Source organism: Tasmannia lanceolata, unplaced genomic scaffold (genome assembly GCF_043159265.1).
Source record: "Tasmannia lanceolata isolate RefF3 unplaced genomic scaffold, GAP_Taslan_0.1 ptg000020l, whole genome shotgun sequence".
NCBI classification, from domain to species: Eukaryota; Viridiplantae; Streptophyta; class Magnoliopsida; order Canellales; family Winteraceae; genus Tasmannia; species Tasmannia lanceolata.
The window spans coordinates 12,070,113-12,176,486 of record NW_027518697.1 but is presented as its reverse complement, the minus strand read 5'-3'; the positions used below and the strand labels follow the sequence as shown (position 1 = coordinate 12,176,486).

The following is a 106,374-nucleotide window of genomic DNA, read 5'->3' as shown; positions in this document are numbered from 1 at the left end:
CAATTCTACCTCACCCCATTCACCACCATGTAAGTGGCATGTTTCTAGGTATTGGGTTTGGTAGTCCAATGGGGTCCATTTTTATTTATTTGATAAAGATAGGAAATGATATATTTGCCCCTTTGTTTTTACTTGGGACAGCTCCTGCTAGAGTATTTATGACTAGGGCTCCCAGTAAAAACAATGGGAGAATATATCACTTCCCGTAAAGATACCAAGTTCATTAAAATCAGGGTGGAGTGCATTGAGCGTGTAAAATTGTGTCAGTGGGTTTTCTATCATCGATGCCGTTGATCTATGGCTAGAATTTCCAATTGATGGGATTTTCAGACCCCCTTGTAGATCAAAGCGAAAATGACTCTCTCTTATCAATGGAGAAAAGAAGTGTTTCATACTATAGCCAGTTAGAGAGACATCTAGTGTCTTCATAGCATAAGAATCAACCCATTGGGCATAAGGACTGCTAGAGTCTTCCTGCTTGTGACCTACATTTACACCTTATGTTATAGGTTGGCCCACTGCATTCTAAATTTCTAACTATATATGTGCCTCAAAGCAATAGTTAGCAGGTGGGGTTAGGCTTTCTCTTTAAATTTTTGAAGCTGTGGTTTCTGTCTGTAATTTCTCTCTTACTTTGCTTTATTTGCAAAAAGAGTCTTCCTGTTTGGCAATTTGCAAATAGATTACATTTGATTTGACTGAATTCTTCAAATTGGGTCATGCCATCAATTTGTGCCCAAAACACCCACAGTAGATTTTTTTTTCTTGCAAAGGACCAAAATGTCCTTATATATGAAAAAGACAAAAAATTACCTGGTGAAACGATAAAAATACCCATGACAATCAATGATATCTTTTGAATCGACGGTGTGGTAATGTCATTTCTATAAATACTAGCATTCTTGGCCCATACTATCCATGGATATAATAAAAGGGGGGGCCATTTGATCAGAACATAAGGTGTAAAATGGTGGCTCCTCCTTGTATATGGGCTCGAGTGGAGATTGTGGGACGTATCTCGTCAAAACATGAGGCAAAATGACGGGCCGCACCCGATGCATGGGTTTGAGTTGAGTTGGTAGGACCACCCTATCAAAACATATCATAGCAGCTAGTATCATGGGCACTTTGGTTTCTGACAAGACATTCTTCTTTCATTTTGGTCCTTTTATGAGTTAAGAAAATCTACCTAGCATATTTTGGTCACAAATTGATGGCACGACCTAATTTGCAAATTTCACTAGGGGTGCAATTCGAGTCGGATTGAAGCTAATTCGAGTCGGATTGAAGCTGTTAAAGTATAAAAGATAATAACGCCTTTCTCTAACTCCAACAGCTTAAGCTTCCGGAGAAGTTGGTAAGTTAACAAAAGCCAACCTAAACCCAACCCAAAACTATAAACTATCAACCTGAAACTAACCTGACCTGATTCTCAACCCAATGAAGGCTAATCTGACCTAACCTGAAAAATTAATATCCCAACCCGATCCAATTTCCCAATTTGGATTAGTCTATTAGCCAACTGTCAAACCAGAGAAGACCAAAGAAGACTCTTTTTGCAAAGGATAAATTGCCAATGGGTGACGCCAAAATACAAGAATTGTGAACGGGGAACACACTTTTGAAAAATTGTTAGAGAGGGACGAAATGGGTGTTATCAAGTCTCGAAAAGTATTTTTGGTTGTTTACAAAGGTATCAATCAGCAGCCTCGAATTGCAGTTGAGAGAGAAAGCGAATAAATCATCTGAAGAGGAAAAATGGAGGAAATCAGTGTTCGAATGCCAACAAGTAAGCCATATATTTTTCTTTGGTTTGTGGGTTTTTTTTATCTCTTCTTTTTGTTCCTATTCTGCTGTACCTTTTTTTTTATTCTCTTTGGACTTTGATTGCTACTTTTTCTGTTCTTTGAAGTACAGGATAGGGCTGATTCGATCCATTCGTTTTATTCTTTGAATTTTATCTGATTTGATTGTAATTTCGGTGTTTTGATTGCTAAATCAAAGAAAGCAATGCTGCTGTTCTTCTTTGACACTATAATTCAGATTTTAATTTCAGGGTTTTGATTGCTAAATCAAAGAAAGCAATGCTGATGTTCTTCTTTGACACTATAATTCATTAGATTTAGTATGTAAACCTAAATATCACCAAACCAACTTTGATTTTCTGTAAAATTTGAAATTAAAAAAAGAAGATTCTTTGTTTGCTGTTTATATGAATTTGGCGGAGGTTTGAAGCTATATAATCACCTTACCATTGGTTAATTTTTCTAGTGGAGTTTTTCTCTATGTTCTTCTTTGACACTGTAATCCATTAGATGTAGGGAAATGATATCAGCACAGCCTTGTTTTAATAATTCCCCAAACTCAGCTTGTCTTTTCTTTTTTTAATTGGCTTGTGAGAGCTTTTTGGGAACTATAGTAACCTTTAACAGCTCTTTAAATAATAAAAAGACAAAAAAGGGTTAGTGCAAATATCAAAACATGGTTGTGCACCTAGTGCTGATATCATATCCCTAGATTTAGTGTGTAAACCTGAAAATCACCAAACGTACTTTGATTTTATGTGAATTTTTCAAAAAACAAAAAGGATGCTTTGTTTGCTGTTTATATGAATTGGTGGAGGTTTGACGCTATACAATCATCTTACCATTGGTTAAGTTTTCTCCATGTTCTTCTTTGACACTGTAATCCATTAGGTTTAGTGCATAGACCTGAAAATCACCAAACCAATTTTGATTTTATGTGATTTTTTTTCTTAAAAAAGGATGCTTTGTTTGCTGTTTACATGAATTGGGTGGAGGTTGAACTTGTTAGGGCTTTGATTCATCATCGTCTTGTGATTTTTTGTTTTTTTTCTTTTGCTGTAGTTGATGCAGGAATTACTAACACAGAAGAATCTGCACTGGGTGTGGAATTTGATGGTGCAGAATGTTGCACCGTTATGAATATTGAACCCATTGCAGTTGAAAATGCGAAAGAGAATTCACTTGCCAGAGAGGCCATTGCATTTGAAGGAGATTTAAGTATAGAGCCTTATGTAGGTATGAAGTTTGAGTCCAGAGAAGCAGCACATTCATTCTATGTTGAATATGCCGGCCGAATGGGCTTCCGTCCTACTACAAGGTTCAGTTGTCGTTCGAGGAGAAACCACGCATTTATTAGTGTAGTATATGCATGTGCCAGATTTGGTTTCAAACAACCTAATGAGAACACAAAGAAACCAAGACCCAACCTTAGAGTAGATTGCAAGGCAAGGATGATGGTGAAGAGAGTTGAACTTGGGAGGTGGGTCGTAAGCGATTTTATCAAGGAGCACAACCATGAACTAGATCCAGAGATCACAATGAGAAGTAGAGGCTTAACGGGAAAAGATAGCGTAAATAATACTCGTAAAAAACAGCGAGAGTCCCTTGCATTTGCCGCGGAAGATGTGCAAGCTATTTCTGAGCATTTCACGTGCATGCAACTTTTGCATCCTACATTCTTCTACGCATTGGAATTAGATGAGGGACAGTATTTGAGAAATGTTTTTTGGGCTGATGCTAAGTGTAGGCTGGATTATACTTATTTTGGTGATGTTGTCACTTTTGATACTAATTATTTGACGAAAAAATATCGGACCCCGTTAGCTACATTTGTAGGAGTGAATCATCATGGGCAATCTGTGTTGTTTGGGTGCGCATTGATTACAGATCAGACGACAGCATCGTTTGTTTGGGTGTTTAAGACATGGCTTAGAGCGATGTCTGAACGACCCCCAATGGCAATAATTACTGACCATAATGATGCCATGAAAGCAGCAACCACAGAGGTATTTCCAGAAACCCGTCATCGTTTTTGCTTGTGGAATATCCTAAAACAAGTCCCTAAGAAATTGGGTGATATATGTAGAGCCGATGATAAGTTCATGAAGGAATTTAGCGAATGTATTTATGACTCTATGACAAGTGATGAGTTTGAAAGGAGATGGCAGCAAATGATTGAAGGCTTTGACCTTGCAAAGGATGAGTGGCTTAGAACTTTATATGAAGATCGTCGACAATGGGTCCCAACATATTTGAAGGACACATTTTTTGCAGGGATGTCTACATCCCAACGGAATGAAACTATAAACTTTGTTTTCGACCCATACGTGAGCAGAAAGACAACTTTGAAAGAGTTTGTAGAACAATACGAGACAGCTCTACAACATAGGTGTGAGAAGGAAGCCCAAGCAGATCTCGAAACATTCCACAGGAAACCCTCGTTGAAGACACCATCGCCATTTGAAGTGCAGTTAGCATCTATCTACACGCGAGATATATTCAAGAAATTCCAAGTTGAGGTTTCAGGAATTGTTGCTTGTCATATAATAAATAGTCAGCATGAGGGGACAACCACAATGTACACAGTGAAGGATTTGGAAGCAACAAAAGATTTCACAGTTATGTGGAATGCTTATGAAGCAAAAGTTTCTTGTATTTGTTGTTTGTTTGAGTTCAAAGGCTTTGTGTGTAGGCATGTGATGTCGGCCTTTGTAGCATCAGGTTTATACGAGATCCCATCTCATTACATTTTGAAACGTTGGACAAAAGATGCGAAGTGCAGACATGTCTTGGATCGTGTTTTTTTTGGAGTGCAAGGTGATTGCACCAAATCTGTAGTCCAACGTTTCAATGACTTGTATCATCGATCCATTAAGTTTGCAGAGGAAGGGTCCTTATCGAAAGGGAGTTACAGTGTTGCATTGCGTGTACTACAAGAGACATTGGAAAGAGTTTCCCTTTCAAATGGCTCCACTAAGATACTTGCACAGAATAAAATGTTAGCTAGTAATAACCATTGTGGCCAAGAAAAAGAAATACTCTTGCCGTTAGTGCAAGAGGACTGGTCGCAAAGTCACTATGTCCAAGGAGGTGAGTCATGATCTGATGGTTTAACTTACTTTTATTCTGATCATGTTGTATTTAGCGAGTGTACTAATTGAAGCGGGTCTCTCATGTTTCTTTTTTCCTGAAATATAAAGGTGTCTCATATTTGTTGCAGGCACAATTAGCTTTGGGAATCCTAGGCCTTTCCAACCAGTGCAGCATGCAAGAGAGTTTGGAATCGATGGTTAGAAATAACCTCATTCTAATTGCTATTTGGTTATAGTCTATTTTAATAGAATGCATTTATTATTGTCTTTTTTATATTTATTGGAGGTACAGTTGGACCGGAGGTTATCGATTTTAGCCAAGTTGTGGGAGACACAAGAGAGCTTGCAACTAATGGTTTGAAATAAATTCGCATGGTCTATTTACGTAGAAATTTAATTGCATTCATTTCTTATAGGTGGCTATCATCTTTGTTGCAGGGTTATTTGGACATGAGAGCAGTGGTTGGTGCCAATCAATCTGGCAGGCAAGAGATCCTTATCAGTAGCTAAAGGTAAATGTATTGCCCTGTTACGCATTTTTTTTTTTGAGCAATAACAGACAGAACTGTCCAGCGTCAAGGTGATCCCTAGAAAAATACAGCAGAATACAGATATGCATGAGTGCATAAACCAGCTTGGTTGTTCATATTTCATTTTCTTCTTTGCCTTTCTTAAAAAGCACTCACTGAGTTGCTTACAGAAGATCAAATCTCTCTTGAGTCTCAATGTCGAGACTATCAGCATTGTTTCCTTTCCCTGTTTAGCTTGGCTTTTGGGTATCTATTCTCTGGATTTGGTTATAACAGTCTCCTGTTACGAGTTCTCTCATAGACTTTTCCTTTGGTATTGTTAAAAAAAAAACTACTTTTCTACGCTTTCTTCTTCTTCTTTTTTTTGTACATTTAAGCATTGGTGTAGCATACATCAGTCAAAGAAATAGTGGCGTAGTTGAATTTAGTGGAACTTGTACTAGAAATCATTAGTGATTGAACTGATGAAGTACTATCTAGTATTGGTGGATGCAATTATTACAATATGTAGTGGGTTTTCGTTTCAGTGATCCCAACTCCAAGATGAGCTACGAATGGAGTTGAATATAACAATCTGAAACGTAGAAAGTTGCTGTTGAGTCTGCAAAATATAAAATTATTTTACATATTCCTTCTGTAAAATATGTTTCTGAAATTCCCTAAGTCTGTTGTTGATGCTGTGCAGAAATTTTGTTCCCATCTTAGAAAGATTTAACCGATAGAAATGAAAAGCTCATTTTCTCCACTTGCTCATGTTTGGAGCATAGTTGTAAAACTACTCCCCCGTGTCCACGTCGACTCCCTTTTCCCTTGGCCGCGTTCCGCATTTTGCCCTACAGAGTCGATAAAAACTCCTTTGACTCTCCCGAATTATGACCGCGTCAACCAAGTACTCGACCGCGTCGTGCCAAGTCGACTAGGATTTTCTCCGGACGCATTCCGTGCCGCATCCGCGTTTTTAAGCACTACTTTGGAGTGCCCCAATGCCTCCAAGCGTTGAGGCTTCATGTTGATGATATGGTGAAATTAATATATGTGATGTGCTCGAGAGAAAGAAATCTAGATTAGTGAGCTTGTGTTTTCTTTGTAGTGAAGAAGAGCCATCAGTGAATCATGTAATCAAATATTGCAAGGTGGTGACTAGAACTTGACGGGAGGATTCTATCTTGCTTTGGCATATCTTTGGTTTTTCCTAGATCAGTGGTTGACATATTCATGGCTTGGGGAAATGTTCCATTCAGTGACAACAAAGGTAGGATGCTTTAGAAAGTGCTATCTTATGCAGCCTTTTGGTCTATGTGGGAGGAGAGAAAGAAGGATTTTTAAGGAGAAGAACAAATCCATCGCTTTTATTATTGTATAAACTAAAATCTCCATGGAAGTCACAAAGAAAATTCTTCGGGGCTTTTCAGTTGAAGACATCCTTAGCAGTTTGAACTTGGTGTCAATGAGTAGAACAGTGTGATTGTGAGATTAGAAACAAGGTGGACTCTCCCTCCAGTTGCGACCGCTGAACTCAATTCCGATGTTAGTCTTCGTGAGAATCCAGGTCCGTCCAGGGGCCTGTGTGGGGGGCTTGGAAACTATTTTGTGGACATTATCAAAGCCTTCTGCGCACCATTAATGAGAACGGACTTTAGCTAAAGCTGAGTTGAGAGCCCTTCTTACCGGTTTATGTATATTCAAGGAGGAACTTTCTGGCATGCTGATCGTGGAAGGAAATCCCAAAAATGTAATAGCATGGGATACGTCACAGGGTTATTTGAGATTAACAAGGTTTGCCATTGGAGTAAAGGATCTATATTGTTTTTCGTTCTTGATTTTTTAGCCACACAACAATATCATCAATATTAGCAAATGATAAAGCGGATGGATTATTTCTCCATGCACCTATTCCTACTTTTGGGCACGCACCAATACAAGCAGATGGATTATTTCTCCATAAACCTACTTTTAGGCACACACCAATATCCACTACTTGGTAGACAAGCTGAACATGTCACGACAGTATACTTGTCAACTTGAGGGTGTGTGTTAGAAGTGGGCTATTCATGTATGGGTGGGTATTTTGGTCATTTGAGTTGTGCATATATTTAAGTTAAAATTGTATACTGTATTTTTCATGAAGTTGAATAGACTGAGTTAAAGACTCCTTAAAGCTATTTCTCCATCTTCTCTCTTCTCTATCTCACATATAAATTGGATCATAGCCATTTTTTACACTATGATCCTGTATTTAAACCATTTAAGTTTCTGGTATTCAGACCAGTTATATAGTTCATTCAAGCACCTTAGAAGTCTTCTTGTAACAAAATAGTTGAGCTTGGTAGAACTAAAAGTAAGTGATGCCGTAGTCTAGCATTTGTGCGCAAAATGTTCTCAGTTCATGCCAATTTCACTGATTGTTGTTGTTGTTGTCATTCTGAGCAATCTATGGCATACATGGTTAAAATGTGAACTTGGGCAGCATGTATACAGCTTTTTTTTTAATATATTTGGAGACGACCAGGGCTTACATACCTAAGCATCTTGTTTTTGTAATTGGGTTGATAACCATCATTCACACATGACACATTTTTGTGTTCAACACTTGTGGCCTAGCATTACCGTGTTTGTTGTTGATCGACCATGTTAAGATGTTGTGACCAAATGGGATTATTCTAATCAACTTTCTATTCTTAGGTGATTCACGGTCTTTTTGGACACGTAGTTGTGCTTTTAACACACATGGAGGCAAGCCAGAGAATACAGTCATGTGCCTGAGTGGCTATGAACTTCTGTATGCAGTTATGAAGGCTATGGGAGAACTCAGATTGGTTTTTGTCAAACCGTGGATGATGGGTTGAGTGTCCATACTACTACGATCTTCTTTGTCGTTTTTTATGTTGAAGCTTTTCGTGTTAGGAAAGTTGGGCATGCACCTTGAAAACTCATGTAAATGACAGTTTAACCTTGTGAGGTTTGTGATTGTAATCTATAGCATTTTGGTACAACAGATTTATGAGTTGTATTAAATTTATGTGAACATTGAAGATATTTTGGGTGGATTTCACTGGATCTTTTGTAAAACCAATGTATATATTATATATGTGTGTGTGTTTCAGTTTATGGCATCTACATCAAATATCCAATGTATAGCATGGCCTAATTTTTGGTGCATATCAAGGCATTTGTGTTGTTCAGACTGTCTTGTGTGCCGTCTAATCTTTAGACACTCTTAGAACTCCATGTTAAAAGACCCAACAAATCTTAAAGAACTCCATGCTAAAGTACCCTACAAAATGTCTTCTACCTCAAGAAAAAAAAACTCAGATAGGTAAGCTGTGATTGAATCCCCCGTCCTAGGGGTGAAAGCAGAGTCTTTACCAACTGAGCTAGAGGCTCAACCCCACAGAAAAAAAGTTAATATATTTAGGCCCTGTTCTTTTTGTATCTTTGAGAATCGACTGAGTCCAAAACTAATTATTGGACTCAAAATTACAACTTTGAAGTTGGGGTTTGATGCTGATGTTTTTGCGTTGAGTTCATTGATTCATTCTTCTTCCACCTGTGGCTCCGTTTATTTTTCATGACATGTTTTCGGTGAAAATCCCACCAGAGATTTGATCTCTTAGACTGTGGTGTTCAATATTTATATATGGAATGATTGTGCTAAGGAGGTTATAGACATTTTCTTTCTTATGAGGGAAGAGAAGGTCAGGCCTGATGAGGTTGCTTATGTGATGAATTCTTTTGATAGATTTGTCTTCAAAATATGGGAATCTGGTGATGAAAGAAGTCATTTGATAAGATGTTGGATTAAAATGTAACATCTTGGAACACTCTTAAATTTTATTAAATTTTTCCTGCAATCCAAACAGGGCCGAGATTCATCATCGGGCTGAACATAATTCATTCACGGTCCGTTTGATTGGATTTGAGCATCTAGTTCAATGGTCAAGGCTTTGTTCTTCCCAGCTTGCCTATGAAAAAAAGGTCCATTTGATGGGCCGAGCCGGGCTTATCTATCAAATTATTACAGCTTCCTCTGTTTAGCCTGATGTGGTTATGTGGGTCACGATCCATTTTGAATTGGACCATCAATCAGAGTATCCCAGGTCCTACTTATATTCTACAATACATGTTGCAATTTGGGTTGGGTCGGGCTGAGCTTCTGCTAAAAAATACAATGGAATCAACTGGAGCAGATCCAATTGTCTGGGTCCATTGACGCCCCAATTCTTCATACGGAGTCTCTTCATGGTTTGTTAGAAAAGTATACATAAAGGGAAATGTTATCAGCACTACTGTATTTTGATCTCCTCACTTTATTAAAAGTACGGTATGGCCCGCACCATAGGATGATCCAAACCGTCCATTAGAAGGGGCCACAGCCTAAATAGATGGTGCCCCAAAAATCATTTCCATAGGTTGATCCTAACCCTCCGATCTATAGAGGGTTAGGATCAACACTCTAGCAATCAGATCAGAGGGTTAGTATCAACCTATGGAAATTATTTTTGGGGCACGACCTATTTAGGCTGTGGCCCCATCTAATGGACGGTTTGGATCATCCTATGGTGCGGGCCATAACATACTTTTAATAAAGTGAGGAGTGCCCTCATCAAAATACAGTAGTGCTTATAACATTTCCCTAACACGAAAATGAGATTTTATAGGCTGAACGAGCGTATGCTGCCCTTGATATTTGATCCAACAGAAGCATCTTAAAAAGCGTGCTACTGTCGGATCAAATATTAAGGGCTGGATGATGAAAACGACCATGTCCGCTCGTTCATCGTATAATTTCTCACTTAAAAAAGGTATGGACAAAAGGGTCTCAATGTGCAAGTCTTGTGAAATGATGGCTTGACTAGAAATCGCCAACAGCTACGCTGCAGGTCACCCCAACAGTAGTAGGCCACCAGATCATCTCAGCCATGACTCATGCAAGCTAGTTCAACTGCAGAGTGCAAGTCGCCAACGTATATTTACATTGAAATTTGATAGAAACTTGAATAGACTCTCATATCAAATTTCATGTATTCCGAATTATTATAAAAATACTTGGGCTCTCAATCCTGACTCCATTGAGTTTTGAATCCGAGTCGTTGAGTTTTAGTAACACCCATTCCCACTGCCTCTGGACTCCGGAATGTAAGAAGAGATCTCAGTGAAGATTTATATATATGTCCGGGCTGAAGCCTATGTAGTGACATTTTATTCTGAGGTCCTCATTCATGTTTCAAGACACTACTGAAAACACAAGGAAATATGACTATCTAAATGAAACAGAACCTGTATTTAAGATGATTACAAAATCTCTGCAGTAGTTTTACTCGCTATTTGTAACCAAGAACATAAGTTATTTCAAAATTCTGGCTCTTACAATTCATCTATACTGTTTCTATCGTGTCCCGCCATTGGAGAGAGAGAGAGAGAGAGAGAGAGAGAGATTTCTCACCACCTATTTTTGGGTGGCTTCACTTTGTAGATCCGAACAATCCAGTTCGAAGTTGTGAATGCCTCTTCCAAGTATTCAAGCTTCACGTTCTTATTCCCTATTTCAACCCCCCTGGCACGATCATAACTGCGAATGATAATAGCCAAAATATTAATACATGATTATAGACCTTGGAGCAGAGACATGGTATCAATTTCAGAAGCAAGCACATGGAATCTCAGAGTGTTACACTCCCCCAGACACTTCACACCAACCACAATACAACATAGATGCTCACATCAGCCACACAACACAACAAAGCTGTGCGCGTGCGCACAATGATACGTAACATATATATCAAGGAAATGATACCAGGACATGCTTGAGTCCAGGTTGTCCAAGATAACCCTCTTAATATTACTATAGTGACATGTTTGTCAATTATTAAAAAAAGAAAAAGAAAAAAAGAAGAGGTGTTCTTGTTATAAAAAAAAAAATTGGGTGGATTTGGGGCATAACATGGAGAGCTGTTAGGAAGCTCCCTGAAACGGGTGCGTCTTATTAGCATCTCCCAGAAAGGATACAGGAAGATTGAAACAACAGAGAAATGGTATCCAGTTTTGACGCTAACATGATATCAGGCCGGAGGCTTAGTTGCCAAGTACGTTAAAATTAAAGAGAAAAAAAGTCCCTTTTGAAAGCCCGACTTGTAACATTCAGCAGTAAGGGCACCTTCCAAAAAACATACAGTAGTAAGGGCACCTTTAGATTGAGCAACAGGCTCAACCCCATTTTGCTGGAAATTGCATATTCTTCAACTGAAGATTTTAAATGTGGGAATAAGAAAAGAATAAGGGCAAACAAGAGCAACTTACCCAGGAGGTTTACCATACTCGGTTGTCAGTTCACCAAACCGGTAGTAAGATAGCTTGTACCTGTCCATCATGCATGCAGAATTCATCAAAAAAACATAAGATAGGTTCTGAGTCGTATAACTGATTTGTATAAGACACTGAATAAAAGCATCAAATTTATTTGAGATTCTATGCAACCGCATGGACCATGAATTCTGTTAGCCTGGAAGACTATCTATTACAAGATTACAACACAAGTAACAGAAACAGGAAATGACAAGAATGCTTGCTAAATGGCCCACAACTGAAGGAAAATAGCGAAGAATGTCCACAGAACACCTTTTTCTCAACAATAAGATCCAATCCCATTCTAATAATCTTTAAGACCCTACAGCCAATTTTACTCAATAATAATTAACTCTCTTTTTTTTTAAATTGACAATTTCATTGATACTATGAAGATTACATTGGGGACCAGGGGTCCCTACATGCATTACATAGAATCAATTAAGGGAGGCCAGGAGCATACTCCTAGGTTAGTAAAAACCAAAAGAAGTGATCATCTGGGTCAACCGCTACAGTGAGGTCCACACTTCCATGCGTTGCCACCAAGCCCAATAACTATTTCACTTTCCTTTCAAATTCTTCATCTACTACCACAGCCTAGAGTGCCTTCGCCATTCCCCCTTCCTTTCCTTTACACTGCCTAATGTTCTCAATTGAATCGAATCCAACAAAAAGTGCTATATTTGTGAGCCCCATCAAGTCATATGTGTGACCTGCCATGTCACACAGACTTCTCCACCACTTTCTAACTGGCGAATTCGATTTTCAAAAATCCCACTCAAAGGCTTGAAGCTATTGTGCACCCCTAACCGTGCACAATAGCCATACAATCGAATCCGATCTTCGGCGGCCTCCACATTGTGCCACAACCGGTCCCGGAGATCTCCGTTAAAACACCAAGCCAAAAACCCTAGTCTAACCCTTTCTCCACCACCATCACCTCCACATCCAACCTCTTCATTTTTTCCTCCGAATCCTGACACCATTTTTCATACTCCTGCCACGTCCACCACTTCTGACTCACCAGCCCACTTTCTCCATCCACCCTACCCAGTTCCGATCCTTTCCTCATAAATCCGGCCCACTCGGACCCAGATCCGGTCATTCCGCATCTCCAGCCACCATTGATGCATCCCTGCGAGATCTGCCCAACTCCGGGCATCATCCGGCCATCAACACCTCATTTGCCCATCAAGGGAGAGATCATAAAGTAGAAGAGATAGATCTAAGAGAAAGAAAGACCAAAGAGATAGAAAGAGGGGGGAATAGAAAAATCAGAAAGAGAGAGATCGGAAACATGAAAGAAAATGAGATAGGGGGAGAAAGAGAGAGATTAGGAAAGGAGAGAGGGAGAGAGAGTGAGAGATTGGAGAGAGGGGAAAAACACTAAAAAGGAGAGAGAGAGAGATGAAATTGCCTCCCTCCCTAGGGTTTCCATCGACCTAGGGAGGGGGGAGAAGAAATCGCCTTACTTCCTTTTTGTTTAGCTGTTTTTATTAGTTTTCATCACTCAATAATAATTAACTGAAAAATTCATTTTCAAAAAAAAAAAAAAAAAAAAATGAGGAGAGACTTGATAGCTAGGAACATAACAGAGAACATGACCTTGGATAGAGGATAGAATGGAAGAAAATGATCCACGTAGAAGAACCCAACTAAAGCCAGGATTAGAGCCGGGTAGATTCCTTTCACCTTCTTCATGAAATTTTTTCTAAAGGATTCATTTAGCCGACCCCAACTAGTTTGGGACAAAGGCTTTGTTGAGTTGAGTATTGGCTTACTCCAGAGTCAGATCATCCTCACCCTGAAATTGGGAAGCTAGGGGCTTTGGGCAACTCAAAGGGTCAAAAGAAATCTCATCATCAAGCTCAAGATAACTCACAAGTCACAATACCTGCAAAAGACTTGGGATCATCCAAGAAGACTTGACCCTAGCGTGAAAGTGGCTCTTTTCTACCAGAATCAAAGCAAGTAAACCCGCACGGTTTCTTTTCTTCTTTTTCTGTTTTGACCAAAAATTATAACTACTTCAACTCAACCTCATTCAAAATCCTAGGTGGATCACTGGGCATAACTACTTCATGGAAACTGCGCAGGCTAAATCATTATCGGAGTTTGCACATTGAAAGCATAGTGTGTAATTTGATATGCTCACGCAAACTGAATTTTCATCTAAAATGTCCAATCTTTACAGTAGCAAGCGAGTACGTCACATAGCAAAACATTGTATGACAGAATTCTGAGACAGTTAAATTAAATGGGCCACACATTCCAGTTTTCATTCTAAAAATTAAATGGGTCATTCTCAGAAACTTACATGAGACAGTTCAGCATTTTTGGTGCCGCCCCTTTGTCAACACGATACTCTCCGTTCACAAGATAATCAGGTTCCTTAATGACAGGAAAAACTCCGCCTCCAATACGCACCATCCACAAAAATCTAGTGTAACATTATTAAAAAAACACGGATATTCAGCAAAAAGAGATTATATAAATTCATAATAAAACCCTAAGGACTAAAATAACTTGGAAATAAGCAGCAGAATGGTTACATTAAATGCTTACTTGTTAATATCATCCGAAGAATAACCGGTTACACCCCCGAATACAACAAGCACGTAATCTACATCCAGTGACTGCATAATCTCATACGCCTCATCTTCATACGATGACATAGCACGGCCCACAGTAGCAATGTGTGTATTGTTCCAAGTGTTATTATCTACAATTACAGTTCGGTTTCCCATGGCTGTGATCTGGTACCCATAATCCCACCAAGACATCACCTTGGCATCTGGAGGAGTATTTTGACGAAGCCAAAAATAAGCCTCTCGGTAGTCATCAAAGATGACTCTGCCACCATAGGCACTCCTTGCAGCCAAGACGATCGAGGGAGATGAATATGCCTCTGATGTGACCCAGGTACAGTGTGTAGCATACGTGCTGAGCAAATAAAAGGCACCTACAAGTAAAGCAATAGCACCATTCCTTTGGAAAGGCAGAGATTGGTCAATGGAAGCCTGCCAATGCAACAATTTTGAACCCCAGTTCATCAATAAAAAAGGATGAAACCTTTATTTTGTTTAAGGTCTTTCAAAAAGTCAACATCAATACCTCAACAACAAGCTTTTGATGCTTGGATCTATTTCACAAATATCTCCAATATTTTCAAAATATCGTGTTTTTATCGCGAGATTTTGATAAAATGACAAAATCCCGAAATAATCCCGAGATTTTAAAAATATAGCAATATTTTCATTTTTATCATAAAATATCGCGAATAGCGATAATATCTGTTGAACCCCAGTTCATCAATTAAAAAAAAAGTATAAAACCTTTATTTTGTTTAGGGTCTTTCAACAATTCAACATCAATACCTGACCAACAAGCTTTTGATGCTTGGAATTGGATCCACCTGTCAGCTTGATGTTGATATTGAGAAGCTATTTCCCTTTGTTATTCATCATTGTATATTTACAACATGCTATGTTGTAGGATATCTATTAGTCATTTTCATCTTTTAAGGATATTTATGTCTTTCCCAAACTAATCCACACATAAAACAATACATGAATAGAATCAATCACTTGGTATTGCAATTATTTTCACTCATTTCAATTCATCAAGAAAGATTTAACATATTATGCATTTTCCCCTGATTAACAGATTATGAATTTTTAATTTTCAAAAAAAAAAAAAACAGATTATGAATTTTCCCCTGATTTCCGTGGCAATGAATCCTTTCAAAGGAGTATAAAGAAGAAGCGGACAATGAATGTGTCACTTCAACTTTGAATAGACAGATTGAGGAATCCATCAAATCAATCAACTTTCATAACGAGTTCAGATTTGAGCACTGGTCTATAGTACACTCCTATGTTTCTTTTTTCTATCTTAAATTTATATGGTTTTTAATGTAAAATATAAAAAATGATATAAGCATTTAAAAAAATGATATAGAAGCTGTAACTGATAAAAATTTATCACTTTAGAATTTAGTGATAAATATGTAGGCCCTCACCTTAGCTGAAGCCTTTACGCTTGAAGTTCCCTTGCTAGAACCTACATGTAGAACCTTGCTTTTTGTTCGTATCAATGTTGTTAAATTTTTTACAGTAGAAGATACTGCAATGGCACTGATGAGGCACATGGCAGGTGTAGCGACAAGAATTAACCGAACCATCACACCAGCAAAATACATGCTTGTGAGGCCATACATAACTATGAATATTGTGGCATCTGACAACCGCTTAAAGCAGAAGTAAAGTCCGGCTGGGAAAAGAAAAAGGAGGATGTGGAAATCAAACATGAAAGAAGACCAAGCCGTCGGTTGGTGCTCAGAGACGGATGCAATGATGGGAATGTGATCCTTTGCATATGTTGGATCAAGTAAGGAGTAAAAACGGCCCGTCCATGGAGAGATGTAACCAGATGCCATGCCAACTCCAAGAGCGAGAGTACCGACAGTTATTGCACTGGTCACGGTGATTCTCAAGAAGGCCTGAAATAGTTTTGGGTCACTTAGCAGGTGCTTAACCCAATCCAAAAAGTAAAATACCTGCAAAGAAAAAGGCCTATTAGCACTACACACTAGTCTTTTATTCTTATCTCCTCCATGAAAAGGTGATCATAGTGTCAAAGGAATAGAACAAAAAGCATAAAACACACGAAAGGTAAGAAAATGGAATTGGACTAGAAAAAAATAGGAGCAAACACTTTGATATCAACACAACAGGGGCCTGAATTTTAAATAAGACTTGAAGAAGATATTTATCTGCAGTAATTGATGCAAAGCTAAAAACTAAAGAAATAAGTGTCTACATCCTTGAGGAGCAAAGAGAAAATCACACAGAATTTTTATCATGATTTAGACCATACGTACATAGTATGGTGGTATGTATGAGATATAATACTGGTAAGACCGATGCCTTTCAAGGATTTTAAAAATGTAAGAGAAAGCTATGCACTTATTATCATCTATATGAGTGGCTATAAACCTTGAAAGGATTTGACCCTCCATTAGAACTTTATTAGAGAACAAAAACTACATACAAGAAATTTGATTGTGGCTATTGTGGTTGATGTTAAGTTTGATTTAGATGGATTTTGTTTCTAAATTACAAGGCTTAAGCACTCCATTATTCTAAGCTATTAAACAAAAAACAATGATATAAGATGATCTCCTATAAAGAACTTAATGATTATTTAAACAAAGTTATACGTCAGCATTAGTTCTCGTCTATATGCTCTTCACAAAATGGGTGAATTAGATGAGAACATAATCAATATTGCTGAAGCAACACCAAGATCAGGTTTCAAAAGCCAAATTAGGAATATGCTGACAAATTAGTTCTCGTCTATATGCTCTTCACAAAATGGGTGAATTAGAAGAGAACATAATCATATTGCTGAAGCAACACCAAGATCAGGTTTCAAAAGTCAAATTAGGAATATGCTGACAAAATCTCCAATTAACAATTCAAATTCTACAATTAGAATTAAATGCTACGGATAATATTTTGCTTTTCAACTTGAATCTAATTTGAAAAAAAAAATTGTATATGAATCATACAAATCATACTGAATTGAACGACATAGGATTAGTTTCAAATTTGATATATCTCATGTGATTGAAGAAAAACGAAATTGAATTGAATGTAAGTACTAGTAATGATTTCTTTCTAATGAGAGATTGGTCTAAGATTCTCTTTTTTTTTTTTTTTTTTTTTTTTTTTTGAGAGAGAGAGAGAGAGAGAGAGAGAGAACAATAGATTTCATTAAGATAAAAGAAGATACAGGAAAAAAAAAATGGGGGTGAGGGAGCAAGGCCAACTTAGCACCAAGAATGAAAAGAAAATACATCCCACTAAGCAAGAAGTGACATTAATGAAAATACATCCCACTATCCAAGAAGTGACATTAATGTATCTCCAAGGGTCCATTTTGAGTTTCGATGCCCGCACAATAACATTAGAGGAGTCTCCTGCAAGCCATAAATCTGAAAGGTGTGGAATAGAAAAACGAATTCTTGCATAGAGCGCACAAACTTTCACATCATTAGAATAAACCAAAGAAGGCTTTCACAGATTTTTTTTCCATCTCATTTGTAAATAATTCTCCAATTCTAGTTAGATCTGGATTATGTCGAGAACTTCCCTCAAAATTCAACTTGACATGTTACAGAGGAGGAGAGACCATTAAGCGACAATTTTGTCTGCATTAGGAGAGCTTCACGCCATTTCCATCTAGTTCTAAAAAAGATTTCCAACACACTCCCCAAAGTTCCTTTCTAGCAAACACCCAATGAATAATCAAAATTTTAGTCTCCCTTTTTAACCACCACATAGGAGTGATCTCCCATGAAAGGTCATATTTCTTTCATTCCACAGAACCCACACCAACACAAATGGAGTGTCGTTTCCATAGTCTCCCCTGTTAATAGGCACAGAGGAGTGATATTCTAAAAAAGACAAATTTCTCTCATTCCACATGACCACACCAACACAAATGGAGTGTTTCCTTCCATAGATCTTTCAATTGTCCCCAAATGTCTCAACTGAACATCCCAAAAAAGCTCAAAAATGGATTCCCCTTTTTTTTTTTTTGAATGGTAAGATATATTGAAAAAAATAAAAGAACAACAGAAAACGCCGACTGAGAGGGTCGACAAAAAGAAAATAAAAATACAGGAAAGGAACAACGATACAAAAAGGCACATCACGGGGGGGAGGAAGTCAAACAACTCAAGCTCCTGCGTCCCCACTCCTCCTCTAATGAGACTGCCCGCATCAGAATTCACCAACCTTTTGACATGCCGGAATACAACTTCCACTCCACCAATACGATCTCTAATCTCGTCGATCCAACCGATAAATCTCCAAGGGAAAGATTTTCTATCCTTCAACCACCCTATAACATTCTGTGAAGCCCACTCCACCATCACCTTAGCCAGGTCAAGAGACTCAGGTAATCTGATTCCCTGTAAAGCCACTCTAATCTCCGCTTCAATAGAATCCGCCAAGCCTATCGGGCCGGAGAAAGCCCAAATCACGGCTCCCATCTCATCTCGAAGAAGACCACCAATCCCTGAAGGACAGGGATTTCCGAGGCTCGATCCATCAAAGTTGATTTTTAAAACACCCGGCAGTGGGGGACACCATTGAGGGCCACCCTTCGAATATGGATTCCTAAAATGCCGAAGAATCACCAAAACTTCAGGTGAAATGATCACACCTTTCTCGTCACCTTTCAGTGAATGAACAAATGAACCACATGTTTGCAAGTCTAAAATTCCATTTCCTTGATACATCATAAGTTTTCTATTTTTTGCAACCCTCGTCTAACAAAAGGCATCGACTTAAAGGGGGAAAGCTCACACAACACACAATAGATAACTTAACCTTATAACCACACTAAGAACCAGAACCAGATCCCCATCCCCATCTTTGTGATGTATTCTAAGACCAAACTCTCAGTACCATAGTTATAAATTACGTTCCGTTCCGGCCGGAATGGACCGGAATTCCGGTTCCGGGCCGAAATCCGGAACGGAACGGCCATATATGCCGTTCCTGTTTCCACCGGAATTCCGGACGAAACAGGCGGAATGTGTTGTTTTGTCCGGAATTCCACAATTCCTGTTTTTTTTTTCATCTCTTCCTGTTTCTTCTGCTCCCTATTTCTGCTTCCTGCCTGTTTCTGCTTCATGGTTCTATTTACATGTAAAGTCATTTAAGTAAATGTTGTCCATTTACTTAAGATTTAAATGTAAATAAGGGAATACCCCCCATTTGGATCTATTAAAAATAGTTTCAAGACCCAAATCTAAAAGGATAAAAAGTCAACTTTCCAGTTCTAGTACAAAATGCAAAAAAAATGGGTCGGGTCAAAATCCTAACTTCCAAAAATTCATAAAATCTATCATGTCTAAACACTATTAAATCCCAAAAGTCCCATAAAAAAAGTCTCATACTTTGGTCTCTAAAATTTTTTCACCTTGTCAGGCACTGGTCAACGCAATGGTCAACACACTGGTCAACATGCTGGTCAACACAGGCATTTCAGCTGATAGTGATTTTCCTTTGAGTAAATATTGGATCTTCTACATATTTTGTTTAATTAATTGTTCCTTCTATTTTTCTCACAATTTCTGTTTTTTTTTTTTCATATTTTTAACTATTAAAAAAAATTCCCTTGTCGTATGAAAAGTTACAAACGAAACGCCGAACGAAACGGATGAAACACCGAAACGTTCTGTCTCAGTAGCCAAAACGAAACGGAATTTATAACTTAGCTCAGTACCCTTGGCCCAACATTATTAAAGAACTATTTGATACAATTCCTTATCCCCAACCCCCCAACCCAAGGACAGGTAGCCTCAATAGTCCCAGGAACGAAATGTAGAAGGGACCTCCTCCATCAAAGATCTTCCCAAAACCCTATTCTCTCAACCTAATTAGTCTAGAATTGCATGCTCAAAAAAGTTAATTCATACATAGAGATGGCATAGAATGTTACAAGTTAACTAAATTTGATATGGAGTATTACAATATTGTTGATTCAGTCTTCACAAACTTTTCACACTTTTAATGATTTTTTATATTTTTATTAATTTTTGAAAAATGCCTTTAAAAAAAATTAATTTTTTAAAATAAAAAACTACATTTGCAAATCTTTTTATGATCCAATTTGATCAACAGCTTTCAAGACTATGGTCTAATTTCCTTATCATAACATCACAAAGCAAACTCCAAACATTTCTTCTCAGCCCTTGGACCCTAGCTATAAAAGAGATGCTTCAATGGTGCAGAGAAGTTCATATTAACCCTATTATGTAGCAAGTTATCCATGGATTGTGAAACCATCTTGGAGAAAAAATGCGGTTTTGCTTCCCTCAGATGACCTTTTATTGTGGAAATCACTTAAAAGTGTGAAAATTTGAGGACCCATTCTATGATCAGGGAAAATATGCGATCATCGTCATAATACAATTGAAATGGGAAATGACGCAAAGTCCAGTTTAGCTGTTGTGCTTAGTGGCAGAATCTCCTCTCTAGTCTCCACACTACTGTTCCCACTCCAAAATTGCACTCACTCCAGCTCACTCCCACTCTCACTCAGAGCGTCTTGGTTCCACCACCAACTACAATCTACCTCAACTATGGCTCCACAAAGTGTACCTTCTATTAAACATTTTTTTTTCATTTGCCGTTTTCCTTTTCCAACTTCCTCGAATCTATATTTTCAAGCTTTCAATGTTATCCAGGCACTAATGCTTCCTGAAATTTACAACAAACCACAACCTCCCCTCTCCAACTCCAGCTTAATGCAACTTAAGCCTGGTGGCATAAAGCAGTTGAAATATCATGCGCTGAAACTAAATGTGAACATGGGAAGTTCTGGCAATCATCATGTCTAGGCAACATTCAATCGCCATGCACATTAAAGATTATGTTCATCAAATTAACAAAGCAGTGACTTGGATGGAGACTTGGGAAGCAACAAACTCATGAAAATGTGGTAAAAAAGACCCCGAAAGAAAAGAAGGATACCTGCATTAAAAAGAACACGCCCATAGCTGCCATGTGCTCCCCAGATTGCACGTGCTGAAACCCAACAAACCGAATTTGCATGGCAAGCAACATTCCCAAAACGTACATGCAATTATAGGCGACATACAACCTCATCGAATACCTCCCAGTAATCAGAAGCACCAACACATAAAGCGGGATCAAATTAATGATAAAAACATATCCTCCCCACGCTGATACCATATAAAAGTACCCAAATGCTGATGCTAAAGCCCAAGCTAGAGACCCAGTATTCACTGCCTTAACAAACAGATAAAACGTCAGCAGCAATGCAAAAATTGCAACTCCCTCATTGTCATAAGAACCCGCGACCGATCTCGAAATATAACCCGGGCAGATGGCAATTAAAACCGCGGCTACAAGTCCAGCACCCGTATCCCAAATCTCCTTCCCAAAGAAGTAAGCCACCAGAGTAGTGTTAGACGCGAAAAAGGGTGCAGTCAGAACGCAGACCTCACGAATGTGAACTGCGAAACGCAGAAACCGCAATACCCAATAGATAAAAGCAGCTGTGACCATGAGACCGGGGTAGAGGGTCCCACCTATGATTCGACCTAATGGGTACCAGCTCTCGGAATCGAACCAGTTCCAAAACTCGTAGAATCCTTTCTCAGTCAGGTAAACAGTGGTTCGATAATTGAAGTAAGGATCAAACTCATGGATCATGCTCTCATAGCGAAGAACGCTGAACAATCGAACGATGAATGCCAAGACATATACAAGACCGAGAATGCTGACGCGGAGCAACAGCTCTTGCTGCTTGGTTTTGAGCTTTAGGGTTTTCAGAGAGAAGTCAAAGAAATTGGGTTTGGGGCTAAACTGGGCCGACTGTGCCGATTTTACACTGTTCACGAGTTCGGATTTTGCGCCCATGGTTGAGTTTCAGAATTTTAGAAACCCTAGATCCTTCGAGAATCGATTAAAATTGAAGGAATTGCATGATTGCTGGAATTTTAAAAACCTAGATCTTCGAGAATCGATTAAATTTGCAGGAATTGCGTGATTGATGGAATTTTGAAAACCCTAGATCCTTCGAGAATCGATTAAAATTGAAGGAATTGCATATTTGTTGGAATTTTAAAAACCCCAGATCCTTCGAGAATAGATTAAAGTTGCAGAAATTGCTTGATTCTTCGAGAAAGATGGAAAAAAGAAGAAGATTTTTTTAGGGTTTACAAGATACTCGAATAGGGATCGAATGAGAAGTAGAATTAGAATCTATGAATCTGTAATCAAAGAGATAGAAGATGAACATAGATCGTACCTCGAAATGATCTTTGATGAGGGAATCCTCGAAAAGATCTTTGAACAAGAGACTGAGAATCAGAAAAGAAACCCCATTGCAAAGGTTTTAGAGAACCGTGATCCGAGGTAGGACTGGAGAGTGGAGAAGGGGTTGATGTACGTGGATTCAACGGCCCTGATTGCCACGTACACTGGGAGCGAATTTATCATTTCCCATTTTCCACGGAGAACAGGAGATTTTATATGATGTTATGGCCGTATGAACCCGTATTTTTGCAAAAAATTTAGTACGGCCCACCCCATAGGTTGATCCAAACCGTCCATTTGCATAAACACACAACGGAAATAGTGTGCAGTCCCACCGGAGGGTTAGAATCATCCTATGGAAATGATTTTTGGGAAATCCCCTCTTGACATTGTGGCGATCCAAACGGACGGTTTGGATCATCCCATGGTGTGGGCGGTACGGCACTTTTTGAAAAATACGGTTTCATAAAGAACTGATATCACCTCTTCATTTTCGGAGTTTTTATTTTGGGTCGGTAGAGTCGTATTTTCATATATAAAAAGTTAAAATACACTTAGACTTCCTGTGGTTTCTGACACATTCAACTTAACCCCTAATGTTTAAAAAGTTACAAGTAGACCCCCTGTGGTTTCAATTTGTTTAGTCCACAGATTGAAGGGTTAGGATGATCCGATGGAGCTGATTTTTAAGGCACACCCTATCTATGTCAGGGCCCATCAAATGAACGTTTCGGATCATCCAAAAAATGCGGGCCCATACCCGAATCCAAACACTACCAAAACACAGTGGGCCCACATTGTTTGGACTTTGGATGATCCAAAGCGTTTATTTGATGGGCCCTGACATAGATAGGGTGTGCCCACAAAATCAACTCCATAGGATCATCCTAACCCTTCAATCTATGTGCGAACCGTCAACTAAGGTGGTCTACCTTACACAAATTGAAACCACAGGAGGTCTACTTGTAACTTTTTAAACATTAGGGGTTAAGTTGAATGTGTCAGAAACCACAGGGGTCTGAGTGTATTTTTCCCTATATATATTTTTTTAAACACACATAGGCCCACCTGTTCCAAGAAGGCAAGAACAGAAAGTCAGGATATCATTGGAAAACTCTACCGATTGAAGGTTAGGATCATCCTATGGAGATGATTTTTGGGTAGGGTCTATTTAGTATTTATGTTGGACATAACAACTTCATGGTTTAGTTATTTGAACGGCCTCCTCTATTTTTAAAACAGATACATGCACCTCCGTACGGGCCTTATATAACGTGTATTTATTAGAAAAATCATTGGGGCCCACTTTGTTCGAAAATCCAATCCATTAATTTTGGACCCCGATATAAACAGGCCTCTCCCTCAAAAAATATCTCTATAGGCCTAGCAACCGAATCGTTCAGATATTTGACTCTACTTTAAAAATAAAAAACGTGCACCTACTTATAGACACTATATAATGCGTATTTATTACAAAATTCTTTGGGTCCCGCCGCCTTGTTCACAGATCCACCGTTCATTTGTTGGGACCCTGATGAAAATAGGCCTTTCCGATAAAATCATTTCCATAGGATGATCCTAACTCTTCAATCTGTAGAGGTTTTATATATGATGTCGTACGTCGATGTATCGGAGAGCTAGGATCATCCAATGGAGATGATTTTATGAGCAAGGCCTAGTTACATTGCTGTCTAACAAATGAATGGTTTGGATTTCAAGGGCGAAGTGGGCCCCAAGTATACGGTTTCCACATGCACATATTTTTTAAAAACTATAGTGGGGCTAAGGTTTTAAATTTCGACTGAAATCTGAAATTTCGGATTTCGGTCCAGACCGAAACCGAAACTGCATTTACCTGAAATAGTACTTTATTTCGTCGAAATACACTGAAATTTCACCCAGAGTGTTTCGTGTATTTTGTCCGAAAATTAACAAAATGGAGGCCCAATACTCAATTTTCGTCGAAATTTTCAGAAAATTCTCCCGTTAAAGATTTTATTGGAGCGAGATTTTGGGATTTTATTGGGAAAATGATATCCCCCTCTGACGGATAAAATCCCCCTTTAACGTTATCTGTTTATCTTTCAAAGGTCAGGAAAAACGTTAAAGGTTGTGAATTTATCCTCGAGCAGTGAACCATTCTCACGGAAAACGTTAAAGCGAGATTTTATTCGTCCGGGGGGGGGGGGGGGGGATATCATTCCCTTTTTATTGGGGTGAGATTTTATTGGAGCAAGATTTTATACGGCAATCCATAGGATGATCCAAACCTTCCATTTGATGGGCGAAGCATAAATAAGTTGTTCCCCAATAGGAATTGTAGCCGCCAATGAGATAAATTTTGCCTGAAATTACTAGGATTTGGTATTAAAAAAATATTGTTTTTTAATGGTGTGCCGAAATTTCGCCCGAAATTATTGAAATTTTTGCCTAAATTTTGGCAATGTAGCACGAAATTTGGCATTAAAAAATATTGATTTTTTAATTGTGTACTAGATTTCAGCCAAAATTTTGGTTTCGCTTAAGGGCAAAAGCCGTGAAACGCATACCGAAACCGAAATTTAAAACCTTTGTGGGGTCTACCTTTTCAAAGATCCAAAGGGAAGTAATATTTAGGACTTCTTCTTGACCCTAGAGGGGGTGTCCCGCAATCTACGTTTTCAAAGATCCAAAGGGAACTAATATATTTGCTCCTTTTTTTACTTGGGACAGCCTCCTCTAGTGTATGTAGTTATTCTCTTTTAGACTAGAGGGGGCTTGCTAATATAAAGAAGGGGGCGAGCTGAATATATCACTTCAAATTTGGTTGTTGGGCCCACCAGGGAGATTGAGAGAGAGAGAGAGAGAGAGGTGTTTTGACGTAGGGGTGCAACTCGGGTCAAGTTGAGGCCAACCCTAACACAACCCAAGATTAGGGCTACACAAAAAGCCGGCCAAACTGATAAACCGAACCGAACCGGCCTTTCGGTTGGGTTTGGTTATGTTTTTCTAGGCATTGGTTCGGTCACGGTTAACTGTAGACACCCCATTTTGCCGACCCCCTGTAGACGCCCGTTTTTTCCTGACCCCTTTACCTCAAAATTGCACCTCCTTTCTTCTATCTTCTCATTAGAAGGCATTTTTGCCATTTTGGGTAGTATAGGGGTAATTCTGTCATTGTAGTCACCCTAAGGGTATCAACCCCAGATATAAATACAACATAATAGCCTCATTTGAGGGAGGATAGCTTTTTTGGAGCTAGGGTTAGAGGTGCAGAGAGAGAAGGTTGGAGTGTGAGAGAGAATGAGTATAAGAGAGAGCTAAGAGTCGAGGGAGAGAGAGAGTAGACAAAAGAGAAGGGAAGGAGGGGAGTGACCTCATCTCCAGTGGCCTCAATTGATTTCGGCAGCCTCCACCGAATCCGGATAAACCATGAACCGAACCACATTGAACCGGTCAAAATCGGTTCGGTTCGGTTATACCCCCCATTGGTTCGGTTAGACATGGCAAAAAGTGATCCGGCCCCGCTGGTCCACCCAGGCTACCCGTATTTTACGAGGTCCGGGTCACTAGTTAGTGACCCGTTTGAAATTCGACCCGGCCCATACGGGTCACGTCAAAATTGGGCTAGGCCGGGTGGACCCGCTGGTGACCGTAAAAACCCAAATGATTTAGATTTTATATGGTGTAAGTAGGGGTGGACATGGTCCGGTTCGGTTCCGGGGTATACCCAGAACCAAACCATTTGCGATCGGTTCCCATAATTTGGAACCAGAACCGAACCATATATCTTTGGAACCGAACCAGAACCGAACTTGATCAGTTCAGTTCTGGATTTACCCAACCTTTATTTTATAAATTGTTTCCCATTTATTGGATGAATAAATGGAATGCATGGGTTGTTCAGTAGAGAATTTTTTCCCACCTTGTAAGTTTAATAAACTTGTTCAACAAAATTTAGTAAACCACCATGTAATCATGTATCAACCTGTACAACAAAATTTAATATAGCATAAAGGTTTTTCTGAAAATTTTCTTCAATCAGTAGAGAGCTTAGCTGAAGATTACATTACCTAATAATCAAATTTAAATTCAAATCATCGGGACTTGAGTTCTCCACATTACATTAGAGCATCTCTGTAACAAAGCCACCTAATAATCAAATTTAAATTCAAATCATCACGACTCGATTCGGTAATGATTGGGGGGATATGATCCTACTTGCTTCTCGGTTCCAGGATCCCAAACCCAGAACCGAACCGAATTCTCATGGTTCCCAGATCCCAAAACCGGAGCCGAACCACCAAATCCTAGAACTGAACCGAACCAAATAGGCCGGTTCGGTTCGGTTCTTCGCGTAGAATTGGAACCATGTCCACGCCTAGGTGTAAGCCCTTATAATCCCATATTTTTTTTCTTCAGATTGTACTGTACGGAGCACATCTTAGGATGATCTAAACCGTCCATGTGATGGAACACTACTTAAATAGTTTGTGCCCTAAAAATCATTTCCTTAGGATGATCCTAGCCTTCCGATCTATAGAGGTTTCCATAAATAATAATATGTGATTCCTACATAGATCAGAGGGCTAGGATCATCCTATGGAAATGATTTTTTGTGCTCAACCTATTTACGCTATTGCCCATCACATGGATGGTTTGGATCATCCTGTTATAGTGCGGGAATAAAAACAACAAAAAGAAAAAAGAAAAACCCGGGTGACCCGCGGGTCCACCCGGCCCGTACGGGTGGGGTCCGGGTTCACCAAATTGTGACCCGTAAAATTCTGGGTCATTTATGACCTTGCCCGTAAGACCCGGACCCGTACAGGTTGTGTGAAACCTGGCCCGACCGCCTCGTTTGCCAGGTCTAGGTTCGGTTACGGTTTGGATTTTTTCCAAACCGATGGGAACAGTTCGGTTAAAAAAACCCCCTAAACCGAACCGACTGAACTGTGTGCAGCCCTACCCAAGATAGCATTCGTCCAACCCTAACCCGACCCAACCTGAGCCTCGGGTTGAGGATGGTCAACCCTAACCCAACCCGTCTCTAAATCTCTCAACCCCAACCGAACCCATCTAACCCGAAATCGGGTTGGGGTGCCAAACAGAAAAATACAATAACTCAAAGAAAACCAATATAAAATTAGAGGAAGGAGGTCGGGTTCGGGACAGGCTGCCAAGGCCTCAACCCTAACACTAACCCTAACCCAACCCAACCCGACCCAAGAAAATGCCTACCCAACAAAAGCGCAAACGGGTTGAGCCGGACCCAAGTTGCACCCTTTCGAAGCAAGATTTAACTTTACCAACGTAAAACGTTAGAAAAGGTTAAAAGGGAATCGATTCAACTCAGGGAGTCGATTTATCACTGCCTCGCAGATCTTGGTCTCATGCACTCTCTCCCCTTCAAAACACCCTCTCCTAAAACCCTAATTCCCTCCACAGAGAGAAACCCTAAACCCTACCCAGCCATGTGGGCCCGAATCGCTTCCAGAACTGCATCACTCCCCCGTCTCCGGACTCAAACTACAAGATCATACGGCCTGATTCCTATGGTCATCGAACACACATCCCGTGGAGAACGCGCGTACGATATCTTCTCTCGCCTCCTCAAAGAGCGAATCGTCTGTATCAATGGACCGATCTCGGACGAAACCTCCTCTGTAGTCGTAGCCCAATTACTCTTCCTTGAATCCGAAAACCCATCAAAACCCATCCACATGTACATAAATTCTCCCGGCGGGATAGTCACCGCGGGCCTAGCAATATACGACACAATGCAGTACATCCGATCTCCGGTGACCACTCTTTGTATCGGCCAGGCCGCGTCCATGGGTTCTCTTCTTCTCACTGCTGGAGCTCCCGGAGAACGGCGGGCCCTCCCCAATGCTAGGGTTATGATCCACCAGCCCTCTGGCGGGTACTGTGAAAACAACCCATTTACTCTAAATGCTGAAACTGTTGGAGATCGCTTTATTTAATCTTTTATGTTTTAATATTTTAACACTCCCTGACCATTACATGTGGATTTTTAATATCAGTGAGTTTTAAACTCAGCGCGCTCTGATACCATGTGAAAACAACCAATTTACTCTAAAAGCTTAAGCAGTGGAGATGAAGTTATTTAATCTTTTGTATTTTACTATTTTAACACTCCCCTCACGGTCTGACCCCTCTTTTTAGGGTTGGCCTAAGCGTGGGACATGCGGCCACTCTTTTTGGGTTGGCCATTACATGTTGAACCCAGAGCGCTCTGATGCCATGTGAAAACAACCAATTTACTCCAAAAGCTTAAGCTACTGGAGATGAAGTTATTTAATCTTTTGTATTTTAATATTTTATCACTCCCATCACGGCATGGCCCCTCTTTTTAGGGTTGGCCTACACGTGACACATGTGGCCACTCCTTTTGGGTTGGCCATTACATGTTGAACCCAGAGTGCTCTGATACCTTGTGAAAACAACCAATTTACTCCAAAAGCTTAAGCTACTGTAGGTGAAGTTATTTAATCTTTTGTATTTTAATATTTTAACACTCCACGGCCTGGCCCCTCTTTTTAGGGTTGGCCTACACTTGGCACATGTGGTCACTCTTTCTGGGTTGGCCATTACATGTTGAACCCAGAGTGCTATGACATCATATGAAAACAACTAATTTACTCCAAAAGCTTAAGCTATTGGAGATGACATTATTTAATCTTTTTATATTTCAACAGGTATAGTGGGCAGGCGGAGGATATTGCGATCCACGCGAAGGAGATCCTCAAGGTAAGGGAGAAGCTTAATTTGATTTATGTTAAGCATACTGGGCAAAAGCTTGAGAGGATTGAGAAGAGTATGGATAGGGATATGTTTATGTCCGCGGATGAGGCGAAGGAATTTGGGATTGTTGATGAGGTTATTGAGCATAGGCCGATCTCGTTGGTGACGGATGCGGTGGAAGAGAGTAAAGGGAAGGATGAGGGGAGTAAAGGGAAGGATTAGGGTTTCACGGTGGCGGATTTGGTGGGGAATTAGGGTTTTTTGTCTTGATGATTTATTTCAGGTATGTTAGGTTCTTGAAAGTGTTTTGCTGATTATCTTGTTCTTTGCTAGCTAAAATGCTAAATGGATTTGAATTTTGATATAGCCGAAAACTTGTTTAAACTCTAAAGCTCTTAATTTAATTGGTGAGGATTATAGAATGGGTTAGTTTTATGTATGGATAGATAAGATATGAAATAAATTTCTTGAATAATTTGGATTGATAAGATATCGAATGAATTTCTTGAATTATTTGGATTCTTCTTGCTTGATGTAGCTGAAAAAGTGTTGATTAAAGTTGTTTATTCAATTGATGGGGATTTTAGAATGAGTTAGATTTATCTGTAGATTGATAAGATATCAAATGAATTTCTTGAATTTTTTGAGAATGTTTGGATGAATTTCTTCAATTATTTTGGATTATTCTTGTTTGAGTTTGATTATGTTTTTTCCTGTTTCACGGTGCGGAGTTAATTGTGATGAAAGTGTGCTCTCTAGCTCAATGAGGTTGGTTTGTTGGTACCTTGGTGAAAAGTGTTCTATCTCCATCTAGATGCTTTCTCTGTCTGTAGATCAGTTAAAATTAAAGTCTTGTGTTTTCAAATGTTTAGTTTGTAATTTTTTTTTGTTGGAATGTTCTATTTTGTTATAATTATTGTCTGACTTTGAATGTTATGAGGAGATATTGGATTTGACTGCAAATCCATAGATTTAGTCAGAATCCAAACACTAGAAAGACATGTATTGCTAACAAGAAGTTCCTTTCCATGGAAATGGAAGTTATAAGGCTTGCCTAATGGTGATGGATGTGGTTGATAAAAGCGGGAAAATGAATCCCATCTAGAATACATCCAAAATTGGGTTGAGGTCTCACTAAGGTGACCATTTCATGAAATACATATACCTTAGAGACTTCCATATACATACATACATATGCATACATACATACATACATATGTGTGTGTGTGTGTGTGTGTGTGTGTGTGTGTGTGTGTGTGTGTGTGTGACTACACTCTGTGTTTCTTGAGAGGTAAGATTCTTTGAAGTCTTGCTTTGCTACTACTTAGTGATTGATGTGGAAGGAGAGAAAGATAAGGGTCTTCAAAGGGGCGTTGAGGCCGGTGCATGTGCTTCACCAAGCTATTTTCTCTTCGATGGTGAGATGGGCCACATGTGTAAATGAGTCTAGTTGTTTTTCAGAGAACAATCTTCAGGCTGTCTGCGATGTGGTTCGGTTTAGTTAAGCCATGGCGGACCAACCCTCTCCTCCATGGTCACCTTCGTCTCCCGTGGTCCTTATGCTTAACTTCTATTGCTCTATTTTAGGTAACCGTGTTTCTGTTGGGACTGGCTTATTCTTAAAGGCCACGACAGCCTGGTTAGGTGTGCATTCTCAGCCCATCAGTGTGATGGACTCCAACGAGGTGGAAGTCCTTGTGTTATTTTTCCCCTCAATTTAATATTGATAAACTTCTTTGTGTTCCGTCTTTTAATTTTAATCTCTTATCTGTCAGTCAAATAACTAGATCCCTCAACTGCCCAGCATCAATTGTTCCAATTTCTTGTGTTTTTTAGGACCTGTCCACAAAGAAGACGATTGGAGTGGGTAAGGAATGTGGCGGGCTCTATCATTTAAATGTGCCCAACGTTAGTGCAGCTGTTCGCTCTTCTCATATTCATGGTTTTAAATTTCCCCAAAATGACTGAAATGTTTCCATCCCCCCCCACCGAAACAAAATTTACACGATTTCCTTTTAGGTCATTATTTCCCCAAAATGTTGAGCAAAATTCCCGAAATTCCTAAAATTTGACCAAAATGGCCAGAACGACAAAAAATGGAAAGATGTTATTGTTTGCATTTCATTTCATTTCATTAACGCAGAGAATGTTATTATTTGCATTTCATTTCATTTCATCAAGGTATTAAAATTCTAGTAGGGAAGATTTCAATCGAGTGGTGGTGGAAGGCGACTCCTTAGATGTGGTTCGATGGTTATCTTACACATAATTTTCCTTGGTGTTTTGCGGACTTTTTTAACGAGATAAAAGACATTGTGGGTAGTGCTACTATCTCCTTCAGTCACATCAAAAGATCGGCTAACAGAGTGGCGGATAATCTTGCTAGGACAGGGGTCATGTTAGAATCTTTGGAACAATATGATTTTCTTCCTCCTTGACAGATATGTGGTGTTTGTCTCTCTGTATAGTCTTGTGCTCTTTTTCTATGTATACTCGTTCTTGCATTTTTTGACCATCTCGGTCCTTTTAATGAATTCTTATTACATCTAAAAAAAAAAAATAAAAATAAAAATAAATTTACGTAGAGAATGATAATTGGTGGGCAACATCATCAAACTGCACAGCAATGCAACCGTCTCTTATGGATGGGATGTCAGATCGGCATGGGACCAATAATACCTCGTAATTCTATTTGGTATTGACACATAGTTGGGGTCCTTAGAGGGGAGACTAGTCACTGTACTTTCTAGTACTTATTTATTGACTTTACTGTTCTAGGTGTAATGTTCCCTTCTAGGAACATTGATCGAGTAATATGGAGTGGATGGAGGTGCAAGGATTGGACTGTGTGGGGGCCGCTTTTTGTGTGCTTGGGCATCATCCTTGGGTCAGATCGGATGAAGATTATCCACTTGTGGGGCCATTGGAGTGAAGACCCTCTTTAGAGCCTTGGCCACCTAGTGTCAAAATGGTCCATGAGATGAGCATATTTTGTTATATTTATTCCTGAGGTAGTAATGATATTGACACCCATGTGTGGGTGAGTAGAAGGTTTTTGTGGATATGGGCCAAGAGGTGGCACGGTCACGCAAGGGCCTCATTGGCCATTATCATCAAGGTGCTGAAATGATACGGGCACACCCCCTTTTGAATATAAGTTCTTGTCTTAGAATGAGAGGCATGCTTTTCTACCATGTTTGTTTTGTAACCAAGAACACAAAATTGCTTGTGAAGCCATGTGTGTTGGCAAGGAGAGTGAACATTGTGTTCTTTCTCCTTCCAACTAGTGCAGTGAGCACGGTCTATCTCCCATTTTAGAACGTGCAGTGAGCACTCTCATTTTCAAAAATCCTCCATACATTCTCCCCATCTTCTCTATCATTTACTTCTCAACCATCTTCTCCCACCATACATTTTGTAATTGTAATTGGGAATTGCAAAATAATCACTGTGATGAGTGTAACTGCTGTTCATTTCAAGTTTGCCATCTTTGTGGTTGTGATTTTGAATTGAAATGAATCTTGTGATTGGGTTTCCATAAACTTTAAAACAAATAGCCTAAACCTCTCAAAGGTTAGTGAAGTGAGGGAACGGACTCATAGCTCTCCCCCCGAAGTCCTCAAAAGCGTATTGGGAAGAGCATAGAGGGAGTGACCGAACGCAACGACTCACATAAGAGAAAAGTAGTCCTACAAGTAGTAGCTATTCTTCCTATAAGCTGAACCAGTGAAATGTGGGCCCTCAGGAGAGAGGGACCAAAACTGAATGACTAAACCGAGAGGGCGAAGGAAGTAGGAAACAAACCAATCCCTGCTTGTGTGTGAGCGTGTTTGTTTTAAAGTTTATGGAAACCCAATCACAAGACTCATTTCAAATCAAAATCACAACCACAAAGATGACAAACTTGAAATGAACAACAATTACACTCATCAGAGTGACTGTTTTGCAATTCCCAATTACAATTACAAAATGTATGGTGGGAGAGGATGCTTGAGAAGTGAATGATAGAGAAGGTGGGGAGAATATGTGGATGATATTTGGAAATGAGGGTGCTCATTGTATCTTCTCAAATGGGGGATAAACCATGCTTACTGCGCTAGTTGCAAGGAGGAAGAACACACTGTTCACTCTCCTTCCAACACACATGGCTTCACTAGCAATGTTGTGTTATTGGTTACAAAACAAACATGGTAGAAAAACATTCCTATCTCATTCTAAGACAAGAACTTATATTCAAAAGGGGGTGTGCCCATATCATTTCAACACCTTGATGATAATGACCAATGCGGACCTTGCGTGGCCGTGACACCTGTTGGCCCATATCCACAAAAACCTTCTACTCACCCACACATGGGTGTCAATATCATTACTGCCCCAAGCATAAATAGAACATAACATTCCCATCTCATGAACCCTTTTGACACTAGATAGCCCTTTGGCTAATGTTCTAAGAAGGGTCTCCACTCCAATGGCCCAACAAGTGGATAATCTTCACCCGATCTGACCCCAGGATGATGCCCAAGCACACAAAAAGTGGCCCCCACACAGTCCAATCCTTGCACCTCCGTCCACTCCATATTACTCGATCAATGTTCCTAAAAGTAAACATTACACTAGGCATGCACGGCAATGCATGCCACTAAGTGTTCAATGCGATTAAGCCATTATAAATTATTTTGCTGCTTATGTAATGGTTTCTAAGTATGTATTTGTGCTTATTCTAGCATTTCCCAAATGATTTGAAACATTGCTCATATTGACGTTTGACATTGGAGATTGGGTCACCCTTCATCATCTCGTTTACAAGATTTAGCTAAGTCCGAACCATCCATTTCTCATATTAATAAATGCCTCACCAATAAACCATTTGCCTTGATTCATTGTGATGTTTGGGGTGGTTATAAAGTTGCTTCTTTTTTTGGTGCACACTATTTCTTAACTATAGTTGATGACTTCACTCGATGCCCATGGGTTTATTTGATGCGTTTCAAATGTGAAACTAAATCTTACTTAGATTTATTTTTCCCATGGTTCGTACTCAATTTCAATGTCAAATTTAACAACTAGGACAATGGCACTGAATTTTTTGACAAAGATATGCAAAAAGTTTTGGCCGACAATGGCATTATTCATCAACACAGATGTATTGGAACAGCCCAACACAACAGTGTAGTTGAGCGTAAACACCAACACCTCCCTGAAGTAGCTCAGGCTTTACACTTTCAAGCCAACCTCCCTCTTCAATTTTGGGTTGAATGCATACTCACTGCCACATACCTTATTAATAAACTTCTGACCCCATTGTTAGCTGGAAAATCGCCTCATTAAGTCCTTCAACCAAACCAAATTACAAACGTCTCTGTGTTTTCAGTTGCCTTTATTTTTTGCCCACAACACCAGTAAGATCCTTTGCAAATTTGACCAGAGAGCTCGACTAGGCATATTTGTTGGTTACCCATTTACACAAAAGGGCTATCGTATTTTTGACCTCTCTTTTAAGACAATTTTTGTCAGTCGCTATGACATTTTTCATGAGGATGTTTTCCCAATACCATGCTGCTTCAGTCCATCCAACCCATAACTCTCATGTCCTTCCATTGCCAACACCCGATTTTTCTCCTTCACCTCATACTACTACTACCAACGATGTAATGACCCCATCGAACACCACCACTCATTCTCTCGAAACCATACCATGCGGCTAGGGGTGGCAACGGGGCGGGTCGGGGACGGATGTTGGGGTCCCCTTCCCCTTCCCCTCTACGGGGATGGTGGGGAATCCCCCTCCCCTCCCCGCGGGGAATATCTAATCCCCTTCCCCTCCCCGCATCCTTCGGGGACAAAATCCCCGCCCCGCCCCCTCTTTGGAACCCAACCAAACCAGCAAACAGAGCTTCTTTCTTCTACGTCAATTACAGACAATATTGTGATGAATGCTATGATTCTATTCATGTGATCAACAAACAGATGGACAAAATCAGAAATGCATGGATGAGACAACAAACATAAATAACAACAGGACCTCATCTTTTAGCAATTTTCTGCATAAATTATGGAATGATAAATAGGAAATGAGCACCAGGATTACCTTCATTAACAGGCAGCCAATGTGCAAAAAGTAACTATTTCAGTAGTCACAATGAACTTTAAAAGTCCATAAGTGGGCGCTCACACACGCAAAATAATGTTCATTAGTTCATTCTGTATAGCATGTTAACCCCCAGATGAGCATGAGAAATGAGAATGGAGAAGAGAACAAAATCAACAAATGACTTATTTCTTTAACTGCAATTCAGTCTAGTGCTGACATGAAACAAATTTCTAGTAGCGAAATTTTTCTTGTTGAAAATTAAAACCTGCAATCCAACCCTAAAATTCTGTTGGCACTACGATTTTTTTATAATTGCATACACTCAGCGTCTCAGGCTCTCAGCTTGTCTTTATTATTTCAACATCTGTGAAAAGGTTATTATAGTTCCCAAAATGCTCTCAGAAGCTAATTAAAAGGAAAAGACAAGCTAAGTTTATGTTTGGGGGAATCTTGTAGCCGATCCACAGAGTTTCTAGTAGTTTTCCTTTAAAAAAAACACTTAAAAATTTACAAAAAATGGCATTGATTAGCGGGGCGTAGCGGGGCGGGGCGGGGACAACTCCATCCCCTTCCCCTTCCCCTTTCAAATCGGGGAATCCCCTCCCCAAACGGGGCGGGGCGGGGCGGGGCGGATCCCCGCTTTTTCGGGTGAAATTGCCGGCCCTACATGCGGCCCCACGCGAGATCGCAAGAAACCATATTATCTTCAAGACTATCACTGTTCCATTGCCACCACTACTGCAACTCACTCTCAATCTTCTTCCTCTTCAAAGAAATGTACACGTTTTCCCCTTTCAAATTTTTTATCCTATGATAATTTATCTATTTCTCACAGTGCCTTTCTTGTAGCCATTGAACCCAAAACCTTTAGTCAAGCTATTAAGATACCTGAATGGCGTGATGCAATGGCTGCCGAGATTTGAACCTTGGAAGAAGACCAAACATGGACCCTCTCATCTCTCCCTCCAGGAAAGAAACCCATTGGTTGTAAGTGGGTGTACAAAAACAAATATCGTTTTGATGAGTCCATTTAGTGCTACAAAGCACGTTTGGTGGCAAAAGTATACACTCGGATAGAGGGACTTGACTACAAAGAAACATTCGCTCCAGTTGCAAATCTTGTCACCGTTCGTTGTCTTCTCGCAGTTGCTGCTATAAAAAATTGGTCTCTCCATGAACTTGTTGTAAATAACGCGTTCTTACATGGTGATCTCAATGAAGAGATTTATATGGCCATTCCACTAGGTTTCTCATGCGAGGGGGAGCAACATGTGTTTTGCTTACGAAAATCATTGTATGGCCTCATCAAAGCATCATGACATTGGTTTGCCAAATTCTCCTATGCCTTCATTGATGCCGGTTTTCGACAATCTCAAGCCGACTATTCCCTCTTTACAAATTTGTCTGGCATATTTGTCCTCGCTAATGTAGATGACATTGACATTCTCTCAAGGACTATCTTCCACAATGCTTCCGCATAAAAAATTTGGGGCCTTTGAAATATTTTCTTGCCATCGAAGTGGCTCAATCCAAGAACGGTCTCTTCTTAGCCAACGAAAATACACACTTGAGTTATTAGATGATATGGGCCTTCTTTGTTGTCTCCCTGCTTCTTTCCCAATGGAGCATCATCTTAAGCTTACATCTACTAATGATGACTTGATGATCCATCCCGTTATCGACGACTAGTTCGTCGGCTCATTTATGTCACAATCACTAGACCCAATATTGTCTATATTGCACATACTCAGCCAATTCATGCACCAGCCACGACAACCTCACTATGATGTAGCCATTTGTCTTTTATGGCATCTCAAAGGCTCACCTCGTCCTGGACAAGGAACCTCTCTTCGTCTAGTTCTATCCAACTCAAAGGCTATTGTGATTCTGATTGGGCCAGTTGCCCTATGACTCGTCGATCTATTACAGGATTTGTACAATGTTGGGCAATAGTCTCATATCATGGAAAACAAAGAAGCAACATACAATTACTCGTTCTTCAGCTGAAGCCGAACATCAAGCTTCATGTGAGACTATTGCCAAACATTGTACACATCAAGCGTCATAGTGCTCACATGCTTCATGTGAGCACACATGTCAACTACTTAATGATCTGGGCATTCCACACCTCAACCCATTCCATTGTTTTGTGACAATCAAGCTTCATTACATATTGTTGCCAATCCTGTTTTTCATGAACATACCAAGCACATTGAGTTAGATTGTCACTTGGTACATGGAAAAATTCAATCTGGCCTCATCCGTACGGCCTATCTTCATACTTCTCAACAATTGGCTGATTTGTTCACCAAACCGTTGGGACAATGACCATTCGAGTTTTTGATTGCCAAGTTGGGTGTTATTGATATTCACACACCCACTTAAGGAGGGAGTATTGACATGTCAAATGAAGCAACTTACTATCTATGCAATTGATTGAATTGGAATACAATTGGGACTTATTAGTCTTTGTCAACTGCATATTAGAGCTCCTTCCATTTTATATTTATTAACAGTCCATTAATTCCTCTTATACTTTTTTTTTTGAATAAATTTAATTCCTCTTATACTTTCTTTAAATATTCTCGATCCCTTCCATTATGGGATTTGTCATTCTTGTAACGTTCCATTATAAGTCTATTAATAGCAACCGCATTGGCTCATATGAGAATAGTACATTTGAAGTTACTCTGTTACAGAATTGTTGAAACAAGAAAGACTTTTTACAGCTCAAAATTCTGTTGGAGGCACTGAGGCATACTCTCCTCACTCAGTGCATGCACATATGATACCAGACACCTGTTGATGGCATAATGTTGCCCACAAAGATGTTGACAACATTAAACACATAAATAGCATCAGTCCATTCCATGATTACTTTTTAAGCATAAATTAGGTTTATAATGACTTGAGATTGTTGGCCAGTTAGAGCTAACGGTTCGGTTTCTCACTCTTGGAGGTTTGATCATCTCTTCAATGAGATGGGCGATTGGATGTGATCCTCGACTTTCCTATTTAGGCATATTCGTAGGTCTGCTAATTCGATGGCAGATGCTCTAGCCAGAGATGGTGTCTTCCTCGAGGAGTTGGCGCTATTCGATTCTCTTCCACCTTGATGTTTTGTTGCTAGCATTGTCTTGTTTCCTTTGCTCCCCTATTATCTCCTTTTTTTCTTGTATTTTGACCATCTCGGTCTTCCTTTAATGTAATTGGCTGTCATTCAAAAAAAGAGAGGCTGTTGGCCAGTTAGACGGTGTGTTATGATTCTTGCCATAGTCAATACCTTCTTACTGAAAACCCCTTGGCTGCTAAACATGCCTCGTGTCTTTTTGTTTGAGTAGAACTTTCGCGGCATAGATGCCTATGCCAGAACGGTTAGCCTAGTTTCTACTAGATGTCGATATTTGGGTTTTACAAATATTTTTTTTTCATGTGTGTCGGTATGTGTAGACACCCTCATTTTGCTACACTTTAACAAACAATAACCTAATATATTGATCCGTGAAATTTCACTGGTAAACTATGCATCCTCATATTCCCTGAAAACCAAAATGATAAAGCGATGTACCTGGTAAAATGATTAGACCTGAAAAATTGAAAAAAATACCCTAATTCGTGACTTTAGAGTGTTAAATCCATGTAAGAGTCCCTCTATCACGGATTTATATGTTTTAGGGCATTAATATCTCGATCTGATTTTACGGATCATCAATCGGGACAAAATAAGCTAGGGTCACTTCACAGCCCGGACCCTGATTCCTTTCTAAGACCTGATTTTCGTAAATCGTCAGATCGAGGGCTGATTTTTAACCTGGGTGTCTTTCTTTACCAAGGATTTGTGATCATTTAGTCAAAATAATATCAATCAAGGTTAATCTCAAATCCGGATTAAACATTGGGTTACTTAACTAAGCAAAAAAACTAGTAAAAAGTCACGGATCAAGGCGGGATAAGCGAGATCCGTCGAAATCATCCCATTAAATCATTGATAACAGAACTTTTTGATGTCTCAATCATTGTCAATGTCATGGTTTAATGGTTCTAACCATTGACCCAAAGTCGATCGAATCGGTTGGTTTGTTTAGATCGCCGATTTGCTCGATCTTTGAAAAAACGATCTGCAGGCAGAGATCGGGGGCCCTCACTGGTCGAAAATTTCAAAATCAGTATTTCTGTGGCAATATTGGGCTTAAAAGAAAGAGGAAAAATCAACGATTCCAACGGCGAAAGAATTATCGAAATCGGACTTCAAAATCTCTTGAAAACCGCATTTTTCGATTTTTACATTCAAAATATTTGGAAAATCTTTCACAAAGATTCTAGGAGATTTGGAGGCATCATCTCATCAATTCTTTTGATCCCCTAAGGATTGCAATTGATCTCAACCACCCAATCTTAGTCCATATCTTTGCAAAGATTTCAGGATATTTGGAGACCCCATCTCGCCCGTTCTTTCGATCACATGGAGATTGCAGTTAATCTAAGTCATCTAAACTGTTGCCATTCTCAACAAAGGCAACCAATTTGGACATTTCCCCTGTCTTGAAATTTATTTCCAAATCCACAAAGATTCCAAGGACAAGTGACATCATCCTGGACGTTGAATTGTTCATAAATCTTTAGTGCTTGATCCTGGCCACATAAGTGCCTACCATTTTGAACATGACCATGGCTAAAATGGAAGATGCCAAAGAAGAGGGAGAATATTCTAGAAAAATTCGATCTTGGCCATCCTTTTTCCTTCCTTTCTCCATCACTCAATCTCCACCCTACACCTTTAGGCTCCTAAGAAGGCAACCTAACTCACCCATTCCCCTATAAATGCCCCTCCATTGCTCCATCCCAAGACAACTCAATACTCCAAGAGCCCACGATTTTTCTCTTCACCTTCTCCCAAATTCGTGCAATCCTCTTTGCCTCTCTCTCTCTCTCTCTCTCTCTCTCTCTCTCTCTCTCTCCATAAGCAAACCTCCATACCCCCACCCCGCACACCTTGGCCAACTCGGCAAAATTTCATCAAAGGATCGGGTTCCGTCGGATTACATCAAAAGGCGAGGATCGAATTAGCATCATAGTGAGGTAGGCCATCAAAGTTCAATTTTTTATCTTATTTGTGAAAAGCATGTAAACTCTTCTATTTTTTTGAAGATTTTTGACTTTGTGAAAGTTCCTAATCTCTAAGTAGGAAAGTTCATAAACTCAAAATTCTTAAACCAAGAGATAGTTGGTCAAGTTCCAATGAAGAATTAATCTAGAAATTATAAGATTTTGATGGAAAGGGTTTACATGATTTTATAACTTTGGAATAGTGTTCTTAGATTCCCCAACCCCAACCTTTCGGACATGTTGCCCAAGCCCAAAACCCGATGTTCATAACTTCAAAATCCCAAAACCCACTTGTGAAAGGTTATAGAGCTATGAAACTCATATTTCTAAAATCCCAAAGACAGTGCAATAGTCAAATGGCCATGTGTCTCAAATTCTAACCTATGCATTGTGTACATATGAGGTTGTTCCTGCAAATAAATTCCATATACATCAAATTCGTACCTTAAGCCGTACCCCTACCTCGCACCCCTCACCCGCACCTTAAACCCAACCCCAACCCACACCGTATGCCGCACCCCCAAAGCCACACCCGAAGACTGCACCCCTAACCCACACCCGTAAACCGCACCCCAACTCGAGTTAAACCCGAGCCAAACCGAATCCAAAACCTCTTAGGGTCCCGTCCCCATTCGACTATGCTTAAGGGTCCCACATCCAACCAAACAGCCCCCTCAGCTTAGATAAATCCCAACCCCACACAATCTCCATCGTCCAATCCCATAACCATCACATGCCTGTAGCTATAACTTCATAGCTAACTTCAGCCACCTCATTCACCCATGGCATAAATCCCAAATGTTACATCCCATGGCCCATGTTCTCTTCCCATTCATACCATCAGCCCATCCATAGCACCATCCCACCTAACCATGTGCCGTCAACCCTCTTATCATTTAAATCATGCCCCATGTCTCCCACCCATAACCAAACAGCACATGCATTCCTTCATTAATGTCACATCCCTGTAGCAACCAATTCGAGTATGCGCCCTACCCCCCATGGCCATAAGCCACCAAACTTGCCATCCTAGTGGTCTCGGCCAACAACTGGCCTATGGTTATCAACCCAACCCCAACGCCTACCCCATCTATGCCATGTCTATTAATCCCATCATCTCCCATCCTCTACATCCATAGCCGAACATCAATCTACATCCATTATCTATTCCCACCTCCACATCTATTACCTACCCATTAATTCCATCAGAACACATCCACACTCATGACCATGAATCTTAATATCCACACCCATGTCCATACATCCATAATTCACATGCCCCCCACCCATTAATTCTAGCACTGCACCCCACCCGACCCTATCCAAACCCAAGCAAACCAAACTGAAATATTCAAGTACACCATGTGATTCCCCAAATTACATGTGCTGTGCACATTTAACCACCAAAAATTCCAATTGAATCCAACCGGTCTAATCCCTACTCAACCCGAGTCACACACATCCAACCCCGACTCACCCCGGTTCAACCCGAACCACGCCTGGCCAATCCCAACTCGGTGTTACCCAAGCTGCACCCAAGCCGAGTCTAACCCGAGCCGCACCCAACCGGATCCAAGTTACACCAAACCCAAACCCAATCCCTCAACCAAGCCAATCCAACCCAACCCGAGTTATCCCGGACCCAACCCGGTCCAACCCAAGCCAACCTGAACCAACCTGGTTCAGCCCCAACCCAACCGGTTCAACCCAGACCCGGAACCCGATCTCAACCCCAACCGAGCAGCCCTCATCCCCATCCCATGTTCCACAGCCATATATTTTACAGCCACATAGCCCATCCCCATCCCGTAGTACGTTATCCATAGCCCTAATCGGCCTCACCTCGCCCACTACCTCGGTCCAATCCAAGTCAACCCGGTTCAGCCCGTCTAATCCGGACCCAATGCAAGTCAGCCCGGTCCAAGCCGGACCCAATCCGAGTCATCCCGGTTCATCCCGGACTCAATTCGAACCAACCTGGTTCAACCCAACCCAGCCCAGACCAGCCCCTCAAACTCGATTCAACCCACCCAGTCCAAGGTTAACCCGACCCCGAACTCGGATTTGCAGCTCGCACCCCACCACCACATGATCATCATAACATCCCATGGTCATCTACCTACAGCCCTATCTCTCATCCAATGACCCAACACCCGTCCGTGTACTTCATCAAACCCATGCATCACCCTTGTAATTCGTATACCCATTCATGATACATATGCTCTCCCCTCCATCCTCAACAGTAAATCATCTAACTACAGGTCCATTACCCCATCCCCATGGCCGTAGACCTATTACCCCTATACCCATAGTTAGTATCCCATCTCACCGCCGAATAAGAATTAAACCCAACCCAAACTATTTCAACCGGACCTAAGTGGTCCAGCACAACCAAACCCATATGGGTTCCACCTCTAACCGAGCTTAGGCTGACCTCAAACATGCTTGGATTCATCCCAACCGAACTGAAGTTGGAAATCAAATCATGGGATGTTAATCATGCATGTAATGTGCACAATCAACGCCATCCCAACAGAACTATTTCCACCCAAACCCATGCGGGTTCCATGTACCCAGGTCCAGCCCAAGCTAACCCGAGTCAACCCCCGTCCAACCAGGGTCTAACCCGAGCCTTACCTGACTCAATTCAACCCAACCCAAAGTTGGACACACTTTGACCCATATTTTGGTTGAACCATTGCCCAAATCCCATTGGTCGGTGTGTGTCTTGTGATGATGATGATAGCGCCTTTATCCATTGGATTTGAATATGGTTGCTTTTTCCATAAATTTAGGATAAAAATCCTAACTTCACGAAAGAAGCAACTGACCAGAGTCGCCACCTAGATTAGGGATCTAGGACCCATGATTAACTCTGTTAATTTGGTCTACGTTTTGAGTTCTGGATAAGTTACCTGGTTACGAGGTCGGAAGGTGTATCGCACGAAGTGTACAGCACCGACCTTGCCTAACTTTTAAAATCTTTAATTATTTAGTTTTAACTAAGGGGGGAATGTGAATTTTATTAACCTAAGTGCATTCTAATTGTTTAGCCGTTCACAATTTAGACTCATGCGGGCCAGGAGTGGATCCTACATGCAACTACATGCCTATGTGCCTATGTGATTGTTTTGAGATTGATGAGATTTGAGTTGAATTTGATTAATTGATTTGAAGTGAAGTGACCTACGCTATATGAACCTAGATCTAATGCAATGAACCTAAGTTGCATTTTTAGTATTCTTGTGAAGTTTGGGCTCTAAAAGTTCTATTGTGAAACATAGAGTGAAATTTCTAAGTTTTAGAACCTAAGGTATCTATGTTCTTGGAATTTAAGATTTTGGAGTAGTGATTTTCCAATGATGTGAGTTCTTAGGTTCTTTTAGATTTTTGAATTCTTTTAGAGTTCCAACAGCACAAATAACTAAGCATACAAACAATTATTCTAACAGAAACAAACAACCTAGCATGCGAATTCTAAGCATAACAAGCAAGCAACATATTATTTTTAGCCTAGGATGAGAACAATTATCAAACAAAGAAATGCAATTACTCATGCGACTAGAATATAAAAAGAAACATCTAGCATGCAAAAAGGTTCAGGGAAAAGGAAAGGGTGAAAAGGGGAATGAAAGAGATGAGGAAGGGTGTAAGGGAACGAGAAGGATGGAGAAGGGTGCGGAAAGGTGCGGCTGAACTTGGGAGTGCCGAATTGCCTACGTACCCCATGGTGGGGATCAAGCCACGCGTAGTTCCATCGAAGGAGTTTGGATTTCGAAGATAGAGTTATAATTGGGTTTGGGTATCAAAAATTTAGAATTGGTAAATGAAGGATTGAGGCGTTGGATCTAAAGGATGCAACCATGGAATTTAGCAAAAGGGAATCTATTTAGGAACCAAAGGGAAGATCTTGCGAGGTTCAGCCAATGGGGTGGGACTATAAGGGTATGAGATTGCGTTCGGTGAAGCAAGGTAAATTGGTTCGGAATCTGTAGGCTTCGACTAATTGGCTTAGATCCTAAGGGTTTCAGTTGGTTGGGCTAAAGTAGGGTTCATAGGGTCCATTTGATTGGGTTAAGGTAGAACCCTCTCAGCTAGGCTATGTGGTTAGGCTCAAGGGGTAGACTAAGATGGGTTAGGGTGAGGCTCGGTAAAGTGAGATAAGTGGGTTCGGATTTATGGTGGTAGCCATGCAGCCAAAAGGAGAGAAAGCGAGTGGTGGCCGGTTAAAATAAGAGGCTATTGGCGTTATGAGAATGTAAATATATGGGAATGAGGATGTGAGGTCTGATAAGGTTATATAAATGAATATGGGTCTGATGGGATCAGCTATGGGATCATGGCTATAGGTATGGGAGTCAATGGAATAAGCTATGGGTATGGGTACGGCTACGGGTGATGTAGTGTGGGGATGGGAACATGGATGGATCGTATGAAATTAAAGGGTATGAGGTTAATTTAGATGATATGTATGGGCTGACGGAGATTAAGCTAGAATGGAGGATGGGTAGGGGATTATAGGCATGGTGGTATGGGGTATGGCTGTGGGTATGTAGTGATGGGGTGTGTCGATGGATGGATGGGATCTGAAGGCATATGGATTAATGGGTTGATGGATGGGATATTAGATAGTAGGTGATGGGATGGCTATGAGGGATTGAGATGGTGATGGGTGGCGTTATGGCTACAGGGAGGTTGAGCATGTTGTTAGAATATGGCGTGGATTATTCGGATACAAAAAAGGGTTATATGGTATGGGTCTATGGTAATGGATATAAAGAAATTAGGTAGAATGAGGACTTTTGGGATAGATGCCATAGGTATGTGAGCCATGGGTCAAGGGACGTGGGTCATGACATAGGGTGATGTGGTATAGTAGATAAAATGTGATGCATGCTAAGGAGGAGGTGTATATTTTAGTTTATGGGGTGGGGGTTCCGTTAAATAATGGAGATGGGTTAGCCGAGGGGAGTTGGGGTTGGGTTCCGGGCCGGGTTTTGGGTGTGGGTCCAGGTTGCGGGTCGTGGTGCTAGTAGGGGTAGGATCTTGGGTTCGGGTTGCTAGTTTTCGCTGCGGGTCCTGGTTGCGGGTCAGGGTGCGGGTAGGGTTCGGGGTCAGGTTGCAGGTTCGAGGCGTGGGGTGCGGCTTGGGTCAAGGCCGAATGAGCCTAGGGTTCGTGTCAAGGCCAAGTAGGCCATGGATTTGGATCAAGGCGAAGTATGCCACAGGTTTGGGTCAAGGCCAAGTTGGCCATGGGTTTGGGTTGGGTTCGGTCCGAGATGGACCGGGTGAGTTGAATCGGGGTTAAGTCTGGTTGGCCCGGGCTGGTCCGGATTGGGTTGGGTTGGTACGGTTCGGGTTGAACCGGTTGAGTCCGAGCTGGAATGGGTTGGGTCGGGTTCCGGGCCGCGGTCCGGGTTGAATCCGGTTTAACTTGAGAAGCGACGAGTTGAGTTGGATGTGGTTCAGGTTGGCTCGGGTTAACTCGTGGTGAGTCGCGGCTGCGGGTTGCGGATTGAATCTTGTCGGGTAGTGATGGGACCAGGCTGAACCGGGTTGAGTCAGGGTTGGATGAGATCCGAATAGGATGGGCTGTGGTTGAGGTGTAGGTGCCCGAATGTATAAAGTATTGGGCGTACAATTAAAGTGCATGCGACACACTTATGGGCATGGGCATTTACATTCGTTTAAACTGTTTTGGACAGGATTTGCGCATAGTGTATGTGATACATATATGCGCATGCAATACACATATGTGCATACACATTTAGATTCGTTTAAAAACTTATACACAGTGCAAATGGTGTATGGGGCAGTCTATGGATTTTTGGTCTCGGATATAACAAGGTTGGGGTTACGGTACATAGGATGGGGTATGTTGAAACTTGGGTTCAGCTTTGTAGGGTGCTAGCATGGTTGAACTATGATTTGGTTGAACCGGATAGGGTCCGGGTTGGGTTGACGTTCAGGTTCAGGTTAGACCGGTTCGATCCAGGTTGACTCGGGTTGGATTGGGTGGGTCCAGTTTAACTCAGGTTGGATCGAGGTCCAAGTGGGTTGGTGTTACGAGTTACGGTTCGAGTTTGACTCGGGTTGGGGCTGAGTCTCGGTCCTAATCGGACGGAGTTAAGGTTCGGGTTAGAGGTTCGGGCTGCACCGGCTTAAGGTCTGGGCTGACTCGGGTTAGGTCCGAGTTTGACCGGGTCGTCTCTGGTTAACACTAATAGACTCATGTAGGTTGGGATATCTAGGATGGCCAAATAGGGTGATGCAGCTAGGTAGGTGAATCTGGATTAGGGTGGTGCGGCTAGGTAGATGAGGCCAGATTAGGTTGGCGCGGCTAGGTAGATGAGGCCAGATTAGGTTGGCGCGGCTAGGTAGGTAAGGGTTAGGGTGATGTGATTTGGGGCGAAACCCTTGTGTACACAGTGCATGGGGTGATAATTCAACCGTGCATGGATTCATAATTTTTCAAGATAAAGGTACTTATTGTACTAACATGCACAACACATGCAGACGTGTGCATATGCAACATGGATATGGTTTGATTGGATTTGAAGTGGGTTGGGTTTTGGTGGAGTTAAATTGTGCAAGGTCTGATTAGGGTGATCAGATCCCACTATGGTATGGCATAAATGAGGTATGGTCGAATGGTCTGTTGAGAAGTGATTATAGGATATAGCTATGGGATGCGGCTGGGATATGCTGTTGGATTTTTGGGATGGAGTAAATCAAGGTTAGTCTATGGTTGGGTATGACTAGTAGGTTGGGGTTGGGAAGGCTAAAAAAATGCAAGAACCACTATCCCAAAGTTACAAAGCATGTAAATAAATAAAATGAACTTTGGATGGCCTACCTTTAGATGGAGATCAGCCCTTGGATTGAAGAAGACCTTTGATATTGACCTTTTGCTTGATGGCTCCTTTGATGTAGAAATTTGACCAATTGAGTAGAATATGAGAGAATTTAGGAGAGGGAAGATCGACGATAATTTGAGAGAGAAGAATTTTTGAGGAGGAAGAAGGATTTTGGTTTTTGTTTTTTTTTTTTTGTGTGGGCTCTTGGAGTATTGAGTTGTCTTGGGATTGAGCAATGGAGGGGTATTTATAGGGGAATGAGTGAGCTAGGTTGCCTTCTTAGGAGCCTAAAGGTGTAGGGTGGAGATTGAGTGATGGAGAAAGGAAGGAAAAAGGATGGCTAAGATCGAATTTTTCTAGAATATTCTCCCTCTTCTTTGGCATCTTCCATTTTAGCCATGGTCATGTTCAAAATGGTAGGCACTTATGTGGCCAGGATCAAGCACTAAAGATTTAGGAACAATTCAAGGTCCAGGATGATGCCACTTGTCCTTGGAATCTTTGTGGATTTGGAAGCAAATTTCAAGACAGGGGAAATGTCCAAATTAGTTGCCTTTGTTGAGAATGGCAACAGCTTAGATGACTTAGATTAACTGCAATCTCCATGTGATCGAAAGAACGGGCGAGATGGGGTCTCCAAATATCCTGAAATCTTTGCAAAGATATGGACTAAGATTGGGTGGTTGAGATCAATTGCAATCCTTAGGGGATCAAAAGAATGGATGAGATGATGCCTCCAAATCTCCTAGAATCTTTGTGAAAGATTTTCCAAATATTTTGAATGTAAAAATCGAAAAATGCGGTTTTCAAGAGATTTTGAAGTCCGATTTCGATAATTCTTTCGCCGTTGGAATCGTTGATTTTTCCTCTTTCTTTTAAGCCCAATATTGCCACAGAAATACTGATTTTGAAATTTTCGACCAGTGAGGGCCCCCGATCTCTGCCTGCAGACTGTTTTTCCAAAGATCGAGCAAATCGGCGATCTAAACGAACCAACCAATTCGATCAACTTTGGATCAATGGTTAGAACCATTAAACCATGATATTGACAATGATTGAGACATCAAAAAGTTCTGTTGTTAATGATTTAATGGGATGATTTTGACGGATCTCGCTTATCCCGCCTTGATCCGTGACTTTTTACTAGTTTTTTTGCTTAGTTAAGTAACCCAATGTTTAATCTGGATTTGAGATTAATCTTGATTGATATTATTTTGACTAAATGATCACAAATCAAAGACACCCAGGTTAAAAATCAGCCCTCGATCTGACGATTTACGAAAATCGGGTCTTAGAATGGAGTCAGGGTCCGGGCTGTGAAGTGACCCTAGCTTATTTTGTCCCGATTGATGATCCGTAAAATCAGATCGAGATATTAATGCCCTAAAACATATAAATCCGTGATAGAGAGACTCTTACATGGATTTAACACTCTAAAGTCACGAATTTGGGTATTTTTTTCAATTTTTCGGGTCTAATCATTTTACCAGGTACATCTCTTTATCATTTTGGTTTTCAGGGAATGTGAGGATGCATATTTTACCAGTGAAATTTCACGGATCAATATATTAGGTTATTGTTCGTTAAAGTGTAGCAAAATGAGGGTGTCTACACATGCCGACATACATGAAAAAAATATATTTGTAGAACCCAAATATCGGCATCTAGTAGAAACTAGGCTAACCGTTCTGGCATAGGCATCTATGCCTCGAAAGTTTTACTCAAACAAAAAGACACGAGGCATGTCTAGCAGCCAAGGGGTTTTCAGTAAGAAGGTATTGACTATGACAAGAATCATAACACACCGTCTAACTGGCCAACAACCTCTCTTTTTTTGAATGACAGCCAATTACATTAAAAGAAGACCGAGATGGTCAAAATACAAGAAAAAAAGGAGATAATAGGGGAGCAAAGGAAACAAGACAATGCTAGCAACAAAACATCAAGGTGGAAGAGAATCGAATAACGCCAACTCCTCGAGGAAGACACCATCTCTGGCTAGAGCATTTGCCATCGAATTAGCAGACCTACGAATATGCCTAAATAGGAAAGTCGAGGATCACATCCAATCGCCCATCTCATTGAAGAGATGATCAAACCTCCAAGAGTGAGAAACCGAACCGTTAGCTCTAACTGGCCAACAATCTCAAGTCATTATAAACCTAATTTATGCTTAGAAAGTAATCTTGGAATGGACTGATGCTATTTATGTGTTTAATGTTGTCCACATCTTTGTGGGCAACACTATGCCATCAACAGGTGTCTGGTATCATATGTGCATGAACAAATCAGCCAATTGTTGAGAAGTATGAAGATAGGCCGTACGGATGAGGCCAGATTGAATTTTTCCATGTACCAAGTGACAATCTAACTCAATGTGCTTGGTATGTTCATGAAAAACAGGATTGGCAACAATATGTAATGAAGCTTGATTGTCACAAAACAATGGAATGGGTTGAGGTGTGGAATGCCCAGATCATTAAGTAGTTGACATGTGTGCTCACATGAAGCATGTGAGCACTATGAAGCTTGATGTGTACAATGTTGGGCAATAGTCTCACATGAAGCTTGATGTTCAGCTTCAGCTGAAGAACGAGAAATTGTATGTTGCTTCTTTGTTTTCCATGATATGAGACTATTGCCCAACATTGTACAAATCCTGTAATAGATCGACGAGTCATGGGGCAACTGGCCCAATCAGAATCACAATAGCCTTTGAGTTGGATAGAACTAGACGGAGAGAGGAGAATTCCTTGTCCAGGACGAGGTGAGCCTTTGAGATGCCATAAAAGACAAATGGCTATATCATAGTGAGGTTGTCGTGGCTGGTGCATGAATTGGCTGAGTATGTGCAATATAGACAATATTGGGTCTGGTGATTGTGACATAAATGAGCCGACGAACTAGTCGTCGATAACGGGATGGATCATCAAGTCACCATTAGTAGATGTAAGCTTAAGATGATGCTCCATTGGGAAAGAAACAGGGAGACAACCAAGAAGGCCCATATCATCTAATAACTCAAGTGTGTATTTTCGTTGGCTAAGAAGAGACCGTTCTTGGATTGAGCCACTTCGATGGCAAGAAAATATTTCAAAGGCCCCAAATTTTTGATGCGGAAGCATTGTGGAAGATAGTCCTTGAGAGAATGTCAATGTCATCTACATTAGCGAGGACAAATGTGCCAGACAAATTTGTAAAGAGGGAGTAGTCGGCTTGAGATTGTCGAAAACCGGCATCAATGAAGGCATAGGAGAATTTGGCAAACCAATGTCATGATGCTTTGATGAGGCCATACAATGATTTTCGTAAGCAAAACACATGTTGCTCCCCCTCGCATGAGAAACCTAGTGGAATGGCCATATAAATCTCTTCATTGAGATCACCATGTAAGAACGCGTTATCTACAACAAGTTCATGGAGAGACCAATTTTTTATAGCAGCAACTGCGAGAAGACAACGAACGGTGACAAGATTTGCAACTGGAGCGAATGTTTCTTTGTAGTCAAGTCCCTCTATCCGAGTGTATACTTTTGCCACCAAACGTGCTTTGTAGCACTAAATGGACTCATCAAAACAATATTTGTTTTTGTACACCCACTTATAACCAATGAGTTTCTTTCCTGGAGGGAGAGATGAGAGGGTCCATGTTTGGTCTTCTTCCAAGGTTCAAATCTCGGCAGCCATTGCATCACGCCATTTAGGTATCTTAATAGCTTGACTAAAGGTTTTGGGTTCAATGGCTACAAGAAAGGCACTGTGAGAAATAGATAAATTATCATAGGATAAAAATTTTGAAAGAGGAAAACGTGTACATTTCTTTGAAGAGGAAGAAGATTGAGAGTGAGTTGCAGTAGTGGTGGCAATGGAACAGTGATAGTCTTGGAGATAATATGGTTTCTTGCGATCCCGAGTGGGGCCGCATGGTATGGTTTCGAGAGAATGAGTGGTGGTGTTCGATGGGGTTATTACATCGTTAGTAGTAGTAGTAGGAGGTGAAGGAGAAAAATCGGGTGTTGGCAATGGAAGGACATGAGAGTTATGGGTTGGATGGACTGAAGCATCATGGTATTGGGAAAACATCCTCATGAAAAATGTCATAGCGACTGACAAAAATTGTCTTAAAAGAGAGGTCAAAAATACGATAGCCCTTATGTGTAAATGGGTAACCAACAAATATGCCTAGTCGAGCTCTCTGGTCAAATTTGCAAAGAATCTTACTGGTGTTGTGGGCAAAAAATAAAGGCGACTGAAAACACAGAGACGTTTGTAATTTGGTTTGGTTTGAAGGACTTCATGAGGCGATTTTCCAGCTAACAATGGGGTCAGAAGTTTATTAATAAGGTATGTGGCAGTGAGTATGCATTCAACCCAGAATTGAAGAGGGAGGTTGGCTTGAAAGTGTAAAGCCCGAGCTACTTCAGGGAGATGTTGGTGTTTACGCTCAAATACACTGTTGTGTTGGGCTGTTCCAATACATCTGTGTTGATGAATAATGCCATTGTCGGCCAAAACTTTTTGCATATCTTTGTCAAAAAATTCAGTGCCATTGTCCTAGTTTTTAAATTTGACATTGAAATTGAGTACGAACCATGGAAAAAATAAATCTAAGTAAGATTTAGTTTCACATTTGAAACGCATCAAATAAACCCATGGGCATCGAGTGAAGTCATCAACTATAGTTAAGAAATAGTGTGCACCAAAAAAAGAAGCAACTTTATAACCACCCCAAACATCACAATGAATGAAGGCAAATGGTTTATTGGTGAGGCATTTATTAATATGAGAAATGGATGGTTCGGACTTAGCTAAATCTTGTAAACGAGATGATGAAGGGTGACCCAATCTCCAATGTCAAACGTCAATATGAGCAATGTTTTTAAATCATTTGGGAAATGCTAGAATAAGCACAAATACATACTTAGAAACCATTACATAAGTAGCAAAATCATTTATAATGGATTAATCGCATTGAACACTTAGTGGCATGCCTTGCCGTGCATGCCTAGTGTAATGTTTACTTCTAGGAACATTGATCGAGTAATATGGAGTGGACGGAGGTGCAAGGATTGGACTGTGTGGGGGCCCCTTTTTGTGTGCTTGGGCATCATCCAGGGGTCAGATCGGGTGAAGATTATCCACTTGTTGGGTCATTGGAGTGGAGACCCTTTTTAGAACATTAGCCAAGGGGCTATCTAGTGTCAAAAGGGTCCATGAGATGGGAATGTTTTGCTCTATTTATGCCTGGGGCAGTAATGATATTGAAACCCAATACCTGTAATCCAGCCCCCCTTTGTCCCTATCCACTTTGACCCAACCCAAGTCAGGTTGCACCCTGCTGCTCCCCTCACCCTGCACCCTGCACCCAACTCTGGTTGCACCCTGGTTCCCTGCTGGTTCGCACCCTGGTTCGCACCCTGGTTCGCACCCTGGTCGCACCCTGGTTCCAACCCTGGTCGCACCCTGGTCCGCACCCTGGTTCACACCCTGCTTCCCCCTGGTTATACCCGACTCACTTGACCCTAACCATTAACCCAATCCAACCTAACCATTAACCCCACCTAAGCCCGAACCCGCAGCTCGTAATCCGAGCTCGTAACCCGACCCCACATCAGCCCCGCAACTAAGCCGCCACCCGACCCCAACCCGCACCCCCAACCCGATCTAACTCAGCTCAACCTGGTCCAATCCAGACCCCCATCCCTAACCCCAACAATGGTCCGACTCGGACCAAAACCGACACAACCTGGTCCAACCCGGATCTAACTCGGTCCAAGTCAAACCCCTCCCGACCTAATCTGACCTAACCCGAGCCTCATTCAACTTGGTTCAGCCCCAACCAATCGCGGTCCAATCTGGACCTAACCCGAGTCAGACCGGGTCTACCCCAAACCAACCCCCAAGCCCGAGCCACGGCCTTGACCCTAACCCTCGGCCTCACAAACCCTTACCCCACTCATGCCTCACTCGGCAACCCCCAATCCCCATTAGCATTCGGCTAACCCAATACCACCTCCCACTAACATTAGGCTATATACCCTGCCTATGCCATGTCAAACACACATCCACTTTCACACCCCATCCCAACCGAACCTTGTCCCCTCCCATTAAATTTATAGCATGTTTACATATCCCACATCATCATCCACACATCCACTTTCACACCCCATCCCAACCGAACCTTGTCCCCTCCCATTAAATTTATATCATATCCCACATCATCATCCACAACATACCCATACATCATGTTCTTGCATCACAATAGAATACCCCCCATAACCTAACAGCATGTATGCCATCACAAAAATTCTATGCCCATCAGTACACAGCACTCACTTCTATAGCCACATACCCATTATATAGCCATGGTCACATGCTCTATTTCCATAGCTACATACCCCATCTCCATGAACACCTCCCATGGCCCATCATGTCATATCAAAACCCCTACCTAGAATCCTCTCTCTTAAAGCAAACCCACTACCTGATACTATCTTGGCCGAACCATTCCTTCACCAAACCCGCAATCCGAGCTCACACCAAAACCCGCAACCTGGGCCTAACCAGGTGCAACCCGGACCCCAACTTGGGGTCAATCCAAATCAACCTGACTTAATCTAATCTGAGCCCAACCCCAACCCGTTTCTAACCCGAGTCCCATCCTAGACCTAGCTTGAATCTGCAACCAAAAACCGGCCCTGCAAATGAACCCGACTTGAGTCAACCTGTACCCAACCAAATATAACCCAACCCGATCCAAGTTGATCAGCCCAACCCGACCCAAATCCGAGTGAGCCCGGTCCAACCCGGACCCAACCCAACCCAATCCGGTTCAGCCCCAACCCACCCAGTTCAATCCAACCCAATCCAAGTCAGCCCCGGTCCAACCCGGACCCATCCCAACCCAATCCAACCCCAACCCACCCGGTTCATTCCAACCCAATCCAAGTCAGCCCCGGTTCAACCCGGTCAAACCTAGACCAAACCCAACCCAATCCGGTTCAACCCTGTCCAACCCGAACCTAACTCGACCCAATCCGGTTCAGCCCCAACCTACACCCTAAAGTTGCACGCTAACCCGAACCCTAAAGACACACCCTAAAGTTGCACCTTAACCCGCAACCTAGACCGCCAACCCGATCTCAATCCCAACCGAGCAGCCCTTATCCTTATTCAATCCCAACCTAATTCAGATACCCATCCCATGTTCCATCCGATCAACATGCCTTTCCTATAGCCATTAGCCTCATTCATCTTACATCCACTACAACCCATTTCCCATAGCCCATCATCTATCTTACGCAAAGTACCCATGCCCCATGTATCATGCCTACTCCCATTATTCTACCATAACAGCAACCATGTCTAATCATTAGGCACATCCAACCTCCTTATGGACCCTATTCATGTCACCCATAACAGGCCACCTACGTCCATTAGTGCGTACATCTAACCCATGCCCATTAGCCTACTTATCCTACCCCATCCTATGTACCCATAACCCATCTGACCTCTCATAAACAATATATTAATGAAACAGTACTTACACTCAAACCATGGCCCACTCGGCCAATGAACCTTACCCAACCAAATCCAAGAACCTATTGCCCATCGGCTTATGTGACTCACCCGAGTTCAAATCTAATCCAACCCCCCCAACTCGAGTTGGACCCCGAACTGCAACCCGAGTCAAACCGGAATCTAACCCGACCTGAACCCAACTTGAGTCATTTGCCCAAATCCCAACCGAGTTGCATCCCTAGGTCCAAACCCATTGGCCAAAACTTCATCCTACCCCTTTTTATTGACCCCTAGATGATTCTTCTGTGATTAATTTCTTCGAGGCTCGTTCCCAATTCAAAAATCCTATTCCAAAATCTCATTCCATGATCCAAATTCCAAACCAAATTTCCAATTCCATCTTCAAGATCCAAATCCCTTCAGTGGAACTACGTGTGGCTTGATCCCCATCACAGGGTACGTAGGCAACTTGACACTCCCAAGTTCAGTTGCACTTTCTCCATCCTTCTCGTTCCCCTACACCCTTCTTCATCCCTTATTCACCCTTTCCTTTTCCTTAAACCCTTTTTGCATGTTAGATGTTTTCTTTTGCTTAGTTGCATGATTAGTTACATGTTTAGATCTCTTTAATTGTTCTTACAGTAAGCTTAGAATCACATGCTAGTTGTTTTGCTTTGCTCTTTGCATGTTTTAGTAATTTGCATGCCAGTTGCTTTCTTTGCATGCTTAGTTGTGTTTGTTAAATTTGGAACTCAAAAGAATTCAAAAATCTTAAAGAATCTAAGAACTCATAATCATCTAAGATGGAAAATCCCAATCTCCAAAACATAAAGTTCTAGGCTCTAAACTTAGAGATCACACTCTAGGTCCTCAAAATAGAATTCTTAGAATCCAAAGTTCACAAATATACTAAAAATGCAACTTAGGTCCATTGCATTAGATCTAAGTTGATATAGCATAGGTCACTTCACCTCAAATCAATCAATCTAATTCAACTCAAACCAAATCTCATCAATCTCATAAAATGTCAAAAACACTCACATAGGCACATAGGCATGTAGTTGCATGTAGGATGCACTCCTGGCCTGCATGAGTCTAAGCTGTGAACGGCTAAAATAATTAGAATGCACTTAGGTTAATAAAATTCACATTCACCCCCTTAGTTAAACCTAAATAATTAAAGCTTTTAAAAGTTAGGCAAGGTCGGTGCTGTACACTTCGTGCGGTACACCTTCCGACCTCGTAATCAGGTAACTTACTCAGAACTCAAAACGTAGACCAAATTAACAGAGTTAATCATGGGTCTTAGATCCCTAATCTAGGTGGCGACTCTGGTCAGTTGCTTCTTTCGTGAAGTTAGGACGTTTATCCTAAATTTATGAAAAAAAACCATATTCAAATCCAATGGACAAAGGCGCTATCATCATCGCAAAACAAACCCTCGTGGGCCACCCCCTCCAGGACGGGATTCACAGATTGGCGACTCTGCTGGGGATTTGGATGAACATTTCCTGCTAGGACAGAACATCAACGGTTAACTTTAGTGAGATTTGGCAGACATGAAGGTGAATAAATGAGGGGATACTTTGATTCCAAGGATTGAATGCCTTTCTTCAATGAGGATTGTGACAAAAGATCTTAACAAAACCACATCTAAGGTTCTTCCATTCTGTTTTGTTATCTGAAGATGAAAACAACCTTCTCACAGGTCCCTTGCCATAACCTTTTAACATTGGTCGATCAATTCACTTGCTTATGTGATCTTTTGAATTTGAAACTATCCCTTTGTGATTACTTGTATTTGCTCCGTTTCAAGATTTGTCGCGCAGACGCAGAAGAATAGCCTTCACCTTTTCACCAAGAGAGTTGCAGTTTGAGGAGATGGAATTACGAACAATGTTTATACAAAGGAGACAATTTTTTTTGAGACAACGACTAACTGAGAAGACTCAATTTTTCTGAAACAACGACTAACTGAGAAGACTCAAATAAATTTTTGAAGGTTTAATGGGAATGTAAAGACACAGGAATAACGATACTGATGCTTCTGATCATGACTAATTTGCATTTTTTGATTGGTAGGTCCAACCTCTGAAAGAGTACTTTATCAGTTTGTAAATATTTGTACTTTCTTCCTTAGATCAGTAGTACTTCATGGATTGTTGCTAACGCTCTTTGGATTGCTCGGGTTCATGCCCCTAGATTCGAGGATGCAAAATATGTCTACTTGAATTTCTTGGATTTCTGAGTCTGATATTGGATATTGCCCTTGTGGATGATTTCTTACCATGACCAAATTGCCTTTTCAGGTTTTCAACTTGGCGGACCGTTTGCCCTGACTTTTGCCTGAATCGCCCTTTTGGATTTTCGACTCAGCGGGCTTGCACCTTAATTTTTGCCTAAGCCGCCCTTTCGGGTTTTCAACTTAGCAGGTGAGTGACCTTGCTTTTTGCCTAGACCGCCCTTTCGGGTTTTCAGCCTAGCAGGTCTTCAAACTCCGTTTCATTTATCCTTTTTCTTTTCTTCTTTTTTTTTTACTGAAAACCTTTGCACTGTCCACCGAAAGGACTTTATAAGTAGGGTGAGGTTTAATAAAGAAAAGGCTTGAGGTTTGCAAATTTCGATTGAACCTGAACGAGCAGGTCGCCTACGTATCCCGGTGCAGGAATCAGGTCTTGCGTAGTTCAGGGCAGATGTCCCGAGTATAAAGGTAAAATGGATTATTTTTTTTGGAACTTTCTTTCTTTTTTTTTTTTTTATTGATTGATTTTCTATTGCTCTTTTTTGGGAATTTTTTTTTTTTTTTTTTAAACGACCGCACTTGGATCAACCAAGTTGCCTACATACCCCAGTGAAGGGATCAGGTCTCGCGTAGTTCAGGGCAGATGTCCCTAGTGTATGGGTTTGAAAGAAAATTTTGTTTTAGGCCTAAAGAGTTTTCAAGTGGACTTTTTCTTTATACTTTTGGGTTATGGTTTTTGGGGTTTGTTCGGCCAAAGAAGGCCTTCCGGTGCTCAGGCTTACAATTTTGCTCATCAGTTCTTATAATTTTTTTTTCTCTCGGAGTTTGATGGCTTTTCCAGGTAAGATCGATCCACACTATAAGAGTTCGAGCTTGTCCTCTGGATTGAAAACGAGTGATAGATATTCACTATGTCTCCTTCCTTCAAGATTATGATTGCACACTTTCTTGTTAAAGGTTCAATCCGGTCTTGAATTCAAACATGATTATTTGAATTTGACATCCGCTTTGACATTTCACTAATTGGTTCCACTAATTGATGGCCTTCTTGAACTTCTTTGTATAGAATCCCATGTCTGCATATTGATTCTGATGATCTTGGCAACCTAAGTCGAGGCAAGCTCAACTCATGCCCCTTGTATAATGTCCCTCTCTTGAATTTTTGTTGTCTTGATCTCTTATTTCTTAGACCTTGTCCTCGGTGTGAATTGTAACTCATGTTGGACGATCTTTTCTACTTTGAATTCTTGAAGTAGGTTTACTAGTTCTTTGCTCTCCTTAGAGGATAGGATGTTTCCAATTAGTATTTCCTAAGCTAAGGTTTCAGTGCCAATAATTACTTCTTCAATTTCTTCTTTGAAAGGCCGGGCTCGGCGCTCCTCCCCTTTTTTGAGTAATCATTTTATTTCAAGGGGAGTTTCGTCGGCCTCCCCATCCGAGGAAGGATTGTTAATTTATGTCATCTTATCAGAAGCATACACAAGAATATACTCGAAACTGAAACTTTTATTGATTGATCAGAGAAATTACATCGACCATAGCATAGATTAAAGACTCGTCCTGAACAGGCTCAAGAACAAATGACTCGGACTGTAGGAAATAAAACTAGCAACGGACACTTCTTACTTGCAAAGAAAAAAAAGAGACTCATAAGACTGACTGACTTTATTTGGACTTGACACCAACACCTGAGAAACCATGAAGGATGAGGCTTCAATTGAAAAACATTTCTTCAACTGCAACACTCTGGCTCTGAGGATCAACAACTACTTCTCTGACTGTTGCGACTTCTAGCTCAAGATATTCTGGCAAATTCTTCTCTGGCTCTGAACCTTCTAGCAATGTCACAGACACTTCCTCCTTTCCCCCTTTCCCCCTTTCCATGGATGAGAATGGTAAGGTGGGTCAAAGGTATGAATGGTGGTTATGAGGGTGGATGGATCAAACTCTGGGTGAACAAAGGAAATGCTGCCGACATGGGTGGAGGTTGTATCTGAATGTTTGGGCAGAGGATTCTGAATAACATCAGGTTTAGGTGGAAAAATAAGTTTTTTCTGATCAAGGAGATCTTGGATAGCATGCTTCAAGGCCAAGCATCGATTGGTGGTATGGCCATGACCTTGGTGGTATTGGCAATACTTGTTCTCATTGTAGTTTTAGGGAGTGGATTAGGAGGAGGCCTAGGAGGAAGTAAAGCGAGGTGGCCAGTAGCTAGACATTGCTTCAATACAGCTGACGGTGCAACAGGGAGATAAGTGAATTCTCGTTTAGCCTTCTCCTGAGGCTTAACACCTTCTTGATTGTATCTGAACACCATGGCTTTCTGAGGTTGACTTGTAGTGGAAACATTATTGACTTCTTTGGTAGGAAGAGAAGGCTTCTTGTAATCTTTTTGAAATGGAACATTCTTTGCCAGAATGCCTTAAGCTATGGCATCTTCGATCTGAATTCCAGCATTACTGAAGAGATCAAAAGTTGGGCAATACTGGAGCGACATATGCTGAAGCATTGTTGGGGTCAGATTGTTTAACATGATCTTGCATTGTTCCTTCTCAGTTGGGCGATCCATCATGGAAGCAGCAAGCTTCCTCCACCTTTTTACAAAAGTAGCAAATGTCTCATTGGGCTCCTGTTTAGTTGCCTCTAGATCACAGATAGTCACCTCAGATCCGTCATCATAAGTAAACTGCTTGATGAATTGTTCAGTAATCTCATTCCAAGTTCTGACCTTTGTTTTATCCAAATTCAGATACCATTTGCGTGCAGTGTCAGTCAAGGAAATGGGGAACAACTGAGCCATCTGCTCTGAATTCAACCCTTGGGACTGTAGCCTTATGATGAACATTCGTAAATGAGCAGTAGGACAACCTGTACCATTGTATTTATCGAAGTCTGGAATCTGGAAGTTTGGAGGGAGACGGACATTCGGAAACAAAGTCAAGTCATCAGGATTGAAATTGCTTGACTCTCGGTTCTTGATGTCCTTGACTTCTTGAAGCAACAGTTCAAATTTCTCAGCAAGGGGTTTCTCTTTTGGAGAAGGAATTGGAGTACAATTTTCCTGACCATATTGCTCTTGATCTTCAATGGTGAGAGGAGACAACTTGGGTTAAGGGAGAACCTCAGATGTTGTTGCTATAGATTTTTCTTTTGAAGCGTGAGTACCAAATTTTTGCTCCCACTGAGCCTTCATGATCTTATTTTCTTCGCGAAGTAGGCTCATCTGACGGGTGAGTTCGACCAACATATTATCCATGCGAGGAGGCTGAGAGTTTTTGGTTGGTTCAGACATTGAGGCGACAGTGAGAGAGGAGGTGAAATTCTCACAAGACGATTGGAAACTCGGGTCCAAGTTGCTTTTGGATGATCGATGGTGAATACAAGAACTCCTGATAAAGAAAAGATTGGAAGTTTAGACACAGTAGTGTTCTTGATTGAAAACATGCATTGGCTAGAAGGACTAAGTTCCCACACACATTTGAGACTGATAAATTTTTCATTGAAAAAGATGGTCTTATTTATATAAAAATTGAAAGAATGTGACCAACGGATGGGTGAGGCATGAACCTAAGAGGGGATGCCCCTTGAAGGGAAACTCATTTTATGGGTTTTAAGGATGCACTCGAAGAAGATGCCCCTAGTTTAAGGGGAGATGAAATCCTAAGCTAGAGTTATCAAATGAGTCCTCGAAAGAGAACCCTAACCTAAAGGATATCAACCCACGATAAATGAATCGTTGATCAATGAGAGATGAGATTTTCTAGATCTAAGAGCAACGAGATTATTATCCCAACCTCAAAGGTATTTTCTTTTGTGCTTTACTTGGAGGGCGCAATTCCAAACCCTTAATCTAGCGGAACCAAGTGGTTTGATTCGTGACTTTGTTCGTGTTCCTAAGACCGATCGTAGCCATTGGAAGATGGACTACGGCCTAATCTAGACACAGAGGGGTAGGATATCCTAATCTAGACTCGCACACGTGATGTACGCATGTTCGTGCTATATGCATGTGTGGGGTAAACTAAGGGTAAGGCCAAGAGTTTCCTTAGCGTGAATCCGTGTTCGATATACTCTACCGGTGTCCAGAGTAGCAGTACATGAACCAACAGATCTGTTTACGCACCATAAAGGTACTAGGCTAAGGGTGGAATGCTTCTCTAACATAGAGGCACCGGGTCATGACCTCCTAGTCAACCATGCTAGATAACACTCCGGGTTCCTAAATAGGACGTGTGTGAATGTGATATGCAAGGGTGTAGATGCAAGTGATGTAAGTGTGTGCAATTTGGGGATTCACATTTAATGCCCTCAAGCCCTTTAATTAATTTTTTTGAAGGTTTGGGTGATGGCTTATTGTTCTCACTTTTTATTTTCATTCAAGTAAGCACACAACATCTTTTTTGTTCTTTTTTTTTGCTTCCATTTTTGAATTTTTGAGTTTTTGAATTTTTGTGTGTGTTTTGTTTCACATTTTCCCCCTTGGCTGCTAGACATGCCTCGTGTCTTTTTGTTTGAGTAGAACTTTCGAGGCATAGATGCCTATGCCAGAACGATTAGCCTAGTTTCTACTAGATGCCGATATTTGGGTTCTACAAATATATTTTTTTCTTGTGTGTGGGCATGATACTCGACAAAAGATTGACCGAGGGCCGCCAAAGTATCGGCGTGGCCATCAATTTTCTGAAGATAGTAAACAAAAGGTTTTTCTTTTTCAAGGAGGGCTGGAATCAAATTTGAAGGGAAACTGGCTTCGGAATGGAAGTTGAACATACATTCAAGGGTAAGTGCCTTTTGTGATGGATGAAATGAGCCAGAGACAAAAAAGTTATATTGTTTATACCGGGCAATGGATGCTGGATTCTTGGTTGGAACTACAGATGGATGTGAAGAGAAGAATCTTTATTTGTTAAAAATCCGAAGAGGGCAAGTCTTTGTTACGGTGAGAGGTGTAACATGGATGGCCTAACTAGAGAACTGTGATGCCACCAGTTCGGTGGAGATAGGAACAGATAAGGCAGGAGAGACACAGTTAAATGATTCAGTGTGTTCAGAAGATTGCTAAGCAGCTATCGTTGACATGAAAAAAACAACTAGAGGAAAATGACGTGAGACATGATTTCCCCGAAACCGAAATTACATTGAATCAGATTTTTACATGATTTCCCCAGAATTTCGCCGAAATTTGAAATTTCGGTTGAAATTTTAACTGAAATTTCGTTTTTCACCCATATTTACAAAATTTCTACCGAAATGTAAAGATTTCCACCGAAATTACCGAAATTTTGTACTTTTTGGTGGAAATTTGAAGGAAATCGAAATTTTCGTCAAATTTTTACATGATTTCGGCCGAAATTTCCACCGAAACGAAATATTTCGGTTTCCGTTGTGGCCGAAACCGACATTTAAAACCTTGCATTTGATTTGCCTGGAACTTACCTCGGAGAATAGTGGTAAGTAGCCTTGTAGAGTAGTGGTAAGGGGTGTCATTACCAATATAGAGAGAGAATAGAGAGAGAGAGCATCATTTGCAAGAAATCCAAGCAAAATTTCACTGTTTTGTGGATTTTGGATTGGATATCATAGGGGGGGACAACAGTGACACATCACCAGAAATACAATAATTAGCCCTGAGACATCCTCGAGAGTCTCCCGGGGTGTTAATGCTATATTGGCAACAAAACAAGGGGTTTTGCTGATGTGGCACCCAAATGCCTAGCAAAACACAAAAGCCATTGGCTGTAGGTAAGCTTGTAGATTAGTGGTAGTAAGTAGTCAATAGGAAGGAGACAATTATTCAATTTACATGGAATTTACCTCGTAGAATAGTGACAAGTAGTGTTTGGTTGCCAACCTTGTAGAGTAGTAGGAGGGTGTGTCGTTATCAATATAGAAAGAGGAGAAAGACGGAAGATAGAAAGAGAAAAATCATCATTCTCCAAGCCAAATTCCACCTTTTTTTAGAAATTTCGCTTGGAAAGTATAAGGAGGGGACATGGATGCCACGTCACAGACATGCAATAATTATCTATGAAACTTGTCTAACAGGGATTTCGATGCTACATTGGCAACCAAACTAGAGATTTTCTTGATGTGGCACCCAAATCAAAACCCCTAAACTATCGTGACTTTTGTGCAACCAAACACACCAGGGTTTGAGGTTTACGATTTTGTTTTTTGGGGTTTTGGGTGTCGAGCCTCGGGCTTGGGGGTTTCGGCTTTTTAGAGGTTTAGGGGTTTTTGGCTTTTAGGGGTTTTGAGTTGTTTAGGGTTTAAGGGGCATTAGGGCTTGGGGTTTGGGGTTTTAAGCTTTTGGGTTTTAGTGTTTTAGGGCTTACGGTTTTAGTTGCCCCCACCAACTATTATGTTTAGGTAAATTCAGTTCTATTTGAAATTGAAGGTTTAAGATACAGGTTTTGGGGGATTTTGGAGTTTAGGGATTGGGTTAATGGATTATTGGATTATCGTTTAGGGTTTAGGGTTTTTGAGATTTTGGGGCCTTGGGTAAGGAAAGTAGGAATTTTTAGTAACATTTTTCTTTTCAAGCTTTTCAGGAAACTCATGCAATTCCAATAAGGGCCGAACAAATTGATATTTCCATCTTTATAGTTTCAACATAAATTGCCCTAATCACCTTTCACAACCCTATATTTACTGTGGGCGTATGATAACCGACTTAGCACTTTTTTTGTGTTTTGAATGGTAGGCATGTTTGATATCTCTACGAAAAAATTAGAGCATTTTTAAAGAAATAGAAAGCCAGGCTGCGTCTTGGGAAGCATAATCTTTTTCTAGATCAGAGTAGAAGGATATTTTGTAACATAATTTGACTCTACAATACAATGTTCCATTGGAATTGGGACCAAGAAAGACACCTTTGAACTATTGGATCACTGATCGTTTGGACAACAGGTCCAATCAAAGTAAAAAAGCACTAGGTGATGGTGAAGGTGACCTTATAAAGAGAATGCCATAGGTGATGGTGTCTCTCAACTTTCAAGTGTCCAAGAATTCTACAACAATGCAGTGATATGATTTTGGCTGATGCATAAAGTGGCAAATCTTATTAATGACAAAGGTAATGTTAGGTTGTGTGATGGTCAGGTACTGAAATGCTCCAACTGTGCTGCCACATTTTGTTGGCGAGAAAAGAGAGGTACCTGAAAACTGAGAGAGGAGCGCCAGTAGACATTGGTGTAGGTATTAGGTTTGGCCTCTTTCATATTTGTTTAAGGAGGTTAAGAATGTATTCATGTTGGAAAACAAAGAGATCCCAGTTGGCCATTCAAAAGAAAAAAACGAGAGATCCCAACTGTCAAATGCTGAGCCTCCACACCGGGGAAGAAGTTTAGGCAGCCAGGATCTTTGACTGCAAAGTCAGATTGCAAGTGACGCAACAAAGTATCAATGGCTCGTGATCTTGACCCGATGATTATAATGACATCCATGCCAATAAGGACATCCAGTATGAGTCCAGATTTATAATAGACAAACAGGGATCTGTCAGCCTTTGAAGGAATAAAGCCAAGAGCAATGAGTTGAGAACTGCGCCTAAAGTACCATGCACTCTTGGGGCTTACTTCAAGCCATGCAGAGTTTTTCGAAGTTTTCAGTCATGAGATGGAAACTGGGCGTGTGCAACACCAAGACTTTGAGTCATGTAGACTTCTTCCTTTAAAATCCCAATAACAAATGCATTTTGAATATCGTATTGGCGAATTAGACATTGCTGAGACGGCGAGGGAGAGCACTATGCAAACAAGAATTGGCTTAGTGACAGGATTGTATGTCTTGCCCAGTGTTTAAAAACACGTTGACTAGGCTCGGAACTCGGCCGAGTCGACGCGGATTGGTGAAGACCGCGCCATGTAGTCATGGACTCGGCGAGTCTGGGCCATCTCAGTCGAGTTCAGGCGAGAGCTATTCCATCATGATTACGTGTTGTCAACATCTGAATAGTTTTGTCATATACTCATAAAGTTGTCATCCATTTTCTCTTTCTCACTCTCATCTGCCATTTTGATACTGCCACCACAAATATTATTTTGCAGGCTATGATTGATGTGTATTGAATAGTCATCAAAAGCCTCTTGAAAAAGTTTTAAATCATATGGTTCAGAATTTTTTTAAAAGAGTGCTGTAATGCCCATACCATAAGATGATCCAAATCGTCTATTTGATGGGATACATTGAGGGCTAGGATCACCTGTGAAATCTTTTAGGGGTTTCTGGCTTTTAGGGGTTTTGAGTTGTATAGGGTTTAGGGGGCATTAGGGCTTGGGGTTTGAGGTTTTAAGCTTTTGGGTTTTAGTGTTTTAGAGCTTACGGTTTTAGTTGCCCCCACCAACTATTATGTTTAGGTAAATTCAGTTCTATCTAAAATTGAAGGTTAAGAAACATGTTTTGGGGGATTTTGGAGTTTAGGGATTGGGGTTAATGGATTATCGTTTAGGGTTTAGGGTTTAGGGCTTTTTGAGATTTCGGGGCCTTGGGTAAGCAAAGTAGGAATTTTTAGTGACATTTTTCTTTTCAAGCTTTTCAGGAAAACTCATGCAATTCCAATTAGGGCCGAACAAATTGATATTTCCATCTTTATAGTTTCAACATAAATTGCCCTAATCACCTTTCACAACCCTATATTTACTGTGGGCGTATGATAACCGACTAAGTGCTTTTTTGTGTGTGTTTTGAATGGTAGGCATGTTTGATATCTCTACGAAAAAATTAGAGCATTTTTAAATGGAGCTAATCCCCTATAGGATAACATTACGTACACAGTGGGCGTGTGATAGCCAGCTTAGGGCATAAGGCCTATTTAATATCTCCCTTAACAAATGAGAGCATTTTTAAATGGGGCTAATAAGTATGCGACTGACATTGCTAGTAATCCCAAAACTATCTTCTGTATTTTTTCAAGGAAAAATTTTGCAAGAAAAGTTTTCAAAGAAAAAATATCATAGGGAATATTTTCCCTCGAAATTAGAGGGACCCTGTAAATTTAGAGAGAAAAAAAAAATATTTCAGAGAAATTTTTTTCCAAAGAATAAATATTTAAAGAAAAAAATTTTGATGAAAAAAAATTCAATTAAAAAAATCCAAAAAATTTTACATGAATTTTTTTTCGATAAAAGACAGAGGGTTAGGATCATCCTATGGAAATGATTTTGGGAGCATAACCTATTTACAATGTGGCGCAACAAATGAACAGTTTGGATCATTCAATGAAGTGGGCCTTGCAATAATTAAAAAAAATACTCAAGCACTAAGCATATAAAATGTCTGATAAACACCCTTGATGTACTTGGAAACATTATGAGTAGGGCTGCAACTCGGGTCGGGTTTTGCAGAACCCAACCCTACCCGAGAAATATCTCGGGTCGGGTCGGGTTTTTTTCCGGAAAACCCACGATTCCCAAACCCGGCCCTACCCATGATAAATCTCGGGTCGGTTCGAGTCGGGTCGGGTTTTTTCACGTTAACGCAATTTTTTAAGGAAAATTCTTGTTTGGCAAGGCAACTCAACTCATAGAAGCAGAAATTACACTCACATTACACTTGAATCAAACAATGATGTAATTACACTCACATCACACTTGAATCAAACAATGCTGTAATCAAACAATGTTGTAATTACAATCAAACAATGCTGAATCAAACACTTGAATCAACTCAACTCATAGAAGCAGAAATTAAACTCACATACAGTAACAGTGGGTGCGTGGGTTTCACTTTTAACTTTTAACTAACAATCGAAAAAAATGTATATACTATAACTTATCTAACTCGGGTCGGGTAGGGTCGGGCCCCTTCAAACCCGGCTCGACCCGAGATTCATGCGGGCTTTTGAAGGCTCGACCCGAAACCCATGAAACCTGAACCGAACCCAGGTTATTTTCAGGTTGGGTTGATGCGGGTCGGGTAAAACCCGGCTCGAGTTGCAGCCCTAATTACGAGGGCGTCTGTGATTAAGAAACTTAATACAAACATGTCTTTGTATGATTTTCAATGATAAAAATAAGAAGACAGATGATAGATTTGCATAAGAGGGACCGAAGATCCTCCGCCCATCCCACTATGGGTGTGATAGGATCCATGATCTCATCACTCTTTGGTTGTCATAGACTCATAGTTTCTATTGATTGCATGCATTAATGAGAAAGAATGGAGGTCCAATAATTAGGTATTATTATCTAGAGGGATGATAGACTGAAGGGTGCTCTTGCAAAAACCCATTTACAACGGCCCCCCATTGGACAATTTTAACACACTGCATTTATGGTTCCCTTTGTTTGCACCATTTTTTTTAGATAATAGGCACAAACTCATCTGTCTCATGTGCTTTAACAAGCTGTCAAAAGGCAGCTGAGATCTTTGAGAGCTTCTTTTTTTTCCCATTCTGTTCTCCGAAGAATCGGAATAGGGTGCTAATTCCGATTCGCGATTCCAACAATCCAAACACAATTAGTGTTAATACACTACCCACACCAAAAGTAAATGTTAGCCCCACCTATTTAAATGATCCAACCTGTTCATTTGTTGGTCCCTTCCCTATGCCATGCTTCAAAAATCTTCTCCGTAAGATGATCCTAGCCCTTCAATTATCTCTAAGAATCCTACCCATACCAAACAACTACAGTAAACTCACTGGTTACATTAATCTAAACTAATTTATTCTACCCAAGTGAGACTCGTCTTTGTAAATAATAGTGTGCCACATGGTCTTTGTGCCATCCCGAATAAATACAAGAAAGTACAAAAAAAAAATCAACGGTTTAGATTGTTTTGGCGGAATCCAAACAACACTTGATGGATCGAGTGCCTAGGATCATCTGATCAAGGTGTTCTCAATGGCTTTCGGCCTGACTTGTGGTCTTTGATCAGATGGACGGATCAGATCAAATACGTGTTGGGGCCCAATAAGTATGTATTAGAAAGGCTCACAGCCTCTCTAATTAAAATTTTCTTTACTATGTGACAGAAGCTCCTTTATTTCACGAACAAAAGAGAGAGAAGGAAAGAATACTAGAAATCTAACGTGAAACTGGGGACAGAATCTGAACCGTTGGATCAGACACAAAGCCCATAAACATATTTAGTCACACTTGATCCTATATGCACTTACCGCGTATTTTAGCATTTGAAGTAATTAAAACGCTAACGTACACATCCCGATATTTACAACTTACAAGATTACTGCCTTGGCCGATTTCTCTCTAGCAACCCTTCCATGATCACCTTCTTCTTATACTCATCGGAATCGATGTCAGGATTGCCGGAATCCACCTTTTTCCCGGCAACTTCTACCGGTTCCGTCGCCGTCCTCCGGCGAGTTATGAAATAAAACCAAGCCGAGGTGCAGAGAATCGCGCATATCCGGCCCCACAAGAGCAATATGGCCAAAGCCACCATTAAAACCGACATTCTGGCGACCGGATCGATATATCCGGCGAGTGGGTCATTTCTCGTCTCCGTTTTCCGGCCGGATAACCGGGAAATTACCTGCGGTTGTATGGATTTCCGGCCTAGTGGGGAATGTAGAGAGGTGGAGCGAGGCATGTTCAAACGGTTTGGGTTGTTCTTATCTGGCGAACCGGGTTGGCTAACGGTTTTTCTGGAGTTGAACGGCAGGTAAACCGGTGACCGTTTGTTACACGTGTCGTTTCTGGCGGAAATTGAGGAATCTTTGATGGGATTTCTGTGTGATTCTTGTTGGAGCTTTCCGATTCCGTACTTGGCCTGGGAAAAGAAAAGTACCGGAAATGAGTCAGATGACAAGGTGACACGTGTCGTTTAGCCACTTATTTTTTTCTCTTCTTTTAATTTTTCGCCCCCTCTTTGTTCGTCCTTTCATGAAAATAGAGTTCTCTCGAACAAGTGAAACATTTTCAAGAAATAGACAAACACAAGGGGGTGAAAATATCATTCTCTCTAAGTGCCCCTAGTCGACTTTGTCGAAAATTTTGTTAATAAATTGGATGGTTGGGATCATTTGATGTGGAAGATTTTGGGCTATGGCTAATTCAAAGTGGCGTCACCTATTAATAATCATAACCATTCTTGGGGCCAACTATTAATAATCTTAACCATTCTTTCGCTGGTGGCACCTGTAAAGGCAAGTGTTTTGATATTAGTTTTAGTAGCTAGATAAGATCCGCATCCCCATGTTTTGATAATGGCACTACTCACTTCAATTTACACGTTTCGGATTACCGTCTTTACTAATAATATCTAGGGAGGGATAAATCGACCCCCTTCAGGGCAGTACTTAGAGAGAATGATAGAGAGATGTGTCAACTCAACTCAACTCAACAAAGCTTGTGTCCCAAACTAGTTGGGGTCGGCTATGGGGGTCGATTTAAGATATTAGAGGGTTGATTTATCACTGCCCTAATATCAGCAGCTAAAGCTAAAGGCTAATTAGACAATTTGAAAACAAAGTGAGTGGTGTCATTATCAAATTACCGTTATGTGGATATCAGTCCCCGTACCTTTTCCACATTTTGTAATAAAAAGAACAAAATCCTGTATCGTAAAATTTGTTGAGTACTTTAACTTGGAAACTTGGAATTTGATTTCCATACCTTCCGAGTTTTCTCAAGAACTCCTTGACCCGACACCGGTCCGATTACCGGAGAAACCCGGTCCGAATTGCCCGTAAACTGACGTTTCCCGGTCACTTCCTCCTGACCCACTAATTGGATCTCTTCCTCAATTTCCATGTCGGCTTCCGGTACACGTGTCGGCGTCTCGAAGATAGGTGCATCCACCGGTACGGTCTTTCTTGAGGACCCGATATTCCGCATCCGAAACTTGGACCAAAAGAACCAAGGCTTCTTTTTCCTCGCAGACCCGATATTTCCCTTGGGGCCCTGATCCGAAACGTCACGTGAAAATCCGAAACATGATTGAAAGCACGATCTCTTGGATCGCGTTTTTTGGGTTTTTTTGGAAGCCATTGAGGAAGAGAAGAAGAAGAAGAAGGAGGAGGAGGAGGAGAAATTCGGGGTTTGAATTCTAAGATGGTGTCTTCTCTATATTCCATTTTTTTTTCTCAATCTTTGAAAATTGAAAACTAGAAATATAAAATAATTACTTAAAATAATAGAAATAATAAGATAATAAAACATGGGAAGTGTTGATTGTTTGGTTGTCGGTTGGGCGATGACTTGACATTTGCCGATCTGTAGTCCTTCCCACACGCCGATTTTCTTTGTTTAATATTACGAAAATGGGTTTGTGTTGTTTAGAAATTCCTTACATGTCCCAAAAAATTGAGTTTTATTTTCTGGGACCACCTCAAAAGTATATTTGTAGCAAGAAAATTGATGGTTAAAAGGTAAAAAGAAATTAAAACTAGGAAGATTGCCACATGTTTGATGATCCAAACCGCTGATTTCTGGGGCCAAGCAAGTGATGGTTTCGTTTGAAGTGGGCCCTATATTTCTTCAGCTTCATTTGAGGCCGTTGGATCAAGTAGGCTATCAAAATGGGATTGATTTAACCATTTTGATATTTTCCACCTGGGCCGTTGGATCATGTCATTATTTGACATTTTTCACCTAGGCTTGTTACTTTCTCAGGAAAGCAAGTGAAGACCAGAATTCTGTCTTGTCAAGGAAAAAAGAGGCTGTTTTCCAGGGATTTGCTTTCCCGGAAATGCAAGTGAACAGAGCCTCAATGTAGAATCTCCATCGATAATTACTCCTTTTTTCTCTAACCCGCCTAGCCTATCTTAGTTTAGGTATTCACTTAATTTTGTTCCTAGTATTGATTCGGACTTCCTTTAAGAATTTTATAACATCCGCCTGAGTGACCGACTTCATAGTAACAACTTCTACCCATTTGTTAAATTAATCCATAGTCACTATTATGAAACAATGTTTTTTAGATGATTATGGGTAGATTTTGCCTATTAGGTCGTTCATTCTCCAAATGGCCACAGTTTAACAATTGGGTACAACATTAAAGCCGGGACATGTTATATTGGCCCGTGTCTTTTTGGAGCGAATACTCAAATAAAGCTATATAAGGAGATGTATGTCTCCAAAAACGGGGCCTTGGAACTTGTAACTATGTGCTTTGTGATCTGAATAGTTGATCTGGACATCGCCAGGTAACCTAGTGGGCCCGGTGCCCAGTGGAGATCTCATTTGGAAGATTAAAGCATGCAAAAATTAACTGCTTAAAGAAAATTGAAAGACATCAGTTTCATCATTGCTTGATTAAAGGTCTATATAAGGGTGTGACCACCAGAAATTTGCTAAAAACTGGGAAATAATATATGTGCCCCTTTTTCTTTCCTTGAGCCACCCTTTTATAGTGTAAAAAAGGGAGTCTTAAATACACTAAAGGAGGCCGGCCAAAGGGAGTAAAGGGGCGAGTATATCACTTCCCTATAAATATTCATGGAGCTGAATACCATACATGTGACAGTGGGTCCTGGAGTAGGATATGTAAAATGAGAGTAATCATAAATACACTAGAAGGGTGGCCCCCGGGAAGAAAGGTGGCAAATGTATCACTTCCAAAGTTTTTCTCTTGATTTTTGAAACGTATAACATGAGTCATGAGTTAAAGGGTTCAATCCCTCGCAACCTACGGTTGTAGAAAAATGAAAGAAAAGAAAGTGAGAAAGTAAGAAACATCCACAACCACAACGCGTTTTTCTTGTGAATGTTTGAAAATTTCATTTTCCTCAAGTAGGGTGAAAAGGACAAGTGGTCTGCATGAGAGTTTTGAAAACGTTTATCCAACTACTCCAATTGGTGAAATTAGTAGGACCCAGTGACACATCATCCCATTACTTTAGTAGTTGGATGTGGGCCACCATTTTCCATAGCCGCCCTAAGAGCCTAGAGGAGAGTGAGCCAACCTCCTGATTTTAATTAGTAGAAGTTATAATATTGGGTCGTGGGTTGAAATTACACTACTCTTTTGCACTAGAGGGGGCTGACCCAAGTAAGAAAAAGGGTCAAATATATTATTTCTCTCTCTCTCTCTCTCTATATATATATATATAGAGAGAGAGAGAGAGAGAGAGAAAACGGTTCCTACACACATGTGTAGATAAGTTATCTACACACTAGCTTAAAATACAGTGGGGGCCACATTATTTGGGTGATCAAAACCATTCATTTTTAAGGCCCTCACATAGATAGGATGTCCACAAAAAATTAGATCCAGAGGATCATCCTAACCATTCGAACTGTGGAGGCAAAAATTGGACTAATTTGTGAAGGTTTAAAGACATCCATTTTACCTCCACAAATCGTAGGGTTGGGATGATCCTATGGATCTGATTTTTTGTAGACACCCTATCTATGTGAGGGTCTTTAAAATGGATGGCTTGGATCACCCAAACAATGTGGGCCCCCACTGTATTTTAAGCTAGTGTGTAGAGAACTCTCTACACATATGTGTAGGAACCGTTTTCTCATATGTATGAGAAAACGGTTCCTACACACATGTGTAGATAAGTTATCTACACACTAGCTTAAAATACAGTGGGGGCCACATTATTTGGGTGATCCAAACCATTCATTTTTAAGGCCCTCACATAGATAGGATGTCCACAAAAAATTAGATCCAGAGGATCATCCTAACCATTCGAACTGTGGAGGCAAAAATTGGACTAATTTGTGAAGGTTTAAAGACATCCATTTTACCTCCACAAATCGTAGGGTTGGGATGATCCTATGGATCTGATTTTTTGTAGACACCCTATCTATGTGAGGGTCTTTAAAATGGATGGCTTGGATCACCCAAACAATGTGGGCCCCCACTGTATTTTAAGCTAGTGTGTAGAGAACAGTTCTCTACACATATGTGTAGGAACCGTTTTCTCATATGTATGAGAAAACGGTTCCTACACACATGTGTAGATAAGTTATCTACACACTAGCTTAAAATACAGTGGGGGCCACATTATTTGGGTGATCCAAACCATTCATTTTTAAGGCCCTCACATAGATAGGATGTCCACAAAAAATTAGATCCAGAGGATCATCCTAACCATTCGAACTGTGGAGGCAAAAATTGGACTAATTTGTGAAGGTTTAAAGACATCCATTTTACCTCCACAAATCGTAGGGTTGGGATGATCCTATGGATCTGATTTTTTGTAGACACCCTATCTATGTGAGGGTCTTTAAAATGGATGGCTTGGATCACCCAAACAATGTGGGCCCCCACTGTATTTTAAGCTAGTGTGTAGAGAACTCTCTACACATATGTGTAGGAACCGTTTTCTCATATGTATGAGAAAACGGTTCCTACACACATGTGTAGATAAGTTATCTACACACTAGCTTAAAATACAGTGGGGGCCACATTATTTGGGTGATCCAAACCATTCATTTTTAAGGCCCTCACATAGATAGGATGTCCACAAAAAATTAGATCCAGAGGGTCATCCTAACCATTCGAACTGTGGAGGCAAAAATTGGACTAATTTGTGAAGGTTTAAAGACATCCATTTTACCTCCACAAATCGTAGGGTTGGGATGATCCTATGGATCTGATTTTTTGTAGACACCCTATCTATGTGAGGGTCTTTAAAATGGATGGCTTGGATCACCCAAACAATGTGGGCCCCCACTGTATTTTAAGCTAGTGTGTAGAGAACTCTCTACACATGTGTGTAGGAACCGTTTTCTCATATGTATGAGAAAACGGTTCCTACACACATGTGTAGATAAGTTATCTACACACTAGCTTAAAATACAGTGGGGGCCACATTATTTGGGTGATCCAAACCATTCATTTTTAAGGCCCTCACATAGATAGGATGTCCACAAAAAATTAGATCCAGAGGATCATCCTAACCATTCGAACTGTGGAGGCAAAAATTGGACTAATTTGTGAAGGTTTAAAGACATCCATTTTACCTCCACAAATCGTAGGGTTGGGATGATCCTATGGATCTGATTTTTTGTAGACACCCTATCTATGTGAGGGTCTTTAAAATGGATGGCTTGGATCACCCAAACAATGTGGGCCCCCACTGTATTTTAAGCTAGTGTGTAGAGAACAGTTCTCTACACATATGTGTAGGAACCGTTTTCTCATATGTATGAGAAAACGGTTCCTACACACATGTGTAGATAAGTTATCTACACACTAGCTTAAAATACAGTGGGGGCCACATTATTTGGGTGATCCAAACCATTCATTTTTAAGGCCCTCACATAGATAGGATGTCCACAAAAAATTAGATCCAGAGGATCATCCTAACCATTCGAACTGTGGAGGCAAAAATTGGACTAATTTGTGAAGGTTTAAAGACATCCATTTTACCTCCACAAATCGTAGGGTTGGGATGATCCTATGGATCTGATTTTTTGTAGACACCCTATCTATGTGAGGGTCTTTAAAATGGATGGCTTGGATCACCCAAACAATGTGGGCCCCCACTGTATTTTAAGCTAGTGTGTAGAGAACTCTCTACACATATGTGTAGGAACCGTTTTCTCATATGTATGAGAAAACGGTTCCTACACACATGTGTAGATAAGTTATCTACACACTAGCTTAAAATACAGTGGGGGCCACATTATTTGGGTGATCCAAACCATTCATTTTTAAGGCCCTCACATAGATAGGATGTCCACAAAAAATTAGATCCAGAGGATCATCCTAACCATTCGAACTGTGGAGGCAAAAATTGGACTAATTTGTGAAGGTTTAAAGACATCCATTTTACCTCCACAAATCGTAGGGTTGGGATGATCCTATGGATCTGATTTTTTGTAGACACCCTATCTATGTGAGGGTCTTTAAAATGGATGGCTTGGATCACCCAAACAATGTGGGCCCCCACTGTATTTTAAGCTAGTGTGTAGAGAACTCTCTACACATATGTGTAGGAACCGTTTTCTCATATGTATGAGAAAACGGTTCCTACACACATGTGTAGATAAGTTATCTACACACTAGCTTAAAATACAGTGGGGGCCACATTATTTGGGTGATCAAAACCATTCATTTTTAAGGCCCTCACATAGATAGGATGTCCACAAAAAATTAGATCCAGAGGATCATCCTAACCATTCGAACTGTGGAGGCAAAAATTGGACTAATTTGTGAAGGTTTAAAGACATCCATTTTACCTCCACAAATCGTAGGGTTGGGATGATCCTATGGATCTGATTTTTTGTAGACACCCTATCTATGTGAGGGTCTTTAAAATGGATGGCTTGGATCACCCAAACAATGTGGGCCCCCACTGTATTTTAAGCTAGTGTGTAGAGAACTCTCTACACATATGTGTAGGAACCGTTTTCTCATATGTATGAGAAAACGGTTCCTACACACATGTGTAGATAAGTTATCTACACACTAGCTTAAAATACAGTGGGGGCCACATTATATATATTGTAAAAGGAAAATGATATTTGTAGCTATGTGGGAGTGCAGATATCATTGTCCATTTCAAAGATGACAATTCTACTGGAAAAATATGAGTTGATCTCGGCTGTTCATCATGTGTGCTTTGTTGTGGATGAGCAGTGGCACAGAAATCAAATTGATCTGACGGTCCAAAACATCTGCTTAGTGAACTCTAGCTAAAGGAACGTGAAATGTGTGTCTGCAGGCCAAAAAAAATTTGATTGTTAGGGTTTCCATGATTGATGCAATTTGTGTGTTGTGGTCCATTCAAAGTGGGCCCGATGGATTGGTTGGATTAAGATTCATGTGTCATAGAAGGAGATTTTTTTCATCTATGATCACATATTTAAATCTAAACCAACCACACTAACTTTTTTAACTGAGATTTCTATATAGAAAATTTCTAATTTGTAAACTGGGATTTGCAAGGGAATTTGGCGAAAGGGCATTTGACGGCTGACTTTTGCATGAGAGAACAGCCACGTCAGATGAATTAAATGAATAAGACAAATTCTGCTGACAAGTGAGCCTTTGTGGCTGTTCTCTCCCACAAAAGTTAGCCACAAAATGCCTTTCCTCAAAATTCCCTAGCAAATGCCATAAGTCTCTATATAGTAAACTTTTTGGTCTACAAAAAACCCTAAAAAATGAGCCGGTAAAAGTAGATGTGGGGACCAAATGCTGAATGATCTAAAACATTTATTTCCTAGAGGATTAATTTCTTCATTAATTTTGAGAAACGATTGTGAGTCCAAGAGTAACTAGTGTCAGAACCACGGATGTAGTAAATATGTTGATGTGATTAAGGATATGTACGATGGAGCAGTAACTAGTGTCAGAACCACTGATAGCACGTCTAGTGAGTTTCCAATTATAATAGGACTACACCAAGGATCAACTCTATGCCCTTATGTTTTTACGCTAGTTATGGATGAGCTTACAGAGGGTATCCAGGATGAGGTGCCGTGGTACATGTTATTTGCAGATGGCATAGTATTAATTGAAGAAGCCAAAGCAGGAGTAAATGTTAAATTAGAGTTATGGAGAACTACTTTGGAATCCAAAGGTTTTAGACTGAGTAGGACTAAGACAAAGTATATGGAGTGCAACTTTAGTAATGTAAGGAGGCGGGACGAGGATGTAGTAAATATGATTGGACAGGAGGTACCTAAGAGGGATATATTTTGCTATCTTGGTTCAATTCTACATAAGGAAGGAGAGATTGAAGAGGATGTTAATCATAAAATAAGAGCAGGTTGGTTGAAGTGGAAGCTTGCTTCAGGAGTTCTGTGCGACCTCAAAATCCTTACCAAGTTAAAGGAAAAGTTCTATAAGACAGTTGTGAGGCCAACCATGCCGTACGACTCAGAATGTTGGGCCACCAAGAAGCAACATGTGCATAAGATGCGAATGCTTAAATGGATGTGTGGCCACACAAGGTTAGATATAATTAAAAATGAAGACATTCGTAGAAAGGTGGGGGTGACAGTGTGGCACTAAGTGAGGAGAAGATGAGAGAGCACCGCTTAAGATGGTTTGGAGATATCCAACGTAGGCCTTTGGATGCTCAAGTGAGAAGAGGCAACTCGTGCCAAGTTGATGGAGTAAAAAGAGGTAGGGGCAGACTGAAAACAACTTGGCTAGAAACAGTGAGGAATGACTTGATAGCTATGAACATAACAGAGAACATGACCTTGGATATGATTGAATGGAAGAAAATGATCCACGTAGACGGACCCAACTAGAGCTAGGATTAGAGTTTGGTAGATTCCTTTCACTTTCTTCATGAATTTTTTTCTAAAGGATTCATTTAGCCGACCCCAACTAGTTTGGGAAAAAAGCTTAGTTGAGTTGAGTTTAAATGTTATTCATGGATTGCACGTTTTGTGGACGTGGCACATAGGTTGCACACAATGTGTGCATCGTTTTTTACTCATATTTGACTATTTTTTTCCATAATAATTATTAAATGGATGCAAGGGCTTGAATTAATTTTCTAAAACTCGTTTCAATCTTTAGTTTTAAAATACTGAAGTGGGTATAAAAATATGGGTCACGTTTTCCATTGCGTGCTCCACACTAGTAATCTGCTTTCATTTTACAAATATGTTCATTATATTGGCCCATTTCTTCCTGGGACCAACCCCATCTAGTGTATTTAAGACAACTCTTTTACTCTGGAAGGGGGCAGCCTATATGAAAGAAAAGGGTACAAATATATCATTTCCCTTTCTTTATTATGTTTATTTAATAAAAAATACGATCTTCTTGTTTTCGGCTTTCAATGACTTTACATGTCCAACTATATAATTTTATTCTCAAACCAAGTAATTTTTTAAATGAACCCAAAAGCCAGAGTCCTTGAAGGGGAGATTGTGGTAAAATATTAAAAATTAGGGACAGGGGATTGTGGTAAAATACTATAATTTAAGGATGCTTTATGCCATTTCTCCATTAAATCTTGCAATTTACGGATTACTCCTTTGACTGGCCAATTTTTTCCCTTGCGTTCGTAAGCATCCACCGTGACTACCGCCAATTACCACTGCACATTGAGGCCTAATTTCTATTTTTGTGAGAAATCTTTGTTAGAATATTAATTGAACTTAAGCGAAAATCGATTGTTACATCTACCCATGATAATCAGATTGAAGAAGCTGACAATGCGTGTGATCCGATCATGGTTTAAAATTTCGGTTTCGGTAACCGTTTCAGACCCCTCCGAAAACCAAAATTTGGTAATTTCGTTCGAAATTCCGGACTGAAATTTTGAAAGTTCGAGCACTTTTAAAATAAAATAAAATAATGGCATTTAAATGAAATTTCGGACTGAAATTACCGAAATTTCGTAAATGGCGAAAAATGAAATTTCTGAAAATTTTGGCTTGGGTCGGATTTCGGTCGAAATTTAAAACCATGGATCCGATCATTGAAAATGGTCCCCGATGAACATGGAGAACTCAGATATGATGTAGTCTTTGGATCTATCACAGCCTTATTATTAGTAGATCATGGACCACCCTGGGAGAAAACCCTAAAACCTTAACTACTTGATCTCACATTAACCAACTCTTTTAGTTAAAGCTTTAAGGAATGGGGTTAGTTTCCTAAATTGCACAAAACTCTATCTTTAGTTGGCCCAAAACCCATGATTAGAAACCATTTAAACTTTCCTAATTAACTAAGCCAAATCAATGTGGGTCATCCTTATGGAGATACGTTTCCAAGAACCCCTAGCTTAGAAACCTGATTTTGCTTCCCTTGCGATAAAAAACCTGACTGTGGGTCGTGGTTTTGTTTTCTTGCCTCACTTCTAAAGGTGCAAGGATATCTCTACATTTCATATCGGTTCATTGACTTAAATGTTGATGCATGGTTAGTTGAATGTAGGGTTTTATGTACTGCATTTCCATGCAACCTACCTGGAATTGGATTTGTTATTTTTTATGACTGTGAGTTGCCGCCTCTAAATTTATAAGCTGAAATTCATTTGTACATTTTGACTGTTCTTCTACCTCCAGTTTCCCTCTACAATAATATCAATTGTGTAGTTTTAAACAATGTAAAAGTCAATCTAAAATATGATTGTTCCATTGATTGAGGTGGATTTAGTAGTTGGATTTGCCACCTGAAAGTTTATAAGCTCAATTTACAAGCTTAAATTCCTATGTACATTTTGACGGTTCTTCAATCTGCAGTTCTCCTCCACAATAATATCAATTATGTAGTGTTTTTTTTTTCAAAAAAATAAAAATTTATATCAGGTTTTTTATGGTGAATGATAAATGCGCCCCTTTTCATCATTTGGGACACCCAGCAGCAGTGTACATGGCAATTAGCTCCACTGAAAACCTTCTGACATGAAGTACATCAGCCCCTCTGCAGTCATTGATACACTGCTGCCGGGTGGGGTGTTAGTAATCAAAAGGGGCGGATTTATCACTTCCCTTTTTTATTTGTTAAGATGTTTATGTAATTTTAAAAATTTAGTGTAATTGATTTTTTATTTTTTTTGCTTTTGACCACACATGTCTCGGACCTTGAAACTTTTGAGCTGATTTTTCCTCTGCATATGAGTATCTCTTATCCATCTCATCTTTTGTTTTTGTCTAATGGTAAGGTTGAGGAAACGTGTTAGAACTTAGAATATCTGATTAGATTTTCTAAAATGTGATTGTTTGATTGATTGAGTAGCGGGAGTAGATTAGGCAACTTCGTTGATTAGGATTATCTCTCGACAAATCTTGGCTAGTTTCTTGCCTTGTTTATCCCCCTTAAGTGCTCTATATAAGCACCGGCTAGGGTTTGATTGTAATTAGGGTTGTAACTTGGGTCAGGTAAAACCTTATTCGCATCGACCCGGTCTGAAATGAACTCGGGACAGGTTTAGAAATCATGAGTCTTGGGTTGGGTAGGGTTTTAGGTTGAAAAAACCAACCCAATCTAGGGTAGGGCCGGGTTTAAAGAAAAGAAAAAACCCGAAACCCGACCCATTTCTTATAGGTGTACTATGACTTTCTTAAATATCTCTTGAATAACTTACCAAATTATTTTCTAATATATTAATATAATTGTTGTCATTGGGCAGATCATGTTTGTGATGTGAAAAAATAGTTTCCTTCTTAAATTTATGCACTTGATGATATATATTTAGAGGATTTTGGCATGAAAATTTGTGATCTTCTACAATCTTCGAAATTATTCATTACCTTACGCTAAGTAATAAAAACCCGACCCGAACCAACCCGAGAAACTATATTAGGTTGGGTTGGGTTTATGAATCTAGGGTTTTCTCAAAGAAACCTAAACCCGACCTGCCAACCCTAATTGTAATCATCCTAAATTAGTGAAAATCCTAAAATGCCTACCTGTGTTGACCACAACCCTAGAAACTCCCCCCTCCGGCTGAAGACTAATCTAGTCGTCCGCCCGGCCCATCCCACCACACCTGCAACTCAAATCCATTCTCTCTCTCCTTGCCCTCTCAAACCTAACACAAATACCTAAATCAGCTACCTAGAAACTCTCATTACCTCTTATGTCCTTACCTCCAATGTCCCTTGACAAACTTCATCTACACTCAACAAGTAGTTAGCATCGTCATTGAAATCGCTACATTACATGAGATATTGTCTGGCTGGCATTCCGTCGAACAACCAATGTGCATGGTTCAAGGACACACGTCTCAAGTCAGTCAAATCTTCTCACTTAGATGTTTTGCAAGATGAGGAAGGCGTTTCGCAACCTGCATGTCACCAAAAAATCTCTCAGCCGCTATAAAGAAAACTGTCGTCTGATTGTTTGGGTAGGTGACAGTTCCTCTTTTTCATACATGCAATCCTCTCTTCGTCCCCCTCGTCTTATGCAAAATAATGCACCCCCGTATTTTATGTTTCTACCATCTTTCATCAGAAAATTTTCTTGCCGGTGTCTAAATAGCTAGTGTGTTCCAACTACGTTGATAATTGTCGTTTATGATAATTAGTCACTGGTTGTCGTCTCTCACCCTTCATTCTTATTTTTCAGAGTCAATTTCTTTTCTTTTTTTCCCACTTACTTTGTGAAATCTATTATTTAGTCTATTTCAGTATACGTGCGTGCCTGAAATAGTTGCTCTATTTGTCTGAGGCACCTCATTTTCATAAGGTGAATGCTTGTGTGAGAGAGAGTAGTTTCGAATTCTATGAGGATCGGTACTAAAAGTCGACCTATGATTTCTAATTCCAAAGAATATTAGTACCAAAAGTCTGACTAATGACGACTTGCCCATCGATGCTCATTCTCGCCAATTATGGCATTAGTCTATAATACCTATTTCTATGAGGCTCGGTATTCTAAAGCCAACCCATGAAGAACTCATCCATTGAGGCTTGATGTCCATCAAATCCATTACGACTCCTCTTTCAAGCGACACATCTACAACATCAGCCATCATAGTTTACATTCGGCATGAGACATCATTTATCACCATCAGCAGGCATTCATCATCATCCTTAAACAATGTGGATATTTTATTGTAATAAAACATATGCATATTTTTCAACGAGGGACATGTTAGAATATATGATCAAACCTCTAAGATATGATTGTTGGATTGATTGAAGTAGATTTAGTAATTGGTTTAGATTAGGCAACTTAAGGTGATTGGATTTTCTCTCCCTAAATCTTGGCTAATCTCTTTCCTATCGATCTTGCAAATTGTTGTATACACATACACTAGCTAGCTTTTTATTGTCATCATCCTAAATTAGTGAAAATCCTAAAATTATCATAATGTCATATTTAATATAGTTTGCTTTAATTAGATTAGGAAACATCAATTGTTTCTAAAACCATAGTTTCTAAAATATTTTACTTCCTCCACCTTCGGTAGAAGGTGGTGTCCGAGAATTTCAAAATCTACATTAAAGTGAAGCAATTAATCCCACATCAAAATCTACATTAAAGTGAAGCAATTAATCCCACATCGGATAAGTGAGTGGATGTTGATGGGCGTAAAAGGATTCGGGCACCCTCCCCTCTGCCCCTCCCCTCTAACAGCTAGCTTTTGAGGGCGAGTTCTACCCGGGTCCAACAAGTGGAATCAGAGCTAGTTCGTAGTAACCCCGATGTGCCTTCAAGGATGGAAAAATCCTTCGGGGAAGAATCTCGAGGTCCGAGGATGGAAAAATTCCTCGGGGAAGATCTCGTAGTTCCCACGTTGCCTCCATGTGGAGGGACGAGATTGTCCACGGTGCTTCCACATGGAGGGGGAGATTGTTGGGGGGTTGGATTTTTCGCTGAAGAAAACCCACTTTAATTACGAAGCAAATAAATATACGGATATAAAGAACCAAATAATCAAGAGAGCAATCACACAAAAGGACACAAAGATTTATGTGGAAAACTCTCCAACGAAGAGGGAAAAACCACGGGACGAATCCGACGAAATATTCACTAATCAAATAAGTAATACAACGTCTCTTTCTCAAGTTTTTCACCCAAAACTTGAGACCATACAAGAAATAAGAGAGATAAAAGGTTACGTCGTTGCGAATAACAAAACCCACTTTCTCACAAAAAATTACCCACTTCGATCTTTAAGTCGAAGAAACTCAAATCCTCACGAAGTCTCCGTGCAACGAAAGGGTCTAACGGCGCGATAAAAATCTCCAAGAAGAACACCCTAAAATAGGCCCTAGGTTTTGACTCCAAGCAAAACCCTCAAGAAGAACCCACAAAGAAAAACCCTAGCTCTCTCGCTCCCTCTCTCTCTCTCTCTCTCTCTCTCTCTCTCTCTCTCTCTCTCTCTCTTTATTGTTTCCCTTTTCAACTTCACCCACACACCCACTATCATCTCGGTTTCCCATATCACATAGGATTGCTTGGTTTCCTATTAAAATAGGATTTGGATGTATGTGGGTGTGGGGCCTACATGAGTTGGATCCGCAACAAAAGTGGTTTACCAAACATTCAATTTCCCATTTGAAAAGAAAAGTTTTTTCAAAGAAAAAAGAATCCCTAGATCCAAACATACCCTTTACTCTTGCATGACCCTAGATTTCCACACGAATGACCTACATCGGACAACCATCTTCTCTCTCTCTCTCTCTCTCATTTCTGTGAGAAACCCCTAGCTTAGAATCCTGATTTTGTCTCCTTTGTGAGGAAAACCTATACTTAAAACCCTAATTCTTCACTAAAAACCCTAATTCTTCATTGTTGCCTCTACGTCCGAATTTGATATGATAAAATCCTAATTTTGGGAGTGGTTTTGTTTTCTTCCTAAATTTCTAAAGTCACAAGGATTTCTCTACATTTCGTTTGGATATTTTGAACTTAAAATGCCGGTACATGATTAGTTGAACGTGGGGGCTCTATGTACTTTATTTCCATGGAACATACTAGGAATTGGATTTGTCTATTTCTCCATACAATAGGTACATAATGTCGGCCATGGACTCTACAACACGCAAGTTTCCCGGATATTTTTCTTGTTAGAAAGACAAGAAATAAAAACCAACTAAAGGTTACTGAAGGACGCCCTTGCAAAAACCAGCTAAAGAACCTCCTCCATTGGCCACGCACACAGGCGTAGAGCTAGTGAAAAATCTTCCCAATGGACGTAGGTAGAGCCGAGAAGAAGAGAGTTTCTAAATTTCTCCATGTAGTGGCGTTGATATAGAAGCCACATCTTAGGGTTACGGGATTATATTTTTCTTTGTGTTTTCTTGGCCGCCAAGAAGAAGAGAGTTTGTAACCCTTGAACGAAATAGTGGAAAATCTCCCATGGACGCTATCTTGTGTTTCTTTTGTGATTATGTTCTTTGCATCGTTCCTTTGGTGTTATGTTGCACATCGTAGTTGATCCTCACGATTGATCCTTGTTGAGATGATATTTCTCAAATTTTCTACACAAATATAGAATTAAAAGGAACAATAAATGCAATTTGTTAAAAAGACCAATGGGGGCGCCCTTGTAGATGGTTTTTCGCAAGGGTGCCCTTAGTTTATCATTCCTCTAAGCTATAATACCTTAATGAAGGGGGAGCCTTTGCAAAAATTAGATGCAAAAATGAGATTAAAGACCTCCCCCATTGGCTCACTTTAGTTTACATTTTACAGTGACGTGCAGCCAATGTAGAAGGCCTATCATCTCATTTTTGCAACGGCTTCATTCAATTTAGCATTCCCCTGTTAATTATTAGAGCTATATAATCATGCATAAAAATCCACAAATTACTAGACCCAAATACCACACCCAGAAGAACTAATAAAACTCCATTACTTACATCTAAACATCTCAGGTCTATGGGAAAAGAGTAGTCATAAATCCCATACACTTGAGTGGGCTGTCCCAAGTAGGAAAAAAGGGGGCAAAAAACACCTATAAACAGCAAACAAACCTGAAACCTTACTCCATCTTCCCCAAACCCTCTTCAAGCCTTTTGCAATCAACCAAATAAGCAAACCCATAAGCCAAATTCTTCAAAGTCGCCTCGTGCAATTCCTCCGTCGATGTCGCCGTCGAATCCGTCGAGAAAAAAACCCTAAAACCCCTAATAAACGCGTCCCTCGCCGTCGTCTCACAACACAGATTAGTCATAACCCCAGTAATTATCACCTCACTAATCCCATTCCCCTTCAAAAAATCCTCCAAATCCGTCCCCCAAAACGCGCTATAAGTACTTTTCTCCACAACTTTTTCGCCGGACCTACGGCCAATCTCCAGCAAGAGCTCCGATCCGACCGTTCCGTCGAGGATCAGATCGTTATTCCACCACTCTCCGAGCATGCCATAATCTGATGGGGATTTGTGGTTGTGGCGTGTGAAAATTACGGGGATTTGGGAGTTTCGGCAGAGATTGATTGTGGTTTTTATGGTGGGGAGGATTGGTTTTGCGATGGATGAGAAGTAGTTTTGCATATCGATTACTAAGAGAGCTGATGTTTTGGGATTTGGGTTTTTTTTCCTGATGTCAAATTTCTCGTAAGAGGAATCTGCCATTGACGAGCCTGAAAAGAGATGAGAGAAAAACTGTATAGGAGGGTTTTGGGCTTTGGTTTCTGTTGTTCTGTTGGGGGTTTCTTCTCTTTGTAAATGGGGCTTTCTAGAGAGCGGTGGAAATGAAAAGAATATTACGAGTGTACCCTCGTCTTTGGAGGTAGTTCTCAGTCTAACGGGCGTAATCGTGGTAATTTTTACTGCTTTGTCACTTTGAGGAACAAATGCGACATTTGAGATGCTTTTGTGTCCTAGATGCGAGAGTTTATTCGGTCTGTGTGTGACTCCAGAAATGGACGGTTTAGGCTAGGGGTGCAACTTGGGTCGGGCTCAACCCGAACCCGACGGGTTCAACCCGATTTTGGCTCGGGTTGGGTTGGGAAAGGCCAACTCGATTTAAATTCGGGTTGGGTTAGGGTTGAGGCCTTGGCGACCCGACCCGAATCCGATCTCCGTCTTCTAATTTTGTCATGGCTTATGTTTTTCTTTCTTTCTTGTATTTTTCTATTTAGCTGTAGGTAAACCCGATCCCAACCCGACTCAACCCAAACCCAACCGACCCGATTTGGTGGCGGGTTGGGTTAGGGTTGAGCATCCTCGACCTGAGGCTCGGATTAGGGTTGAGGGAATGCTATCTCGAGTTGGGTTAGGGTTGGCCTCAACCCGACCCGAGTTGCACCCCTAGTTTGGGCCACAATGTAAATAGGTTATGACTAAAAAATCATTTGCATGGGTTTATCCTAACCCTACTATCTATAGAAGTTTCCATAATGTGTAGTCCTGAAAGGTTACGATCATCCTATGGTAGTGATTCTTGGGTCATAATCTATTTACGTTGTGGCCCAATAAATGGACTGTTTGAATCAACTTATGGAGTGGGTCATATAGTCCAATATTTTTCAAATATTATATATGACCCACTCCATAGGTTGATTCAAACCGTCCATTTACTAGGCCACAACGTAAATAGGATGTGACCCAAGTATCATTTCCATAGGATGATCCTATCCTTTCAATCTAAGACTGCATAGTATGCAAACGACTATAGATTGAAGGGTTAGGATCATCCTATACAAATGATTTTTGCGTACAACCTATTCAAGTTGGGGGCCAACCAATGAATGGTTTTGATAACGCACCGCACATTACTTTTTGAAAAATAGTGGCTACACACCAGATAAAATCTCTCCTATCTTATATAAGAAAGTAGATGCCCAGGAAAGTAGGGGTGCAACTTGAGCTGGGCTCAACCCAATTTTGGATTTTTTTGGTTGGGAAAATCCAACCCAATTTAATTTCGAGTTAGGTTAGGGTTGAGGCCTTGGCAACCTAGCCCAACTTCCGTCCTCTAATTTTATCTTGATTTTCTATGGGTTATTGTATTTTCCTATTTGGCCCAAGGTGAACCCGAGCCACCCCGACTCATCCTGACCTGATTTTGGTTAGATGCGTTGGGTTAGTTTTTAGAACTTTAGAGCCGGGTTGTGTTGGGCTGACCATCATCAACCCGAATGCTATCTCGTGTTGGATCACGGTTGGCCTCAACCCGATCCAACCTGACCCGAGTTGTATCCCTAGACAAAGGGGGTCGATTTAAGATATTTGGGGGTCGATTTCTCACTGCCCTTAATTTATTCTAAGAAGTCCCAAATCTATCTCAGAGTTCATTTTCCCTTCTTTCTTTTCCAAGCTTCTTACCTTGTTCTCCTGGAGAGAGATGTCGTATCTTCTTCCACATCTGCACTCGGGATGGGCCGTGGATCAAGGGATTCTTGCCGAGGAAGAACGACTTGTTGTTATCCGATTCGGCCACGATTGGGATGAGACCTGCATGCAGGTTTTTTTTCTCTCTTTCTTCCCAACATCTCTGAACTTCTTTTTTCCATCGGTTTTCTTCTGTTTATTCACTTGTCTGTTCTCATGAAGCCTAGCTTAGAGATTCTCAAACGGGGTTTCTTTGATCCGATATGCGAACTATTTAAAACCCTTTCTATCTCTAAAAATGGTCCCCCTTTATTATATGGTAAATTTTAACCAGATAGATACTTATTTTATTTATTAGGACTTCTTTTTAACTAAATTTTACAAGTCTAAGCATCTAAATCTGTCGATTACTAGAGATTGAAATTCGTAATTGATCCCATTTCACTCTATGCTCTTCTTTTTCCCTCTTTGCTTTTTTTTTGATGAAGCTTTGAGTAATCTGTACATGAGGGCTAAATTAGAGGGTTTTCGTTAGATGAGTTGGCTTCTATCACTTATCTTCAATTTGCAGATGACATTCTAATTTTTAAGGTTTGGGGGGTTGGGGATTAAAGAGAATGAGGTTTTCTGAAGTTCTTTGTTGTGGTTCATTCGTTTTACTTTACAAGACTATTATCAATTTGAAGAACAATAGATTTAGATTGGTTAGATAGGTGCTTCTGTAAGAAGAATCATTTAACCACATATTTGTCATTGTAAGGGGTGAGACATGCAAGGGATGTGGGTTGTTCCAACTTCTAAGGGAGTCCTATAATTCTATCCTTGATCTTTTCAAGTGTGGACAGTAATCCATCTAGGAGAGAAATGTAGTTGTTTTTGGACTGTGTCTTTTTTTGCAGTCTTGTGAGAGATCTGATATGAAAGGAATAAGAGGGTGTTTAAAGAGATATTTTAATTCACCATGAGAGAGAGAGAGAGAGAGAGAGAGAGAGAGAGAGAGAGAGAGAGAGAGAGAGAGAGGGGTTTTAATTACTTTTATCTTAAATCAAGTGTTAGGTTTAACGAATAATTGCTCACTTTGACGCGAAGAATTCTGGGCATTTTTTTGTTGAAGATGATCTTCATAGGAGTTGGAAAAGTTCTTTTTGGAATATGACTTCCCTTGTGGTCTTTTGAAAGATTTGGTATGGAAGGAATAAGAGGGTGTCTAAGTAGAGATATTTCAGTCACTACTATCTGAGGAAAGTGATAGCATTGATGTTTGCACACCGTTTTGGAGGTCTCTGCTTAATATATTCATAGGAGTTGGAAAACTGTTGATAGAAATCAACTGAGTACAGTCGTAGAAGTGATAGATGGATTCCTCCACCGTCTAGGATCATGACGCTTAATTTCTAGGCATTTTGTTGGTTAATCCGAGCCCAATGGGGTTTTAAGCATTTTGAAAGATAATCATGGAGAGATTTTGAAAGTCTATTATGGAGTCTAGACTATTGGGACAGAATTACTACCGCTCTCCTGATGAATTTCGGGAGTTTTTGTCAAGGGGCTGGCTTTTGTTTGAGGGGAAACTGTTCTAACACAATTAAGCTGCCATCTAGAGGCTTGCATTTTTCATCAACTAGATTTATGACGTTTGCTGCGGATTTGATATTATCTTTATTTTTAATGGTATTTGATTTTGTCTTTATATACAATTAGAGGCTTTAATTCTGTAGTTAATAGTTTAGAAAAAGTGTGAATGTATCTTCTCTTTGTAGAGGGAAATTCCTACATTTGACGGAACTTCTCCCTGTTTGTAATTCCAGTTGTCTTTTCAAAATGAAAAAAAAAATCAGAAGTAAGAAGCCAATTGCTTCCCCCATTGTTTGCACCTCCTTGACTGAAAGTCTACCTTGCATACCAGGAAATATAACCTTTTCATTATGTACACTGGAATTACATTAGAGCTTTCTATTGTATAAGAAGGCCATTCAGCTCAACCATGCACTGTTCACACCACTAATACCAGCTTATATATTTTGGCTGTTGCCATCTCAGCATGTGTCTTCACTTTCTGTGCATTATGTGGTTTTATATATACCCATCCCACAGCTCCTTGATTTTCTTGAGCTTTTAAGCAATGAAGGCATCTGTGTGAGAAAGAGAGCCTCAAATGTATTTATTGTAATTTTGGTTACCTTTTTATGCCTAATGCTTGCCATTCTCTTTCTTAACCTCATCATTCGGCACCGGGACGTACAAGCTGAACTCTCTTTTTTAAAGCTTCCACGGTTGGGGCCGGATACATATGCCTTTGCTATTAATCATGACCTTGGCCAACAATTTTGGAAATGCTGTGATTGAGCCTTTCAATTTCAAAGTATTCCTTCTGTCGTTGCTTCATAGAATTGGTGCTTTAGTTAGAGATTTTCGATTTGATGTGTATGACACCTGAAATATTTACAAATGAAGGTATGCATGTGTCTGCTTATGTGATCTTTCAAAAAATGTGTCCTCTTATATACCAATTTTCAGACACCTGTCTAAGTTTCAGAAAAAATGGAACTCAGATAAATAAGAATAGATTAATATTATCACGAATTAGTATTCAGGTGTTTAGGAATAGATTACAATACTTACAAGAAATAAACAAAACGAAAAGGATAATGTTAATCAGGGTTTCGTGGAGGTGCAGCTGACTTCTCTTTAAAAAAGTAACTAAAACCTGACTGTTGGAGAAAGGTGTTATTTATCTTTTATACTTTAACACTCCCCCGCACGTGTGGCCCACTTGGCAAACACGTGGCACATGTGGTCCCACTTTGGGCCGACCATCGCATGTGGATTTTTGCTATCCGGGAGGTTTGAACTCGAGACCTTTGGCTCTGATACCATGTTAACTAACCAACTTCTCCAAAAGCTTAACTTACCAACTTCTCCAAAAGCTTAAGCTGTTGGAGAAGTTGGTAAGTTAACATGGTATCAGAGCCAAAGGTCTCGAGTTCAAACCTCCCGGATAGCAAAAATCCACATGCGATGGTCGACCCAAAGTGGGACCACATGTGCCACGTGTTTGCCAAGTGAGCCACACGTGCGGGGGAGTGTTAAAGTATAAAAGATAAATAACGCCTTTCTCCAACAGCTTAAGCTATTGGAGAAGTTGGTAAGTTAACACTGACCAACAACAGTTAAAACATCAATTTTAGCATCTCTATTTCAGTTATAGCAATGTGTGGTAGTAATTACTTTCAATTTGCAATGTTGGTATGATAAGGAATATGATCTTTGATAATTTCTGTTTGATTCCATCTTTGATTGAATTTCTGTCATTTAGGCCATCTAATGGAAATTTTCATCACTGCTTTGGGATTGATTTATCAATTTTTTTTTTGGTTAAAGATGGATGAAGTTCTAGCTTCAGTTGCAGAGACAATAAAGAACTTTGCTGTAATTTACCTGGTTGATATCACTGAGGTGCCGGACTTCAATACCATGTACGAGCTGTATGACCCCTCAACAGTGATGTTCTTCTTCCGAAACAAGCACATCATGATTGACCTGGGTACCGGGAACAACAATAAGATCAACTGGGCTCTCAAGGACAAGCAAGAGTTCATCGACATCATCGAAACTATCTACAGGGGAGCAAGGAAAGGCCGCGGATTGGTCATTGCACCCAAAGATTATTCCACCAAGTACCGTTATTGAGTTGGTAAAACCACTCTGTTATGGGCTATGCATGGGGTTATTAAAAATATTCAGGTTTATATGGCCGTAATGCCGTCATTTTATACTACATTGGATGTCCGCAAGTACAGAGGAATATCTCTCCAGTTTGTTTGAATGGGGTCGTCTTCCTTTCTTGGTCGGAGTTTAAATGTGTAGACTTTAGTTTGTGTCATGCTTTCTCAAGTTCCAAACCAGACTGAATGACCATTTTGTTGACACTTGCTTGTTTAGTTGTTTGTACCTAAATTGGGAAATGATTATGGATTCCTCTTTCTATTATGGCAATGTTATTTAGTGCTATGCTCAGGATGCAGGTCCTTTAATTTCAAGGTTTGGCCCTATTGCTTTTGATTGTGGAACCGAAAAGGATGCTGATGTTGAACTCCCACCTTAGTGGCAGCTTTGTGGTTCAACAGTTCACATTCAATGACAGAAAAGTACACAATATTGGTCGTTAGAATTGGATGATTGTTGTGATTCCTTGGCTACGAGAGATCCAAATCAAGGCCTGCTGAAAGGACTTTTTATTTGAAAAGGAAACTACTAAAAGGACTTTGGATCACTCAAGTTTGGATCCAGTATGCAGTGGTGGTTGTGCTTTGTTGTATTACAATGAGTTCATGCCCTAATAAAGCATCCCTCTATACCAAATAGCACTGAAATTAATTTTGATCATTTGCAAAGATGGCTACCAATATAATCTCGTCTCATGGCACATGGAATATGTACTTGGTGGCCGGAACAGTGAAAGGGCAACCCAATGGGTGCAAAGCCCGGTGCCAAATTGTCTCATTCACAATAATGAGGCATGCAAAAATCAAAATGATACCGCTTGTTATGTTGAAGGACAAGCAATATTGGCTACATAGCATGTCTGCCAAAAAAATAAATTCAAACGTATACACCTTTGCCATCATTGATTTGCGAATTTTTTTTTTTTTCAATTTTTAGCTACTCTTCCTCTGAGAAGTTTCCTTCTCTCTTTCACTATAGAAGCAAAAATATACAATCCAAAACAATGCTGGTCCTGGGCTTGCAAAGGACTCAAATTTCAGAAAACAGAAAAACAAATTTAGAGATTGTTTGCTCTGAATTGATCTCATGTAAATATGGATCGCTTCTTATTGATTGTCAAAAGGCCAGAGAAAATGTTCCTCATTATATCACATCAAGAACTGAACTACACCTGACAGCCAAAAAGAAAGAAAGGATAAGATGGTTCTTAAAGAAATTAGAAGAAAATCTTCGAGAACATGATAAATGCATTTTAACTCACTAGTCCACGCTGCTTGAAAACATCGAGCATTGCAACACCAATCTTCGCAGGAGACTCGACGACCGTCACACCAGCTTCTCTGAGGGTCTTGATTTTGTCCTGGGCAGTTCCTTTTCCACCAGATACGATCGCTGTGGGATGAATAAACTATTTATTTGCATGGGAAAAATATGCTTAAGATCAAAACAAGATGTCAAATCATGCCATGTTTTCCTACTTTTTAAAGATGGAAAGAAGAAAATCAGAGAGTATTCTTCTGGGGAAGTCACATAGAATCTCATCCATTCCATTCACTTCTGCACTTTGTAGTTAGTGAGGATGATTTTAATCATAGGGTTACTTTGTTATATACTACAAAAATAAGCAGATTAGAAGACGTTACAATTCTAACAATGGCGACTTCACTCATGACATGCTATCCAATATTTGATCAAAGATCCAGAACAACATGTTTACTTCATAAACTGCCTTAAATACCCAAATTTTACAGGATGATAGAGGCCAATCCGTGTAAAATTTACAGTTTCACACGTGTTAATACTAGATAAGTTTACACATAGACACCAGACAAACAGATTCATATAGTATCCCCCTAAGTTCTTTTCACAGTTGGTTTCTTAAGTAATCCTTTCATTAGTATAGATGGTAGAGATTTACCCCAAGGCCAAGCTTAAGAAAGAAAGAAAAACAGGACATGCCTTTTGCCTCAACCCCAACATTACCCATTATAGATAAATAAATCAAAACATACACCTAAAAGGAGAGTATTCTCACATTAGATACACTTCTCATTACTATATTGCTTAAGAGCATGTGACATACCTCCAGCATGACCCATACGGCGACCTGGGGGTGCAGTTAGTCCGGCGATAAAAGCAACAATCGGCTTCTGAGTTCCACTTTCCTATTTAGTTCAAAAAGTAAATTCACAGGTGAGTCTCCACTCTCCACCATTTAGACAATTAGAAACAACCCCAATATATGGGATGGAAGCAAATAAAAAAATCATTAAAAAAACCCAATAGATGGGTAGTCCCTAATCAGTAAATGTTGGAATCAAGATTCAGAACTTACCAATATAATTATAACAGTGAAGAAACCTAAACCAATGTTTATTCAAATGGCTCAAAGAATGTATGCATTACAGTATTACACAGAAAAAATCCATTTCTCAAAATCCATGCAAAGGAAGCTTTTTAAATTTTAAGCTCATCTGTTTTAAAATTGACAATTTATTATAATATGGTTGGGACAAGGTGTGTATGAGATTATGTATTTTTTGTTATTTTTAGTTGTTTGTTGTAGTTTTCTTTGTACCAAGCTGGAGTTCCATAGCATATACACTCCAGCTTGAGGGGGAGTGTTGAATAATGTATTAGGGTAGTTTAGACATTACTTGTAGTAGTTAAGGGTATTGTAGTCATTGTACATTATTGCCCTAGTTGGGGCCTATATATATATATTAACTTACCAACTTCTCCAAAGCTTAAGCTGTTGGAGAAAGGTGTTATTTATCTTTTATACTATAACACTTCCCCGCACGTGTGGCCCACTTGGCAAACATGTGGCACATGTGGTCCCACTTTGGGCCGACCATCGCGTGTGGATTTTTGCTATCCGGGAGGTTTGAACTCGAGACATTTGGCTCTGATATCATGTTACTTACCAACTTCTCCAAAAGCTTAAGCTGTTGGAGAAAGCCGTTATTTATCTTTTATACTTTAACAATATACTTCATATTTACGAGGAGCTCCCTAGTGGAGACTCTCCATCCTCACCATTCCTCTTCTTCTTCAGCTCTTCTAACCCTAACTCCATTTCTAACATATACAACTTGTAGAAAAAACTGAGAAATACCTTCTCAACATGAATCGAAAACGATAAGCAGCAAAAAACGTAAAGAAACAATGCAAAGAAATCAATCAGACAAGAAACACAAGATTTTACGTGGTTCGGCACTGCCTACGTCCACGGGGGGAAGATTTTCACTATTTCGGTCTAGGGTTAGCCAAGAAACACAAAGAAAAACCTAATCCCGCGACCCTAACATGTGGCTTATATATCAAAGCCACTACATGGAGAAATTTACCGAAATACCCTTAATGGAAAACCCAAAACTTAAATTTACCTTCCAGGGAAACCCCGACAGGGGGTGCTGCCCCCGGCACCCCAAGTGAGGTAACCGCATAGCTCGACCCACATGTGCATCGCCCACATTAGTCCGTCAAGGTCCTGTATAATGCCAGAATACAAGACATTTGCACAACAATCTCCACCTTGGCTTGGATTCTATGACCACCTGAAGATCATACTCCGTAGCGTGCTCTCTGCAACACAGCTCCGCGCCTCGTGCACATGAGGTGCCCACCCCACTCCATGGGGTGCATCACCAATCATCAACAACGGCTGATATTAGCCAAGTCCAAGCAATGCTTGAACTTGGTCGCTGGAACTGACTTTGTCAACATATCTACTACAAATGTCATCTGTATGTATTTCTTCAAGTGAAGCTCGACCCGTGTGTGCGTCGCGCACATTAGTCCGTCAGGGTCCTGTATAATGCCAGAATACAAGACATCTGCACAACACAACTAATTGAGTTTATTCATGAGGCCTTTGGAGATCATCATTACAAGAGCTTGGTACGGACAAGAATGCCATGAGCACAGGAATATATGAACAGCATATCTAACATTGGATTATCTAGACTTATCTTTCTCTTTTCCATTTTCCTGGTTTTGCATAATGTAGCTACTTCTTGGTAATAAGGACAGTGTCATGGAGGCTCACTGAGATGGCTTTTGAGAAAAAACCTTAGTTTATTACATTTCTGGTTTCCAAAATCATTACTCAACTCAACTCAACTCAACTCAACTAAGCCTTTGTCCCAAACTAATAGGGGTCGGCTAATGAATCCTTTAGAGAATTTTCATGAAGAAGGTGAAAGAATCTGCGAGGCTTAGATTGACTATGTCTGATCCTGACACTGGTTGGGTTCGTCTACATGGATCATTTTCTTCCATTCTCTCCTATCCAAGGTCATGTTCTCTGTTATGTTCCAAGCCATCAAGTCTTTCTTCACTGTTTCTACCCAAGTTGTTTTCGGTCTGCCCCTTCCTCTTTTTACTCCATCAACTTGGCATGAGTCACTTCTCACCGGAGCATCCAAAGGCCTACGTTGGATATGCCCAAACCATCTTAAGCGGTGCTCTCTCATCTTCTCCTCAATTGGTGCCACCCCACCTTTTTACGGATGTCTTCATTTTTAATTCTATCTAACCTTGTGTGGCCGCACATTCATCTAAGCATTTGCATCTCCGCTACACTCATCTTATGCACATGCTGCTTCTTGGTGGCTCAACATTCTGAGCCGTACAGCATGGCTGGCCTCACAACTGTCTTATAAAACTTTCCCTTCAACTTAGTAGGTATTTTATGGTCGCACAGAACTCCTGAAGCATACTTCCACTTCAACCAACCTGTTCTTATTCTGTGATTAACATCCTCTTATTTAGTGTTTCCAAAATCAATCATTATTGATATATTTTATATGTAGGACTAATGCACTTTATGTTTATCTAAATACATATTATCATATATGAAATAATATCTACATGATAGAATATCTACTAATTTCATGATATATATATATATATATATATATATATATATATATATGATAAAAGTGTTGGTGCGCTTGAGCGCATGCCCAAATGGTGCGCTCAAGTTGTTTAAACGTTTCCTATTGCGCTAAATGTTTGGGTCCCACATAGAGGAACCAATAGGAAACGTTTTAACAACTTGAGCGCACCATTTTGGGCGTGGCACTGAAGCGCACCAACACTTTTATAGATGTGTGCTCGTGTGCCGAGTTTTCCACAAATGCATTGTCTAACAGCTCATCTTTAACATTTAAAAAAAACATCTCATGATAACATCTATTAAATTTCGGTTTCAGTCCCAATTTCAACCTTGGCCAAAACCGAAATTTCAGCCGAAATCCGGTAATAGAAAAAAAAAGTAACATTTTATTATATCCAAAATTTCGGCCGAAATTACCGAAAATTTGGAATAATACTATATTTAAAAAAAAAATCAATTTCCCGAAATTTAGACAGAAATTTCCTAAACCCGAAATTTCAGTTTCGGTTTCAGAATTTCGGATTTCGGCCGAAATATAAAACCATGCATCTATGCCATCACCAGTGTCCATGTCCAAGTTACACGGCCAATAACACGACTACTAATGGCTTGGGTATATAGATATGCACATGAATGCACTACATAAGTTAAATATTCATAGACAACATACTCGCACAATTTTTTTCATTTGTTCTACAGCATGTGCACAAGTTAAAAGTGGTACAAAGAGAGAATGCAAAACATCCCATTTTAGGGTACAAAAAGAAAATTCTCGAGGCAGGAAATATAATTTTATATCTAATGATTTTAAAAAACACCATCCAAAATAATCATAAACAAAAATATCAAAATGTAACCAATTTCAGAAAGATCTGAATCTTAAGAAATGTATGTTACTCATATGTGGTAGTTTACTAAACACAAACGATGGCTCACTTATTTAGGTAGCAATATAATAACTAAGCATTGTGGTAAATAAAAATAACATAAAATAATAATCCCCCTACAACATAGTCTCTAAATAATGCATAGAGCCATTGAAAGTATGGTCAAGAAGAAGGGCACGCTTTTTTTTTCTATGATAAATAGAAAATTTTATAAAAAGAAAAAGAAAAAGAAAAAGATTATTACTATAAGAACAGAGTAAAGCATTTCAAACAGTGACATAAAATGTCTAATTCACAACATTGGTGTTACTGAACTTGCAAAACTTGTCCAATCAACTCAAATATGTACACATAGAATGTGAGAATCGGAATGCAAAAAGATCATCTCCTCTTACAAAAATACTTAAATTTAATCAATCTCAATCATCAATACCTTGATTAGAGCTGCCGCATCCTCTTCTGCAGTTCCTCCAATCTCACCGATAAGAACAATACCTGAAAAGCAGAAAGCAGCAGCATATGAGATAAAGACTACTACGAAACTTGAGTTACAATTCAATCTTCAGGAACGACTCAAAATATGAGAAGTTTGCAGCATGTGTTCTTTTAACCACCGAACATATTCCAGGCGATAGAACATGGAAACAAACATGTTGCGGCTTATTTCTTCGATCAAAAAAAAAAACAGCCATAGTAAAGGAACAGAACCAAACAAAGAACTTATATTTAGCTAAACGAAAAAATGTAATTGGGGATATATTTATAAGAAGGTATATATATCAGGGCTTTAAAATGCATCGCATATCAAGAGGCATGCATGGCGAAGCATATATCATCCAATCCTATCTATTGGTATTAATGCCAATTGCATCAAACCTTTACTTTATGAAACACAAATCAAATCAGCCACATGTGAATTTGGTCCCTAGTAAACTGAAATATTTCACACTCAGGTCACATGTATAACAATTAAAAATGTCAAAAGAAGACCCACATGGAAAAGATTGTCTACTGAGAGAAGGCTAATGGGGTCACTAGTTCCTTGTTCATTGAGAAAAGGACTCAATAATATAAAACCCCTTCGCTCCTTTATTTTGATACAGAAACTATATGTTCTATATATTCTACATATGAACAGCTTTAGAGTCCCAACAATCATAACAGCAAGATGTCGGGTTCATGCATGAGGGATGTGTACATCCAAAAAATAGCAATTATACCATAGACATACATAAGAAGCCTGACTCAGGCCCTTCCATATGACATCAATGTGATCCAGACCCTCCATCAGGGTCCACCTTAATATAGCATGAAGATAACTCCAATTAAACATCCCAAGGCATTCAATCAGAGTTAATTTTTTCCTTAACCATAATTTATAACCACTAATGGGACAGTTGGGAAATCATTGGCTAAGGGTGATCTCAGGCTAAGTCATCTCTGACATCATGCGGGTGAAAAATGAACAAAGTGGAAAACATAAATACTACTTTATTAAAATAGAAATTGAGAAAATCCAATTATAGAGGAATGCATGAGAACATGTACATCTAAGAAACAGTACTCAACTCAACTCAACTCAACAAAGCCTTTGTCCCAAACTAGGTGGGGTCAGCTACATCTAAGAAACAGTGTTAACGCAAAAACTAGGAAATAGTAGGCCTAGTTTATTAGCAAAAATTATTCTCTACAAAAATTATTCTGTAGAACCATGCATCCCTTTTTTTATATTAGCAATGATCATTATATAAGGAAGAAAAGAGCAAGCCCCAAAGATCTAGACCTCGGCCAAAATAAAAGAATAAAAAATTGTAAAACAGAGATAAAAGGAGAAAATTAGGGATTGAGCCTCTAGCTCAACGGTCAAGGCTTTGTTCTTTGACCTAGAGGTCGGGGGTTCGATCCTAACATAACTACCAAAAAAAAGGAGAAAATTGAAAAATCCACAAAACCCTAAGAGGGAAGAAAATCGAAAAGCTCCACGCACGGCCTATTGACTCCAGATTGGACCAACTGGTCTGTATCACTACTGGCGGACCTCCACACATGCCAAAACCAAACCCTGTGCCTCCCAATTCTCTCCTGTATTTCTTCTGCTGCATCAAGGGTTTTGAGCATTAACGTTCATCCATCTGATTATGTTAAGAGAATCTCCTTCCATAACGAACTAAAATCAATCAATTGAATGCCACGCAAAATTTCTAGCTCCTCCGCTTCGTTTGAGTCCCTATATCTGACAGGACCTGAGAAGGCCCACTTAATTGCTCCTGTTCTCTAAGGACTCCCCTACTCCTGCTATATTGGAATGAATCAGGTTTCATATCTACAAAAACCATTTACTTGAAGAAGAACCATTTTTCTATTTCTAATAAGTGACCATTTTAAGAAAAAAAATCCTCTTAACTTTTAAACAAGTATTCTAAAAAATATGAATCACATAGATCTTTCTAATTGGTTGGGACTTCATTCCCAACCTACCTTCCTCGACCTCTCAACAATTCATTCTATAGGGCGAGAGTGAAAGCCCCCTATCAGTAAGTCACTACATGTGCTCTACAGGCCGCACTCAATCTTTCTTCCCAAACGAGCCCATTTCTCTTGATTTGGAAGCCAGACTAATAAGGGCGTTGCGTTCGGTTCGAAAGGCATGGTTTTCTACGGTCGCCCCCCCTCTCACTAGTCCGGCTAGCTAGTGAGCGTCTTTCAGGCGGGACGCAGGCCTCCATTAAGAGCTCACTGCAGAAATTATTGATAGTTCATAGTTCCACATTAGTTGAAACTCGCCAAAAATGGACGAAGTTTACAATTTGGTGCAGATTATCTTTGAGAAAATACTACATCACTTGACAATGAAGGGTTCAGTAGAGTTTACCTTCAGTCTGAGGGTCCACAAGGAACTTCTTCATGCAATCAACGAAGTTTGTTCCATTAAAAGGATCACCACCAATACCTACACAAGTCGATTGTCCGAGGCCCACAGCAGTTGTTTGGAAAACCTGCCAAGCAAATAGCAAATCCAATCACATTGTGTAAATACATTTCCTTGCGATCAAAAGATTAGCGTAGATTAAACCATACCGCTTCGTAAGTCAAGGTACCAGATCGAGAAACTATTCCTATGCGCCCGGGTTTATGAATATACCCAGGCATGATTCCAATTTTGCATTCACCTGGCTTGATAATACCAGGGCAATTCGGTCCAATCAGTCGAGTTTTGGTTTGCTTGTTAATAGCAGCTTTCACCCGTACCTAAGATTTGGCAAAAATAATTCAGGGCTACCCAAGGGAAATGAAATGCATACATAGAATGGGCAGTAAAATAGACAAACGGGCCATTCAAAAAATAAGACAAATAGCATATAAATAAAATAACCATATGTTCGTCCTTTAATAAAAGGAAGAAGAATTCTAGACTGAAGGGCGCCCTTGTAAAAATGGGGAGAAAGGGCGCTCTTATTGGCAGCATATCACCATTCTATTTGACTTTTTACCATCATTAATGCAAGATGGGGCGCCCCCTCTCACCTCATTTTTGCAAGGGCACCCATCACTTTAGCATTCCTCTAAAAAAAAAGAAGAATAAACACCAACTATAGTTATTTCAAAATTCAAATAACTCCTTTGTAAAATACTTGACATCCATATTAATCGCTACACATGCAATGGTGACTAGTAATTGGCTATTTATGCATGTAGATCACTGGTGAAATGACCAAAGTGCCCCTCACCCAAGTCAGTCTAAGACTAAGCAAACAGAAGGCAAAATGAAAATAAATATAAGGCCCTAACCCAAGGTGTACACACGACGTCTATGATGCTCAAGTGCACTTGCACTCATAGAGTGAACATAATGGAGGAGCACATACACATGACACTGACAGACCTCATAATTTGTAAACATTATGTTTCTAGATTATGCAAAAATGAAAAGAATGATATAGTACTTATACTACACGTAGAAATAACCTTCCAACTGACATGAAACCAGTGTTTCAAAATGCGGATGGTAGCAAAAATGCAGCCAAAGCAAATCCTAGTCGACTTAGCACGATGGGACAGAGTATCATTTGACACGGCTTAGGTATTCGGCTGATGCTCATGCAGCTGAGTACTCAGTTGACGCGGTTATAAATTGAGGGAGAAAAGAATTTTGATAGAAAAATGACTGTGTTACCCTTACTTAGTGGCAAATGACTAAAAAAACAAGGAAAGACCACAAAATTACCACACTACGACTACATGTGTAAATGAACTAATGGAACAAACCAATGCTAAGGAGACATATCGGCAGATGTAGTGAATCCCAGAGGATGCTCCTGCATCACTGCATAACATAGGATAAACCTAGAAACTATAGATAATTTTCTCTACCTCCTTTCCTAATAAGTAAAACATCATTTACCTTAGAAGGTAAGTCAATCCTTATCCAACTCCAGTAAATCTGTCAACTTCTCAATTTTTATCAATTACCAGCAAATCTACAAAATGAGCTTCCATTCAAGCAAAAATGTACCAAAACCTTAACAAATCTACGAACTCATGCAAATCTACAAGATACATACGCAAATGTTCCAACCCATACAAATCTTCACATGCTGAGATATGATAACGTCATCTCAACAACATAGCCGCTGAAGACATCAAAGTGCATTTTCGGAGCATTGTTTGAAGTACAAGCAAAGAAAGATGTTACACTCAGTCTTTAGCTCTAAGCCAGAGACATGTTCACAAACACCAGTCAATCTTTCACAGGAAATAAGGTTGCTGACTGAACAGTCTCACATGTCAAACCCTAAGAAGCTCAACAATTTAAATATTACGACTCAGTGCCCATCTATCATATTCCACACTCCATGATACAGAAGATGTGAGAGCTATGTTGCATCAATATGGATACGAGTGTCGGAATCCGAACGGGCATCGAGAATCGGATTCGCAACCCTCAAAAATAAAGATTCATGAATTCACCAAAATATGTCAATCAATTATCAAATTTTAATTATTTTTATTTGAATGGTTTCTCAAATTTTAATTATAATAATTAATATATTGAAATTTAAATAAGTAAATATAATGTTTTATTTTCATATAAAAACTTACAATTATGATGGATAAAGCTAAAAAAATGTAGTAATTCTAAAGTTGCGGTAGCATTATTAAAAAATAATAATAATAATAATAAAAGGGATCTAGAAGTGTCACCATGAATCTTGAAGTATTAGAATTCAAGACATTCCGACATGGGTACCTAGCCCATTCAGCAGAATCTGTGTAAAATAGAGTGAGAGCTTCTTCTAATCCAACTTATGAGGCACTGTTGGGTGTTAAAAGAGGTAGAGAAAGTAGGGATAAATACGCACCACTTAATATGATAATACCCAGATTACACTAAGATGAAAGCAAACTATTTAAAGGCTATAACGCGGATAAGATTATGTCAGCACTTTATCTTTTTCACATGTGCGGTTGGGGCCTCAACCCCAGAACATAGAAAATATCTTCAAATACCAGCAAGTCATCCAACTATAGAAGCAAATACATTTTGATGATTTTTTTTGCAAGCTAACATTCTTAAGTTCTAAGTCTCAACAGTCAGATCGGAGTTAAAGAGAAATTTACCGAAATGTAAGAAGAAAATAACACAAAAATAGAAGTGTTCCAGATGAAAAAAGCAGCACAAATAAGAAAAGTCAGTTTACCATGTCATGTTGAGGGATTCCTTCGGTGATGCACACAATCAGGTCCAACTCAGCTTCCATCGCCTCCATAATAGCTGCAGCGGCAAATGGAGGGGGAACATAAATGACGGATGCATTTGCCTTTGTCTCAGCTTTTGCTTCTGCAACTGTGTTAAAGACAGGAAGTCCTAAGTGTTCTGTTCCACCTTTCTTCGGTGTCACCCCACCAACCTGTTTTAAGCAGATGCAAAAGAATAAAAATCTCACATTAAATTAGGCCAATCTCATTTTAAGTTAAAATAATGCAAAATGCCCTACTATAAGCAAAATATTGAAGCATTGCAATACTAAGAATTGGTTCCATAGGAATGTGTGTCTTCTATCATGTAAGAATGGATGAGGAATACCAAAAGTAGCATATTATGTTCAACCACCTTTCAACAATTCCATTGTGAATGTCACAAATGTATGGCGTCCGTGCCCCTCATACTTTTGGGTCCGTAGGGAAAAGAAAATGGACAATTTCTTCTGGTCAAACAATGACACAAAAATGCTATTCAAGGTTTTGTGCAGTAGTGAATATGGAAGCCCTGGACTTGAAAGATATGCAGCATTATGGACACTTTTAAAGTTTTGTACCTGACTTAAACCCTATGCCAGATAATGGATGTAGATCTCCTAAAAAGATCGCACATAGAAGAAAGAATTAAATGGATTTCAGGAAGTAAAAAAAAACCGATTAGACTAAGTACAGGATGGACATATGGATAAAGGATTAAAGGAGAATCTTCAGTTCTCTGCTGGATTATTCATATATCATGTACATCTTACGGAGTGCCTCGGCTATACTCAAAGTTTCGAGGAACATGAAGGCTATACACTTGTACTTTATTCATCTCAGTGACAAAATTCAAGATGCCTACACTAGCAAGATCCTCTCTATTATCAACCCAAGAAACCACAAATAAGGGGCAAAAACATAGGCAAGATTAGGGCTTTCTCTTGCTATTACCAGCCCAACCACGTGTATGGGTTAGTGACTACATGGGTACCTTTTTTTATTCTAGCCAAAGGGAGCTACTCACTTCTCTTTAGTCAGGATCCTATCCAACTTTTGTGCACTATGAACAAATTTAGATATGTCATTTACCATTAGTGATTTTACAAGTCACCCTAGAGTGTTAAAATAGAAACTTACATTTAACTAGATTTTTTTTTCTATTTCTTAGTGGTCGAGCTTAGTGAAGAGTATTTAGTTGCTAATATTAGGAGTTTGGCTAGGAATGAGACAGGAACCCATCCTTTAGAAGGAGATTCTAGGTTTAGGAAATCGATGATATTTCTCAGCTTATGGACATGTTGAACAACTTCATTTGGGTCAATCACAAGGATCGTAGGTTCTGGTCGAGACTTGTGAACAATGGATAGACTGATGAAGACATCTGAGTAAGATCCATGTATCTAATGCTAGTAAGGGAGGAAACAACAGGGGTTAAGATGGCGGCTATTTGGTCAATTCCAGCTCCTCCTAGAGTTCTAGGATTCTGTTGGACAGTGGGGCTGGAAAAAAATCCTCACCATTCACCAGCTTATTAATCGAAAACGAAGATTACAGAATAGTTGTAGCATGTGGCCGGGGCAGAAGAATCAGTCAGCCATCTTCTCATTCACTTCCCAACAGCTGCAGAAATCTAAAACCATTTTTTTTTTCTTTGCTTGGCTGTCAATGGGTGAAGCGAAAATCGATTGTCATTCACTGCAACATGGAAGGTTTTGTCCTGATTGGTAAGAGGAAGAATGATATGGAACCAATGATCACCTGCTATTTTATGGACAATTTGGTTTGAGAGGAATAGATGGATCTTTAAAAGAAAAGCTTCAAGCATTGTGGTGTTGAAAAGGAAGGTGATTGGCCGGTCGGTGGAGAGGGCATTGTTGATGAATTGCTTCAAGGGTATGCAAGTGTCTAAGGTCATAAGGAAGTGGAAGTTTTATTTGAATAGTGCTGCTCCCAAGATTAAGATTGTGTCGAGGTGGAAACCCCACAATTGGGGTCTATAAAATTGAATGTTGAGGGTTTAAGTTGGGTAAATCCAGGTAGAGAAAGAGTTGGAGGAATCATACGAGATGGAAATGATGAGATAAGGGCTCATATATGCAGGTCCAGTGGGTGAGAGGAACTCCACCGAAGCAGAAGCCCTGGCCTCTTAGGCAGGGAGTAAGACTTCTTATACCATTAAGTGAGTAATCATTTAAATAAAAAGTGACTCTTTAATTGACATAAGATAGTGCAGATAGGGGGTGGGTTTCCCTCTGAAGATATAGGGGTGCAACTCGAGTCGGGTTGAGGCCATCCCGAATCCAACCCAAGGAACCATTTACTCGACCCGACCCGAATTCCAACCCGATGAGGTTCAACCCAACCCGAGTCCAACCCAATTTTTTAAGCTTTAAATGATTAAAAAAAAATGCCGGGTTTCACTCGGAGCGGGCTGCCCGAGCCCTCAACCCAAACCCAACCCGGATTAGGAAACCCGAACCCGACCCAAATGTTACCCAACCCGACTCAACTTTTTTTCGCGTTGAACCCGACCATTGCACCCCTAAGAAGATAGCAGACGTATTTGAAGAGATACTAAAAAGATTTGAGGGTCATTGCATTCAATTACATTATGTGAAGAGAGAAGCTAATGCAGAGATTGACAGACTAGGCATCTTGTTCCATCTGATCATTAGAGATCAGATACCATTTAGATTTATTGATTGCAAATGTCATTTCGTGGGTTAAAGGCACGAGCATTGGACCATGGAGAATAGCTAAGTTTTTTTTTTATGAGATTAGTTCTATGATTAACAATAGTTTCCTTTATTTTGTTTTATGTCCCTCAGTGCCAATGATCTAGTGGGTCGGTTGGCTAAATCCAGGACGTTGAGGGACTCAGTCCCTCCAATGATCTAGGATTTTTTTTGTTCAAAACAAATCTCCTTTTGCTCTGATTATAGTTATCTTTCTTTCTTTTTAAAATGACTTTATGCTACCAACACAACAATATAACAAACAAACTGAAAACCCTAAAATCACAAATCCAGATCTATCAGCTAAACCCTTCAAATAAAGGTAAAAAAAAACACTAGCACATTTAAGTGCCAACACGATAGCTTACAAACCAAGCTAGGTCAAAAAATAAAATAGAGATTCTTATCTAAGATCCGTGAATAAACTAAAACTACCAAAGAAAAACATAATAGGACAAAAAGAAGAAGAGATCGGAATTGGAAAAAAGAAGAAGTTATATACCATTTTGGTACCGTATTCGATGGCTTGCTCGGTGTGAAAGGTACCATTTTTGCCTGTAATTCCTTGGCAGATAACTCTCGTGTTCTTATCAACAAAAACGGCTGGAGGAGGAGCCGGCGCAGCTGCGTAGCGGCGCGACTGGGAAGAAAGAGAAGGGGGTGTGTTGTGAGGACTGAGCCTTGTGGCTAACGAGCCGATAACTTTGGCGGCTTGACGAGCCATTTGGTTTCTCTTCTCTTCTCTTCTCTTCTGCTCTATGGAAATGAAAAAGGCAGAGAATATGCTTAGAAGGAATACGAGAGAGAGGGTTTAGGGTGAATGACTTTTCAAGGTTTTGCAGCCCTCGAAGACTTTTCAAAGTTTATATGAGCCAAACATTGGAAACAAATGAGGAAAGAAAAATTCAGAATAATATTTTCCACCAGGAAAATATTACTTTCTGTAATTTTCTTTTCTCTAAATCCAAACATGCCCTTAGACTTCTTCTCTAGTCTCTACTATCGTGTATAAGATGGACCCTACCACTATGGTCAAGGTTTAATGAAGATACATATATATTGATTTGGGCCGGGATTGGTCATAAAGTTGATCTTAGGTAGTCCTAGAATAATGTCAATTGGATAGTAATAGAAGTGGAGTGCTTTGGTAGGGCATGACTCTTCCTAATAAGAGAAGACAAAAGTTTGGTGGGGCCCACCTTTGAGTGATCTAGACCATCCATTTGAGAGGCCATATGTAATTTGGGGGGCCCATCTGATTATGTCCGACGATGCGCATACCCCCTATAAAAACTAGGGGTGCAACTTGGTTCAGTTGAGCCTGAATCCAATGGGTTCAACCCGATTTTGGCTTGGGTTGAGTTGAGAAAAGCCAAACCGATTAAATTTTAGGTTGGGTTAGGGTTGAGGCCTTGGGCAACTTGACCCGAACCCGAGTGTGACTATGGTCCTCTAATTTGCTAACCTGACCCAACTGGACTCGATTTGGAAAAAAAATGGGTTAGACTAGTCAGGTTATGGTGGAGAGATTAGATGCGAGCTGGGATAGGGTTGACCATCCGCAGCCGAGGTTGGGGCGGCATAGGGTTGAGGGAATGCAATCTCGAGTTGGGCTAGGGT

At 40.1% G+C, this 106,374-nt stretch overlaps 8 protein-coding genes across 14 annotated transcripts; 3 read left to right on the top strand and 5 right to left on the bottom strand.

Moving 5' to 3' along the window:
* Window positions 1–1,451: 1,451 nt before the first annotated feature.
* LOC143854216 (protein FAR-RED IMPAIRED RESPONSE 1-like) lies at window positions 1,452–8,533 on the top strand. 5 transcript variants are annotated; one of them, XM_077364067.1, is made up of 6 exons: window positions 1,452–1,789; window positions 2,868–4,895; window positions 5,026–5,094; window positions 5,184–5,252; window positions 5,336–5,409; window positions 6,113–8,081. In XM_077364067.1, the coding sequence occupies exons 1-5, from the start codon at window positions 1,759–1,761 to the stop codon at window positions 5,401–5,403; spliced, it is 2,265 nt and encodes a 754-aa protein (XP_077220182.1). In that variant the 5' UTR covers window positions 1,452–1,758; the 3' UTR covers window positions 5,404–5,409; window positions 6,113–8,081. The 5 variants fall into 5 exon arrangements, with proteins under 5 accessions (XP_077220182.1, XP_077220181.1, XP_077220184.1 ...); XM_077364066.1 differs by lacking the exon at window positions 6,113–8,081 and adding an exon at window positions 8,110–8,533 and having other exon boundaries at window positions 1,453–1,789; XM_077364068.1 differs by lacking the exon at window positions 6,113–8,081 and adding an exon at window positions 8,110–8,533 and having other exon boundaries at window positions 1,456–1,789; window positions 5,190–5,252.
* Window positions 8,534–10,679: 2,146 nt separating this feature from the next.
* LOC143854157 (dolichyl-diphosphooligosaccharide--protein glycosyltransferase subunit STT3B-like) lies at window positions 10,680–22,726 on the bottom strand. The gene is made up of 6 exons (XM_077363983.1): window positions 21,321–22,726; window positions 15,791–16,327; window positions 14,335–14,789; window positions 14,087–14,209; window positions 11,725–11,784; window positions 10,680–10,996 (listed from the first exon to the last, which is right to left on the bottom strand). Exons 1-6 carry the CDS (start codon window positions 22,230–22,232, stop codon window positions 10,867–10,869), a joined length of 2,217 nt encoding a protein of 738 aa, XP_077220098.1. The 5' UTR covers window positions 22,233–22,726; the 3' UTR covers window positions 10,680–10,866.
* Window positions 22,727–27,965: 5,239 nt separating this feature from the next.
* Window positions 27,966–57,579, top strand: NCLPP7 (nuclear-encoded CLP protease P7). Of its 2 annotated transcripts, XR_013237638.1 has the most exons (3): window positions 27,966–28,533; window positions 29,330–29,658; window positions 57,260–57,579. XR_013237638.1 is itself a non-coding variant. In XM_077365079.1 (2 exons), the coding sequence occupies exons 1-2, from the start codon at window positions 28,004–28,006 to the stop codon at window positions 29,595–29,597; spliced, it is 798 nt and encodes a 265-aa protein (XP_077221194.1). In that variant the 5' UTR covers window positions 27,966–28,003; the 3' UTR covers window positions 29,598–29,896. The 2 variants fall into 2 exon arrangements, 1 of the variants encoding a protein (XP_077221194.1); XM_077365079.1 differs by lacking the exon at window positions 57,260–57,579 and having other exon boundaries at window positions 29,330–29,896.
* Window positions 57,580–59,614: 2,035 nt separating this feature from the next.
* Window positions 59,615–60,484, bottom strand: LOC143853760 (uncharacterized). Its single transcript, XM_077363496.1, has 2 exons — window positions 60,358–60,484; window positions 59,615–60,273 (listed from the first exon to the last, which is right to left on the bottom strand). The coding sequence occupies exons 1-2, from the start codon at window positions 60,482–60,484 to the stop codon at window positions 59,615–59,617; spliced, it is 786 nt and encodes a 261-aa protein (XP_077219611.1).
* A 7,814-nt stretch (window positions 60,485–68,298) lies between these two features.
* On the bottom strand, window positions 68,299–70,246 carry LOC143854565 (uncharacterized). The gene is made up of 2 exons (XM_077364596.1): window positions 69,771–70,246; window positions 68,299–68,925 (listed from the first exon to the last, which is right to left on the bottom strand). Exons 1-2 carry the CDS (start codon window positions 70,143–70,145, stop codon window positions 68,380–68,382), a joined length of 921 nt encoding a protein of 306 aa, XP_077220711.1. The 5' UTR covers window positions 70,146–70,246; the 3' UTR covers window positions 68,299–68,379.
* A 14,030-nt stretch (window positions 70,247–84,276) lies between these two features.
* Window positions 84,277–85,176, bottom strand: LOC143854301 (nicotinamidase 2-like). The gene has a single exon (XM_077364185.1). The coding sequence runs from the start codon at window positions 85,061–85,063 to the stop codon at window positions 84,470–84,472; it is 594 nt and encodes a 197-aa protein (XP_077220300.1). The 5' UTR covers window positions 85,064–85,176; the 3' UTR covers window positions 84,277–84,469.
* Window positions 85,177–86,688: 1,512 nt separating this feature from the next.
* Window positions 86,689–90,775, top strand: LOC143854137 (thioredoxin-like protein YLS8). Its single transcript, XM_077363943.1, has 2 exons — window positions 86,689–86,897; window positions 90,146–90,775. Exons 1-2 carry the CDS (start codon window positions 86,778–86,780, stop codon window positions 90,452–90,454), a joined length of 429 nt encoding a protein of 142 aa, XP_077220058.1. The 5' UTR covers window positions 86,689–86,777; the 3' UTR covers window positions 90,455–90,775.
* Window positions 90,776–91,284: 509 nt separating this feature from the next.
* LOC143854136 (succinate--CoA ligase [ADP-forming] subunit alpha-2, mitochondrial) lies at window positions 91,285–105,602 on the bottom strand. Of its 2 annotated transcripts, XM_077363942.1 has the most exons (8): window positions 105,257–105,602; window positions 101,980–102,189; window positions 99,359–99,529; window positions 99,153–99,276; window positions 96,714–96,775; window positions 92,574–92,655; window positions 91,752–91,882; window positions 91,285–91,661 (listed from the first exon to the last, which is right to left on the bottom strand). In XM_077363942.1, exons 1-8 carry the CDS (start codon window positions 105,476–105,478, stop codon window positions 91,656–91,658), a joined length of 1,008 nt encoding a protein of 335 aa, XP_077220057.1. In that variant the 5' UTR covers window positions 105,479–105,602; the 3' UTR covers window positions 91,285–91,655. The 2 variants fall into 2 exon arrangements, with proteins under 2 accessions (XP_077220057.1, XP_077220056.1); XM_077363941.1 differs by lacking the exon at window positions 91,285–91,661 and having other exon boundaries at window positions 91,743–91,882.
* Between the last annotated feature and the right edge of the window lie 772 nt (window positions 105,603–106,374).

Coding starts and splice junctions, on each gene's coding strand:
- NCLPP7 (XM_077365079.1), top strand. CDS start 28,004: ATGCACTCTCTCCCCTTCAAAACACCCTCTCCTAAAACCCTAATTCCC. Junction 28,534..29,329: donor ATCCACCAGCCCTCTGGCGG/GTACTGTGAAAA, acceptor ATATTTCAACAG/GTATAGTGGGCAGGCGGAGG.
- LOC143854301 (XM_077364185.1), bottom strand. CDS start 85,063: ATGGCAGATTCCTCTTACGAGAAATTTGACATCAGGAAAAAAAACCCA.
- LOC143854216 (XM_077364066.1), top strand. CDS start 1,759: ATGGAGGAAATCAGTGTTCGAATGCCAACAA. Junction 1,790..2,867: donor CAGTGTTCGAATGCCAACAA/GTAAGCCATATA, acceptor CTTTTGCTGTAG/TTGATGCAGGAATTACTAAC. Junction 5,253..5,335: donor AAGAGAGCTTGCAACTAATG/GTTTGAAATAAA, acceptor TCTTTGTTGCAG/GGTTATTTGGACATGAGAGC.
- LOC143854136 (XM_077363941.1), bottom strand. CDS start 105,478: ATGGCTCGTCAAGCCGCCAAAGTTATCGGCTCGTTAGCCACAAGGCTC. Junction 99,530..101,979: donor GAATCCCTCAACATGACATG/GTAAACTGACTT, acceptor GCCAAATCTTAG/GTACGGGTGAAAGCTGCTAT. Junction 96,776..99,152: donor TGTGGACCCTCAGACTGAAG/GTAAACTCTACT, acceptor TCTGCTTTTCAG/GTATTGTTCTTATCGGTGAG.
- LOC143854157 (XM_077363983.1), bottom strand. CDS start 22,232: ATGGGCGCAAAATCCGAACTCGTGAACAGTGTAAAATCGGCACAGTCG. Junction 14,790..15,790: donor GCGTAAAGGCTTCAGCTAAG/GTGAGGGCCTAC, acceptor TTGCATTGGCAG/GCTTCCATTGACCAATCTCT. Junction 11,785..14,086: donor AAAATGCTGAACTGTCTCAT/GTAAGTTTCTGA, acceptor CATGATGGACAG/GTACAAGCTATCTTACTACC.
- LOC143854565 (XM_077364596.1), bottom strand. CDS start 70,145: ATGGCTTCCAAAAAAACCCAAAAAACGCGATCCAAGAGATCGTGCTTT. Junction 68,926..69,770: donor TTCTTGAGAAAACTCGGAAG/GTATGGAAATCA, acceptor TTCTTTTCCCAG/GCCAAGTACGGAATCGGAAA.
- LOC143853760 (XM_077363496.1), bottom strand. CDS start 60,484: ATGTCTGAACCAACCAAAAACTCTCAGCCTCCTCGCATGGATAATATG. Junction 60,274..60,357: donor TCAGTGGGAGCAAAAATTTG/GTACTCACGCTT, acceptor TCACCATTGAAG/ATCAAGAGCAATATGGTCAG.
- LOC143854137 (XM_077363943.1), top strand. CDS start 86,778: ATGTCGTATCTTCTTCCACATCTGCACTCGGGATGGGCCGTGGATCAA. Junction 86,898..90,145: donor GGGATGAGACCTGCATGCAG/GTTTTTTTTCTC, acceptor TTTTGGTTAAAG/ATGGATGAAGTTCTAGCTTC.